The sequence below is a fragment of the Ptychodera flava genome, chromosome 6, assembly GCF_041260155.1.
Source record: "Ptychodera flava strain L36383 chromosome 6, AS_Pfla_20210202, whole genome shotgun sequence".
In the NCBI taxonomy this organism is placed as follows: Eukaryota; Metazoa; Hemichordata; class Enteropneusta; family Ptychoderidae; genus Ptychodera; species Ptychodera flava.
In genome coordinates, this window is record NC_091933.1 from 38,170,293 (window position 1) to 38,292,792 (window position 122,500).

Genomic DNA, 122,500 nt, shown 5'->3' on the forward strand with positions numbered 1-122,500 from the left:
GATTAGCCCCCTCTTCCATTCCACATTTTGAGCACCCCGTTGTAGCTTTCAATTTTTGAGTAACCCCAGGCTGTATATACTGACGGTTCCCTTACGTGCTGCCAAAGGCTATCGCGTTCACAATCCACGATCTTCATTACATAGTCTGCCAAAATATGTTGCTTCGATTTAGCAATCAGTCCATCTAATCATCTCATCACTAATGCGACAATCAGCTGAAGTTTATAAGTTCAATTTACTCAATTTTGGATGTGTATTTGCCTACATACGGGCAGTGTGTGAAACTCATGCAAATCTCTACTGGCCAAGTGGACCAGCAACTTTAAAAAATCACTGGCCCTGAAGAAAATCAACTGGTCCGATCGTCAGGTCTAATCCAAATATAATGTAGATTATTTACCCGCTCCCAGGGGGCCTAGAATATTTGATTAAAAAAAATAAAAAGACACCACTTCAACATCCTAACATCAAACTCTTTTGTGCCTTTTAATTCATTTAAAGGAAAGCAAATGATGATGACTATCAAAACCAAGTTTGGGCAACTGGTCTCAGTGCCAAAAAATATATGAAATCAGTGAAAGGTTAAACACAAACACATATACGTTTGTATTTCTTAAAACAGCCTTTCACAACAACTATGATTACATTGAGAAAACGAGCACAAGCGTGGGCTTGAAGTTTAAATATGTCCCAACACGAAAAAGCTAAGCGTCCCGAACTCCGATCAGAGATGGATAAGTTTTGGCACTTCAAATACAGGATCACACGCAAATCGAGTCACTACAACAGCTTACTCTAAGCTTTCAAAAATGATTCTGGCTTCTCCTCCTTGAGGGAAGATGACTATCATCGAATCCAAGAAAGGAAATACAACAAATTTGGGCAACTGATGAAGAGAAAAAATACTGAAGTTTCGAAACCCACGTTAAAAGACGAATCACAAAAATGTAATCTTTACAGGCGACCGAGGCAAATGGCCATCAAGGTCAAATTTCGATGAAGGCGCGATTTTGAACAATGTTTAAATATCGGACATTTACTTTCTAGTTTCGAAGTTTGGCGTCCACAATATTTCTGTCATACATAACAATCTATATATAGGGTCTAATATCGATATTAGACGACACAAGAATGACTTGCCTTCTGTTGCGGCACGCAAGGTTTGCGAAATTGCCGATATTTTACCTCAAGCTGATACATATCGGCGATTTTTCGGACTGTAATAATCGATACTAGACCATTGTATAATGACTTTGCCTTGCGTCTCGACACGCCGGATCTGTGAAATCACAGATATTTACTTCATATTTATTGGAAATTGGGACTCTAATATCGATACTGGAATGACTTGCCTTGTGTCTCGGGCACGTCTGGTCTATGTAAAATTGCCGATATCGATGTTTATCGGCGATTTCGGGACTCTAAGATCGATTCTGGTCGATTCTTGACTTTCAAATCGCGGGTAAATATCCAATATATATCAGAGATTTTACCACGTCACAGCTCTTGACAGGCCCCGACTTCCTCAATCCGACTCTTACTTCGATACTAGACGATACCATACTTGTCAGATTGTGGGTAAATATTAGATGTATATCGGAGATTTCACTCTACCTTACAGATCTGGCCCCGCTGTCTGGCCAAGCCCGATTTCTGTAGTCCGACTCTATTAACTTAAATTATACGAGCCTAGACTTGCCTTAAACTGTGCGTAAATATCCTATATTGGAGATTTTCCCAACTCACATATCTGACCAAACAATTCTAATTTCGATATTGTGTTGTCCAGTAGCTGTAAATGTTGGATGTCATAAAAAAGTGCAATGTCGCGGTGTCATGGAAATCCATTTTACCTCGACATACGCTAAACAATAACTCTTTTATGACCACAAGGAGATACATGCTTAACAAATGGGTAGCATATTGAATAGCGCCACTACTCTCGCGAGAAAAGGTGAGGTGAGGTCTTTGCCTGGATGCATTACCGATCAGTCTGTTCAGTTTTTATTTGCGAATTTCACGTTTTTCAAATCTCTTGAAGGAATAAATTTCGTATCTCTGAATAATTTTGTCTGGTATTTAGCTTAGCAAAACGTTTGGGTAAACTTCTTTCCATGTTGTGAAAGTTACTGGCCCTCGTCTTTAGGAGCTGCTGGACATCTTTCAGGATTTACTGGTCCAGCATGAAAATAGCTGGTCTCGGGCCATCGGGTTAGCGTGAATTTCGCATGCTGGGGCAAACGTTTGCCATGTCCTGTCTAGACATTGATTTTGCGTCGGTACAAGGGTTTCCTGACCCACTGCACACTGCCGACTACAATTTGTTATCCATATATGACGCACACACTTAGCCAGAATACACTGTTAGCTACTGCTAAAGTTCTGTATCCTCTGAAAAAGTAGCAGTACGTATTTGAACAAAGAAGAACAAAGTAAATTAATTTGCATGTCATTCAGCCAACGATCATAGACAATCGCATGGACGGCGAGCGCCCCTGGCCCTAGAGATGTTGCAAACTCAATCCTGTCATCAGCGTTCTCGGTCACTTGCTCAACTGAGAAGTTGTGAACAAACCCACGCGGCATCAACTCGATCGGGCAGGGTTTAGCGTTTGTATGTCACTACAACAGCACAAATTTGGATTATTTCTTCACTGAACAACATTTCACAATGAATTTCACAATGAATGTAAGAGAATAACGTTTAATTTCGAAGATAAAAAGGTTAAAAGTTAACGTTGCTGAGGCGTGGCCAAATGAACCAATTAGAATTGTTGGTATAAATGTGTCTTATGTCAAAGATGCAGTTAATTATATGAATCTTAATGGCCGGTTGTTAAACTTCGTTAATTTTTGGAAAGTCACAGATCTTATCCTGTTTGGAAGGATATAAATAATTAAAGCAATAATGGGCCTTTCCAGGGTTCAGTATATTTTGTCAATGACAGAAATTCCTAAAGTAAGACTCAAAGAACTTAAACGTATACTGTATCATTTTTGTAGAGAGGTCCAGATGAGATTGCAAGGCAGACAGCTACTTGAAAAAAGGACAAAGGGGGACTGGATATGTCTGATATTTTTGCTAAATATAAATCTGTGAGAGTTGACTGGATAAGGAGATACTGTAATGAATCTGCAAACCATCCATGGAAGTTATTTCCAAATAAATGATTAAATCTATTGGGTGTTATGAATTTGTTATTGCAATGTAATTTTGATGTCGACTTGTTAGATAAGAAAATATCCGTTTTTTCTACGGTATGTTAAAAACATGCTTTGAGTTGCAAAAAGACAATTTTTGGTAGACTCGAATATATAGGACAATTATTTGGAATAACAAAGATATTTGAACTGTGGGTAAATCAGTTTACTTAGTGAATTTGCCAAAGTAGGAATTTATGTAGATATATATACAGGCAAGATGGGCATAAAATTACTCGGGACAATATTCATAACAGAGGAGTTCACAATTCCTCAATTCTGAGATGGTTTGGGTCGATGAATGTCATTCCTGTAAGAATTGTCAATCAAACATACTTTTATATGTCAGAAGCAGCCGTATTGTATTTTTGGGAATGATCCTGTCGCCTGGAGTGAATGTATAACTAAAACAGTTACCCAGAAAATAACAGAGAATATATCCATCCAGCCTAGAACAGAAACTTATTTTTCACGTGTGTCTTTCATATGCAGATGAACTGCGAGATTTTCAATTGAAGATTCTACATAATATTTTGGTCACAAATGTTAAGCTGTATAAAATGAAAATACTAAGTTTTCAATTTTTCTTTGTGTTCGTTTTGTAAAAGGGAAGAGGATACATTGGTTCATTTATTTTGTAATCGTGAAGATGTAAATGTATTTCGGATAAAGTTGTTCACATAACAATATGGGGTAGCAAATTAGGTCTGTATTGTAGACTGGAAGCATGGCAAATGGTCCTTGGAGACACAGCTCTTTCATGTCTCGCCAACTTGCTTATTCTTCTTAATAAGAAATTTATCTATATTTTCCGATGTAAAAAAGAGAATGTAGAGATTATAGCATACAAAGTATTTGTACATTTTAAATCCAGAAAAACGAATATAATATCGCAAACAGAAAGAACAATATAAAGATAGGGGAAAGTTTCTTGAGACTTGTAACATAGACCTGATGAAAAGGTGATTTGTATTTAATATTTTTCTTGATTTAATGAGTGAATGTTAAGCTCTTCAGACTCCTATTAGTTAATTAGTTTTTGTGTGTGTAATATTTTTTGTTTAGACTTCAATAACACGTTTTAAAGCTGGACCGTACAACCAGGCATTCTAGGTGTATGTATGTGACATACAGCGGCATACTGCCATGTTTTACGTGAAGTCCGGTCATCGTTTTCTGTGAATCGTCGCTGGTATGTAATACAATAAAAAACAATGACTCCACGCAGATATTATCTATATGGAGATATTTATATCATTTACTTTTTTGCAAAACAATGCCCAAACTTATGAGGAACCGTTGAATACGGGAACAAGCTATTCTTATATGTTACTGACAATATATGTATAAATAGTTGATGACATAAGACAGATAAGGGGAATTTACGGAACTAAATGGCTGTGGGTTCATGCTCTTAGCTACAGTCGCTGTCAAACTTTGCGGAGTCGACAGCTTGGTCGTTGTTCCAGAAAAACTTTCGTCCAAAATTCAGAGCCGCATTTGATCGCTGAAGATACAAGCGAGCGTTACGGACAAACCATGACAGTAAGTTGTGACGAGTGACGCGGTACCGTTGGCAAATCGGATGGTCGAATATGCAACCGTTCATCTCAAACTTCTTGGTTTTCAACACAGACGTATTATTTTGTTTTGTATTAACGCGCCATTGCAAGGCCAGTTCAGAAGCTATGGTAGTGTTATTTCAACATTCCACCCAAAGCAAACCGTAAAGCAAGACAATGGGTGAGTAAAAAATTTAATCTTTTTTTTTGGTAAGAATATTAGTTCTGATATTTTCGATCAAATATAATCGACGTACGGTCAAGTGGTCGGCCATGATATACGTTCATGCGAGATATAAAATATGGCCTGCCACTGGGCCCTTGACATTGCATTGCCGGCAAACTAACGGTTTAGGACGTCACGAGAGCACTTTTTTGAAGTCTGTGAGCTGTTGGGTGATTCGGGTAGGCATAGATCGGTTGGGTGATTCGGGTAGGCATAGATCGGAAATCGAGTTGATTCGGCCGAAAGTAGTTAAGTAAAGTAATTTTTCGTACGTGGTTCAAATTATTAGCACCGTACGTCGCCGGTTTTGTCTACGGAGCTTGATTCAGGATCAGTGTTTACACTCGCATGTTCATCACACACATTTTCTTCTTAAGTACAGACAAAATGTGTTGATAAGCCAGAAATTAAAGTTGCCGACTCATTTAATCACTGGTTAGAAAAACATGGAAGTCTTTTCGGGTCTTAGGAAAGACGTATCTTTAATTTGCAAAAAACATACAAGCGGTTATGGTCTTCAGAGACGGATCAGTAGTTGCCAGAACACAGGTGCCAGTTTATGATCTCTTTCGCGTAAATAGAAAGAAAGGCAATTGACTGCAGACAAGTTGACCTCACACAAAAATTGAGCAAGTCACCGCATTAACTAGTAACATGGAGGTTTTACATTTTAAGCTTTAATAACTTACATTCACTGACACAGTTTTTTTAACATTGCAATCAGTAGAGTGTATCCAATGTTTGCATGTCACACTCGTTCGTTCGCTACGAAAAGACTTCCATCATTTTCCAAACAGTGATTAAATGAGTCGGCAACTTTAATACTGATCCGGCTTATCAACACATTTTGTCTGTACTTATCAGAAGAAAATGCGTGTGATGAACATGCGGGGCTTTGGTGGGAGGCCATATATAACGCCGGGAACATATAGCATCGTATGCGGGGCTACTGCTACGATAATGAGTGGGATGTTTGGAATACGTTGCGAGACATAGGTGTTTCCAGAACAAATTGAGGTCCCTTCATCATTCGCCCTGCTGTTATCAGTCCGGATCGTTTCCAAAATTGGCGACGCAATACCATAATAGTTTTTTCTTATCATTAGCCAATCAGCAGCCAGCGCGCCATCAGTGAAAATTTTACACCACAGCTCCAGAGTGTATTTCCTGGCAACATCGACATACCACACAATACAATATAATCTTTATTGTCCAAAGTTGAGCAATAAGAATTGTGACTGTCTTTCTTATAATTATATTCGCAACTTTTTAGATGAATTTATTTTTGGAAAAAATTAATTTCCTACATGTTCAGACCAGGAAGCTCAATTGTCTAACGAATAGGAAGTGTTGAGCGTTGAAAATAATGATTAGTCATCAAGTCTGAATGGTTTTGTCCAATCGTATTGTTTTTCTTCAGTGAAGTCTAACTTCTGCATATGGCAACAGATGGCATGCAGGGAGTAGCAAAAAGCTGCCAGCACGTCTGCTTGTAGCAAAGTAAATCTTGACCGGACATGGTGAAATTGTATCAGTTATCTACCGGATGGACATATGAAAATAATTTTGGAAATAAGTATAGTATGCTGAGTTCAGTATAAAGTTAGTGAGAAATGATTTTCCGGCAGGTACTATTTTGCTCGGGCATGCAACTTTATAAAGTTGTCTGACCTGATGTCTGGTCGTCTTTTAAATCTTCAAAACTGGCGTCTGTTTTAAATATTGTAATGGAACAGGACTTATCATAAAAATTATCGAGATCAGGAATCTAACTTTCAAGGTAATGTATTGGTTAAAGGTACTTTTGAGACTATCAGTTTACATTTCTTGAAAATCGAACTTCGATCAAAAATAGTGTAAACGTACTTTCCAACAGATCATATTATAACGTAACCATTTCAGAGCATTTTCATAATTGAATAATTATAAACACTGTAGTCGACTTCCTTCAACTGGCATCATCATCGCGATTGTAACAATAAATATGCTAAGTAAATTTGAAGTGAGCCCTCATTACAAAGATAGAAATCAATCGCAATAGAAGGTGACAATTATTGTCAAAGCGCAAACAGTGCAAATTTAATCACAAAGCACGTTACACATATTCACAGCCATACAGCTGTCGTCAAAGGGAACAGCAGTGTGGTAAATGAATTTCATATGAAAATGTTAATATGATTGTAATGTAATTATACCAATTCCATTTAAAGCTGCAAGTAGCGTTGCCAGGGTCCAAGCAGGCATAGGCGAATTTGTTATGTCACGGTTTAACGTCATCATTGTCACATGACATTTTGGCAAACAAGTTTACTTCCATATTTATTACCAAAAATGAGACATCTAGCTTTACTTTCTAGCCAAGAACTAGATATGTGCATAATAAATGAGGTGCAATTTGATGTGAATGTCAAAGGTCAAGAAGCTACCCCGAAATTTACATATGCAAGTTAGTCCCATATCAGGCAGTGTTGGATACTACCCCTCTCACACTCTTATACAGGTCACAATAACATATGGCCATAGCTTAGGTGCAAAGGTCAAAGGTCTGAAAAATAATACTTCAAAAATTTTCTCAAAATCAACAGGGCCTGTGACCTTGAAATTTGGCAGTTAGGAACATGACCCCATGGTCTGCAAAGTATTTGAAAAGGTATTTGCAAATGAGATGGATTTTAATGTAGAGATGGCCGCCAGGTCATGCGACCAGTTGGCATGTTAACAAATGAATGAATATGGTCTTTAATTTTTATCTATGTGCCATATTGCAAGTTAATTGGTGCAACCACAGACAAATATAGAACAGACTAGCAACGCGGCATGCCTTTTGTTCCATGGTCGTCTCGGTAGATTATGGCCTTTTCATATTAAAGTGAGCTTCAAAGGTGTTAAACCTTTTTGAGAATTTGTTTGTTGATAATTGCACGAGATTATGCGGAAACTACGACGAGATGGCATGGTGCTGCCAGTCGCGTAGCAACCAGAGTTACTTTGTGAGCTCTCAGAGCAGAAACCCTGCTTAACGCCAATCAAAACATAACACGCCAGCAGTTTCATAAACATGTCCTTCCTTGACGAACATGTAAAAGACGGTATGACTGACCGTAAACCATTGAGTAAAATCTGACAGTATCGATAAAAGACTTTCAAATTTAGTTCAAACGCGCTCATTATATATTCATAAAAAGGTGAGAGGAATTTTTAGAATGGTAAAACTCACCTCCCCGACGCTCAAAACTTTCCAGTGTTCGCCAGCACGCCAATTCTGCTCAGCACAACAAGAAAACAATAACACGAACTTTGCCGAACATACTTTTGCTTAGAAATTAGCGAAAATCCGGAAACTACCGAAATGTGCATGGTCGGCACTCTTCGGAATAGAGAGGCGAGAGCTTCCTGAGGTGAGGCAAACATGGATGGCTTACGTAATCGCTTCACACCTTGAACAATGCCCGTTGCTAGTCTGTTTTATATTTGTCTGTGGTGCAACGGTGTTCCAATGGGAGCCACGATACATTAAATTAGGTCAAAGGCCATTCAAGGTCATTGAAAATTGTCCAAAAACTCTTTTTTGTCCATACTGACTCATATGTACCACTAACAAAACCACAAGCCCTTTAGTTCTTGATATAGATGGTTTTTGCAAAATTAATTGGATACGAAAAAACATTTATTTAATCACTTAAAAATCTTCTTCTATAAATGGCAAGGTTAATGACCCTGAAATTTTGCCAATGTCATCTTAGTACTGTGTCCTGAAAGGTACTAACATATTTTTGATTAGTAGAGTTTTATGCAAATTAGGCAGAATACAAAATTTACATTCAAAATGAGACCGATGGAAATTTCAAGGATCAGCTGAACGTGTACCTAGTATAGGACCCAATTAGCCCTGCAAGTTTGAAATGGCTAAATGCAGTGGTTTTTGAGATTTAGGTCGACAAAAAGTGACGGAAGAAGAAGAAGTTGTTGCGGAGAGCTGAATTCCTTTAAAATAAATAGGGAACAAGCCCAGTTGGCTTGGCCCCCTAAAATACCTTCGCCATTACATGAGGAAGAAAATAGAAGCAATGCCATGTCTAAGCGCTGTCAAAATGCGCCCACGTACTGATCATATCATTTTACCCTTGAATCTTATCAAGGTGTTATTATTCTTCCTTCATAAACTCTGCTTACGAAATTTTAATTAGTTCATTACTTTAAAGTGTTTTCTATGTGAAACTATTTTCCCATACAAACTGCTATGTGTCCGTCTCTATTCATAATGATGAATATGAAACCTATATCTGAGGCTCCAAGGCATAGACCTTGACTACCAAGGTATAGACCTTGAATACCAAGGTATAGACCTTGACTACCACGGCATTCCTCTAAACTTGGATTGTGTCGAGGAAACTGTGTAACATTGTTCGTTTGAAGCAGTCTTCTTCATTGTACAAACACTCAAAAGAATGCTGTTCACGTGTTTACATATTGTTTAATCTCATGACAGAAGAGGAAATATAGTAATGATAAATGATATGTTCAAAGTCACTTGTCTTCATTTACATAATATAGATACTAGTTGTTGTGTGGACCAGCTGTAAGAATTCGTTTAACTGACAAAGCAACACGATAAGTCTCTGTGCCTGTTCCCTATAGGCCTCATGAATTCGAACGCAAACTGACATACTGAAAAAAGTACCAGTTCTTAGGAACAATTAGGAAAACAGTGTTAATTAAGCAATTGATGTTTTGTGGTTTTTCTACCTGAGAACGGAAGATAAGTCATTAGACTGATAAGAAAATTCCGCGATGATGTTGTGATGGTGTGTTTGTATTTTCTATGTTATGTTCTTCCTCTCTCTCTACTCCTCCGTATAAGCTATCTCCTTCTCCTCGAATTCTTTCTCCGTATATTTTGTCGAATAGAAGACAGATAAAGGTAATGAGCTTGGTTTTCTAGTTCGAAATATCAGCAAAGACGAAAAAGTTCTGACGCCAACAGCCAGCCCATTTACACTTTGAGTTTCTTGGGTGTTGCAGGGCCCATAGGGTACAGGGAACAGTCCCCTGGGGTGGGGAGGAAGGTGTTTTTTGTGCAACGGTTTACCTTATTTGATTTTATCAATTTTGACTATGATATTTCAAATAAAGAGTTCAACTCTACACCGTCTGACTGCTTTATTATTACCGACAAGTCCTTATCTTCTCTCCAACTTGTGTATACACCTCTGTAATTGCTCCGACAACATTGCCAACTTGCTTTCGACTCCAAACTGTCTGACTGTGTTTCCAATGCCTACAATTCCTTATCTCCTCTTCAACCAGTGCACATACCACTCTAATTGCTGCGCAAACATTGCCAACTTGTTAATGACTGAGCGGATTAGCTTAATAAGTCAACATCACAGCCGTCACACACGTAGTGAAATAATGCGTGTATGACGGCTGTGGTGTTGACTCAATCACTTAATCCGCTGATACGGACAGCGGATTAGCAAGTTGGCAATGTTGTCGGAGCTCGAGCAATTACAGAGGTGTATACACAAGTTGGAGAGGAGATAAGGACTTGTCGGTAATAATAAAGCAGTCAGACGGTGTAGAGTTGAACTCTTTATTTGAAATATCATAGTCAAAATTAATAAAATCAAATAAGGTAAACCGTTGCACAAAAAACACCTTCCTCCCCACCCCAGGAGACTGTCCCCTGTACCCTGTGCAGGGCCCAGGTCTATATTGACGCTTTGCAAATACAGGGGATTAACCCGAGAAAACTGTCTATATTGACGCTTTGCAAATACAGGGGATTAACCCGAGAAAACTGTGTGCGTCCACTGACACCGACCTAAGCCCTCTATGTTTATGTTAGGCATCACGACAACGACAAAAATGGCTTATGGATTTTAGTAAGTTCGTTTAAAATGGTATGAATTTTCCTTCCCCAACTGCCTCTGTTATTGTGGTCGATTATATCTTTGCCTACATGGTTTTTATTTTTTGTTGACACTGCTCGTGGGCTTCTATTTAGTCCAATGGCTGCCCCAGGGGGTGTACTATTTATATTTTCATATGGGGGTTTGTCAGGCGATTTGAAAACATCTACCATGAGAATCCCAGAAATACGTCTCATTGTTAGGAATTTTGCTTGACAATTTCTGGAAATTTTCATCTTTATTCTGTTGCATGTGAAGGTTTTCCTAAAGAACAGGACATTTCATTTACTTTGTTATCAGCCCATGGTTAGGGTTTTAAGGATGAAAAAATCATTCATGTTTAGGGATTTTTTGGTGAAAAAGTGACCCATTTGGAGAGCACTTGCCCGTACACCTTTTCTATATAGTACCCCAGGGGCTTTGCCGCAGCATTGTCCGCTACTATTCGATAAATTGCATTGTCTCTGGAAATGCCGTCCATCAATTTCTGGATGCTCTCTTTATTTTCATATGGCAAGCAAAAGCACCACTTCCTCTTCGGACTAATTATTACCACGTCCCACTGACGCTTCTGTCAATTTTAAACACACGACAACTGAACAAAGCCATAGGTTACCTCGAAAATATGCCCAAAAGTCGCCGCATGGGGGCGTTTTTGACGTCGCTAATTTTAGCTGCGTTCTCACGCACTGAGAACGAGGAATAAGGAACAAATCTTTGTTGTAAGTTGGTTTTTTTTGCAAAAACTCTGATGACGGTACGATCTGCTGACTGAACTAATACTGTCGATTTTTTGAGATCAAAATTTTAAAGCTTGATTTATTTAACTTTCCTTTTATTCAAGATGGCGCCTTATTTTCAAAGCCTCATAATGAAAATGATGAACATCTTGACGAAACCAACAAGGGCATACCATACGGCAAGGAAACAAACAAAGGTTAGTCACACAGGTTTCATACAAAAGAAACAAATCAAGTGGATATTGCTTCGTCATTGAAGGAAAGGAAAAGCTGAGAAAAACAAGGCTTTTTAAAAAGTTCTTTACAAGAATGTTTTGACAGTCACTGTTGCATAGTGTGCAATGACCAAAATAGCGATCAGATATATACTAGGAACTGGTATCTCCAAGGTATATACCCAGAACATATTAACTTGAACTCTGGTATGAATTTTTGTATGACACATTGTGCGTTGTGTCTATATATCGTTTTCTTCCTCTATGTCGACCTGTTGGCGGGAATGGAAGACGGATGGAGATAAAGTTAACATGATTTTACTGGTTCGAGAATATTCGTAGTTAGCACAGTCGCTCGAGAGCTATTCAGCTCTGGGACTATTCGCCCATAGACGAGTATACAGAAGCGAGAAATACCCCAAGTCAGGAAACAGAATGGCTATAAAAACCGCGCCATGTAACATTTTGTGTCCGATTTCACTGTGAAAATTAGCAAGTTCATCTATCATGCAACCGTCGATCGTTCCCTATCATTCTAAAATGTCATACCTGATACTTTATCTGATTCAAAAACGCTTGTTTCGTGTGATTTTCGGCCGAATTCGACGGACACCTCGCCAAAACCTGGGGGGTGAGCAACATTCCGGTCACCTCTTGGGTACCTCCACTTTACTGACGTTGGCGCCGCCTACCCATGAGGGATGACTGGAATGTTGCTCACGTTTATGTTTTGGCCAGGTGTCTCTCGAACTCGGCCGAAAATCACAGGAAATGAGCATTTTGTAAGCAGATGAAGTATCAGGTATGAATTTTCGTGTGATTTTCGGCCCAGTTCAGAAGACACGTCGCTAAAACATAAGGCATGAACAACCCTCCAGTCACCCCTCATGGGTACGCTGCGCTAACGTCAGTAAAGTGGAGGTGCCCAACGTCCACTGTAAGGTGACCGGAATGTTGCTCACGCTTATGTTTTAGCGACGTGTCCGTCGAATTCGGCCGAAAATCACACGAAACGAGCGTTTGTGAAGCAAATCAAGTACCAGGTATGAATTTTGAGAATGATAGGGAACGGTCGACGGTTACATGATAGATGAACTTGCTACTTTTCACGTTAAAATCGAACGTCGAAGATGACATGGTGGCACAATCCCTATACGAAATAGCCATTTCATTTCCTGACTTGGGGTATTTCTCGCTTCTGTATACTCGTCTATGGGGCGAATAGTCCCAGAGCTGAATAGCTCTCGAGCGACTGTGGTAGTTAGCTATGAGTCCTGACACCCACAGGCAGCTCAATCCAAAACCGCACTGGAGAAGGCGTGGAAATTGTTCTTCATTAGTCAAAGATAATTACTAAAGAGAGATGAACAATCTGCTTACTGGACTGTGTTGTCAAACACTTCTCTTTGCTGACAAAGTTCATGTAGCTTTTAATTAATTCATGATTGCGCCATTATTCCAGGGTATCAAGATTGCGAAAATGTAGAAGATCTTGAAAAAGTCAAACCGGATGAAGTCGATGATAAAGAAACTGACACAGGTATATGAAAAACATTTTAAGCAAAATGTTAAATACGAACACAATTGTAAGCGTATCCGCAAATCAAACAGCATGTATGAAAATAGAGTATGAGGTAGTGGTGGACTCCCTGTTGTGAATTTGAAGTTTTACAAGGTCTGTGTTCCTAAGGGATAGTCCGTTAATATGTTAGATGGATTAGAAGATTGAAAGAGCATTTTCTTATTTCCTTCCCCACTTAGAACTTTTTTTCACCTTGGATGGAATTTTTTTTTACTACCTCTCCCAGACGAATTCTCTTTCCCCGAGTGCATCTCATTGGCAATATTCGCTTTTCTTTTCGTCGGAACGTGTTTCTTTACATGGCATAAAATGTGTAACTGCACAAAGTTGACTCTGATTGTAGGCGTGAAAAATCTGCTTCAGCAAGTTGGAAAGACAATATAGTAGCAGTCTGTCATGCAGTAAAATTAATGAAGGCCGATACGATGATTACAAAAGAAGCTTTTGAAGATTCAGTCAGTGAAAAGGAGATCAAAGTACCACTATTCAGCAAGTAAGTTTATTCTGGTGGTAAAAGCATCGAGATAGAACCAGACAAAGCCTGGAAGAACCGCAAAATACACAGACAGGAGATAAATTATACGCACTGAAATGGCACAAATATCCCAACTGCTGGAGAGGTCAAACAAGGAGTGTCCCGGTCCCGACACTGAAAATGCTGAATATTACAATTTAAAATTGAGGCATTTGGTGGCCATTTTGGAATGTTTTGAACGTGCAGGTTTCATAAAGATTCAAAGATATAGTATAAAATGATGTCTTGGTATTACGTTGCTTAGAGACAAGAGAATATCCTAATTGGAAAAATCCTATTAGAAGCAATGGCTTAAACTGACGTGGGTTTTTTTCAGCGCCCCTTTACTAATGCCGAGAAATCCAAATGCACCTTCTATAATGCTATAAATAGTCCAACCCTAACAGTTAGCAGCAACTGGTCAATAAATACAAGGAAGGTTGTTAAACACACACTTTTTTATTGGCTGGAATTATGTTACAGATACTCTCGAAGACGAAGTGGTCCACATGTCTTTTCCAAATTTTCTGATCTACCTATAATTTATACAAAATGCCATGATTCTGGTATTTACAATGATTTTTTATCCGTCACTAAGTTTGGTGCAGAAATTTAGCCATTCCTACCTCAATCATTGTTTTCGTTTATTTTCTCTTTTTTTGGTAAGACCATTCAGGATATGTGAAATTCCTTTGGAGACCGGTCCCTGCTCACCCGGAGACCTTAATTGTTGTCCATGCACCGTTCGATCAGAAAGAGCTGACTGTTGCAAAAACATTTGCCAAGTTCTTTAAGTCTCATCTTGGAGAAAAAAGCATTGTGGAAGCTGTAGACATCTCAGACTATACTAGTGAGGAGGTCAATGTGGAGAAAATCGGTAACGCCGACAGAATAATATTGGTTGCCTCAAAAAAACTGAGAATACTATGTGGAAATGGCGGGCAAAGCAACAGAGAAGCACCGGATAATGTAATATTGGACTTGATCTATCGCGTCTTGAACGTATCGAGACAGCCTGGGCATGACCGAGTTTTTGCGACGTATTTCAAATATAGCACGGAGGAAGAGTTTCCGAGCAAACTGATCCCGAAGTTTGGTCGCGTGTACAGGCTCGATTTTACCAAACTGGAAACTGTAGAGACCTTCTTTGGTAGATTATTGCACAAGAAAGGGACAGTCTCCTTCCCGGCCATCAGAAACGGTGATGACGGCGGCGTAGGAGTCAAGCTCCGCAGAGAAATTGAAGACGCCGTGCGACGTAAGAAGACCGTTTCGCTGATGACGAGGCTTATTAGGCACGGGGAAAGTATGGGATTCTGCGAGAGTAAGTATCATTGATATTTTGAGTATCATATAGTGCAAGAATATGCGCCACTGATTGGCGAGCTGACGTTAGGAAATTCGGCATAAACTTTTGGAGTGGAACGCCAACTGCAGTTCCGAACAGAACAAACAATAAAATTAAAGATTTATTATACTTATTCTACAATCATATTGTCTCTCTATAGCTTCCATGATTAAAGTTCATTCGATTTATCTACCTCGCTTAATCTTTGTAAACATAGAAGTTGTGTTCATTATTTTACAATTGGCGCTTTTGCTTTATCATCAGGCGATTTTCAGAAAACTTGTTTGGATATCTTTCGCCAAGAGAGATTGATTACTCGTGAAGAGTGTCAGCTGGTACAACAAGAATGTACACTGACCAACAAGGTTGACACGCTGCAGAGACTTGTAAACAACAAGGCCATGCCAATCGTTCCAGAGTACCAAAAGCTTATTGACGTGTGGAAAGATAATATGCCGAATGACGGACCTAAGAAATATTTGCTTAGAAATAGAATCACATTCATCGAGGGAATTATGTGCATAGGACCTCTGCTGGATAAGTTACGGCAGGCGAAAGTGATCAGTTATAATGTTGCTAGCGGTGTTCAAAATGAGAGGACAGAGGAAGATAAAGTACGGCGCCTACTGGACGAATTGCCGAATACCCGAAAGGCTGTATCAGAGTTCCGCGAAATTTTGAGGAAGGACTACCCATGGCTGGCAGATATGATAGAATCAGATAGCAGCGAGGAGGAAGAGGGCGATGACAGCAAAACAAGCATCTAGACTATCATGTCAAGAGGTAAGGCTGCGTTCACAAAGAACGGGGGGGGGAGGCTGGAGGAATTCAGGGGGATTCGAAAATTTTGGGGGTAGTAGAGGGGGGACTTGAAAATTTTGCTCTACCTGTAGGAGGGGGACATGAAAATTTTTGGTTCCCTTTTGTGTTTTATATTTTCCATTCCAAGTTTTTGTAGGTACTTTAACGAAAAATGAATACCATTTTTATGTCATCAAAATGTTGTAATGTTAGTAATAATTTAACAAAATCTAGAACCATTTTATCACATTTCATGACTTTTATCTCGAAAAAATCTAAACGTGTGATTTGTCGTAAAAAAACAAACGAGCCTCGTGAATACAGTTTCTTGCTATCTCCCTACAGCATGCTCAAACACACAATATTTAGTATGTCGACAAAGCCTGTATATATAAATATAAATATGTATTTGGTGATAATTTAATTGGAGTCCAGACTGACAGTCAGTTGTCAGTGATACAAATGCATGATACACGTACATAGGCTGTGATAGCAAGCTGAATACTAGACATTATTACATATGTACCACAGATTACTTGCTTCGGAGCGCGCGCGTACTACCGGTATTTGCACTGCAGTGCAATACCACAGAGTAATATCATAGTCTGTCTATGATATTACTCTGTGGTCAAGTGTACAGAGCGGTGTTTGGTTTCGGACGCAGCCGATGGGACGCAACAAGATCGACACCATTATGAAACGTATGTGCACAGCCGCTGGTCTCGAGGGCAAGTTGACGAACCACAGTGCCAGGAAAACGTCGATAACCCGTTTACTACACGCAGGGGTTCCGCCAAACACAGTGGCTCAGTTGAGCGGCCACAAGAACGTAAATAGCCTGAACAGATACGCGATCGCCTCCGAAGACCAGCAGAAGCAGATGAGCGATATTTTAACCGGCGCCCGTTCGAAATATGAGCCACAGCAACAGAGTCATGACCGGGCGCTCCTACCTATTGAAACGCCGCCGCTTTCAGGTAAAGCCATTCTTAATAATCCGGTCCCGAGTAACTCGTCACAGCAAGCAAGCAGTGCTGTCGCGGGCATGTTTGCCAACGCAACCATTACTGGCGGAACTTTTAATTTCAATTTCAACGTAGCAGGGAACACGTCCACCGCAAATTGTGACCACCATTCCATCGAAAATCCCCCTACCAAGAGACGACGTCCTATGGTTTTGTATGATTCGGACGATGAGTAGCTCTCTGAGATCGGTGACTTTCAAGTGACCCTTTCATTTTTCAATAGATTTACTTGCTTTAGACATAATAGAACTCTTCATATGTTTAAAACTTCCTTACGTTATCTTTACCGTGTAATGTTTGTTCGGTACGCGGTCAGTTTTCGATTGTTTACACTGCACTGAATATCAGTGTCGATGCCGTCCGTCGCCAATATTTGCGTTAAAAAATGTTGTCATGTTGACCAAAGATTGCTGCTTTGTTGATATTTATGTAATAATTGTAATTCATGTTTATTGACCATGTTGATTAAAATTTTCAAAGGAATGTAAGTCTTTTGTTTCATTACTTTTCCCGGACCACCAGCCTTTGAACGCGGAATGAAACCCTGCCTTTTGTCACTACTGGGTGAGCTAATACTTGACCTTGTGACCTGTAAATAAGTAAACAGCTTTATCCAATCAAAAGTGGGAATGCAGGACTCCTAGCCAATGAAAAGTCAATGACATCATCGTAGTGGCGCCTCTTCACAAAACAGCGTAAACAATGAATATCATTCCGCAGAACTCTGCTGGGTTAGGTTGTGCGGTCGCATATCTTTCGTTTTACAGGCGGTTTCAGATTTATTTTTCGGTTTATTCTCAAAGTAAAATTAAAACATATGTAATAATAACAGAACCCCACGGCTAGAGAGTGCAAGCATTCCGTACTGGGGGTATTTGCACTCGTGCTGGAGGTGTATTCTTGCTGCCCTCGCACTCGCTATCGCTCGTGCGAGGACTGGCGCAAGAATACACCTCCAGCAACTCGTGCAAATACCCCCAGTACGGAATGCTTGCACTCTCTAGCCGTGGGGTTCTGTCATAATTCAACATATATGCTGTAGGGAGTAGAACAAGAACGCAGTTGTAAAACTGAACAAAAATATTGCCAAAATTATCGAAGTTAATACGGCTACTGCCTACGGGTAGTGTCACTATCATTAATGCTCTGCTACTGCAGTGTCACTGTCACTGCATACCTGAACAGTGAGAGATAGCTGTGACTCTGATTAGTAGTTGAAGAATAGTTTGGGTCAAATGACGCTCATGACAGTGAAACATAATTGTACACAAGATCAGGCCAGAGAGCAACACATGCAAGAACACATAGAATTTTTTGAATTCTTGCATATGAGAATAATCAAATATTAAAGAAAAAAGATGGGGTCACCATGCTTGATTTTCTAAATTTTCACATTCTTGTTATGAAATGATACAGAAGTAAAACTTTGAACAGTAAAGACTATAAGAAAAAAATATGTCACCAAATGGAATTATTTATTTTTTAACCAAATTTGCAATTATTACACCCAAAATTTCAGAGATTAAAACATTTATTTGATGGAATATTTTAAGCTTCCAGTAATGTCAATTTTGAGTAGCATCTAATTCATATATGTCTTGTAGTTTTGAAACAATTTTTGGTAGGTCACTGTGCAATATGGCAATTAGCCAGAATTCACAATTTGCCTACTCTCTCATGATTGTCATTTTGTGTGCTCTTCAGCAGGAGCAATTGACCTGGCCAGAGTTGGATTAACTCAAGTTGGCTTTTAGATCAATAAATCTAAAAAAGTTCACTGATGCAATATGACTATACAAAGTGCTAATACAGGTAGTGTTGAACACCTGTGAGCGGAACGGCGCAATACATGTTTATTTTTTCTGCGCTCACATCCTTTACAAACATGCGGGCCTGTGATAGTTGGGGGGACTTGAAAAATTTAGACCATATAGAGGGGGGCATTTGAAAATTTTTCAGGGTACTTAGGGTGGATCTGAAAAAAATAAGATTTCAATCGAGATTCCTCCAGCCCCCCCCCCCCTAATCGTTATTTGTGAACGCAGCCTAAGCTTAAATTTTACTTCCTATCTGAGTACATGAGCAATTAGCAACGGACTGTGAAAGAAGAAACTTTTGTGTAATTTGCTTTTATTATGCGAGGTTCAGTGACGTCATTATTACATCATTGTCTTGAGTGAGCGCTATATGATGATAAAACGTTAAATTGTGCAGTTACTACGATAATTGTTTCTACTGTAAAAAGTATTTCTAAAGAGTTTTGCTTGGCACGTCACCAACTTTGCATAGAAGCTTCTGATAATAACCCAATGTGCAATCCCTTGCACAGCTTTTCTGTACATAATCAGCACCAAGCTACATCTAGATTACATTTCGCAGAATTTGCGGTGGTTCTCGGGAGGTAGGTCTTTTGTCTGTTGTCATGCATGGGCGTACTGTTTGTGACTTACGCTACTATACTGCCGATGCAATGAGCCATTGTCGACTTTCAAACCAGATATAAACTGAAAATGCTGACGTGTTTCAGTAAATTGCAAACCTTTGCCACATGTATGCAACTTCATTGAAAGTGTTATTATCAACATTATGAACTATGTTCATCACAGATTAATTCCAAAGAACACTAAATATACAAATATGTAAATAGCTTAAAAAAATACTTAATTTTTACACTGCTGTCATTATCTCAACACTTTACATAGCAAGTAAAATTGCCTTTGGGCAGGTCCTTCAAGTATATATGCCAAACTGTGAAAGCTCATTTGATATGCAAAGTCAATTAGCTTACATGAAAATGCAAATATCTTTCACTAATACAACATAATTATCTCAGCAATATACGTAGCAAATTTCATAAACTTATTTAGAGTCCTTCCAGTTTTATATCCCCGATTGAGAAAGTTAGTTAAATATGCAAATTCGTAACTTTCTGATGTGAAAGTGCTAAACAACCTTCATCAATATTTTATCATAGTATCATCAATTATTATGTCAATTATCAAACGTCTATAAATACATAGATTTTGCTAGTTTTGTATTGAAAAAGTATCACATAGTTTCCTCATAGACTACCATGTATATTGAATCAACATTACCAATTAAATCCAAATACCAAATATTTGTACACACAATCACTTTTTACCTGCCACTGCAAGCAACATACATTTACATGAATCACCAAACAGGTGTAAATGTACAGATATAATTTGTTTTAATGGAAATATGAATAGTTTGCCAAATACACTCCCAGCTATTATGATTTGATATTTTAAGACGAAACACTATATCAGCCACATTTTGCCTCCTAATAGTTGCACAAAAAATGGTGAACCTCCGCAAAAGCCTCCAGAGGTGTTTTATGTGTATCTTTACTCACGCAATTTGGGGGGAGGGTCATGAAATTTTGTCATCTTAAAAAGGGGGTCATCAATGTTTTAGTGCAATGGAGAGGGGTTCACTTATTTTGACTGATTCACAGGAAGAATTTGCCGGCCCACCCCCGGCCATCATGACCAACTGAACACTCCCTAAACAAACAGTGATTGCACTCTATGAAGCTTAACTGGTATACGAACAAACAGTGAACGCACACTAAAAAACTTAATTTCAAACACTTACGTTACGTTGTTTATCTATATGAGACGTGACTTGGGATAGGCTAGTGTGATATTAGCTGAAATTTTAACTTTTGAGGGTCTCATTGTCAATAAATTCTAAAGTTCTGTTTTGCCAACGATAGTGATTTATAGTTTGAAAACAATGGGACTCGAAATGACCTCATGAGACCGGCCATAATACTTTGTCTGTCTTTGGACCACTGACGACTTTTACCTCAGTCTGAACTCGTCTGGCCTTTAATACCCTGAACGTTTGTTGTTTTCTTGCATTGCAGACAAACACTGTACTTTCATAGGAAACTTCATCCCAGGAAGTTGAGTGGAAAATCTCGCCTTGCTGCACTGCTGCTTATCGATTATCAGTTGAGGACATCGTGCTGAAAACAGTGGTCCGATATTTTCCCGATACGAGGAAACGGCCGAACAAGGGATTGATAACCGTTACCTTGGAGACAAATATAATTGCAAACAATAGACAAATGAAGTAACGAAGTACCGCCGGGAAAGTGCCATTCTTTTTTTATTGGAGAAACTTCCCTATTTTCACGTAAATAGTTACACACGTTGTTCATAAACAATTTTATCAGGGAACTCATCCAGAAAGTTTTGACAATATCCTCTGCTTCTCTTTCCAATCTGGTCAGCCACATGTCAGTACACTGAAGACGATACAAGACGATTAATGACACTTCTTAGACAACAACCTAAGAGATGTACAACTGTATTTACAAGTATACTAAGGAACAGCTTTGCTACTTAGCCACGCAAACACATCCACATACCTCAAATTAATAGTCATTTACTTCTTTTTTATAGAGTTTACACCTCTTTGACATGTATAAACAACTTGTCTCACCTCAATAAGATGAGAAAAAAATAGTCAATATTCTAAAGAATGGCGATCGGTCACACCAAAGGTATTTTTCACTGTTGTTATTTACGATAAATGGTAAATGGTGAACTTTCAGTGACCGTTTTTCAGTCACGGTGAAACGGTGAAAATACACACGTAAAGCAGTATTAAATACTTTAAGCACAGATACTTGTATTTAACTCAAGAATCGCACTGAAATGTGCAGCTAATACCATTGAAGATTAATAAGTCTTTATTTACATTCCTGAACTACTGTAAAAACATGCGTGGGTGTAGACAGGTAACTCAGACCCAGCGAATCATGGTGTTTCGCAATATTCTTTGAGAAAAGACATGCAAGTCACAGTGGAAAACTTTAACGTTTGCTTCCTGTAGGCAGAACAAATTCAAATCATGCCATACAAGAGCACTATCTCCAGTTGTGAATCTGTTTAATAACGGTCATATGGTTTAATATTTATATTTATCGGAAAAAAATAAACATGGCATCGGCAATACTATTTAAAGTAATTTCATTGTACATGCCTTTGTGTTCTCGTCATAGATTTGTAACAAGGTGTGTGTATTAGTGTCATTCCATATGAAATTGTGACATCGGTATGTATGCATGTATGTATGTATGTATGTATGTATGTATGTATGTATGTATGTATGTATGTATGTATGTATGTATGTATGTATGTATGTATGTATGTATGTATGTATGTATGTATGTATGTATGTATGTATGTATGTATGTATGTATGTATGTATGTATGTATGTATGTATGTATGTATGTATGTATGTATGTATGTATGTATGTATGTATGTATGTATGAATGCATGCATGCATGCATGCATGCATGCATGCATGCATGCATGCATGCATGTATGTATGTATGTATGTATGTATGTATGTATGTATGTATGTATGTATGTACATGTGTGTGTGAGCTCATTGCATATGTACAGTAACTGTTAAATTCTGATGGTCCTTGCTGTAAGTATAGCCCTATTCTTATGTAAATTGAGCTTTAAGGACTGGCAACAGCATCAATCACACGGTAACAATATGCTATCTTTGACGTAGTGGGAATTTCCTTAATCCAGTTCAACACGGAAGTTATTGCACCTATTTTGGTCCAACTATTGTCCCTCTATACGGACCGTGGTCTAACCAAATCGTTGAAGTAGGACGTTACAATGTCATCGTCTCCCTCCCCATGACAGTGTCGCTTAAAACAATGGTTTCTGCGGTTGTGTTTCACCGTTGTGGTAAAGCAAACGCGCTGTGAGCACCGCAAGAGCGGGACATTACGAATACGCCTCACAGCCACATCTCAGAATCCTGATTTCCCGCAACCGTGTTTTTTTCCAACACCGACACTTGGTCCAATCACGGTTGTGTGCGATGAACGGGTGAGTTGGGTAGCACGGGGACTACATTAAAAAACGGAACTAACCGTACTGCAATGTGCAATCCTGGAGTACTACTCTGCTCAGCGAAAAAATAATATGGGTGAGTATCAAATTCTATTCAATGTGATCTGTAGCCAGTTTTACATGTTATACTGACGTCTTCTTGTGCTCCCCTCGCAAGTTTACGCCACTTGTCTACGTCAGGTCTTAAAATAATTCAACTAGATACAAGTTTTGTCTGTGAATTTATTAATAACAATATCTAGGTGTTAGACATTTTATATAGTTATTTCGTCATAGCAGAACTTCTGTTTCAAACAGGACGACCTCGAATGAACTTCCTCTTTAAATTGCAGTAAATATGTTTGCTTGATAGTTTCACGTCATAGGTCATTTTCACTTGGCGGAAGCTCAAGTGCGAACCTCGAATAAAGAACAGAGAATTGAATAAAGTTATTCGATAGGTAGTCATAGCGCTATCATAATTCAAATTTTCATGTAAAGCGACGGGTTGAGATCCCGGCATAGCTTGATTACTTTGTAAAGGACCCGTATTTCCTTGTAACGAAAAGGCTTATTACATGTAATGCAGCTTCCGGGTATTATACAGAATGTAAGACAACACTTCGTCGACTCGAAATCTACCGAAAAAGACTTCGTGTACTCGTTTTTCAGTACTTTGGGACCGGCTATAACTAGTTTCATATACTTTGTCAGGTTTTCATGACAAGAAAGGCGCAATAGGATGGAAGCGCATAGAATAGTGATTATGTTCGGCCTTTCTCTGGTACGACACCGTGGACCTATATATTTCATGTTGGAGTTCAAATTTCTATTCACATGCACCTGTAACTTGACTGTAACCCATTTGGTGTTGTGACTTCAATATCGCTAGTGATCAAGCTCAGATTGCGGCGCGAAGAATAACGCAAACAGGATATTATGAAGTGGTTTCTAAGGCTGCTCGTGTTATGAGAGGCACAATCAAAACAGACAAACACATATAACTGAAACATTATCCTTCAAACTTGATATTTTTTCACACAGACTCACACAAAAATGCATGAAATTGTTTTATAGTCACCTTAAATAATTCGAATATTTTATTTGCATTGGTTAATTTGATAACAATAAAGTTAAGATTAATATATTTACAAGCAATTCGGTAAAACAATATAGAATTTAAATAAATGTTCCAGAAAAGCATATTCATCTTTGTCTTGTGCAAACATGACCGACCGTTGGAATGATAACCTTAATTTTTTAAAGCATTCTCCAGACGAAAAATTTCCCAAACAGAATGAACTCTGTCGATTGAGATCAGTGAGTAGAATAAAGGGCAAACAGTGATACTTTCAAAAATTTTCATGAGCGTAGATTTTCAGAACTTTCAGTAGGATCGTAAGAGTAACAAGGGTACATTGATGTGAAAAAGTGTCATTTCACCGTATCTATAATTTTGCAAAAAAAAACACTCCCGAAACAAAGCTGGCTCACAAACGTACACTGTTTTATTTAAGGTGCGTTTTGCTTGCCGTGGAAGTTTTGTTCGTCTTTTTTAAGTGCATATGGATCAAATCAAGCTAATTTGAGTATGAATACTCATAAGATATGGATAAATTTTGTGCGTAGCATCCTAATCTTTTCATAAATATTAGGGCTGCGCGGCAATTCCTTCTCATTAGCGGAAGGCGATTGGGGAGCCTTATCTCGTGCTTAGTGTGAGCAACTTGAAAAATCGCCAAATTTACATGCAAGCTAGTAGGGAATGTGATTTCATTTTTTCGAGAGTTTGTCGATAGCATAGACAGTTTCTCTTCTGTCTATAGTCGATGGGGAAGGGCAAAATATGTTACTAAAAGATGGTAGTGGGACCTTGTTCTGAGGAGAGGGGAAGCGGGGAGGTTTTCTGGTCGGAGTAGGAAAAGGGAGAAACTAGTAGGCGGGAGCACAGCATTTTCAACTCCGTAGGATGAAGGCAGTCGTGGAAAGATATTATTTTCCCTGTTCACATATATCAGTATTTTGCATTTCAAGTTACATCGAGTTACAATTGCTGAAAAGTGTCTGATTAGTTGACGCTTAAGGGGACAAAGTCGGCCATTTTTCATGAATTTTATTTGATACGAGATACTACTTATATTGTTTAACGTGTTGAAAGATACTGAATGAATGGGTGACCATGCATATATCCGAACCCGGTTTTAGACACGATACATGAAACCATCGCGAAAATGAATTAATGGTCATGATCATTAATTCATTTTCGCGATGGTTTCATTTAATTTGTCAAAAATCGGGTTCAAATATATGCATGGTCACCTATTCATTCAGTATCTTTCAACATGTCAAACAATGTAAGTAGTATCTTGCATCAAACAAAATTCATGATGCATGGCCAACTTTGTCCCTTTAAGTTCACCCCTTAGAAACTTCAAGACTACCAAATAGACAGACAAATGGATTATCTTTATGCTGCATGGTATTCAGATATATTCTAAAAACTTGGATTACAAAACGATACAGGCATGATAAATCACTTTTCAACATTCGAATTTTTCACTGTTTATTTCCGTATTCTCTCCTTTATTTCCTCATTAAAGTCTTGCTCTAAATTCGTTCGGTTGCATGGTTGACAAGTACACCAAAACACACATAATATATAATATATATATATATATATATATATATATATATATATATATATATATATATATATATATATATATATATATATATATATATATATATAAACTTGTTTGTATCTTCTAAGAGGGGTAGAGTGCTCGATGCAGGGATGCAGAGCAATATTGCAATAACTATGAGAACACATCACACATCAAGTATGTTTGGTACCTATTACTCGAGTTTCACGCATACATGTGATCGTCAGATAGGTAGATTTTATTGTATGAAATTTGCTTCAGGTGCTTACATATAAGTATCAGGTTGGGTCAATCCATTTGTTGTGGTGGATTTGATTGAAATTTGACAAGTAAAATTTGTTTTCGTGTCGGCACTTGGAGACCAACTCGGAACGCTTTTTTTAAAAGGCTAGACTTATCTTCATTGATTATGAATAGCTTCTCTGTAAGACAAAGGTTGCATTTCTTTGACACATTGGAGTAACTACTCGCTTTCGATAGGATTGACCATGATAAATTAAATGGTTTGTCCTTAGATTTCAAGTGACAGACATACTTTGATAGCTCTGTGCTGATGGCGTATGCCTTGCTTCGGAAAGATTGGACATGATTTGCATAGGGTGTTTTACCATAGACAGTAGAGGGGAAGAGTTATTGGAAGACCAAATTAGGTAATTACCCATCAACTTGGCTGAGCACTTTGCTATATGACCTTGCGTTTACCTCAACAAAAGTCTGTTTTATGGTCTGAAGACTGATAAGAAACCACCAAACTCACCAGGCAGCTCCTCCACTGAGTAAACTGATATGCCTACACTGGAACAAACCATTTTCTACTGGCATCTAGTTCATTGGAGAGTTTTGAACGGGGGAATAAAATGTTGTAAAGTGTAAAACACTATTTAACGTTGTCATTTTGTGTCCTGTCTTTGTATATATGCATAGCATTACTAGTTTTTGAATCAGAATTACATACATCGAAGAAACATTGACTGTCAGAGCACCCATCCAATCATATAATAAAAATGAATTATTCCATCAACGTCGGTGGTAGGCTGACATGGCTCATGCATGGAAGGCGGTTAATTTGACGACTTTTGTACACTCCAGATCAATAGAAGTGATGTGGCGATGTTTCAATTCCAAATAATCTACCGAGGCAAAAGCTGTCAGGTTTAGGCACTGGACACAAAATGACTCTTTATATACACTGGGTAGTAACTCTCACCGTAAGACTGAACCTGGGCAATGGTGTCACTTGTATATTTTGGCATAGATTGTGAAACTATGTAAGGATTTCCAGAGGGTTGTTCACATAAGCAGATTACAATGTGTAAAATATGATTTTATTAATCATAATCGTAATTTATTAATAATCATAATTATCACAACAATCGGGTTTCCAGACGGTATTTACACAAAGTAGACGACATTGTTTGTAAAAAAAAGTTTCATATTCTGTAACATTCATGTTATTAATTTATTAATATTCATAATCATTTTTATTATAATAATAGGAAAAATCATCACAAATAATGCCTAATCGACCCGTGCAATAGATCTTGTTTTACACCATAATATTTTATTTCCCCTTTTCACAATTTTCCCATGAACTTCCAGGTAAATGGGTTGTTCCAGAGTGGGCATATCAGTTTACTCAGTGGGAGCTGCCTGCTGAGTTTGGTGGATTCCTTACCAGTCTTCGAACAATAAAACAGACTCTTGTTTGAGTAAATGCCAGGTCATATAGTAATCTGATTAAAATCAGATGTAGGGTACGGCGACGTCTATACTTCAGCGGTATTCTCTTGTTGTCGCCTCTCACTACTAGTGGGACGACAGCAAGAGAATACCGCTGAAGTATAGACGTCGCCGTACCCTACATCTGATTTTAATAAAATTGCGTCATATAGCAAAGTGTTCAGCTACACAACGTTAATGTCTGACTTATCAACAAAGTCTGTGTGTACTCTAGAAGAAAACATTTGTGATGAACATGCAAGTGTAAACCGTCATCCTGAAATAAAAGACCTGTAAGTTGCTGGGTAACCTAATTTAGTGTTCCAATATTTAACTCGTACCATAGGGTACAGGGGACAGTCCCCTGGGGGGGAAGGTGTTTTTTGTGGAACGGTTTACCTTATTTGATTTTATTAATATTTACTGTGATATTTCAAATAAAGAGTTCAACTCACACCGTCTGACTGCTTTATTATTACCTACAAGTCCTTATCTCCTCTCCAACTTGTGTATACACCACTGTAATTGCTCCAAAAACATTGCCAACTTGCTTTCGACTCCAAACTGTCTGACTGTGTTTCCAATGCCTACAATTCCTTATCTCCTCTTCAACCAGTGCACATACCACTCTAATTGCTGCGCAAACATTGCCAACTTGTTAATGACTGAGCGTATCAGCGGATTAGCGTAATAAGTCAACATCACAGCCGTCCCACACGTAGTGAAATAATGCGTGTGGGACGGCTGTGGTGTTGACTCAATCACTTAATCCGCTGATACGGACAGCGGATTAGCAAGTTGGCAATGTTTTCGGAGCAATTACAGAGGTGTATACACAAGTTGGAGAGGAGATAAGGACTTGTCGGTAATAATAAAGCAGTCAGACGGTGAAGTGTTGAAATCTTTATTTGCAATATCATAGTCAAAATTAATAAAATCAAATAAGGTAAACCGTTGCACAAAAAACACCTTCCTCCCCACCCCAGGGGACTGTCCCCTGTACCCTGTGCTCGTACACACACTGTAAATGCGTTGTCATTGGATGTAATGTTTCACCTCATTGCATAGATTATAGATTTATACTAGCACGCTCCCTGGAGTGGGCAATTGGTCTTGATAAGGCATATACATTCGTCTGTTAGATTTTTATCATTACGCTTGGTGACCCGTTTGTTGTGTGATTTCATAATACTGTCCATGTTCTGCATGTAACTGTAGCCTAATTTGAACTTTGAACTTTGTGTAATTTACAATCGGTCGGGAAATGTTTCACAAGGAGACGGAAGAATTCCTTTCCAACGTTTGTTTTCACACTCTTACTGTAGGGTGGGTTGAACCATATAATTCTACGCTGTCTGTATGTATATATATATATATATATATATATATATATATATATATATATATATATATATATATATATATATATATATATATATATATATATACATATATAGACACACACATTAACTTGGGGCAACTCGTAAGGTTACTTTTAACTCAACGAGTGAGAGGTAAAACTATGGCTGGGGCGTTTCACAAATGACTACGTTAACATTTTGACCCCACTCGTAGCGACCTTCCGTGTGTGCATATCAACAAAACGGATACTGATTTAACATGGCCTTAAAGCTGCATTTCAGTTAAGACGACAGTTCAATATTTAGGCTCTTGAAAACTGATAGATGGAAGTCATCTCTTTCAGCTAAATTCTTCTCTAAATTTTAATTAATTCGTTACTCTGGCAAATTTCTGGTGTAATTCGTTACTTTTCACTACCTTGGCCAAAAGAATTTTAAGTTTGTCACCCCTCCTAGATCTCTTTCAACAGTTATATGGCGACGCGGTTTTCGAAAGTTTTATTAGCTCCCTTGACCAAGCAATCGACACGAAAGCAACAAACACTCATGGTTACAAGATGACAACAATAACTTCTTCAGCGAAACTCTTTTACTATGGTATGTGATCATACTTGGCATTCTGCCATTCCTAGCACACTCTCAGTTCTGCTATTTTTTCAAACAAATTAACGCGAAATAAAGCTGACCCAACTATTCTAGATCGACGTGCGTAATAATGAGAAACAACCCCTTTTTGATTATTTTTGCCCTGTGTAAGAGAAAAGGGGTTTCCCCATTGATATTTTCTCCTATACTGAGACTTGTTTTTTTCTAACACAATGCGCATGTACAATTGCTATGTAAGGTTCCCGTCTCTTGTATAGTCATGAAATGAATGGTCATCAATTAACATCTCTCCTCGTTGATGTTAGGTAAAGAAATGCAAATTTAGCTTCGTGTTTATTGTTTGTTTACATTGTAAATGCAGTTGTTATAGAACCACAATTTAGTTTCAAGTGTTATTCCTCAGTCTGTTCTCTGTCTATGGTGACTGGGCTGTTCAACCATATACATGTAAATCGTCCGCTCCACTTTCTTTCATTAAATCACAATATCTCCGCAAGCCGTGGTCGAATTAAGGAAATGGGGAAATTATTCGTAACTGTCACTGAGCAGGCTCGCTAACACTGTTGCATAACCGACACAAATCATAGAGAAACAATAACTTTTAACCCGACAAAATCATGATGTCATACCAGCCGTGGTCCTTCCACCAACACTAACCTGGACAACAGCAATGTGTCGGTTTTTATTATTAGCTTGTCAGCGGTTACTGTCAAAAGGTCGTGTGGCTCGGTACCAGGTGACGCTTTGTTTCGTCGCCAAGAAAAGTATTCCCTAGCCAGCTTGGTTTGAGTTGTTCGTAAAGCCATTGTTATTGATTTGATTCGGTTGATTTTTTTTTCTTGAAAAATTCCAAAAAGCTACTCTCATGGGACACAAAGCAAAGAATTTATTAACTTTGGCTTTACCAGAAATGCAGTTCTCTTTACATAATATGTTTGTCTTTTTAGAGAAGCGTGTTAAAAGGTATGGCGTCAATATTACCCTTGACAAATATATTCAAGTCCAAGGTACGATTCAATTGTCAGCAATTATAACATTGAAAACGCGCACACACAAACAGACACACACTCTCATTTACACTGCTGTATGCGATGCTGCTAAGTTTAATACTAGACATTTCGATGTGTTTTAGGGAGTTCTTCACTAAATGGGCTGGTTAATAATTTCGCTATAATTTCTTTAATGTCAACCACAATATATTGTTCTACTCCCTAAAACATGTTCAGATACACAGTATTCCACCTGTCAGGCCAGCTTGTTATGTACATGTGTATACACAGCATTTTTTTTGTTTACGAGTGAATCCAAGTCCGGACTAAAATTTTACTTAAACTGCAGCCTGAGTGTACTTTACCTGTAGACATGCTGTGTTGACAAGCTAAATAGTTGTTGTTTAAACATGAAAAAGAAGTTGATGTTAACATGTAAAATAAAAATAGTGATAAACTCACAGCTTCTGGCACTTAAAGAAACAATTATTTGTTTTGCCCGTATTACAAGTGACTTTTCAAAGCTGGTTGCAGTGGGACGGCATTGCCCATAATTTCCTTGAGGAAGTAATCCAAGATCAAAAAAAAAAAAACAAGAAAAAAAAAAAGAACAAAAAAAAACCAAGTAAAACGATATCGGTTCACAATGTATGGAACACAAAGGTGTCATTCATGAGAAACCTGAGTTTTTTTTTCCGGGTATAGATTCAGTCAAAGAAGCGCCGATTGCGATAAAATCAAGACAAAGGCCGGTAAATATAGGGACTTCTATGCACTGAATGGCATCTACTTCCAATCCAAGCTTATCACGCAGGATCACGTGTTCATGTTATACTTTATTACCGGACTCTCTGACAAATTGACAGACAGCGCCGTTCGCATCACATCGGTTTGTTGTTGCGAAGCCCGACATTGTTACCTCTTGTGGAATGATAATGACAAGGTTAACTTGAAAGAAATACAAAATAGTATTATACTATTACCTTGTTGTTTCTTGACAAATAATAACTATATCCCTAGATAAAATGTTCAACTCTTCATTGACTTCCATATTTCACCACTCTTCAGATACCTTAGCTATCAATTTTAACCTCGCTAAAAATCCATACGAGATGTTCACACTGATTCTTTCAGTAGCATGCAACAAAGTATAATCAAACTATATTTGATCAACCATATGTACTCAATCATTGCCATCGCCATTGTGCCATAAAGTAAGCTTCAAAATTACTATCTTTACTACAATGTTCATCAAAATTTTATAGCTTTAAGTGGGGGAAAAATATTAGAATAGGAGGGTTTTAAATATGGTAGTCGGGTTAACGAAAACACGCATGTATACAGTGAGAAACAGATTAACAAAAATGGGTTTAAATAGGGAAGTCAGGTTTACAAAAACACTCATGTTTTTTATTTGACCTAATTAAATCGCAGAGAAAAAAGCAATTTTATTATGGAGTCCCATCATCAATCCCAGGTATGCATTTTGACGATAAAGTTTTACAGCAATATTCCCTGGCAATGATCCAATTCATTTTTGGTTTCATAAACATTTACAATTCTTTTCTGATATACCACTGGTGGGGTTCATTTTAAAGCTCCAGGTGTAAAAAAACTTTTCACCACCTTTGTTTTTCAAAATTCAAAAATTTTATTTTTCTATATAAACACTTAATGAATCTTTTACCGCCTTACTAAGGTGCCCACATTCCAACTTAGTCATTTATTGGCCATATGGGGTTCCCTTTGTGTTTCTTGTGTATTTAAAAATATATAATGAGGCAAATTTTAAGTTAAATTTGACTGGTTGGTTGGTTGTGTTGTGCCTTGGTATTGTGTATGATAAAGATGGCAATTTATGGTTAAAATTTAGATTTGTATTGTCTTTTTTTTTAGTTCGAACAAATCCAATCTCTAATTGCAAAACAAAACTCTGCCCTCTGACATGGTTTAAATGGTTTCAGAATTTCAGTAATTCCCATTTTACTGCCGATGTGCGAGAAATTTGCCGATGTTGTAATTTTTTAATGAAAGTGCTTCCGTCCGATATGGTTGCATACATTATTCATAACGTCTTTCTGATGTTGAGACAAATTTGCCATCTTTGCATTTTATCACGAAAACGTAAATTTTGACCAGTTGATGACCAAATAGCAGTCAATTTTGCATAAATGTACCATCTCCGAATAAATTTGCCAAAACGACGCCCTTTTGGTGGTTTTGAGAAAAGTAGCCGTTCCGACTTGGAGGACGTGAGGTATTATAATTCCGAAGACTGCTATCACTTTAATTTCTGTCGGTACAGATTTGCAGATATTGCGTCCTGTTCATTTTCTTGCTAATGCCTTTCGACTTATTTTATGCATATCAAGACTTTCCATTTTGTCGATATCGTGTCCTCTCATCGAAGAAAATATATCTTTCGAATGGATCGTCATTACATTAGTACTCGTATTACAGATATATCAGCTTTGTAGCTTTGTGTAGAATGTTTGTACACATTTTGTCGTTGTTGTTGTTGTTTTTTACTTTTTCAGAAACGCGTACATCCTACGGTACACGGTAATTGCACGCGTACTGTACATGACCAGTTAGCAAGAGTTAGAAAATATCTTTGAGAAAAATGCAAAGATATAATCGTCATTGGATAATAATACATTTTGTGTCAGAATTTTAAAACTTCAGTAGTCGTATGAAAGCTGACACGCGACGGCAGAACTATGCGTATGTATCCCCGCCCCCGGCGCGCGTAAATTCTAGTTGAGAGTTCGATGACTCCACAGGGCGTGGCAAGAATTATTAGTGTAGAAGTTATGAATATGATCAATAAATGTCTTGTATTAAACTTCTTTTCATTATACAAGCCTTACCTGTATCTAGTGTGTGCTTATTACTTTACCCTAGCTATATGTGTATAGTATTTCAAAGAAAACAGTCTGTATCTGTTAATTGCCCTCCCTCATCCCCTTCATTAATTTTTTCTGCGGATCCCTCAGCTCATAAGCTCATAAGGTAGTAGACGGACGTCTACTACCTTATGAGCTGCTAACGAGGTATTTGGTCAGGGCGATAAGCCCCCCCCCCCCCCCGCGTCAGTGATCGGCAGAACAAATTAATGAAGGGGATGAGGGAGGGCAATTAACAGATACAGACTGTTTTCTTTGAAATACTATACACAGATAGCTAGGGTAAAGTAATATGCTCACACTAGACACAGGTAAGGCTTGTATAATGAAAAAAAAGTTTAATACAAGACATTTATTGATCATATTCATAACTTCTACACTAATAATTCTTGCCACGCCCAGTGATGACTCCTATGGTTATACCACGCCAGGGGGGCGCACACCGATACACTCGTAACATGTCGAGTTTTATACTTTTCGTCGTAAGGCGCAGGTAATTCTTCATTCAAACTGCGAAATAATGATAAACATGCAAATTTACAATATACCGTAGAGGTTAAATCAATCAAGATGTGCCAATTCTAAGCCATTTATTTGTTTCCCTTCGGCATCATTAAAACCACACAAGTGCATAGGGTAGGCGACGGGGGTCACGTGTCAATGGCGTTCGAGAATGGTGTCAGTGAGGCAGTAAATGGAAGAGCGTCACTCACGCGCTCGACCGACCGAGTAAAAATACAAAAAAGTGCAAATTCTGATGAAGATCGAAGAAATTAGCGAATGAAAATATTATAAATTTAATGACATACAAATAAGGGGTTACGACTTCAATTTTGTGTTGCAAAAATCACTTTAATTAACCATTCACCACCGGAACCTCCAACGGGGGTACCGACGATTGATTGAATATTTAAACTTTCATCTCTCTCGCGAGACTGAAACGGGAGTTTAAAGAATCGCATTTTTAGTCAAATTTCGGGATTTTTATCACATAATTTGTATACCGTCATATTTCTGAACCGGTAGAGAACCTGGAATCCCAAACTCACGCCGTTCTTCGACTATAGCGCGAGAACGGGGCAAAATAAGAAACGAGATTACAATCGTGCAACCCGAAAAGATTTTACTATCTGTGATAGGAGTAATAAAGTTAACACAGGGATGGCGGCCATTTTGAATTTTGAATATCGGTAAATCTTTAGTTATTTGTCATTCTAGTACTAAAAATTGCACAGTGACCCCCGATTTCTATTCTTGTTTTTGAAAGAGAATGGTGGAAAGGTTCCTTTATCAAGTTTGAGACGCCAAAATTAAGTCTTTCACTTTCGAGGCGCATACTACCTCAAGGCCAAATGTACAGATTGAAATAAGCTTAAATGTTTGTCGCACTTGCGTCGAAGTGGACGTCTAATCCAAATGTAAAAACATAACGACATTCTTTGATGTATACTGAACTAAAGCTGTATATGACCGATTGGGTCATAATATAATGCCCTTCCTTCGATTTTCACAGGTCTTGTTACTCTCTCACACAGTTTTGACTATGATTGATGTATTTTTCGCCAAGGTGTAGGTTTTCAAAAAATATTCTTCAACCGATTGATCTTTAAACATCTTAGGACACTATAGGTTTACCGAGTGAATATATGTTTTATTTCAATAGTTACTATCTTCATGGTTCCTACCGGTTTATATGTTATCACACCTATATATTTTCATAATCCGCCGTGATTAATCAATTTATTTTGAGCTTACTTTTGAATTGTAAATATGAAAAAAACAACTGTATTTCTTTTATTATCTGGTAAAAAAAGGCATTCGATTCAACCAGTTTATTTGCTGGAAATAAAGTCATCGCCGACGATAGATTACGCTGAAAGACTGTTCAAAGGTTGAAGTCCGCTACATTGTACAAGGCGGAAAAACCAGCCTGCTCAAATTGGAGCACGGCCAAAAGTTGTTTGTCACTTTGACGTCACTTATTTGACGGCTCCCACAAACAAGGTCTGGCATATAATGAAATGAACAAACACATTCAATTGTCACTGTTTTAAATGACGATCTGAAATCCTATTTTTTTCGTTTTGAAGGAAGTAAAAACATTCAAACTTGTTTATTTCTTTGTATCGAAAGTATAACCGAGAGCGTTTATTAGGGTGGAGCTGCATGATCCCGACACAGATTTTTTCAAAGGAATATTTCTCATCAAAGATGACAAGAAAACCCCTCATACTGTATATTTTCAACTGCTACATTAAGACTGACCTATATCTTGTTAACCTGTAGAACATGATGTGACACCTCAACATGCTGGTCCCTCCAGATGTAATGACGTCATGGTGGAAGAGAGACCTAACGAGGAATATGCCGAGAAAAATGAAAAGCATCAAGGCTTGTTTGAAATCAATGACAAAGGTAGGCAACTCCACAGTCAGTGTTCAAATTCGTGATTTTTGACAACTGTTCGATGGTACGGGGTACGTACAAGTGTACACAGTACTAGTCCTTGCAAAGTTGGTTGTTTGCGCTCTGGGGACAGTAAGTGATTCTGTGGCGTACAGAAAATCAGCATTTCCTGGTGATTGAACCATGAAGATCCTACAATTCTTTTATGGTCGCAAGTTTGTTTGTTTGTTGTGAATTACCTGTTGCGATGAACTCAGAAAATGTACTTTGAAGTTGAATAACTCGTAAATTAAAGTAAATATTCTTGTCTAATCCCGAACCATGCAGGGTGATCCATGATTATCACTATCAATCTTCAAAGACATTACTCAAAATAGTCTGAAGTTCATCGAGCGAGAACAGGCAAAAGATCAAAACCTAAATGTGATTTTCGAAGTGCGTGGCTAAAGTTTTGGTCAATATTTTCGATCATGTTGCTCCAGGAATTGTTTTGATTTCAATGAAATCTGTGTTTTCGATCTTTAAACAGTTTAGACAATTTTTATTGATATTGACTTTAATCTGCGTGGATGAAGAGAACAAACAGTTCATTTCTCCATGTCTCGAATGATGAAATCAGATACATACAGCAACTTTGACCCTGTAAATGTTGCGGCATTATGTGTTTTGTCCCGGATGTACTTGTATTGGATCTTTGAACAGTGTGGCCTGACTGTTGTGAGCAACTGGTATATATATTTAAAATGTGTTTTGTTTCACTCCAGGCTACCTACATCTTTACTTTGGAGGAGACGACAGCAAGTTAAGTATTCCACACAATGTCACGCTGTTTTACATGTCAAAGCTGAACGAAGAATTAGAAGAACAAGTTATTCAGAAGTTTTGTGAAATCTTGCGTTTTTCTTTCGGACCAAACAGTGACGTTGATACAGTTAACATTCTGAACTGCATCGACGACGATGACGATGGCGATGACGCAATCAGCAGACTGCAGTACTCTGATAGGGTCGTCTTTGTTCTGTCAAAGTCTTTCAGGACAATGTGGGATGAGCGTGAGCTGACAGCGGACGATGACGCCATGGAGCGCCTGGATAGAATCATGCACGCCTTCAACTATGCCTTGAACGAGGAAAAGAAGCCAGACTTCAACAAATATTTCGCAATCCGCTTCAGTTACACCAGAAAAACTGAAATGCCGAAAACACTGAAACTGAAATGCTACGAAATATCCGTGTGTCATCCATCCACTATTGAGAAATTCTACGCGAGACTACTCCAGCAACGAGGCAAAGTGTCAATGCCACAAGTCCTGGAGACAATAACGAACTCTGAGCTGGGACAAGAACTTGTAGAAAGCGTTAGACGTTTACAGACACGTGACGTCACGAAATTAATTGATCGTGGTAAAAGTGTCGGATTCTCACCATGTAAGTATCGGACAACGAATGGCCAATGATGTTTTTGGATTAAAGTTAGTGATGAACTACGGATTCCCCGATAGTTTTAGATTCCCTTTATCCCTTTTACCAACATGGTTTGGCCCAAACCAATTGTTACCGATGGTGATAGTGGACCTTTTTATAGGGAATCGGGGTGAACAGGTTTAATGTTTTGCATTAGTTACTTCCATCGCCATCATCATCATCATCATCATCATCATCATCATCATCATCATCATCATTGTCATCAGTATCAATTCTTTATCATATATATACCCTCTGTTCACAGGTGACCTTGACTCTCAGTGTTTCGATGTCCTCTTTCAACATGAAATGATAAATGAAAACGAACAACAAGAAATCAAAAGGAAAAGCTCCCCACAGGAAAAGCTGAATGCTACAAGCGATATCATCAGTAAGAAAGGCTGCATTTTCGTTGAATATAAGCAACTCGTGGAAGTGTGGCAAACGAACTTGACACATAAACTTCATGGGGCTCTTCAATCTAATTTTTGCGATCTGATCGGAAACATCGGACCAGATGTTCCCGCTATTTCAGATTTTCTTCAGCAGCAAGAAGTCTTCACTGCACACGCTTCACAGATCGTCAGGGAGGGAACACCCCAGGACAAGGCGCGCAAGCTGCTGGGAGAATTGCCGAAGACTGAGAGAGCCTTCAACAGTTTCTGTGACGCCCTTGACAAGTACAACTCCGGCTTGGCCAAATCCCTCAACCTGAGAGGTTTTGCATCCAGCGATGATGGCAGTGATGAGTCAAGTGGGCCGTCAAGTTTGACGGAAAGTGAAGGTAAAGTGACGGACAAACTCCTACGCCTGAACTTTCTTTTGTGAAATCTCTGGATTCCACATTATGCGTTCCCTGCAACACTCACGATCCCGAGAGCAGCGTACAGAATTCTGTGAATGAACAAGCCCCTGAAACAGCCTTATCAGTAAAAGGAAAATGGCGGGAACTTTGGCTAATATTTACATTCTGTATGTTCCATAAAATAAACATATTTTCTTATTCGGCCACTGAAGTATATGGAAATCAAAGCATTGTTTAAAGTATGCGACATATTATTGTCCATCAATAAATTCTAGTCTAGATTTAAAACTAGGCTATTAGTAATAATATTTGACATTGCATAAGTAACTGCTGTGTTGACCAGTGAAATTATAAGAGTTTTCAACTTGAACTGTAGAACTATACAGGCAGAACAACATACCAATTATCATTATTCTCAAAAATACAGCAAAAGTTACACTGAGTTTTAAAGATGTTTTAGGATTGCCAATAATCATCAAGATATCGTTTACTAATAAACCCCAGCCAGCTAAAGCAAACACTTCTCTTGACAGTAACTGCGTGATTCAGAACAATTCAAGGTGCGGTATACTTTCGACTAACGCGATGAGGCTATGACAACTTAAATTCAGGATAAGACTCATACTGACGTGGAACGACGAAAGTTTCTCTTTTCTTTTTATTTTGGCAATCGAAAGACTAATCTTTATAACATAAATCGAATCTCGCCGTCTTGGTTGTCCTAAAAAACATGCTTCATGTTCAAATTATTTGAAGTGCCATGCTCGCTGAGTCAAGAATTGCGATCTTAAAATGATGTAAAAGGGATATTAAAATGTCGGTTTCTATCACATTTTAGACGATCCCGAGAGCAGCGCACAGAATTCTGTGAATGAACAAGCCCATGAAGTCGACGAATCTGTCTTGGTTACCCCTGCACCTCCGTCGGAACTGAAAAATGAGGGTGAAGAAGGGGAAAGTGAAGAGCCTGTAAAGGCGGAAGAGATTCCGAAATATAACGAGAGCTTACCGACAGAAACCGAACACTTCCGTGAAGCGGAGGAAGGTGCGCGTGCGTGCGAGTCAAACGGCACTGGGGAATATTCTGTCTCAACAGGTCAGTAACAAAGTGCATTTGCAAATGATCTCCCTTTCTTGTTGAGGAAGTAGACGATGAGAATGATTGAATATTATGTTGACTGTCGTAAATACATGATGTCAGCTATGTTAAAACGACCTTTCTTTATATTAGAAAAAGGAAAGTCGGCTGCTATTTGCTGTTTCATTTAAATCGAGAAGCTTCTTTCTTTTGAAAAGTAAGTCATGAAATTTGCGCAAGTCCGGGAATTTCACCATTTTCTACCCGTGCTATAATGATAGAAAGCGCTAATTGTATAACAGATACTGACTAAGTACCTATTTTATCTAGGTGTACATTTCTTTGCACGTGGAATTATTAAAAGTATACTCCAGGTCAATTTGCAGTTTATACCTTCAGGAAATATTCACCTATACAAATATACTAGCGTGCGACAAAGCTGCAGGTAATGAATAAATTGAAAGCTGCGCCTTCAAGCGAAAAGAAAACCAGATAAGAACTGCATTCAACCCGGAAATAAGTACAATAGATCTCTATACCTTGCTAATTTCCAGAAGTTTCAATACAGTGTATGTTTTAAACTCATATGAGCTTTGAAAAAGACGTGGTAATTGTAATCTCTCTTATGAGATTTAAACATTTTAGTATTCCATTTTGCTACGCATCTGATTTTGGATCAGACAGAATATAATTTAAAGTCATAAATAAACTTGTTGAGATTTCGTTAAAAAGTTGCATTATGTTTTTGTTTTGTTTTTTTTCAGGTGAGGGCGCTATCGCGGAAGCAACAAAGAGTGGAGCTAAAAAAACAGCGATTCAGAAACTAAAAAAGTTCTTTAGATGGAAGAACAAAGGTTAGTTTTCAGTACTTACGTAGCATATTTCATTTGTGTGTACATATGTATGTATGTATGTATGTATGTATGTATGTATGTATGTATGTATGTATGTATGTATGTATGTATGTATGTATGTATGTATGTATGTATTTGTGTGTGTGAATGCATGTTTTCTCCACCTGTTTGTTTATCGACTTATTTATTGATACGTTTCAGACTCACAATCCCCTCGAGCCGTGAAGTATAGAGAACTTATCAGCAGAAGCAGCAGTAACGAAGAGGAGGACAAGCATGATGGTGACTAGGATTACGTCACCGATGATGATTTAGATTAAGCGATAATCAGAAACATTTGTCACAATCTAATAAGATGTGCTCTACTATGTGTGCTCCCTTTCTGTTTTTTCATGTAACACTGCTTCATATCAGAATCGCCCAAAAAAGTTGCTGGGAAATGGCATGTTGATATTTATGCTCACTTACGCGTGTTGATCAACACATGAACATAGTATCGTCTTCGTTTCCGAATATGCAAGTGTGTCGAACACATTTCGTACCTGTTCTTGGGAAGTAACAGATACATGGGACGGGCTGATATTTTATTGACCCGTCCGTCATGGAACTTATTGACCGGGTGTTCAACACTGTCACCGCGTAACAGTCCAAAGATCATGCATCTAGCAGACTGTTGGAATGTAGGGTGGTCTGAATGCTGTGTACAGAGGTTTTGTTGCAAGACCAACGGACATGTACACATATGCCTACTCTGTGGGATACATACAAAACTATCATGGCAGTTAAAGTGTTGATAGGTCGGAGCGAGCTCCAGTGCCCCAATCCAGCCAGTGAACTGTAATTTTCATTTCTGAACTTTTAAATTTTGCATAGTGATTACTGATTGGTCAAAGGCAGAAGCGGCTTACATTGACCGTGAAAGGGAGCTAGAGAGAAATGTGTAGCATCGTAACATACAACGACATCGCAAATTATATATAAATCATTTGCGTTTATAAGAAAACGCACGACGTATTTCTCGCTCAAAAAACCAAAAAACGACGACTGTGTAAGGAAAGCTGATGTCAACAACGAAAGTTTACATTTTACACCTTTGAATATACTAAGATTTTCAGTTCCTATATTACAGCTTGTTGTAACTTTGTAATGGACTTATCAAACGTTAACGTATTCAACATTCCTTTCTTGGCTGAAAAAACCGCGCGTCTATCTATGAGCAACGCGCTCTTGAATCGGCTGTGATCATATTCACCGTGATCCAGGGTCGTGTTCCGTCATGTGGTTCCGTCATATTTACTTGTTCAGCAGGGGTACCTCTTTACTATTTACAAAGCCGAAGTTTACACTATATAATGAATAAACTAGAGAACAGTTGTGAATTAGCCCGCCCTTCTGGATTCTCTACCAGTTTATTACTCACATTCACCAAATCATACTCAATCGCTCTGAAGCAACTAACATTTCACGTGACGAACATGGCGGCAAGTTATAACTTATTTCGTAAATATACTCAGTCACTCTTGGGTAGTTGTACATAAATATTACTGTACTCAGGGTATGTATTCGGATACAACTTAAAATGGTTTTTAATTTACATTAAATCTTAACTGTTCCATTAATTATAATCATTCTGCACAGTTGAACAATTTAACTTCGTCGAAGGACGAGGCAATCAAAAAGGTGTTTACAAATTATATTTACAGTCACGAGCATGACATATGTTTAGTTTCTCGGATGTGCTCGTACAAGAAACTTTATTTTGGGATTCATTTATAACATCGGAGCGATATTTCACCGTGTAACAGAACCAGTGAAGGGAGAGGTGCGACCACTAGGTGGCGCAGTCACACACTAAAAGTAAAGAGACGCGAAACGTAGTGTACCCAGACCTGTTCACTTCATTATCCAATTTAGTCTCTGCTAGGAGAAAATTCAATTCATGTCATACAGTTAATTTGTATTTGTTTATTTATAAATAAATTAACTGATCTGTGTATTTCACAGTAAGACATCACATTATGTTCCTGTCTCACAGCGTTTTACTCAAACCAGCCAAGCTGAGTCAGCAACGTGACCGAGCGATTTATCTGTGATACAACTGTGACAAAAAACTTCCCTTTATAGATAAATAACCTTTAATGTTCGTTCTGCTACATTGTGCTGTCGAATATTCCAAAATTATTGATCAAGTCTGCTGTTTAGCTAGTCACGGCTGTGAATCTACAAGTGTTACCTGGCGCGCGGGAAGACTAAAAATAATTTGACTGTCGTCGTACTGAGCCCCCTATCGACAGAAACCGTCCATGAGCTATGACAGTTGGTGTGACTTTTTGTGATCTCCACAGACGATGAACAGATCAGTGACTGTAAAACAACAGAGTCATGCGTCCTATAAATGTTTTTGACCATGCCAAAAATAAACATCGAATTGACGTGATTCCTTGTGATGTACGGCAGTCATTCCTATAACAAGGCTCCTCTACAGGTCCACTCTCTAAATCTCACTGAAAACTTCCAAAACTGTCCTGGATCAGGGATTTTTCTGGTAAACCTAGTGCTTTTTCTTGGCGGATTTTTGTTGCATTGATGTTAGATGACGACAATGGCGCGCAAAATGAACTCCGCATTTCTTTGAAAACAGTAGACCAGGTTGGCGTATTTTCTTGGTTACTTCGCTGAGTGGTCTGTCGTTCGGGAAAAGTAGACCTGGCGTAGAAGAAGCGGAAATGCGATGTATTACAATTTCGGGACTTTCGAGTGCACAGGCGTTATTCAATAAAACCCTTATTGTTAGTGACCTTACAACTCCACCGCGACAACGCAAAGCAGACTGAGGGCCACACTTGAAAATGGCGATTAGTCAGACATGTACATTTCCTTGTTTTCAACAATTACATGCATGCGTAAATTGTGTACAGAACCTAGTGAAATCGGTCATAAACCTTTGATTTGTCTCAAACCGATTTTTTAAAATAATTTTATGAAATGTCATAGCCTATGGATAATAGGTCGTGTAGAGACAGGATTAATGTCAGGGAAAATTAAACGACCAGCTTATTGTTGAAAAGAAAGAAAAAAAATGGGCGACAGATTTTATCATGGACAATCAAAGGTCAAAAACCTCGTTGACTTACTCCATCTCTCAAATATCCATTCCCTTTGCGAGACAAGTGGACGTGAAGTTACTGTAAATTGTAGCGATATACATGCAAAGGAACATTTCTCAGGAACTAAGGAAAAATCGCTCATCAGACATCGTATATTCCAAATCGCTTAATACAAATCTTCAGCGTTGTCCATGGTGTCACGACGTCATTTGCGAGCCGAGCGGTACGCATCTGGCTCCACGGAATACCCGTCTAAATACACGCCTATTTTTTACCTTAAGTCCACAAAGTACATTTAAAATCTCAAATATGAACCATGTCGTGTAAAGTAAAAATTCGACAAGCCCCAAACCTACCATTTTCAAGCATCCTTTCGTCGATTGGTACGTTTCGCTGTTTACATCGAATCAACACCTGGCGGAATTCCTTTACGTGGTCCTCTTTGTACTTGTTGGCGACGCCACTCATGTCGCCGGCGAGCGAGCTGAATGTACTGAAATTGTCAAGCTTCGACTCGCCAGTGTATATGCGCTTTGGTTCTGCAGATTTAACTGCTTTCTTCCTGTTCAGGGATTTTCCAGACTGTTGATTAAAGCGTCAAGAGACAAAAGAAGAATCTAGCTTCAGGCGGTGTTATCATTTACTGTGTACCAACTTAGTAATTTTTGCAGACATTTTTGTGTTGTAAATGAATGATCAAATACGTTTGATTAGGAAATTTTCCCTTATTTTGAACAACCCATGTTCATGTAAAGTACATGTTCAAGATCATTGGACAATACACTGCAAACCTTTCAAAGTACACTTTTGATCTTGTTGCCTTGTGTTCTTGACCGTTTGCAACACGGTCTTTGATCACGTAACGATTATAACAATTTAGATAGCATTCACCCCCACAGTTGCTCAGGGGTCACCGTGCAAAGTAAAGAACTAGAGAAAAAAATAACCTAGCATTTACCGATATTTGACATTCAAAATGACCATGACTGTGTGAGCTCCATTGGGGGAAATAAATTTTCGATTTCAAAAAAAAAACTAAGACGGTGGACATTTTCCTTACTTCAGGCGCTTTAAACCCCCCCCCCCCCCCACAAGCGGTTGACCAGAAAAGCATAATTTGCAAAACTTTGAAATTCCGAATATTTGACTCGAAGGCGCATTCTACGTCAAGCGAATGCGGATAACAATAAAAAAGAAATATGTATATTATCTACATTATCATGACTTGCATAGTTACAGCTACCAGACCTGTCGACGCGCTCTTACAAAGTTATAATGAAATTTTTAGATCTACATACAAGTCATCTTTGGATTACAAAACAAACTACATGTATCACAAACTTACTAATTTATTGAACACCTTCTCCCTTTTCCTCTTGATGATCAAATCATCCGGATTCATCTCGATTTGTTCAGAAATATCGATCGGAGGCACTTCCAGTAGATCGACAGCCTCCTCGAATTCCTCGCCTCCTATCACAGGGGTCGTCGTCGCATTCCTTGATTTGTGAGATGGTGCGGACCCTTGGCGTTGTTCGGTCGCGGAGTGGACCCTAGACGACTCCCTTGATTGTTGGATTCTCGAGGTTTCGTTGTATACCTGCGCTCTTGACGACCCACGTGAAGATTCGCCCATGCTCGGCAACAGTGCCGAAGATTCCCTCGACAGGCCTCTTGACGACCCAACTCTGAAGTTATCCGATGAACACTCGCGAGAATACCAGGCTGAGTCACTTTCTACAGGAGAATTAGCAATGTGTTAACTTCAAGTCATTTATGATTAATGTAAATGATGATAAAAGAAACAAACATAAACAACAACATAAAAAACACGCTTCAATGTTGTGCAAGTACCGTAAAACATATTCATGTTGCACATGTGAAATCTCACCATAAACGACACTGGAGTCAACCTCAGCATTATACATGTGCCAAAAATTACCTTCTACGTCCGACGTGCTTTTGAGATCGTTCTGTTCTTGTTTGTACCTTCTAAGCCCGTAGACAAATTTCCTATAGTCCAGCTCTCCATTTTCGTCGGTGTCAAGGGTCATCATGAGCTCTTCAACTTCATTATCGGACAATTGAATTCGAGCCTACGGGTGAGATTTGTACAAACTTTCATTTTTTGATCTGAGTCACTTCACTCCTTATAGCGAAGTCACTTCACCCTGTTTTCCCTAGCTTCAAACAAAATGATTGTCGGACAGCTTAATTCCAAGCCTGAGGGTGAAAGTGGCGACAATATTTTGGTAGATTTTAGTTAAAACTATAATAGAGCCTTTTCTCAATCACTGCTGTCCATTTATATTCTTACATATTGATTGTATTACCTTTATCGGAAAATCGGCTTAAGATATTACCGCGAGTTGATTCTGTTGTAAGCGGAGCCCTCCAGTCGACAAAGATTTGACTTTCGTTGGCATTGTTAGGGGAACGTGCGATTTTATGGCTTCGAGCAAGGCGTACAAATTGTTTAGTTTTTATGTTTATCGTCCCAAAAAGGGGACCTAGTTAATCTAAGGAAGCTTAGACAGAGTGGCTTAGCTTAGGGATCAAGAGAATTAGCCTCAAGGAGTAAATGAATTCTCGTTGTTTCTGATTATTTGCTGACTCACAGAAGAAAATATGTGCCTTGTATTAAGTCTTTATGCCCTGAGAAACTACCTTTTTTCCGCACAAAGAGACTGGCACGGCACTCAACTGGCCTAAAACGACGGAGAAGCCGTGTCGCTGTTAGGATGTTTTACCGTGCGTCGAGACGATTACATTGCTGTGTCCACAAAAAAAAAAAAAAAAAGAAAAGAAAAAAAAAGAAACGAAGACATCAACTGCCAAAAAACTTTTCGGAATTTTAGATTTTGACCTACTGATGTTTAATTCCTATATATGCATAAAAGGTGATTTTCTTTACCAGCAGTGTATAGAGGAGAGCATTGCACTTACCTCAGCCATGCACTGTCGAAACTGTGTCTTATTCACCTTCCAGTCTTTATTTTTGTCGGCTCTCATGAAGAGTTCAATCATTCTGATTCTCTGCCGTTGAATGTAGTCAGCTATCAGAGCCATGGCTTTTGCAGAGGGTTGGATTATCTTGGGTTTTTTGAAACTGACAGTGTTCGGCCTGCTTGGTAATTCGGGGGTCTTGGTTAGAAGGAGAAAATAACAAATATTCTTATTGTAACGTTACACTGTAATTTAGGTAATATTATATAGGGCTCAGCCCTTGGTGTCGCGCCAGGGGTTATTAAAGATTGGCAATGTTATTTGTATTGATTCATGATAAACTGTAATTGTTACTTCATAAACGTTAATATGACAACTACGGTATGCCCAGTTTCCCTCTAATGAAAGCAGTTCACGTACGTACACGACGTCAAACCCTGCAGCAGGGCAGGTATAGATTTTCTGTAGCGTGTAAAAATTTTGGACAAAAATTGGCAATTTTTACAATGATAACAGCCTATTGCGATAAACAAGGGACGTATTATGCAATCATTATCATTGCAATGGTAACCGCACTGCCCACCTTCCACTTGCAAGCTGAAAACTATAGCGTTCCGTCTAAAAACTGGCAATTTTTGAATCTAATTATTGACACAGGGGGCGCTCTTCTATAATTAAATCCCAGCATTCTTTGCGTATGCCCCCGTTCATATGCACGACAGTTTTCTACCTTTATCTATATTAACAATATTTTGTATCAGCGACAAGGTGCATAATAACATTTACTGGCTAATAAAAGAGGTATGTTTTATAAAAGGCATGTTATATAATGGTAATTTGTTTCGTTTTTGTTTATTTACGAGTACTCAAAAAAAAAAACATGGCGGCGCCCATGAAAGAAGGGTACACTTCCGGTTACTCGCATAGTATATTATGAATTAGCGCATGCGTAGTCAGTAAGCCGCTGGCGCGACTATTACTTGTCAACTGCTCTCGTGTCATGCTGACATCTTCCTGTGATGGTGACCTCAAATAAAATTGCTTTTTCTTGTTTTGGTATTCTTAGTGAAATTGTGCGTTCGTTAACTTTTGAAGCAAACTTCGAGAAAAATCGACGTGTAAATATTCGATGTTATCAGATAGGAGGCGGACTTTAATGTATCTCTCCATTACCATTTTGTTATCAACACTAATCCTTACATCGAGTACACCTGCTGCAGTGACAGCTATGTATGGTTCTCGTACTTGCAATTGTTGTCCAGTGGAATACAATAAATTCTTGAAAATCGGGAGAGTTTCATGATAGAAATTATCAAACTTACACTCCGGTCGTACAAGCTGCTATCGAAGGAAATCTCCGACAGAATGTCTTCCGGGGGAATGGGCACGTCAGTGTCATAAATATCGACGAATTTCACCTGGAAATATGGACGAAGTTCTTTCATTACGATCATGATTACTTTGAAAGATGCAAAAAATATGAAAACGTGACACATGGAAACACAGTAAAGAGTAAATGTCACTTGCTCATGTTAGAACGTTCGACATTGCATAATCTTTGCAGAATGAATACATATTTTGTGCGTGATCTACCCTTCATCCATCTCCTCCTACTTATCGCCATACTAATCCTAATCCTTATCGATATCATCCTTATTGTCGTCGTCGTAATCATCATCATCATCATCATCATCATCATCATCTAACTACAACAATAACAATAACGACAATAATGATTACAAATATTATTATTATCATTGTGTTTATCTGTGTATCTATGTATTTATTTGTCAATTCCCCCCCCCCCAGGTTAACCTGCCACAAAAACTAACCTCTGACACTTCCGCGTCATCGTCGCTTCGTTCGCTTCTCGTTGCCAACTGCTTTCTATAATACTTTCGCTCTATGGGACTTTTGCTTGGCTTCCTCGATACCCACTGAAATGAACAGTCATCTAATTGCTCGAAGCTTTTTCGGAAGCCCCTTCGATCCTTGAGCCAAGGGCTGTAAACTTCTCGTCTCTGGTCCATTTTCTGTTGTTCGAGTTCTCGTTTTTGCTTTTCTCCCATCGGCGGGTACGTCTTGCTGTACTGCGTTTTCATTTTATGTGGAGGTGTTTCGGTGTTTCTCGAAGGTGTCCTGTCAACTTGTGAAAAACGTTCTGTGGTGACGTCATACCGTCTGATTGGAGGGGTTATTTTTTCCATCGGCGGGGCGATGATTATTCGCTTTCGATTTCTAGGTTCTCCCCAAATCTTCCATTCCGTTCGGATTGCTTTAGTCTTGGCAAGATCCCGTTGCTTGTACAACTTAATCTGTTCTTCCAACGGCAGGAAATCAATGTTGTTGGGATTGAAGAGCCGCTGGAGCCCAAAATCAGCCCATGCGTCGTCTGTCATCATCTTTGCTCCTTGAAATTCAAACGAACAGAGAACTATGCATTTAAAAGGCAAACATTTTCTGATATCGAGCGCACAATTGAAGCCGCCGAGTAATGTATGATACAACAGCGACTTGATATCTTGGAGATTCGGTGTTATGTGATTGGGTGACAACATCACCGGCTGGGTGACGACAACGTGTGATATGCTAATTAGGACGCTTAAGTCCCAACCCATGGACATGCGCTCCAGATTGTCTGTGAAATCTCAGTTGATCATGCATGCCGTTTTTGAAAGTCTGAATCAAAATGAGTAATATGATCTCTTAAATATTGACTATGCCACAGGGGACTTGGCATCAATTATGGGAACTGAGGTCGGAAAATGCGTACAAGTCTCTACATAGAATTCAAAAAGTCCGCCGGACAATTTTTGTACTTTCTTCATTTCAGACATTTATTTCTACTTAGCACAGGTCTAAATCACCAATTTATTTTCGCCCTAGCATTAGAATTGAAAAGTTCAGAAGGACTCAAGCAACGCGAGCGTTCTTTTATATCGAATAACAATGTACACTTTGTATAATAATGCACCAGACCAAGAGCAAAATATACGTCGTCATATACACATTGAAAATATAGTTCATTAACAAAGAGGAGCGTGGTGCGGGCTTTAGGTTGGCACTGTCTATACAGAAATTCACATTTGTACCTTTACCACAAGGTAATTTAAAAAAGATCATGATTCATAGGCCATAAATGCGTTTTGACTGGTCATGCAAAATTCACTTCCCCGTCAAAAGTTCCTTGAAGAAGAATGATAATCTATTTGCTTCTTTACGGCACACAAGTCACTGAGTCCAGTTCCATGTGAACTATATGGCAATTATCCTTTCAACGTTTTGTCGTGTAAAGTGTTTGTTGACAATTTTTCTATGTGGCAAAATTTACGCATTTAAACTTTTTCACGGAGATTCACGTAGACTAATCGTTGTTGCATTTTAAGAAAGCTGGAACAGTACTTTATACATATGAATGTTTGTGTACCAATATAGATGTCGTACAACCGATGTGAGCAACCGGATTGAGAGGCGAACACGATAAGATGACCTTGGTTGACCCGGCACAGAAAGACAGGAAGAGGACGCCAAGTGATTGGTCAGTCCCCGACGATAAGTCTTCAGTCGAGTGCGGCACCTAGGCAACGCCTCTACACTATGCGGGTAATCAAACAAAGCACTCAAGGGTGGCCGGGCGTTCGCGGCGACGGCTGATCCCTATTAATACGATGCCCCTTGAAATTACCCATTAAAACAATTATTGATCTCATAGGACGATTTTTCAGTATCGATGCAAGGGTGTGAGGAGTTGTTGTCACCTTAACAACAACATAAAGCAATGTCTTGCCTTTTCGATATCACAAGACTTCTTCAACAGACACGCTTGTAATTGATTCGTTGGATACCATGGACAGTGAAACGACCAGATAGCGTGTTCAGTGCTGTGATTGAAAAGCAAAGGGTGCGACCCCTTTCACGACCTTCAAACAGTCCGCTATTCATTTTATCGGACGGATGGCTTTGGTTATTCCTCTGACAATGCTTTGTTCATTTCTCTGATATATGTCAACGCCAAAACGTCGCCAACAACGTAATTTAAAATGTCGGGCCTTTCTCTGTAATGTTGACGACATTTGCGCATTGCCTATTATCTGCAACTCAGAATCTGTATGTTATGACGTACTCAAAATCCATCATGGGATTTGTTCCAAATCACAACATAACGGGTTAGTAGACAACAAAGAACCTCTTCATGGTACTGAACACAGTTTCGCGATGCTTTTTCCCTTTGTTATGAACAGCTTTCTACGACGAAGGCATGCGTAGATATCAGACCGTCATAGGACCCGTGGCTTTCCAACTCTACGAAAGTAGTAGAGGATCACACATATCAATATCAATCGACCTGACAACACAATGACGATTTAGAAAGCACAAGAGAATCGGTTTGTCTTGGCAAAGGATTGTGAAAGCACTCGGCTTTGAGTCAACAGACCGAAGATACAAAACAAACAGTCAAAGCTTACCTGAGAATACCGCCAGCTTATAGCTGACTATAGCCCAGGATTATGCAGATACGAAATCGATCTTTGACAGATTGAATCAAATTTGTATTCGGCTGGCAATTTTCTCCTGTCACTGGCACGAAGTCCGAAATATTATACGACTTTAGAATAGTTCACTGACCATAATCGATGTGAAATTTGTGTTATTGTAGCGAGATACCCAGCAACAACGGTTCCCTTGATCGTCCGATGCTCCGCAACAGACGACCAGTACGGTCGTTTTCGACTCCAATACGGCCAGGTCGCGGAATCTTCAAATTCTACTGTACACTGGATAAGAGAGTCACCACAGTTGCTGTACAAAAAACGGGTTCGTCGTCTGTAATGAGAGATAAAATTCAGTAGTGGACATTCCTATGATTTCCACTCGTCACCTTCTGTCCTGGTTCAGTCACGGTGATGGTCGTCACCACAGTTTGTTATCCGTGCTACGAACGGCCGTGTAGGGACAACCAATGGTGCACTGTGGGTAAACTGCGCTCCGACACGCACGAACGCGAATTGAACAAACACATCGGACAGTCAACAAGATCATAGGTAGCCGTTACATAAGGGTGTCGGAAGGTAGGCGAAAACGAAAATTGGGCCAATTCTTTCCACAGTGATTTATCTTTTGAATAGCGTTTTAAGTCAATATACATATTGAATAATAAGTTTAATAACACACGTCGTTGTGCGCAAAATTGACATACCTTAGGTTGGGAATCTCACGTATTATATGACAATTCCCAACTATATTATAAAGTGATGCAAAGATTGCCACACGCTTTGACTCTTTTCATGACAAGTTGCGTCATTTGAATATTATTATTATTGTCATCAAAGTAAAGTGAACATCCATTGTATCATTGTTTTTGACAATCATAATTACGCCATCATAGCCAACACGAGTACTATACCGTAGCAGTGCCCACATGGGCAACGCAGACTGGCCATCAAATCTGTAACGCCAACATACCAATGAAAGTACAGAATAGCACAGCTAATATTTAAACACTACAGTTTACAGGGTATTGTTACCTTTTGCCACTCACATGGGCCCTCTTATTTCTAAGTTTAGTGCCTTCGTTGTGTGACAGTATTGTTTCATCGTCTCATCAATCACTTCTAATTCTCCTGGTGTCTCTCCTTTTTCTGAGCTTTGGCGAAAAAGTAAACACAGAGCAATAGATACACACGGCCTTTTCAGCAAGAGAAGAGCTCCTGAGATTGGTAAATGATCTTGGAATTTGTTACGTAGTTTTCCTTTGAAGCTTTTGTTGCAGTTTGTGATTTGGATAAGAAGGGATGACTCGAAATTGTTGGTCTGCTATGTCACCTTCATGATACAGGAACTATTTTTAAATTATTGCATGATCTCTTTATTGTATGTATGTATGTATGTATGTATGTATGTATGTATGTATGTATGTATGTATGTATGTATGTATGTATGTATGTATGTATGTATGTATGTATGTATGTATGTATGTATGTATGTATGTATGTATGTATGTATGTATGTATGTATGTATGTATGTATATGTGTGTGTGTGTGTGTGTGTGTGTGTGTGTGTGTGTGTGTAGGTAGGTAGGTAGGTAGGTAGGTATGTATGTATGTATGTATGTATGTATGTATGTATGTATGTATGTATGTATGTATGTATGTATGTATGTATGTATGTATGTATGTATGTATGTGTATCTATGTGTGTATCTATTAATCTGTTTTTCTAGCCGAATGTTGCTCTTTACGGTAAAATATTATTATAATCATCATTACATTTTTATTTCAGATTATAAAAATCCAATAAATAAATCGCATTGTAGAAGAACACTCTACTTTGGAAAATAATGTGTAAAGGGGAAACTACCTCTCTACCACATTAGTTCTGAGTATATGTCACATGTGCCACATCTCTGACTTCGTTTTATTTTTTCATTGTATTCATTTGATCTTACGCATAATGACCACCCGGACATTACAAGTCAACCGACCACTTCACTTTGACCCACTAGAATTTGGGTATTTGAATGAGATTGGCATGAAAACTAAACCACAGACTTGTCGTGCTTTACAATGAAGCAGCCTTTGCATCTTCAACTCTGGCGATCTTCACTGTCCGAGTTGAAAATTAAGTAAACGTCGGGAGCGGCCCTTTATTTCTCGTTGCTTGACGATACAGTAATTCTTTGAAGGTAATTAATCATTTCCAGTGACAGAGGAAACTGCTGGTGAACATTGAAATGTGCAGGAAATATTAAATGGCAATGGTTGGCACTCAAATGTTGCCATATCTACATCATTGAGACAGATTAAATCAGAGTAGAAAATCACGGCCTGATGAACACCTACGCTATTTAAACACTTTTTTCTCTGGCATAGCTGAAGTATTATGGTTTTCGTATCATACGCCTTCTGAATAATCTTTACTTCGCTTCAAGAAGAACAAATATACAGCCAAACGGAAAAATCACGCAGGTGCAACGGACTATACCGGCAACTCAGCATGCGCAGAATATCAGAAAGGCCCTGTTATGCTCTGGGGATATTTTTCGTTATTTTTATGCATTAGGGTCACATGATTTGCTTTTCCCCTTTATTAAAATAGCTCGTTATTCCTAAGTTGTCATTCTCCGGCTTCTCAAAATTCAGATTAATCGATTTGAAAGGTTAATTGTAACGGCTTGTAGAATCGACAGCGTCATAAAAGTACATTTACGATAATCATGACTCATGCTCTGATGAGAGAAGTCTAAATCAAAAATAAACACGATGCTTTGCATGTCGACAGTCTTTGATGACATGAAAAAGCAATAACAGACAGTTGACCCTTGACCTCAATGTGAGGTTCATGAAGGATATCTGCCCCGATTCCCTTTGCCTCATTACATATTAAACGAATATGTTATGAGACATGCGCACTAGGACTGTCATGTATCGGATGAGGCATTCGGAAGTTGTGTTATCAAGGGTCGAAAACTACATTGTTTTCTCAGTGAAAAATAAAGAGTGTATGAATATTTATACTTTTTATCCGGGAGATAAGATAGAAGCTGAATTATCTCAATCTAACATTTTTGTCTACGTCTGAAAATAGTTATGTCGATGTGTCCGTGGATTCTGGCGCATAACTTTAAATATCAAATAAATAGTCACCACTCAGCAGTAATTTCCAATCGACAGGTGATGCCGCCCACGAGATGAAATATTTCATCAGTGAGTGGGCTGAAAAGAGTAATAGGAGTGAAAAAGGTCGCGTGGCGAGCACAACGCAACTCGGCTGTTGATGTCATTTCTCACAGCGATTCGGTTTTTAAAGATCAACGTGTATTCAGGGCCAAGAATGCTGCATTTCATTGCCAAGAACATTAAACGAACTACAACTCAGGCAGTATGTAGAATTCTTCAATAAATTATTCAAGTATCTCAAGAATTTCTAGCACGACAGCTGTAAGAGGTGACTCAACGTACATCTTCAGGTAATTATGCATCAGACAGCGATGACATCATGCCTTATTTCGTGTTGTGTTAGGCTTGCGGCTGTGTGCATTTTGAGTGAAATCCATCATATTGTATCGTTTTATATTTCTATTGACTTTGCAAAGTGACTCATTCAACCAAATTTTCCTTTCGTTTTATCTTTGCTTTCAACTCAAGGAAGCTCACTGTCGGTGATTGAAACCAGGATGGCATGGATGTGGAGATAGAGATTTATCCTTTTCTTTTCATGACATTGACTTTTTGCACGTAAGATGGGCCCATATCATCCAGGCACCTCATGACACTAAAATGGGAAAACCCCGATTCCCTCCCTGCGTGCATGGCCTGGCCAGTGTGTTGAGAAGATAAATGTACGTGTTGCTAACTCTATACTTTACGCTCTTCAAAGTCTTTCATTCCTTCATGAACAAAAGGGAGATCTGAAAAATTGAGAATTTACCCAACAAGAAAGCTAACCCTTTCATATTTACTTTAGCCAAAATACGAACTTGTATTTTAACGTAGAAAGCACCCAGGAACAGATATTCGGACGCACATATAGTTTAATTCCTTTCGGGTCTACCACTTCAGGGGGTCTCGTTTAAAAGCTCTCGGACTAAGTCTTAGGTTTTTTGAAAATCGAAAAATTTATTTTTGTCCGTAGAGTTGAAGTATGGATGGTGGCCATGTTGAATTCCGAACATCGGTAACTCTTATACTAGGAAATTTATTTCTCTTGTACCAGAATTCAATACACGGAGACCCCTGATTTTGAAAGAGAATGGTATAGAAGGTAGTAAAAATGCTTGATCTTACATTTTCGTGGCGCTTACTAACTTAGGCCTAACACAAGTCATTTCCCGTCTTATTGGAGCATTAGGAGGCGTATTGGAGTTGTCGCTCTCTCATTTCATTCATTAAGTAAATAGATTTGCAATGATCAATTTGGAACTGTAAAAAACTTTGCATCTGTTCCTTCGAAATTGTTTACATTTCGTCACCGCATCTCACAAAGTCGGCTCGTTGCTGACGCCCGAGACACAAGTGCTTCGCCTTTTTCCTGTTTCTAACCTCGACATTAAAGCGCGGGATACATCCGAGTCCTGTCCGATAACGTTCAAGTTTCCACACCAACTCTACTTGCAGAAAACCTAGTTGGCTAGTTGTGTTGGAAAACTCATATTTACTCATCTACTTTATTAGCAAACGAATATGCGGTGGACGATGAAAGCAACTGTCATCTTCTTGCAATGGGAGAGTCTGCCTGGAGGGGAGCTGGGGTTGGGAACGATGACGCAGACAAGGCAGAGTCGAGCGTTTTCCCCTGACATGTAGACTCAATTCACAACAGCTAGTTACAAATCCGCCACACCGAACTATGTATTTCGGATCGAATTTCAAGATTGGCTTTGTTTCTGTCATTAATGATACAAAATGTACATTGCGCAATGTCTCGGAAAAGAATCGACTAACTAGCATTCGTATCACGGCGGCCCGCGGCTTGGAACTGATCATTTCCTCATAGGCCAGGGGACACTTTACAGGTGTTGAATCTGCCCTCGAAAATAATGCAGTTTCATTCATTCATTCATTCATTCATTCATTCATTCATTCATTCATTCATTCATTCATTCATTCATTCATTCATTCATTCATTCATTCATTCATTCATTCATTCATTCATTCATTCATTCTTTTAACGATTTTTCTTAATTATTTCACAACAAAAATCTTCAGGAATTTAACAAAGATCAATATTCGCATTACTTGACCGTTTGTCGAATTCTGCAAAGCTTGACGACGGGTTATTGCGCCTTCACAAACATGTGAATTAAAATTGCACATACTTAGACGTTTGTGTATTTTGTAATATTTTTGTTTCTGTTTGTAAAACAAAAATCCTGGTAATTAATACTGTTGAAAACACCCAGCATGCAGCTTGTCGACGTAGGCTGTGTAGGTATAAGGTCCAATATTAAATATAATGTATTAGGTGAATTGTAACTCCAACTGCAACTCACTTCAAAAAATTGCATATTGCACACAAGAAGTTGTGTTGGCAAATCCGATGGTTTGTATTTAGAACTTTATAAGGGAAGTAAAAAAAAGAAATTATACTTTTTTGTGTATCAACATTATTAACAATATTATCAAAAATAAAAACTATTGGTTCTTACAGAATGATACAGAACAAAATATGCAATTTCCACTGCTGTTTACATCTTAGTAAAGATCAAAACATATTCAAATTAATCTGATATGGTTCGCTTTTCAACGGATTTTTTTTTTCAATTTCCCACTACAGGGTTGATGACACAACATGGGGAACCTGACACCCGGAACTGTCAAGATATCCCGGTTGATCCATTTACAAATGTTCCATAATCGTCATTTAAGTCTCAAACTTTTGGCGACATTACTATTGTTTATCTGGAAATTACTTGTCATAGCAACAGGAACTTGCCACGGCCCGAATGGTGTTGCCAAATGAGAAGCGCCCTCTTCGGCCTTCCTTCCATGTATACGAACGAAGTGCCTCTCACATTTCATTTTGTAATCGGAAACAGGATCACACTACATCACAGGGCCTCAAGGAGCGTTGTGTTGTATTTATGTCTTCCTCGAGTCAGCCGAGGGTAGATTCCGTGGAGAAAAACGTCTCCTCCTGTGCTTAGAACGACATCCCCTCACCATGGAAACGGCTGGTATTCTCTTTTGTGTCTTCTTCGGGATTTTCTGCCTCGAGTTCAGTTTGGTTGAAGTGATAGCCCGTGGAGACTTTACAGTAAGTGCATACTCTTCAGTACGCTCGTAAACCCCTTCACAACCGCCGCAGGGAATGAATCGTTGTACACGCTGCTAGTGACTCATACATCTTTTGAATTTTTCTCTAAAGATAGCATGTTTTCTTATTCTTTGAGATACAAGGTCAACTAGATCGTCGAAGGAGCACGTAGCAGCATACGCTATGTTATTGAGCGTTAAATTTCCATGACTTTTATTTCCTTTCTAGTTTCCCCTTTCCAGTTTCAGGGCCCCGCGAACTCTTTCCTGGAAGTGGGACCCAACTTCGAGTTATAAGGTCATCGTTTAATGGAAATACGCCTCCGCTACATCGAAAGCTATAGCTAGCATCGTGTTCGACCAGAGGGCGAAATTATACAATATCAATGATACTATACACCAGCAATGTTCGCACGTTATACTGTGCTTGCGCTCCAGAACAAACAAAGTTGAGGGTTTTTTTCGAATGTTGAGGGCCTTGGAACTATTCAAATGAAAACACAAAGCGAATGCAACAAATTTATATTTTTATTATAAAGAAAATCCGACCATCAGACTATTGGATCGATGTCTGCACAGCTTTCAGCGACCCGGAAAAGGCACTAACGTTGCGGTCAGAGATATTATTCATGCCAGTACGTACATACAAGGCGTACTTGCACCGGCCAGATTTCTCAGTTTCAGGTCTCTATTCTTTTTATCAAGTACTTTAAAATGATACGTTAATCTTATTCTAATCATGGCGGTTTTCATTTTTTAGTGTCAACTCGACCCGCACTCAAAGAATCATTACACGCGTCTTTATTGCTATTCATAAGTACAAGATTGTTCCTTACTCGGTCCTTCTGAGAGTAACGAGATACACGTTTTTAGCTACTATAGACTATAGTCTATAGAAGCTATTGGGATGGGTATCCGTCCGGCGTCCGTCGTCAGTCTGTATGTATGTATGTATGTATGTATGTATGTATGTATGTCCGTTTGTGAGGCGTCCGTCCACTCAAATATCTTGAGAACCGCAGTACTTACTGATTTGATATTTGTTGTGTAGATGAAAAATATGATTTTGAGAAACTATTTTTTAAATTTTTTGATATAGTGGAAAATAGGCAAATTAATGCCAAAAAAGGTGTTTTTGGTAAAAAATCTTCTCCTTCATAACCGCTGGTCAGACAGCTTTGTTATTTGGTATACAGGTCCCTAGGGGTAACCCAACTTAGATTTGTTCAAATTGTGATGAAATATGCAAATGTGTATTTTTAAGGAATATTTTTGTCATTTTTGGTCAAAATTTGACTTACATTGTTGGAATTCTAGTACTGTATAAACCCTATCAATTCACCCAGAAAAAAATAACTAATATGATTTTAAATAATTGAATTTATTAGGAAATCATCAAAGCCAAAATAATTTTAGTGTAGAATTATCAGAAAGTTCAACTTTTTTTGACAGTTCATAGTGAAATGCTTACCATCTTGGAGGATTAAAACATGTAAAGGCAACTTTCCTGAATCCCAACTTTGACATATTCTGAACCGTCATTTATTGTGCCCTGTATGTTATCTAAAAGAAATTGCTCAAAATAGTCAATAGAGATAAAGATAGAGATAGAGAAAGTTCTAATTTCCATTTATGGTTGACTTGGTAAGGATAAAATAAAATTACTTTTTGAGGAAAAAAATAGAGTGGTCAAGTAAAAGAGTGGTCAAAGTGATAGGGTTTTTACGGTAAAGCTGGGCTGAAGATTCTTCATGTGCTATTTATAGCAATTATGCAATCTGTGTAAACAGTGCAATGAAAGTTACATGATTCCTTATAATGCTTTTGATGACCTTGAACTTCTTAAGTTTCAAACATTTGTCTCTTCAGTGTGCTTTCTCTGAGTATGCACAGTCTCAACTTATTCAACAGAACTCACTTACAATGTTAATCAAAGATATCCACCTTTTTCATCAATACATCATTACATGTGTCACAAAAGGTTATTCTCTACAAAACACAGCAGAGCTCTGTCAACTGTTGAGTTGCTTGTTTTTTCAAAACCGCTGGTCAGACAGCTTTAAAATTTGGTTTACAAGTCCCGAGGATGACCTTAGTGAGATAATTTCATACAGACAGGAAATACTTAATTTTGTATCCATGTCTATAGTAGCTTCAGGGACTTTGGCCCTATGTTTTGGGATTATTTTTAATTTGGTTATAATTTGATATAAACTTGCAATCTGTAGTTTCTCAGAACCGGCGCGAGCGAGTAAGCGATTCAACCTTTCAGTTAAGAAAAGATGAATATTGTACAGTAAGTTTTACAATACGGTTTACTGTGAAACAATAGAGTATCGTATGCTTTGTAAGCTATACTACCCAAGTTGCAGGTAGGGATATCGTTCATGTCAGTGAAAAAATATAACTATTTATCGAGTGCTTAGGCTGGGGATGAAATTATGCGTTTAGTTGAATCGTGCGCCTAATTATAACTTGACCCGGGTAATTTGTATCAGCAATTGGTGCCTCATTTACAGAAGTTTGGTTGTAAAGGACGTTCGTACATTGCAGTTTCCCTTGCTAGCCATCATGACACTAATTAGACTGGACAATCATGGCATTACAGAAAAAAGGCACCCGACGATCCCAAAAGCTGTTTCTTCTATGGATTTTGAGTTATTATGGGTGATGTTGCAGTAGCATCGTTTAGTTTATATGTCGCATGCATCACTGCATCTATGTAATATTATCTTCAGCGTTGTTTACGGAAACGTACTCCACGGTGCCACAACAGGTGCCACAACGCCTTCAGTGCCAAAACACGCTTATTTCACATGTAGCCTAATCACTGCTACCACACACTGCTGTACGGTAACCTTGTGAACTTGCTTTCCCTTGAATTGTGTACTTTTCAAATTTGTAAACGAGCTAAGTTGGTTGGTAGGTTTCGGGGTGGAAGTTGTGCTGTAAATTTGAAAACAGGACCATGTCAACAGGGAACTGACGCGCCCTGTGCACAAGTAGGAAAGTTATTCGGTTATAGGCGCTCTTTCAGCTTGATCATTAAGTCAACGAATGTATCTTTAAATGCGTGGTGCTTTATCAGAGACAGCAATACGTCAATGACAATAATCGAACTTCGCAAGTTCTGGAAGAGGTCACTCATTTGAGTGATAAAAGATCGCTCTCGAAACCGAGCCAAATTTGACCAAAACATTTACTTTGTACATTTGCAAATATTTGATATTCATCGTTGTTGATCCCCATTTTGAACGGTGCGTCTTGTCACTAGCACAGTTGATTACAAAAGTAAGGCAGATTTTCAAACATCAAAAATTTCCTTTTTCTGTCATCGTCCGCCCGCACGGCTCGTTAGCCAGACGGAAGTCTTCCACTAATCTGATTTCGGGAAACATCCAGCTGCTCGAACAGCAGGCCTTGGCAAGCGAAGATGTTTTTCTGTGTGATTTATTTTCAATATACCTCAGTCACGAGTACCAACAATAGTCGAGGCAAAGGTGGTTAAAGGAAGAAATTACATGGCGCATAGCAGATACTTACTGTCCATCGCGTTTTAATTGGTCGAGCTGAACCATGTGATGACCACAAATACACAGTAATGGTTTATTTGTAACGTGCCAGTGAATATGAATAATATCATAAACATCATAACTTTACAGCTACAACGTAAATTGTGATTCGTATAGAGATCGTAACCAATCACAAAATAAAATGGAGTACTTATGGGCCAAGTTAAAACACTTTTTTCAAAAAGTCTCTGGATTTGCAAAATTTTTACACCGTGCGTGACAGTGGGTCGAGTATTGCACTACACGCTGTATAGTGAATACAACATTTGTGTGATACAAGTTCTGGGGCCCTGTTGTCTTTCATGTGGGAAATTTTCGTAAAATTTGACGGGTTTCTTGGATTTGTTGATAAAATGTAATAGAAATAACAGATTCAGCCCTGATCTGACTCCGCTTGCTAAGCCTTGCCCGTTAATTTTTGGCTTTCCTCTCGCCCTTGCCCATAAATAATGTAAACCTTAATGATCAGGGCGTCCCACGTTATTTCTATAGTCTCATCCGGATCTGTCTATCGCGTATTGTCTATGCATCTTGTTATCGATTCCAACTTATCATTCTGATTCCAACACCTTTACAGCATATCACAATACCCGTCCATGATTAACAAAACAAGCGAAGGTTGGTTTTGACTTTTTTATTCATTCATTCATTCATTCATTTTATAAGTAGGTTAGAATTTGTATAGGTCATATTCAATCTTGTTTTTGAGGAGGATTGGAAAACTTTTATTACAGCCAGGGCCATTATTGTTTCTCGCGTGTGGCGGGCGGGGGGGGGGGGGCAGTCAAACAAGTAGCCAAATGTTGTTTTCCAGAGATCCCCTTTCAGAAAGCTAGTAGCAAAGACGTCCGCGCATAATACCGCCACACCAGGACAAGATTCGCTGATACATAAACGTCACTGGTCTTTTTTCAGCTCCGAGCCAATATCTCTGGCGATTTGGAAAATTTCGCACACCCTATGAACGATGAAGTCATGGGATACAATCGACAGCAATGTGTCGGTAGGTGTTATTCTCTCTCTCTCTCTTCTCTCTCTCTATCTCTCTCTCTCTCTCTCTCTCTCTCTCTCTCTCTCTCTCTCTCTCTCTCTCTCTCTCTCTCGGTCAACATTTACAAAAAATGTGTTTAATAGTTCAAAATTTCAGCGACGAGGAGCATATCAGTAGGCAGATTGTCAGTCGTCGACCGTCTGTCCGTCGTCCATCAACAGTTGGCTTCTTGTCTTAATGTACTGGTCTGATTGCTATGAAATTTGGCATGGGCTTTCCTTTTGGGGACCTTACTAAGGTTTGTCAAAATCGTTGTGAAGTTTGCATATTTGTATTTTTGAGACAATTTTCCCCGTTTTTGGTAAAAATTATTCTTCTCTGAAACCACTCGTCATATTGCTCTGGGGATGACTTCACTCAGGTTTGTTCAAATGTAGTGAAATTTGTGAATTTGTATTACTCGGGCAGCTTTCTTTGTTTTTGGGGAAATATCATCTTCCCTGAAACCACTCGTCGTATTGCTTTGAAATTTTGTATGCAGCTTTCTATGGTTATCCTTCGCCAGTTTTATTCAAATTACGGTAAAATTCGCATGTTTGTATTTTTGAGGTATTTTTTATGCTTTTGGTCAAAAAATCTTCTTCATTGAAAGTGGTAGGTGCCATTGACATTTAGGGTCCTATAGTAAGCTTTACTTCAGTCAAGTTTATTCATATTGTGGTTAATTTGCATATTTGTATTTTTATGGCAATTTTGTGTCATTTTTGGTTAACCTTTTTCTCCAGAACCGTTTGTCTGATACTTTTGATATTTGGTTTGAAGGTTAACAGGAGTGATCAAAATGTTATATATTGAAACTATTATGAAATCAACAATGCTGTATTTTTGTAGCAATTTTTGCCACTTTCGGTCATTTTTTCCTTCTCAAATACCACTTGTCTGATAGCCTTAATATTTGGTATACAGGTTCCTAAGGAAGACCTCAATGTAATATATTGAAATTATGATGAAATCTACAATTTTGTATTTTGGGGCAGTTTTGGGGACAATTTTTGCCATGTTGCAAACTTGTTTTTAGTTTTGGTATTTGGTAGACATGTTCTCAGGGACGATCTCAATATGATATGTTCAAATTATGATGACATCTTCAATAATACACCTTTGCGGTTATTTTTGCCATCAGACCGTCCTGAAGTGAGCTATCATAGATTACCATTTTTTTCATCAACTCATTTGTCACAAATAGTTATTCTCTTCATACAGCGATACTCTATAGGTCGCTAGGTCTCTTGTTTAAGGCAGTATGCGCCTCGAAAGCGAAAGACTTAAACATTTGACCAAATTTCTTCAATGAAACCTTCAACCATCCTCTTACCAAATCAACAATAAAAATCGGGGTTCACCGTGCAAAGTCTTGAAATAGCGAAATGAATTGCCCAACATTTTGCGATATTTGAAATTCATTGGGGAAAATTAAATTTCAGTTTTTCGAAAAACTAAGCTAGGGAAAGTTTCTTCTTCTCCACAAGCGTTAAAATGAGCCTCCACAGGGGGCAGACCAGAAGAGATTATACAAATTTGAGAGTCCGACTATCTGTCCCCGAGGCGCGTTCTACCTCAATGTATTAGGTTGGTCTCTGTAGAACGAAATAATTGTCGTGAGTTAATGCGATTCTTTGTGACTTTCTTCCGACTGAACAGGATCGCTTCCAAACTGTCCATCGAGCTTTCCAATGATCAGTGGTTTTGGATACGTATCCCCAAGCCAGCGACTGTGCAAACGGACAATAGCGCCGCCACCGTATCGTTTACAATAAGTTCGTCCGGTAAGTGTCATGCCGATAAGTTTCACTCGTCCTTCATAAAATGATGAGGTGTCATTTTGTGTTAAAGGTATGTCACTATATAGGAGAGTAAAAGAGGCACTTTAATTCAACCTGAATGTCTTATTCTTCATGATATGCAATTTGAATTGATTTAACAAATTTGAGAATTGCCATATGTCCAGGCTTAGACTTCCTTCTGTTTTCATTTTAGCTCCTACGTAAAACAGTACTGAGGAAGCTATTAGCCTCAGTCTGAGCCCACTTCCGTCTGTTAGTCTGCAGTGGCTTTCCTTCGTCAATCTACTTCCGTCCACAGTCGAAAACTCATATTGCGTAGCATGGCGTCATACTTGTTTGCACTGCTTATTGCTGTAAGCTGATTATCGGGAAAAAAGTTACTGGCTCAAATAAGTGTGCAAGCATCAGCTACATCTTACCAACTACGGGATGAAGCTTTCGATATTCATTTTGGGTGGGGCTACCTCGGGGGAATAGTTCTAAAAGCAAATTATGTTACTTGCAAGTGTTACTGTGAAGTGACATGATTTTGTCAATTTTTTAGTTGAAACAAATATTTCAAACAAAGAATCAAAGAACAAGGAGCTTTGCCACTTTTAATACGGCTTTTACAAACGCAACTGAACACATAATAACGCATACAGGCACAGAGTAACCCTCTTTGTCATTTACAGTGTTTTTTAAAACTTTGTATGGGTTTTTCATGCGACCCTATTCAGACATGAGATGGGTCAAGGGCATACAGATTGCTGTAATGAATGAAGATGGCAGGGGAGGAAGCCACTACCCGCAGGGACTGATCAAATGCCTCACGTTCAACGTAACAGGCTTTGAGGCACACTATGCTGGACAGGTAATCAGACCGTATCGATATATTCTATATCTTCGTGATATTTACATCCAAGCTGGTTGTTATCGAAAAGTTTCAAACTGACACAAAGAGAGTCTAGTATCGGTCGCTTGGTGACAAAAGAGAGAAAAGTATTGAATTTGCGCGAAGTGTTGCACAACGTGGTTCTTACCTATCGACAATTGATGTACAATGGAATATTACCAAGGCCAAATTTAATTTGTCACGACACTTATACCAATTGTTCATTGCACGTGAACGTAGAGTAGACCAGATTTTGTTTTGTTTTGTTTGTTTTTTTTGCTTGTCCGTCGTCGGTGTTTGTCATGTCAATCAGTACATTCCGGACTTGCTTTCGCTCAGTCTTTAAATTCCCCGTGGAAAAAGTCCGGAGGGACTGCTAGATTTGGTCGTGTCCGTGCTTCGGTCAGTGCGCCCGTACGTCCGTTCATGCGTATTTCTCAGAGATGCCTGGGGTGATTTCTTTCAACTTTATACAAGGATTACCGCTTTCATATGTCATACATATGCACGTCGATTTATTTTGTGATACGATCCAATATGACTGCATGACGGTCATTTAGGCTCCAGTATTTGATGTCCACAGCCAATGCTTAGACAGGTTTTGACCGCAATGACTTTAAAACTTGGAACAAGGACAACACACTGTAACTTATATTCGGACGTAAATTGTATTAGCAATATGATTCAATATGGTTGCCAGACGACCATGCTTGTTAGTCCCCACGGACACCGTCCGGGGGGACTTATAGGTTTGGTCATGTCCGTGCGTGCGTGCGTGCGTGCGTGCGTGTGTGCGTGCGTGCGTGCGTGCGTGCGTGCGTCCGTCCGTCCGTCCGTTCACGCAGATATCTCAGAGATGCCTGGAGCGATTTCATTCAAACTTGGTACAAGGATTACTTCATATGTCATACAGATGCTCATCAATTTGTTTTGTGATACGATCCAATATGGCCGCCAGGCGGCCATTTTATTACGATTTTTTCATGTACAGAGCCATAACTCAGGCATGTTCCAACCGATTTTATTCAAAGTTGGCACAAGGACATTGACCAATGTCATAGATATGCACGTCAATTTGTTTTGTGATACGATCCAATATGGCTGCCAGACGGCCATTTTATTACGATTTTTTCATGTACAGAGCCATTACTCAGGCATGTTCAAACCGATTTTATTCAAAGTTGGTACAAGGACATTGACTAATGTCATAGATATGCACGTCAATTTGTTTTGTGATACGATCCAATATGGCTGCCAGCCGGCCATTTTATTACGATTTTTTCATGTACAGAGCCATAACTCAGGCATGTTCCAACCAATTTTATTCAAAGTTGGTACAAGGACATTGACCAATGTCATAGATATGCACGTCAATTTGTTTTGTGATACGATCCAATATGGCCGCCAGGCGGCCATTTTATTACGATTTTTTCATGTACAGAGCCATTACTCAGGCACGTTTCAACCGATTTTATTCAAAGTTGGTACAAGGTTATTGACAAATGTCATAGCTGTGCACGTCAATTTGTGTTGTGATACGATCCAAAATGGCTGCTGTGCGGCCATTTTATTACGATTTTTTCATGTACAGAGCCATAACTCAGGCATATCTCAACCGATTTTATTCAAAAATGGTACAAGGACATTGACCAATGTCATACATATGCACGTCAATCTGTTTTGTGATACGATCCAATATGGCCGCCAGGCGGCCATTTTATTACAATTTTTTCATGTACAGAGCCATTTCTCAGGCATATCCGCATGTTTCAACCGATTTTATTCAAAGTTGGTACAAGGACATCGACCAATGTCATAGCTATGCACATCAATTTGTTTTGTGATGCGATCCAATATGGCCACTGTGCGACCATTTTGTTACGATTTTTTCATGTCCTGAACCATAACTCAGACATGTATCAAGCGAATTCATTCAAAAGTATTTTTATCACAGACCTAATGAAGAGGACTCTATCCTCTCTGAGGACCTGAAATCAAAATACCAATTAACAAGTGGGGACTGTGTCATCAACGATGACTTGTTTTTGTTAATTCTGTTTTGTGAATAAAAAATGAGCCACAATATGTCAGGTCTACCAGGCAAATGTGTTTAGTGAGCGCATTTTTTTTTAATTTGTTGTTATTGTTGTATAAAATAAGCATTGAACACAGGAATGAATGTCAGCTCTGGAAGTTTGCAATGAAATAACTCTGAATCCGATCCTGAAATTTAATTGCTTTCACCAAGGCAGTTAAAAAGTAAAAACATATTGTATTCAGTTTTGTGAAATGCAGTTTTGTTTTCTTTTATGACTAAGTTATTGAATAAAAGTGAAATACAGGGATATCGGCCGCCTTTCATGCAGAGAAAATTCTTGTTATACGACCATGAAATTAGCTGAATCTCAGTACGAATCCGAATCCATTTCCGATGACGCCGTGCAGTCCTTCATTTTCCAGTGTGCAGTCCTTCATTTTCCAGTGTACTTTCAAGTCAAGTTTGACTCTGGCGCTTAAAAACTGAGCTTCGTACATTCATCAACAATTTGGAAAATATTACATTACCTTCAGACTCCCATGTGAATGACTTCAACAACTGTCCACCCACATCGATACTCATCATACACCAACACTCAGACTTCAAATAACCACATTACAACCATTGATCACACACCCAACTATTTCTCAAATTAAGGGAGCCTTCAGTAATTACAGGGGGGTGGGCCGGCTGAATCGGGGGGAGGGTCACTTTTTAGAAAACAGTTCAATGGGGAAGGTCACTTTTTATAAACCTATCTTGGGGCGGGGAGGGTCACTTTTGACAGAAGCTGATATTATGGCCAAAACTTTGATTGTCCGTGTGATATTGTCTGAATAGGAAATCACCAACAAAATACGCACACATTATAGACTGCCATGCATAGTGAATTGATATTTAGGTGAAATTCCAAAATCAAATTTCTTGCACAACCATGGACTTGTAACCACTCTAGTCTAATCAAAAACAATAATGTGAATAATCAAGTATACATAATTAAATGCACAGATTTATCTAATTTTGTACTGAAAAAAAAAATAATCATAGTTTCACCATAGACCGCAATGCATAGTGAATTGACATTTCAGTGAAATTCCAAAATCAATTTTTTTACACAACCACAGACTTGTAACCACTCTTGTCTAATCAAAAAAATTAATATCAATAATCAAGAGTACAAAATTGCAAAGATTTACCTATTTTTGTATTGGAAAAAACTATTCATAATTTCATCATAGACACCATGGATAGTGAACCAACTTTTTAGATGAAATTCAGTAATCAATTTCTTGTACACAAATGCACATTATCAAATATATATAAAATACAGATATAGCATGTTTTGTGGGGGTAAATTGTCAATAATTTGCTTGATAGACTCCATGTATTATGATTTGATATTTTTGGATGAAGCACTAAATCAGCTACATCTTGCCTTCTTATAGTTGCACAAAATATGGGTGACCCTCCCTAAAATGTATGAAATACCGTATCTCTTCAAAAATTCTTGCGTGATAAATTGCGACTGTCCCCCCAAAAACACTAGCCCTCCCCTCTGTAATTTGTCCCTAACATAACAATTGAACCAATTGTTATGTAAATTAGCTGATACTGTTTCAGTTATTCCCGGGGAGAATACCGCAGTGGTTGGGGGGAGGGTCAAGTTTTAGAACGTCGGACGAGGGGGAGGGTCACATTTTAGACAGGAGGATAGGGGGAGGGTCACATACAGGTGTGCGCGAAATTCCCCCGGCCCACCCCCTGTAATTACTGAAAGCTCCCTAAACAGACTAATGCTATTCATACATCAAACATCAACTGTACATACTCATCAATACAATGTTTTCTCCGCTATTTACGGGATGTCGGTTGGCCAAAATCATTTCACTATCATTTTCGTGAATTGTTTCCAAATTCATTGACCAAGTTGGGACTATGTCATTGACAGTGACTTGTTATATGTATCTCCCGTCTTTAGCAGATCACATGGCACTTTGGGCACTTTGAAAATCTTATCACAGGTCGGTACACTTTTCTAGTCCGAGCCTTACCATCGGGCGAGAACAAGCGCATAAGCCAACAAGTCTATACAGGTGTGTTCTTATTTGATACATAACTTGTAGTAATAAACAAGACATCACAAAGTCATAAACATTTGTGTGCTTTAGATTTTACTCTGCGATTTCGAAGTCAGAAGGAGGCTTTAACCGTTGGGAATACCAACGCCCTCTGTCTGCCGTTAATGGTGTTACAAACAGCCACCTGTACACGATTACAAGAATGTGAGTTAGTTAACTAAGGCTATCTGTAATACTGTGGACAGAAAACACCGGCTAACGTTGTATTTGTGAAAGTTTCATTGTGTTTATTAAGGCGTACATCTTTGTTTTAACGAAAGCTTCATCACGCATAGGCCTAATAGGCATTTGAAGGAATTTTCAGGTCCGTAGGCATAACGGTAAATAAATCTTCAGGTTAAATTTTTTATTTGCTTGTTTGCTCCACATCATGTATTCTGAAGACAGCAGGCAAAATGTCAGACCAATAATTAAGCAAATCCCTAACCATATTACTCCATCGAAGTAATTTATTCTCCCGAGATGGATTTGCTATGGTGATGACTTAAAAGGTTATTTTTTCGATTTTTCTTTTTCAACGTTTTTAGGAACGCGAACGCCAGGTGAGTACACCTGCACATCATACACACATTGTTACACTAACCAGCAGTGTGTGTAAGGAGGCTAAACTCATCAGCCAACCTTGCTGCTAAGTGTGTATGTTTCTTTGTATATATATATATATATATATATATATATATATATATATATATATATATATATATATATATATATAATAAATAATTACACTAATTACTTTAAGTACAAAGTAATGATATCTGTTACATAAGTTTCATGCATCATGCAATCCTCCAGATATCATTACTTTGTACTTGAAGTGTGTATATACATGTATGTATGTATGTATGTATGTATGTATGTATGCATGCATGCATGCATGCATGCATGCATGCATGTATGTATGTATGTATGTATGTAGGTATGTAGGTATGTAGGTATGTATGTATGTATGTATGTATGTATGTATGTTTGTATGTATGTATGTATGTATGTATGTATGTATGTATGTATGTATGTATGTATGTCTGAGAAACTATTATTCACTGTGTGTTTAATTACACAAATTGCCATGTGATACGAAAGTCTTGTGCATGATACGATGAATGCACTTTCGGGCAGTGGTTACCGGGGTACCAGACTCGGCAGGTCCAGAGTAACGGGCTTGCTGTCAGGGGATGGTGAGTTCGATACTCTAGCACGGTGTTGTACCCCTGAGCAAGGCACTTTAATCCTCATTGCTCCATTGGGTAATATAGGTGATGGGTACCTCATTCTGTCATTGGATTCGCTCACTGGATGAGTAATAAAAGATAAAAAAAAGATGAATTGATCGAGATAGGTCACTGGAAAGTTTGTGGAAATTGTCGACAAACAAGCGTAACATTTAACTTGTTCTTGAAAAAACCCACAGGTAATCAACCGCCACCACAAGCTTCGTGGCAGACGCTCATCAATATCACGACAGATTACCAGACCGTAACAGGTTACTTCTTAAAGGCACCGGATGAATTTCAATTCACTGAATACTTCATCAGTGTTAGTATAGGTCACAGTAGTAAATTTCCAGGACTGATAAAAGAGGTGAGTTATTTGTTCAAGGGTGCATGACCTGCAAATTGTTCTTGTGTTTTCATGATTTTAACTTTCAAACAAATAAATCCATGTAATTGTATACAAGTACCATGGTCAAGGACTAGTAATGGAGGTGAACAAGTTCTTAAAATTCAAATTATTACATTAATGAGTTCGTGGATCAGATGTGGCTGCCTCTGTGCACGTATGCAAAGTTCATGGTTGTGTTTAATCAGGGGCATTGCCTGTCTCATTTCATCTTGTCTCATTCCTGGGTCCTTCTAGGGGATAAGGATGTAGGATGCGCAGGCGTCCTCTTGAGCCGTTGACGGTGTAATAACCGTGAGATTCACGAACCAAATATATACACCTCGGTCACTGGAAAGTAGCCGTGTCCAAACAAGCAAAAAGAAAACAGTGTAACTCTGGATCACCACGCATGATTTCTTCATCATATTCCCTGAAAATTTTCAACACTTCGTCAGCACTTTGACCCGACTGACCTCGCGCTTTTTCTGCAAAATCATGATGATGGCAGAACCATCACATCGCCATCACCATCACCATCATCATCATCATCATCATCATCACTTTAATGTCACATCCTTGCAGGAATTTTTAACCCGCTACGAAGGCAGGGAAGTGGCTTACAGCGGGATGACCCTAACTTATCACAGATCTGCTGGATGCAACCAAGTTGTTCAATTCACATTTGAGAACATTCCAGTCAACATTAAAAAATACGAAATTCGGGTAAGTGACAGCTATCGATCAACTCATCCCATGTGTGCCACATGGAGAAATGTGTAATGTAAATATTTAACAGAATGGGACACCAGACTCGATTTGCATAAAGCTATTTTTCTGGATCCATATTTGCCTTTTGCCTATTTTAGTTTTGTAATAATGAACTTGTCAAAGATTTTGAAAAAGGTAATAAAATGAATGAATGAATACAAGATATTACGTGTCGAATTGCACCCGAAGAAATAATACCTCTCCTCATTCCTATTTGCCAGTTGATCAATTCTCTTGTAAAACAATAACTGATATAAAAGTCTTTGCACTTTTCGATAACCTCCAGGAAGCTTTAATCAACTTCGTTATCAACTTCGTATAAGTAGGTTTAACACATACATGTATATATATGAACTAGATCGCTATCAACGCTGTTGACATGATGAAACGTTAAAGAATACCATGAGATCATTGATAGCACCACGAATGACCGTGGCAGAGTGATTCGTTTTTGCATATGCATTTTATGGATCCGTACACCGGCAGTAGTGTACAAGTAATATGTACTCTCTGCTTCATGCATCTGGACACCAAACTAATTCACAAAAAGTGAAGCCTTTGAGCATATGGCATGTTACGTTACGTTTTTTGTAGTGTCATTCACTCCGACTATTATAATTATTACGTCTCTATTGAACCGGAGAGGAAAGATGCACAAGTTGAAGCCTTCGCCGTCTTCCTTGACAAAAACGTGACAATGACAATGGGTGTATGGTAAAAGTACTGTACAGCTCGACAGGTCTGCCTTGAATCCACCACGGCAAATATGCCGTGACGTAGTACATTACGTCACGATGCCTCTACAATGCAGTTTCACTTATGGTATTTTTTACGAGTGGCGCTCCTGCAGTTCTCAAATTTAGCGAAAACGCATGTACGATGTTACAAGGCGATTTACATACTCGTACATTTACACAGATTCAACCGAAACCGGATGCAATGTGCGGTGACAACACTTGTTTGTTTAGTCGGTCAAGAAAGTTTACCGTAAGAGGTGCGTACGTTTGTCAGATTTGACTCTAATTAGCATCTCTACTTCTTGCTATTTGGAAGAAAATATTGTCATAAAGATAACTTCAAAACATTCTAATTTTAAGACAGATGGCATCTCGCCCTTGTGCTATCCTTCGTGAACGAGAGAGAGAGAGAGAGAGAGAGAGAGAGAGAGAGAGAGAGAGAGAGAGAGAGAGAGAGAGATGTAAAGTTTTGATAAATCATGAAACAATTATATGATCAAAAGAAAGTAAACCATTGGAATATGTTTATGCATGTCGCATGAGTATTTTGAGTATCATACAAAATACGATTTATTCATTTCAAAACCAGAGAATCCCTGTTCCACGGACAAGTGTGGGGAACACGGCCGATGTGACACTGTTGATCAACATGGTGGTTACCGATGCCTTTGTGATGTCGGATTTCATGAAATCAACAAAACCTGTACAGGTACGAAGTTTTCATTTTCATTACCATCATCACAGGCCGTCGCTGGCAAAACCGGAGAGTACACAGCGTGGTATGCGCAGTTTCAGGACAAATTGTGCAAGCGTTAACTTCGAACATGTGATCATATTTTCACATCCAGTATAATGTGCTCCTACAGAGCCGAATGTTATATATGTCTCTTTGAAGGCCTATCGACTGCGACCTTTTACTTTATTTACTATGGTTTTACTTTGCAACTGAAGAATATATACACAAGTTTGAATTGCTCATGCAAGTTTAAGTAAGATATTAAACAGGTGCCAAACTCAAGTATGACCGCATCCACTCAACAAATATACTGATATTGTACATATACGCATTTTAAACAAAAATATCGTAACCCATAGGAATGGCAAGGATTGTCCCCACTTTGATTTCGCGTTTTCTCTTTTCTATGCAACTCATAATTAAGTGTAATCTTTTCAAAACGCTTACCAATTCTGTCACAAATGCATATTCTCGTAATTGCGGGGAAAAAAACTCTGATCAGCAGAATTTTAGCAATAGCTGAGAAAATTGCAAGATAATTTGATGAATGCAAATGAAACAGAAATGCAACACGTTGGCCATAAACGCCCTCACTATAGGTGAACCTGATCGTTACAGCAAATGCGAGATATACATTTTTTCACGATGCACGATGGCAATGGAGACGTCGTCGGCACATTGCCGTGAACTTCTCCGATTGACATCATTGCCGATGATATCATTTGGTTTTCCTAGTCATTCGTTCCTTCGATAGGTAATACCATTAAGGTAACGTGCACCTCAAAAGTGAAAGACTTTAACTTTTGGAACTTTTGCCCAAATTTTCCTCAACGAAACTTTCAACAATTCTCTCATTAAATTAAGAATAAGAACCAACGTTCACCTAAATTCGGCTGTATCAGAAATTCAAAATAGCCGTCACTCCTTTGCTTACCTAAGGGGAAAATAATTTTTTTTATTTTCGAATATTGAGACGGTAAAATTTTCTTTCTCCAAGCACTTTAAAATGAATCCCAACAAGTGGTAGAACCGAAAAGAATTGTAAAAAATTGTGAGTCCGGTCATATATCTCCTGGGCGAAGTTTACCTCAAGAAATCTTCATGATATTTCGAAGTCTATGTGCAGCTATGAATGCGAGCCATTCCGTTGGACGCCAAGATTTCCTGCCGGTGATACGGGAAGGGATGCGGCAGGGGGAGGGCATTATAGGATGCCACATGCTCTCCAAGTAGCCTGTGGCCACGCTCGACAAAATTGACAAACACCTGTCTTGTTGGTTTCAGAAAACCCCTGCTTCACCGGAAAGTGTGCTGAGCATGGACAATGTGAGATTGTCGAGCTCACTGATGGAGTTGATCATGGTACGGGATTCCGCTGCAAATGTGATGTCGGCTACCGTGAAATCAACAACACATGTGTAGGTAGGTATTTATAGTCACCAGAATACTCTTTAATAGGTTACCAGGAGTGAATTCTTCGTCCTATCATGTTTAGAGTGATAGACCACGGTGGACATGTTTCTCCTTGGCCCTGGGGAGTGCTCGTTTCGCTTGCTTGGAGGTACCCACATTCTCCACCATGTGTTACAGTTGACTGTTTCCCGTCGGGGAATGGCCAGAAAGGTTGTCGGGATACAAAAATAGAGTATTGGCCAGACGTCTTCAAAGATAAACACCGTTTATTTCTCATGACTGGATGTTGCGTTTTGCCAGGTGTTGTCCTTCGTCCCCGGTATTCGTAAACATACCTCTTATATTCATGGTTATTTGTATACATTAAAATGTAAACTCGTCATATCATCCTCTGTTCATGTGGATATCATGCGGATCACAGACCCTCTCGAACTGCTGGGTCAATATCATTATCATTTTATGGTGTTAACGTTGTTAAGCACACATGAGTACTTTCTGTGGAATTTCCCCGCCACTACTTCTTCTAATAGATGTGCTCGTGACCTGTTGATCTTTTAAAATAGAGAATTCATCTGACATTCGTACAGTTGCAAAGTTCCCTAGTTAACGGTTTCTAATCAACCCTACTGCGTTTTCATGCCAGCTCATACCACCGATACCAAGCACGGCTCTGAAGCTCCCTCACAAAAGACGGCTGTCAACTCAGTGACAGTCGCTGTCCACGAGATACCTCAGGGTGGCAAGGAGATATGGAAGTTAACGATATACATCGCCATCGGTACGGTTATCGCTCTGATTCTGGGCTTGCTCGTGCTACACCTCTACAGACGACGACGGCGTTCCTCGAGTATGCTGTCGCTGAGCAACGAAAAGCCCGCTGAAAATGGAGACGTGTCAGTCACATGTACACCGTTGAGTCCCGGTAAGACCAATGAATTAGTCTTTACTCTTTCATTATCGTCATCTCTCCTGCAGTATATTCAGAACAGATCATAGATATTTCGCCAATAATTATACAATGATTGAAATGAATCGCTTCTACGATACAACTCTCTTGATTGGCACGAAGCACTCAATTTTTTTCTGGCCTAAACTGAGTGCCAACTGTAGGCCAATTTTCTTCCATTACGCGCCGGCGCCGTAATGACTTTTTTGAAATCAATGCCTTAAGCCCCCTGATCTTACAAAGAAATGTCTTCAACTGTGTTAGTTAGCGTCATCGGTGAAGATCCATGGTGGCAGATCTAAATGTGCCCTCATGTGGCGAGTGTTACACATTTTAAGCCGTTTGTTTTTAAGAAGTTTCTGTCGCTTTGATCTATCCAGTTGTAAATGCTGACTGTCTGGGTGTTCACACTTGTACATCAGGCTCTCAACATGAGCTTCACTTGGCAGAAAGTGCAGTATGTTTAACTTGGTATAACACTGCTGGACAAAACCTAATCGACATGAAAGTCTTCCAACAGCAACGACTTTTTTCATCTAAAGTATGCTACCAATAGCTTTTTAATGTCGATACTTTCCTACGTCACGACGACTCATTACTTTAAATTAATGAAATGCGCTTGTAGATACTGATTAAGGATTCAAAATTCCGTACAGGCGTAATCCTACACTATTCTCACCTTTCTTATCCTCAGGTCGCAACCCTAACATATTCATACTCTACAAAGATGACTGCCGTCAGCACACCCTGGTCGTTGATTCGTTTGCTCGGTTCCTGGCGGCAAAATGTGGCTGCAACGTCAACCTCGGATTATGGGAAGAGAACGATATTGCAATTGAGGGCATAACAACCTGGCTTTTCCGGCAGTTTACTGAAACCGACAAAATCGTTGTGGTGGCCTCGAAGGGGACCAGGTTATGTTGGGAGCAAGGGCTGGCCAAGAACAAAACCGAAGGCAGTTTTGGGTTCGTCGACAGAGGCTGCTTTATCCCGGCGCTCAATATCATATCGCAGGACTTCGCCGGCAGCGACTCCGAAAGGCGAGGGAAGTATGTAACCGTTGTGTTCGACTACTCCAGTGAGTCGGACGTACCAGAACCTCTGAGATCAATGGGAAGTCGTTTCAAGTTGCTCGCTCAGTTCGAACGATTCTATTTGAGTCTACGCAACGTTCCCGAGATGTCAGCCACGTCTACATATGTAGTGCCAGACATCTCTACTATGTTGGAGCACAGTAAAGAAGGGGTTGCGCTGCGGAAAGCCGTACACAACATGAAAAATCTCATCGCGGACGATCCAGATTGGTTCCTGAGAAAAAGAGAAAATGGCGTTGAGGCGAATGGCCCATCACTTCCCATACCACCAAAGGTCGACAACCGGTTCGCAAACTGCCCGATCTCTGACCCCGAAGATGTCTGCTCGTCGACCCCGCAATTTGTTTACATCCCACCAGAAGGACAAGCCGAAGACAGGACAAGCCTCGCTTCCGACGATTCTTTCGGTAACCTCGCCCTGATGCAAAACATGCAGAGCAGGCCCAGAATGAATTGTGCCAACTCAACAGCAAATCATGTTTGAACATAACCTTACCTCACCGATACGTTATCATTCCAATTCGAGTATATTTTACCCCAGCATGTTTACTTTCTGGGAAGAAATAATTAAATACTATAATAGTATCCGATTAGCATAGACCTTTCAGAGAGAGATTGCCATTTTTACCCATGCAGACAATGAGTGACAAATGCAATGATGTGAACTTCGATCTGAGCTTTATTAAGATTCGTTTTTTTTTTTTGAATAGTAAAACTACGTCAAGTTTAACCAGTAAGTAAAACCATGGGGTATGTGTTGACGTTTTTCTACACACTTTAAAAAACAAAGTTGTAAACTGTTGTTTTCCTAGATTTGTCATTTTGGTGGTTATATTTCAAGTATACAGTGATAAAACAGCTGTTAACACGATTGGAACTAATTTGGGAGAATTGGATTTTCTTATTTTTCAAATATCTCAAAAGTGTAAGGTGCAATATAGCTGAATGTTGAATTATTGCAAATTATCAATAAAAAGAAGTGTGTACTATAAAAAGAAAAGCAGATGAGGTAACATTTGTAAATTAAAATCGACATTACTTCTCCATCCAATTATCCCAAATTAGTTCCAACCGTGTTTGTTTGAGTTTTATTATAACGGCTTTCAATTTCAAAATCAATGTATCACGGGGGCTCAACGCCCTTCTTACTGTTCACTAAGCCATTAGACAAGCATTGGGAAGTAAAGAACGACAAACCTCGGTCTGAAAATTTCTTTACAGCGTCAAATATCCTACTCATGTGAATGTAGACACCGTTTGTTTCAAACATATTGTCGCATACAACGAATAATACATGCCTGCACTAGAATATAATCCCTACTGTGTAATCTGACGTAATGAATTCCACGGTAAGTTTAGGTGTTGACAGTAGAGTAAAAATGTATGTGAGTGCGCGTATGTATGTATGTATGTATTGTATTTTTTAGCTCACGTATTCACACACGTGAGCTAATGTCGCAGCGATGTCTGTCTGTCCGTCAATCTGTGGGCGTGATATCACAAAAAAACGGCTCATCAGATCAAAATCAAATCTGGTACATAGAGCCAGTTTGCAAATGGCAAGAACTGGTTAGTTTTTAGCTCACATACTTACACGTGGGCTAATGTCGTAGCAATGTCTGTCTGTCCATCTGTCTGCGCTCGATATCTCAAACACGGCTCATCAGATCAGTATTAAATCGGGTACATAGATTCAGTTTGCAAATAGCATGAACTGATTAGTTTTTGGTGGGTGTGGCTTGCTCACTTTTTGCTCATTTGCATAATTAATGACTTTAGAAAAAATGGATATACACTGAGAACGACTGCACATAATCGCATGAGATTTGCTACAAATGTTGATCATATAATGATATATCAGCCGTGAAAAATACTAAGGGTTGACATGAAAGATAATTGCTAATTTGCATATTAATTAATTTTCCTAATTAGGGATATATATCTGAATTGACTCGATCAAAATTGACGAAACTTGGTATGTATATTAAATATACTATGATTATTGAAAGTCATTAAGCATTTCTACTTCCGCCATTTCCTAATTTGCATATTGGATGAAATTTTTTAATTAGGGATATATATATATATATATATATATATATATATTATATGCATTGACTAGACCAAAGTTGATGAAACTTGCTACATATATTGAAGATACTATGATACAACATTCTTGAAAGTCAGAAGTATTACCTCAGCCAATTCCTTATTTTCATATTTAATGAACATTCCTAATCTCGGATATATATCTGAATTGACGGACAAAGTTGATGAAACTTGCTATGTACATTGAAGATGCTATGATATAATATTATTGAAATTCATTAAGCAGTTTTACTTCAGTCAATTCGTAATTTGCATATTTAATAAACTTTCCTAATTAGGGATATTTATCTGAATTGACAAGACCAAAGTTGATGAAACCTGCTATGTATATTGAAGATGCTATGATGTGACAATATTGAAAGTCGTTAAGCATTTTCACTTTAGTCCATTCCTATTTTCCATATTTAATGAACTTTCCTAATTAGGGATTTATACTTAGACTGATCAAAGTTGGCAAAACATGCTATGTACATTGATGATTATACCAGGTAAAACAATATTGAAAGGTCATTTCGCATTTTCATGTCAGTTAATTTATAATTTGCATACATGTATCTAATGAGCTTCCATAGTTTGGCATATATATACTAGTAGCTTGAAGGACTTGACCAAAGGCAATTACACTTCCTATATAAAGTGATACTATGACAGCAGTCAAAGAAATTTAGTATTTTCATTTCAGTTGATTACATAATTGTATACTTAATGACCGTAAAAAATAAACTGTGGTGAATATTGTTCATAATGTTGATCATGACACTTTCAATGAAGTTGCAGACATGTGGCAAAGGTTCAAATTTACACATAACTAAAATATATAATGAATAACATGAGCATTTTCGGTTCATGGTATATGAATGGTGTTATAGTGCATATAATGTACACCTATGTAAGTAAATGTATTCACATATATACATTATATACACTATGTATGTATGTACATTTGTATGTATGTATGTATGTATGTATGTATGTATGTATGTATGTATGTATGTATGTGTGTATGTATAAGAGTTGTATTTATTTGTTTAATATTTATTTACTCATGAACAAAAAGGTCACCCGAATGACGAAGTCGTTTCAGAAAGAATGATGGATCTATGTGGAAAAGGGTTACATGTCGTTATACTGTAAACAATATCGCAGAGCAACTATTACCGATCACATGAAATCGCTGATATATATTAAAAGAATAAATAACAGTGGCTGCAAGATACACGAGGTACACTACATGTGACCTTTCCAAATTATGAGTTTTCGAAATTTCAAATCGGCTATTTTTTGTAGTATTTTGTGTGTGTGTATGACGACAACTAGAGATGTGTGTATGCGTAAGTGTAGGTTAAGGGTATGTCCGTCTATATTTAGCGTCAATCTGATTAAAATCATTTTCAGAGATGGCGCTGTTTCCACTTTTGCCTGTTCTCGTTAGATGATAATCGCTTCACGACTACCAGCCAACGACAACAGCAAGAACTAGAAAAGGTTTGCTCAGTATTTAAGTACATAAGTTCATAAATTGTGCGCATTGTCATCGAATGCATAGTCAGAAACGCGACACTGTGTATCAGTTGCAATTGGCAATAGCCGTGAGACTGACGAAAGCGTTATCGTTCACGTCCCATAGGGGATTGCTTACCTGTCTGTCCCCCGGGATGGGGACAGAGGTGTCTTGGTATCAGCACAGGTTTCTCCTTGCTATTGCTTATTTTATTTTAATACGTTTGACTATGATATGTATTGCCGATACAGATTCATACTGCCAACTTTTGGTGTCTTGGTCTTACGTTAGTACTGGCTTTAAAGGTTTCTTTTTTTCCTTCCCTGTGTCACGTTTTTGTGTCCTTTGACAATTCTCCCCAAAGTTTTGTCACTTTGTTGCATCTATTATCTCATGCATTTGATTACCTAATGTGCCAAAGCAAGCAAGGGTAAATTACAAATCTGTGGACGCTGTCACCTGATTATCACCGGATAAACTTTGCAAAGTCATCAAAGAACGCACCAGCAAGGTATAACTTGCTCTAGCGTCAAAGTTAATCTGGTGATAAATAAAAATAAATCGATAAATAAAAGATAAATATAAAATAAAATAATAGTAATAATATTAAAAATAAATAAATGAAATAAACTATGGCAATAGCAATAGCAAGGAGAAACCTGTGCTGATACCAATACACCTCTATCCCCCACCCCAAACCCCGGGGGACGGACATGTAAGCAATCCCCTATGCACGCCCTCACTCTTTCAAGTGCAGATTACGTGCCCCAATCATGCACTATATGTTGTACACCTTCAGAAATTTAGTTTTCATAGTATGGAGAGGATTGCAAGATCGAAGACGACGACTTGTCTTGAGTCAGTTGAAAATACGCTTAACTAATCCCGATAAAAATGGGTCGTTCAAATCCTCTGAATTACCCCTGGGGACAGTATCGCGTTATCACACAGCAGGAAGCGATCGATGCTTGAGACAGAGAAGTTTGTGCTGAAGGTTCCTGCCGTGGACGTTCAATACCACAGACAAGGTTTCTCCTTGTCTGTGTCAATATCATGATCGCCTGCACAGGCAAACCGCTGACAAGCATCAGTCTATCATGAACGTTTGCTGTTCACAATATTCACACCACGAACTCACGGTTATTGGTGGAGCACAACAGTCCACTGATCTCACCGGGTGTTTCGTCCGACATCGACGAGCTACTACGATCTGCAACAGAGCCCCTGTTCGACAAAGAGGAGCCCGACGCCCGGCCATTTCCATGTTCGTCCTGATACCAGTTTGGATTTGTATCGACATAACTGATCATCTCATCAATGCTACTCCTCAGTTTAACACCCTCGTAGCCATCATTGAACAACTTGATGACATGGGGAACCTTCCTTATACGGTTGACTTCACTTTCCTGGGAACCACTGAAGTACAGGTGCAGAAACTCCATGTCCTTGGGAAAGTCATACTGCCTTCCCATTGTAATCACCTGATCTCGCGGAGAATAAGGCAGGAGTACTTCTACATATTTGCCGTGGCGAGGACTACTCTTGCCCTGCTCCGCATCTTTGCACATCAAATCTATAGCGATGTTCAACACGATATTATTTACATGAGCAGCGGTAAACTGACCGACAGAATTGACGCCGGATACCGGGTTTTTTCTTCCCGCCTCCAGGTTTTCCCACAGCCTCTTGACACCTTCGGAGACAACTAGAACTATTTTGTTCACCTCCTTGGACACTCCAGTGTACCAAGGCAACGGTTGCGTTGTCGCAATTTCCGCGTCGTACCACGCTGGAATGGTTACCTTAATGCCACACGCCGTCCAGAACCTACCCAGTGCCTCGACTGTATTCTTGTGTCGTTCAGTATCGTCAGAGCTCAGTAACACCACGCTGGCAGGACAGTCCCCCGCTAGTGAAGAAATAGAGATCAAACTTTGAAAAGTGAAACAAAAAAATGCAGCAACTTTTCGGTGACAAAATGCAAAGTCTAAAATGTATAAAGTGCTCCACTGTAAGTCCCACCCATAATTTTATATTCGGTTGGACCAAGCGTTTGCTATTACATATTGGATTAGTTGTTTAGTTGATATATAGGGAACGCACATGTTATCGGACATGCAGATGAAAGAAGTGAATTATTCGTTCTCAAAATTTTGGAAATTACCGTATCGACCTGTAAATCTATCACAGATTCCCGTCAGTATATACATTCAAAAAATGTATTTTAAGGTAGAATGCGTCTCGGGAACATATTCAAATTCTCAAACTTTCACAATTCTTGTTTTTAATCTGCCTCTTGTTGGGTTCATTTTAAATCTCTCAGAGAACGAAAACTTTTCGCAGTTTTGGTTTTTCGGGAAAATCGGAAATTTTGTTTTTCTTCACAGAGTTAACAATAGATGGCGGCCATTTTTAATTCAAACATTAGTAAATTTTAGGTTATTTGTTTCTATAGTAAAACAACTTTGGACGCCGACCACTGACTTTTGTCCTTAATTCGGTTAGAGAAAGGTTGAAAGTGTCATTGAGGAAAGTTTGAAAGTGTAAGTCTTTCACTTTCGTGGCGCATACTACCTTAAACTATTTTCTGATGAGGCTATAGTTCCCAATATGATTTCCAAAGAAGGCAACTTCATCCCGCTGGCAAATTAAAATCTGGACCTTGTGTCGAAAATACAAATTTTACCTAGGTTTATCAAAGGGTTTATGACAGCAGTGCACGTACCATATACATGCCTTGCGAATGAACAATTAAGAAATATACTGTACATCGACTATCAACTTATATAATTACCCAATCTGGAGCGGTGATTAAAACCGGTGAGTGTGACGTTTCCACCGTGACTATTCATGTGAGGCCTTGATTTTTTAAGAGGATATCTTTCGTTACCGTTTGCCTTCAAATCCCCTCCACAATTTTTGTCAGTGCACGGTTGAGTATGGTCCGTTGAGTATATGTCCGTCCAACCATTTTGTCTTGGCGGTTCAGTTGATGGTTCAACTGGTTGATCACCGTCTGCCTTGTACCGACGGTAGCACTTTATCCCAACAACAAGCAGAATCACGGCGAATACACTTCCGGCAACAGCCACTACTATCTTAAGTGTCGTGCTTTTCGTTGGTTCTATAAAGATTAAAAAAGACGATAACCAGGCAGCACTTGTTGTAACCTAGGTCTCTGCTCTCTTTTGTTATTGGTAATCAAGTGCATGTACAAATACAGCTACAGTCTAAATGTGCTACTTCTATGTCAAAAGCTAAACGTGTCTACATATCTGTCTTCCTGTATCTAAGTATGCATACAAGTATGTATGTATGTATGTATGTATGTATGTATGTATGTATGTATGTATGTATGTATGTATGTATGTATGTATGTATGTATATATGTATATTTGTATGTGTCTATGAGTCGATAGATGGGTGGATAGATGTGTGCGTACATACATAACTTCCTGTTAAAGAACATGCCTGCATGCATGCTTTCATTGACATAAATGAATAGCTTCATAAATCATTGAAAATCATTTTGCCGGCGTTTTAGACAGTAACTTTCTCCCTCGCGCTGTCTCTTTCTGTCAATATGTACACCATGCAAATTTTACTGATAATTTCCGATAGAAAACTTTCAACTATAATTCTCTTCGAAACCGAGAATAAAATAAACGGTCAGCGTGCAAAATTTTGTTCTTCAGGAACAAATTACCAAATTTTTACCGACACTTAAGTTTGAAAATGGCCGCGTTAATTATATGTAAAAAATAAATTATCAACTTTCACAAAGATAACCCTGCAAATGCTTTAAGTTTCTCCATGAGCTTCAAAACTAGCCATCCTAATCCCCCCGCCTCAAGTTTAAAAAAGGATTGTAAAAGTTTGTGAGGCCAACTATTGAATTGTATTGTATGTTGAGTTATACTGTACTGCACTCAAGTGTATGTTTTAATGTGTTGTACCATGCAGGACTACGCTGCACTGCTCGCTACTGTACCGATCCGCCTAATGCCATCCTGTGCAGTACCTTGCAGTGTTGCGTTTGGGGTTTACTCCACTGCCACTTGTCGTGTTGTGCGTATTGTGCATGCATTAATGAGGGGTTGACGAGAAAGTTAGCCATGGCATGGCTAATAACATGAGGTGAAATAATAACGCTTGTTGATACAAAGTACGATAATGACAATCTACCGTTCCCTTTAATCAGCTGCATTTTACATATTGATAACGTGAAATCATCATAAGTACAAAGAAGAGATCGAAATTTCGAATGCCTAACCAATGCACTTTCCGTCCACTTCTTCGAACCCCTCGACACAAGTGCATCTGTGATTATTTCCATCCGATGTACACGATTCATTGTTTCCACAGGGTTGCTGGTGACATGGATCGGCTGAAATCAGGCAGAGACCCAGGAATCCATTGTTGTACTTTAAGTGATCAGATTGTTGTGATAGATAAAATTAACGTGCTGCATCATTTTGCGTTATTTTTACTATTTCATTACATTTTCACGATCAAATCAGTTCATCCTGGCAGAGTGAAGGTAAACTTGAACATCTCTTATGTGAAAATGCAAAAAAAAAAAACCACCAAAAAACGATGGACAAGGTGCGTCAATACGCATTTGAATCATCTCGATAACACGTGCTTCCAACTATGGAACACATGGCGCTGAACGCCCAACGCTCTTCATGTATGGTATTCCCTATGTTCTTCGTAAAGTGACAATTTTAGATAATTGCTTAGAAATTGAAACTGAGGCTGAGCCTGTCAAATTAGCTTGACCCGTCTGCCGTATATAAATGTCGCTGTAATGCGGTGAAAAGGTACTGTATAGAATTCAAAGAATACGTGAGAGCCTGACAGTTGCTTGGTGGATTGATATCAACGAAATAGCATATATGCAACTCGGTGTATTTCCCTGTAGCGCACCAACACGGAGAGAAAACTGTGTTCAGAAAATAGACAGTTCAGCAGATTCGAAACACTGAGTACACATTTTGTATACTTGGTGCTGGTTCGTTCGTCCCCAGTTTCTCTGGCCGTATTTAGCTGCGAACAGTTGTAAAAGTAGACCGAACCGCGAATTAACGAACACCAGATTGGTTTAAAGAATGATTCAAAATGTTGTTTCTCAGGCTCAAAGAAGTGTAACTTGTTTTAAAAGGCGAAGGAGACATTTGGAATAAGAACCAAAAAGAAGTGTCTTAATACTCACGATTGGGCCTGCACTTTCCCTCCACAACTACAAAACCGTCGTCACAGCTACATTTATGGTTACTTCCACTTGGGATACATGTGCCATTGTTTCCACACGGCATGTCATCACATGGACTTGCTGTGTAGAGAAAGCGACATCTCAGGGTCATAAAATGCGAGTGCGCAGCTTTGATATGTTTTTGTATGATGCTTATGGCATTGAATATATAGTATTCACTGCTAATCTATAATACAATCCTAAGCCAGCTAAGCCGTTATCATGAAAGAAGTTGATCACAGAGGTGACTGAATACACATACACCCTGATTCAGTCTAGCGTCACTTTTACAAGATGAAACAATGAGAGTCACTAGAAATCAATGAATGAGAAAATATGTTGCTCAGTGCCAGGTATATATATATATATATATATATATATATATATATATATATATATATATATATATATATATATATATATATATATATATATATATATATATATATATATATATATATAATTATCTCTCTGTGCACAAGTTCAGAGATTGCCATAAAGACATTATGGTGATAAACGGAGGGCACATTGTATACATTTTGTATATATATATATATATATATATATATATATATATATATATATATATATATATATATATATATATATATATATATATATATATATATATATATATATATATATATATATATATATAATATATATATATATATATATGCATATATGCTTTTACTTAAAGTTCAGTATATATATAGTGATATTAGTGATATATGCACACATATACATACATACATATATACATACTTACATACATACACACACATGCATAAAAAAACAAACACAAATAAATAATCTTAGTTATCAGGAAATTAAGCAATCATTAAAAGAAAAAAAACCCAGCTAGTCACAACACTCACGTATTCGATGACAGAATATATAGTATTCACTGCTAATTCCAGAGCAACGAAAAAAATTACTTACCTATAACCTGAAAGTGTTCAGAATTAGTTACTACGCAAAGGTCTTGAGTTCCACCAGCTTTCTTGCAAACAGAGGTATTGGATGGTCTCGGCCTAACCTAATAGTCATTAAATGTAAACGTAAAAGCATGAGATACTGTATTGGTAATGCCATACGAAGTGCTATGGCAATAAATTTAACAGGAAAAATTGAATGAAATCACATGATCAAAGAGAAGAAAAGATTGCAACTTGAAACATGGGTAATTTTTTGAAAAAATAGCATAGGTTTCAGTTTTTTCATAATTGTCCACTATAGGAAGGGTATTGGGCATCAATCTTGTAGCCACGTACCATTGTAAAAACAAACAGGAATGAAAGTTATTACACCCATCTAGAGAACATTGGATGATGAGGATGGTTATGATGATGGTTATGATGGTGATGATGGTGATGATGGTGGCATTGTTGGTGAAAATTATCAATTTATCATCATCGTCGTCGTTGCCGTAGTAATAATCGTTTGCGTTTGATAAATTTTGTGGAAACTATAGAGACTGATATTTACGATGATCTGCTTCCCGCTCTGTGTATTTCTAAACATACCTTGGTGGCGTAAGTCCCGGGCTGAACTTCGTAGAATGTCCATGACGCCACATTTATTGTTGTATTTCCGATTGTAATCATTCTGTTAACCTGCAAAAAGGCAAAAGTCAAATTAAAATAAAGGCCTGGCGAAAGCCAAATTCGTTGGATCAATTTTTCTGCCCGTTACGAGGACGATAATATAATGTATATGCATGATATTCCGAAAGACCTTTGACCAATGAAAATTTTAATGTCTTGTTCATCGATGACTCCCACTTTGATCAAGACAAATGATTTATATTTGTATCGAGCATTCAGTCTCATACCAGTCAGTATTCTCTACTAGTAGCAGCCAAGCGTTTAAGGTAGTATGCGCCTCGAAAGTGAAAGACATACTTTTGCTTAAAATTCCTCAAGGAATCTTTCAACCATTCTCTTTCAAAACCAAGAATAAAAATCGGAGGTCATGGGGCAAATTTTGGTATTAGAGAAACAAATTACCTAAGATTCACCAATATTTGAAATTCAAAATAGCTGCCATAACTGTATTAACCCTATGGAAAAAAATAAAATTTTCGATTTTCGAAAAACTAAGACGGTGACATTTTTTCTTACACCGAGAGCTTTAAAATCAACCCCCCTCCATAAGTGGTAGATCAGAAAAAATTGTAAAGGTTTGAGAGTCCGAATATCTGTCCCCGAGGCGCATTCTACCCTATATCGAATGATAACACGCTCATGCTATGTTAACGGTATTGTATAATCATGAACGAACCATAGGTCCCTAGGTCCCTAGGTTTCATATATAATTTATATATGAAGCCTAGGGACCGCTTCAAATTTTACGTAGTACATCATATATTCTTAGGAATCGAGAATATTTTTCGGTCGGTTTATATCAGGTACCTGGTAGGTGCCGACAAAATTGAAAAGCAGTCACGTGAGAAAGTTTTTAGAATAATTAATATTGTAGGCGAAAAATCAGAAATTTCAGTGGAACACAAAATTAAAGACATTAATATATTAAATGAAGGTTAGTCTACTTGAGGTAACCGCAAATCTCATCTGTTTCGGTGAGTTATCATATTTTGTATCTCTCACTTCACAGCTCATTTATATAATATAATCGGGACAGGAGTTTTCTATGGCAAAACATGAGAAATCCTAAAATATAACAAGGGTTAGATTCTCGTGATCAGATTGTAAATGGCGGCAAAACCTGCAAATTTAAATTTTATTTTAACCAACATTTGTGGAGCAGCCGGTAACTGACATGTATTCTTTCACTCTATGAAAAGACTTACCAATTGTGTTTGATCCCTTGTGTCGCCAACACATTCCCTTGTAGATATGCTCCCGTTGATGACTTTACATAGAAGAATCCTAAAGGCGTCCATATTGTACTTCTCGGGCGGCAAGTCGAAGACAACTTCCACCGTCGAGTAATTGGCATCATTCAGGATAAATATTGGACCCCAATTTAGACGTCTGTCCTCTGTTGGGACATTCTAATCAGTATTTGTTGACAAGACGTCTTTACACAGATAGCAAAAATCTAACAAACGTATTTACCAATGAATTTTATGCCCTGTGTATATTTTTCTTTACATTTTTGAGTGCGTGAAATCTGATGATTTTTATATTTCGATAGAACAATGAGAGGTAACCTGGACAGAAAGCCTGTTCCAGTTGCTTTCAAATTAAAATGTTCGATGCTTGGGATAATGAAGAATTCTGCACATGTCAATTTTCTTTCTAAGTGAGTTTGAGTCACAGCGTTTAAATGCCGGAAAGTTGGTTGGATGCTTGTAACTACAAAACGTTACAAAAACTTAACAAGGTTCGTGGTCCAGCAGTAAAAGAGAAATACACGCACATAGACCAGTTTGTCTTGTAAACACAAAAGTGCTGAAATCATATTTTCTATGGTCACTACTGGTGCTCGGATCATTTACTGAAATAAGAAGGCACCATAATTGTTTTACTAGCTTTGCGAACAAAGTTAAGATAACGGGATATAAACATACCTTCCGAGTAATGTTTACAGTCGAAGATGTTCGGGTAACTCTCACAGGCTGCCGAACAAAATGTTCGATATATTAGGGTTAGTTCAGTTCATCCGTTATTAGAGTATTTTCTTTTACTGTAATTATAACATTACTTTTGACTGCATTGATTCATCGAAATTAAAATCATAATACACTCAGTCGCTATCGAATAAATACCGATAAGATTTGGAAGACGAAACACTGTCACACATAATAGATACTTGAATAAATAGATAGATAGATTAAGAAATGCACAAATTAATTACTAAAATGATAGATAAATTGAATGATGATGATAATTATTATGGCAAAATAAGAGTTTTTTTTCTGTCTATAAGCTTATATGCCCGTGAAAATAGCTCTTTGAGTGTCGATTAATATGATTAGCATTATCAAGCGGGGTTGAATACGTATATCGGTTTCGCATCGGAAAGTTTGTTTTTGATATCGTTTATTGATTTGTACATACGAAATATGTATTGACAATTCAATGGCTTACTTACTTGGCGTGATGAAGTGTGTGATGTTATTGCTCTTCAATCCTGACTTCGACATCGGATGAACGATTATTTCTAGCTCATATCGACAAGATGGAGAGAGCGCCAACATACAAGCATAGGTGTACGATAACTTGTCCACTCCGGTTTCCTGGGAGATCAACAAAAAAGGAACAGAGAAATTAGACAGTAAAAGGGAGGTGCAGACAAGACCGAGAAATGATGAATTTTGGATAATCCTGACATCATCGTATATTTAAAGACGATAAACTTCGTTTATAACTTAAAGATTAATAAATTGTCGTGCAATAAATGCAAGCAGTGTCAACTTGAGTTCCAAAGTAACAGGTCCATGGAATTGTTACGCTATGTGTTTATGTATGTGTGTGTGTATCTACGCACCTGTTACTTTGTGACTCGAGTTGACACTATATATATATATATATATACACTATAAATATACACTATATTAGATACACTATATTAGAATCGCTATCAATGATACACTTTATATATATATATATATATATATAATATATATATTATATATATATATATATATATATATATATATATATATATATATATATATATATATATATATATATATATATATATATATATCCGAAGTATGCGGTTCGACTTGTCTGATACAAAGTGCTCAATACAAAAGTAGAGCGAGCGAGATATATAAGGGTTTCTGGAGAATTGATTTAACAATTTCATCGAAATAAACCAGTCCTCTCCGTAAACATGAATATTCATAGTAACAGCAATATATTGTTATGCAACAACTGTCAATCTCAACCAAAATTTCACCACCTGCGTAACCAGCGATGTTTAGCCCATGTAGATTCACTCTAGTGTAGTCTCCTGATGAGTGAGTCTCGCGACTCACGAAACAACGTTGTAGAGATGAAATTGTAAAATCTATTCTCCAGAAACCCTTATATATATATATATATATATATATATATATATATATATATATATATATATATATATATATATATACATTTTTTTTGCAATTTATTAATGTAAACTGTACAGTGATTTGTTTAATTATTTAGATTGTCTTTAGATTATTTAGATTGTCTTTACTTACGTGATCGTATTTAAGGTCCGCATCTGTAAGATTGAAAAAATGGCAGGCTTCCTGTCCAAAATATGTAAACTGATAATCTAATTCGTGCTTTGTCAATCCCCTCAGAATGAACTGTATTCCTTGTATGTACTCAGACGCTAGAAGGAACAGGAAATGGAAGATAACGACGATGAGAATTCGTAGGGATCAGACGTCGGGGGAAAATATCGATAAAATGAACACACATAAGCTAAGGATGAAATTTAGGGCATTACTGTTTGGTACAATACAGTACTGGAGTGTGGATTAAATTTTCCTGCTTCCATTTTTTCCTCCTCTGGAAGAGTCTTCGAGTTCTCGACTTTGCACAATACTTCTTATGCTATCTCACTTTGAAGTGTTCACCTTTTCGGGGTTTTTTGTAAAACTCGAAAATTTGACTTGACATAAGGTATAACGGCCGTTTTGAATTTTAAACATCGGTAATAGTTTGTTTCTCTGATCCCAAACGTTTACACATTGACATGTAATTTGTGTTCTTGATTATAAAAGAGTGTGCTTTAGAGTTTCTGTGAAAAGTTTCAGCAAAGTTTCCCCTCGATCCGAAACACGCATTCATTTAATCGGTCACGTGACATTTTTACCGCACTGTAGTGACTTGAAGGGGAAATCACAATGCATGATTGATCGCCAGTTGTCATTTATTTCATCTTTGTTTTCCTTTTTTAAGAAATTATTACGATCTTTTTCTCCCAACAAGTAGATTTCCCGGCCGCAGCAGAAGTTTTACTGTGGATATGAATGCATAGCGTGAATTCAACCCTAACTTACCTCTCTGCAGTGACAGAATTATGATTCATAATACTTCATTTTCTCTAACACATCTATAAACAATCCCTACAAAAATCAGGAACTATGAATATTTTGTTTTCTTCACCTATCCCCCTGGCTGTTTTGTAAACGCATACTATGAAACGATTTTATAAAACGAGTTCGCTGTGTAAACAACTTAATTCAGACTTTCGCAATGTGAACATGATATGTGCACTAATGTCAACCAAATAGCTAATACAAACTGATACAAACGTTTCGGTTACACTGGTTAGAGATGGTATGACCCAGTTACCGTGTGTAAGATCCAGGTCCATATCTACGATAACGCCAGGAAAGTCCGTATCCCCGAAAGTACTGATTTCCTCCCTTAGTTTGACATTGGTTGGTCGCAGAGGTAGCCTGGAATCCTCGACCGGATTGAAGAAAGGGATAACGGAACACTCGTTGTCAGACACTTGAAACAGAAAGAGTAACAACTTTTGTGCAACATATTACAAGTTACCTTATCAGACTCCAAGAAGCATCTAGTAGTTTTCATATTACATCAGATTCGAAGGTGATTGTATTTGATCGACCAGATTTGATGCTGGGCATCAGTCTCTCATAATTGTAAACTCTGCAGATAAGAACAAATCTGCTCTAAAAGCGAACGGTGGCGTACACAGTATTAACAATATTGGATTGCTATACACTGATTCAGGGCATTTGTAAATATCTTCACTGCGGCCATCATAAATGCAGTGAAACATGGTTTGTTTGTTGGTTAGTACAAATAATTATATCAGGTTTGTCAAATTTATTGTTATATTTGCATATTTGATTTATTTTATTCTTCCCCTATTTTTGCTCTCGTTTGTCATCCCTTTAGCTTTAATATTTTGTTTGACCTGTTTAAGTGCCCGACGTTTCAGGGAAGGCTCGGGTAAGATTTATTCAAATGACTGATCATTTTTGCAAATTTAAATGTTAAATTTAGGATCAATTTCATACATTTGGTAAAATCTTTTTCTCCATAACAAGACAACATGTCTTTCAAATTGAATATGGTATGTAGTAACCGTACAATTGATGACAAAATATACATACGGAAATTTTTAGCCGGAAAATTTAAAACCACTTCCGTATCTTCCAATTTCTCGCGTTTGGTTAAAACACAAATTAGTCGGAAACGATGTATCTTAAACTTTTAATATTTACTTTGTAAAAATCAAGGAACAATCTAATTCAGGTATTTTAAACTATTGACTATCATGTATGTGTTAATTTCAGGGCACAATTTTCTCACGTTTTGTCAAAGAGTCATCTTCTCCGAAAGCAATTACATGATACATGGGAGCAAATTCTCTTCGTATGTAAAAGTGCATCGGATAAAATTATTTCAAATACGCACGTTTTTGTCAACAGCTAAAGTTTCATGCTTAAAATGTTGTGTCTGTCTGTCTGCCTGTCTGTTTGTATGTCTGTATGTCTGTCTATCTGTCTGTATGTATGTATGTATGTATATATGTATGTATGTATGTATGTATGTATGTATGTATGTATGTATGTATGTATGTATGTATGTATGTATGTATGTATGTATGTATGTATGTATGTATGTATGTATGTATGTATGTATGTATGTATGTATGTATGTATGTATGTATGTATGTATGTATGTATGTGTGTGTGTGTATCTATGTATGCATGCATGCATGCATGCATGCATGCATGCATGCATGCATGCATGTATGTATGTATGTATGTATGTATGTATGTATGTATGCGTAGGTAGGTAGGTAGGTAAGTAGGTAGGGAAGTAGGCAGGCAGGCAGGCAGAGATAGGTAGGTTGGTAGGTGTTTATGTGTTTAAATATGTATCTATGTATTTATGTATTTATGAATATATTTTACGTTGTGTATGGGAACATGGTGTGAGTGGGTGTATGATAGTGAATATTACAGCGTCTTCGAAAGTTTACATACTTACATGGGCCATGTACTGTACAAGGGTACACTTTAGAATTAACCTGTGGAGAGAAAACAACAACAGTGTGAGTATGTATATATATATATATATATATATATATATATATATATATATATATATATATATATATATATATATATATATATATATATATATATATATATATATATATATGTGTATATATATATGTGTATATATATAATGTATATATATATATATACACATTTATATATATATATACACATTTATATATATGTATATATATAAATATACATACATATATGTGTGTGTATGTGTGTGTGTGTGTGTGTTGTATTTATTTTGGGGATAAATTAACAGATATGTTAATATCTATATGTTTACATAGACATAGATGTACAATAGAAATCTTCATTGCAGAAATCAACGACGCGTGAAGTAGAGTAATTATGGTGTTCAGCTTTACGCCAGTACATTACAATGCAGTTAATTCTGTAACAATAGTTGTTTGTGATCGACATTGGCCATGTATTCATCAACATGTTATCTTACATAGATGTATATATGTCGTATTTTGTTCATACTCACGAAAGAAAAGCTTCATAAAGTTACTTTTTACATTCATCACTTTATATACGTTGTATTTTTAGAACACGTATGTCCCCAATGTTAAGTATTGCTCATAAAACAATCAATCTCGCAGAGTCAGCAGTAACCAGTAAAAACTACGAAAGAACGTCACCTCCAATGTCAGGTGTAGATATTACTCTATAATGCAGGCAGGCCAGGTAGGCGCCTCGTTATCGTACCGTTGCTATGTACCTATGTACATACTAACTGCAGAGACACCCCTTAGACATTATTTATGTTTACTCAGCCATAAAACATCGTCTTCCCTCGGAGTCACGTGAACTGTTCCTGATTCATAGACAGAGACCGTATGCTCAGTGTACCATATCCACTGCTCTGAGTAGTGCCACAAGAGAATAGACTGACGTGAACATATTTCAGTTTCGGAGGAAGAGATTTTTTGACACTAAAATGAAACAAGTGGATCAAAAACTCCACCCGCGCAAATAAAGTCAACAAAAACCAACTATTTAACTTTCAAATCTACCAGACGAATGCTGTCTTTAAAAAATGACGTTTTTGACTAAAGCTAGGAAACGGATTCAAAAAATGTATTTATGCAAATTGGTCATAAGTTGTATATATTTCACCATTCCTACAAACTAACATTTCTGATGGCTTTCAGACGAGTTGTTACAGAGGAAATGATGTTTTGGCAAAACCCTGAACTTGAATATTCACATTTTGTTATCATTTTATCATGTCAGCATGAAATCTCGCTAAGAAAATCAAAGCCCAAACTTTAGCGCTATCTGACAAATTGTTGTGGGTAAATTGTTGTTTTGACCAAAACTGAGAAAGCTGACCCAGTTATTAACATATGCAAACTTTGTTGTCAGCTTGCACATCTGATTGAAGACATCCCTAAAAACCAACTGCCAATATATCAGCGCTATCAGACAAGCGTTTGTAGAGATATGATATGAGACAAAAATGCTAAAATTCGCCTAAAATTAACATATGCAAATTTCACTATCAAATCAACAAATCTGATGTAATTGATTCATAGGTACCTATAAAAAGTATCCAAAGTTACCAGACCAGTCACGGTAGTTTCTAAGATATTTAACCAACAAGAAGGAGAATCCTTCAAACAATAAATTACACGATTTCATGATCGTTTGAGTTGACTGAATGAGGTCATTATAAGTGAGCTACAAGTCATATTTATTCATCAACTAATGCTTGACAGCCGTTATTCAAACCCAGTAATTACAAACATTAACACCAACGCAAACCTAACCGTTCGAACTCTTTACAGCTCCTCATGCTCCATAACTACACTGTACACTAAATTCCAATTGAATCTGGTCAGCAAGTTTTAAGAAACAGCATGATGATAGAGACAGACATGCGAACGGCCAAACAGTTGTAGGACATCATCTCTTGCATGTCAACACGACAGTTATAAACGATGTTGTCCCTCTCACCCACACAAATAAGGTAACGCATTGCCGTCTCTTTACAGACAAAACCCGTGCAAAGCGCAAGTAAGGCTTGGTACGGCTAGGTGTGGTTTCTCCGAATTCTATATAATGCCGCTATCAGTGGCCTTGAAACACTCAGACCTTTGTCACTTCCGTCCCAGTCAGGGATAGAGACATGACCATGGTGGCAAAGAAGGTACCGTACAGACACTTACCTGTTGTGTGCATTCCATGCATTGGTTTGTTTCCACAAATGGAATAATCGATAGAAAAGTGAAGATTGCAAGCGTCGGAAACACAAACATGGTTGTATCGTGAATCGACTATTGTGTCACTGACCCAGAGATCGCCGTGTGAGCCAGTGATGTATTCAACAAGTGGCCGAGAAGAATACAAGCGTTTTTATTTGCAGAGTGGCCGCATTGCATTGCGGGTAAAGCCTCTCTGTTGAAAGGTTATAGTGCATGCCCAAAAGGAACGTTGGGATTTACCGGAATACTTTCGTTGTTGGGAAGTCACTAGCTGCATGTGGGGCAAAGCAGCGTCACTCTGGAGTGTTTCCAGTGATCACACACAAATCCTTGGTCCGAGTACGAATATATTCTTCGTGCACTTCGTTGAACTGACATGACTTATTATCGTTTGCTGGCAATGCAACTCGGATGATGCACTTGGGACTCAGAGATGCGCAGAGGAAGAGCTTTCACATGACCTACACTACACTCGATAAAAACCCGACAACAGACGAAAATGCTCGGAATCACAATGAAATCGACACGGCCCATTTCAAAGCCAATAAACTCTCGTTATTCAATTTAAAGCGTCTTAAATTCCGCCACCGATCCCACCCCAACCCCGTTGTAAATTCTAGCAACAGAGTCATTTGGTCTGTCAAGTTATTATGTATGTAATGTTTTTGTAGGTACATGTATCGTTTAAAATGTACTTTTTCTGATGTCTACTTGTCTCAAGTAACAAACGAGAAAATCCTACAATGAAGATCAGATGTAGCAAATTAAGACAACAGTAAATGACTAGTCGAATAAAATTACATAAAGAATTTCATTTGGATTTGAAAAAAGACATTCACATCATTTTCTCGTGCTGTTTTTCTGCTTAATTGTTGCTGATGTCATCTACGTCCTCTAAAGTGCTGCAGGAAACAGAAGATTTCGGTGCGATTTCGAAAACCAGCGTTAAACCTACCTCAAAAAACCCTACCATAAAATTATGAGTAAATTTTGAATTCCGTGGTGGAGGGACTGTGATTCAATCAAGAAAATTAATGATTTCCACTCCTGTGTGTCATTGTGTGGACGCAATTGCGTTACGTGCGCAGAGACCGGTGTAAGTGCGTGGATAAAGATGCTTGACAATTCGTTGCGATCGTGCCGGGGAGGGGGGGGGGGCAACAGGGAGCTAAGAATGTCCAAGATTTAAAAAAACAGGAACACCATGAGGATTCGTCTGTCAATGCAGAATTTCATGGCTTTGATTTATTGGGTTGATAAACCATGACCTATAACTGGCGGTTTAGCACAAGAAGCAGAAGTTAAGTCATTGCTGATATAAAATTCAACTGAAGACAATTTTCTACACACTACATGTACATGATTTAATAGTGGTCCAAAACGCACACGTACACCGAGCTGAAGATACATGTAAAGAGGCGATGTCTTGTTATCGTCAAATCAAAACGTAAAATTAGTAGATCTCTTTGACCAGCATGAGTGGGATCGCCAAAAATAAACTTCGCGAGTTTTCACGTGTGCACTATATATTGCAACGGAGGAATGTTTGTTTGTCGCGCCGGACCCTCGTAATTCACCATTAAGTAGTAGAACGATTAAGAGAGAACTTTTTTCTTGTTGTAATGGCCCTCGACTCTGTTTCTTCCACTTCTATGTTTGATGTCCTTTCTGTTGGTGTTCTGTTTCGCCGTCTGTTTATAAAGTTCAAATATTAATGGGTGGGTACCGATGATGGCGCTCAGTACGAACGACCCAACCATACTTGTCACCTATTGTGGGTCAAGACTGGTTATGGGTACGCCCATCGTAAAATAATCAAGATCAGGTTGGATTTCTCCTGCTGCACGCAATGTATGTCACATTGGCACTGATATCGTTACTGTTTTGACAGAAACTGGCCGCAGCGAATGCAATCAGTGATAAGAAGCGTCTGTCCTTAAAAACTGTAAAATGCACTTAGTCTGTCTCTCGGCGATGAGATCACCATACATCAAGGAAAGGCGATCTATGTTTCTGTGCACTTCAGGGCCGGCTGTTTGTGTGACTTATATTTGATCACATCCTAACTTTTCCTGATAGTAATATACTGTATAAATAAAGAAGGGGGTAACATTTCAAACAGCGTGTGCATGTACGTGCAAAAAGTTCTACTTTTCGTCGAATTTATTTTACTTCCGTGTCGTGGTGTTATCAGGTTATAAAAAAGCCTGACGTCTGATCTATTTGCAATCCTTTCCAAATATGAGTTTCGCATGACTTGCTCTGGTGACAGTATCGTTTCCGTCACGAAGAGGGGCCGACTGTTTATAACACATCATTGGGACGGGGTACGGTCAAAGGTTGCCAACCTTTAAGCAATAGAAGATAGATAGGCTTGTCGAACGAAAATACATTTCAAACACTGGACAGTCACAGCACAAACCAAGGTGTGAACCATTCATTCGGCATCCACTACCGAAGAATGTCAACAGGTGAAGCTGGTTCAAACCCCAGAGTAAAACTTGTGGCGCCTTTCTAAAGTTCAATACGGATGCTATGAAGGCACATTAATATACCTGTTATAGAGGTCAGAGTTCATCAATGCATTTTTGACAGCATGAGTCGGATGATAGTCGCTTACCATTGTTCCTGTCTTTACTCAAAACGTGCTCGGAAAAATGCCTCAAATTAACTGTATTGTACTTAGCGTCTATCGAGTTTGGGTTGATATAGTTCTGATTTGCATTTGTTCTGGACGACGTAGAGCTTACTCAGGTTCATTCGACATTTTAAATTTTCTATAAACAACTAGCCATGGTGTAATCGTTTTGATATTTTGCGTATATTCAGAATCTGCCTAAAGTCAGACTTTTTTCTAAGTGATCGCGGTGATGATTTTGAAGATTTCCCTCGTTTTTTGACCTCAAATTATTCACTTTGAAACCTTTAGCTTCTTGTTCAGCGTCTAGCTTCCTTGAAATGGCATCATCCAGTTTTCGTTTTGCAAAAATGAATTGACAAGCATCTTTACACATTATTTTTCAGATTTGAGTTTTCACCACCGGCATCATGCCATTCGATTGTCAGTGTACTCACAAAGAGATGTGCGTCGGCTTTCTTTCATTTCTACATGCAATGTCCTCCTCAGTTTGGCTTGATAGAAATAATATCTTACGATGCACCCCAAAATATGGCTGCCTGTTTGAAGCTTTGTTTGAAGCTTTGGACACTCTTCAGTGCAAATAGTACTCTTAATGAACTTACCGTTTGCTATCCAATAACCAGTACCGCACGATAGTTTTATTGTCGTAAGACAGTATTTGTAATACAAACTCGTAAGTTCCGTTTTTCAAGTGACAATTTGAATTTGTTTGATGTTTTCTGCAGCGATAAATCAGAACGTGGTGAACATATCGTCACAGACACATCTTTAGAGTGGTGTTAGTTAGAGCAGTTGCCTTGAATTCAGCATGTCTGAAAACCTAAAAACTAAAAATTCTATGTCTCTATGTGGAAGAATAATCAAGATATGAGAGTTGATAGTGAGGCAGAGTACAGTAGACACGCACATTCAACAGCTCCGATAAATTTGTCATTTTGGAGTCTACAAGAAGACCTTCTTGCTATAATTCTTCGGCAACGCGTAGTACAGACAAGTGTACAAGTATGGGTATAGGAATTTTGGCATGGAGAGCCTCCATTGGGACATTTACCATCCCAAAAAGTTGGAGAGGAATAACGGTTCCGACGTACACGCCATTTTCACAATGGTCTACAACCAACGAGTTGGCATACCGGATAGCTTGTTGCATAATCGTAGGTTCTTACATAATACTTGGTACCAATTGTATTCTTCACTGCAACAATCTGTTCCATGATTGGCTCATCGAATCTGGTAGAATAGGAATGTCTTTGCCACGTCAACCAGAACGGTTTGAACTCGTGAGCGCAACAGAGGCCAACTTGAACACGCCATGGGCGACATCCCACAAAGAAACTTTTTTGGACACGTATTTCCCTCAAAGTTTACTGACCACTATGCCAACACCAGTGAAGATAATTTGCGTCCGTAAATTGCTGCTCTTATCAGGAGATGTAGAACAGAATCCCGGTCCAGAGACGAGACAGGCAACTTTGACCCGTACGGGAGAATTGCGTTCAGCGACTGCAGCAGCAAGTACTGAAGAATCTGTGATGGATATGCTCAAAGACATACAAAACAACGTCAAAGAGCTCAAGAAAGACACCAAATCATTAAACAAGAAAATGGAGAAAGTGGAAGCATGGTTAAGTAAAATGGAAGATGCAATTGAAGACGTGAGGAAAACCGCTGAAGGTAATAAAGAGAGACTTAAAAAGATAGTCTAGAGGGAGATATCATTGGTAAAGTTGAGACAGAGATGAGAAATCTACGTACAGCTAAGTCAGAAATGGAAGATCGCTCTAAGCGAAATAACCTAGTTTTTCGGGGAGTAGAAGAAGACGAGCACGAGACGTGGGAAGTAACTGAACAGAAGGTGAAAACATTATTATCAGAGAAAATGAATATCAAAGAAAACATTGAGTTCGAAAGAGTTCACAGAATTACGTCGGGAACTGGAAACAACAGGCCAATAGTCGCTATGTGTAGTAGATATAAAGACAAGGACAGGATACTGGCGGAAGGGAAATCATTACGTGGAACTTCTATTTTTGTAGACGAACACTTTTCGGCTGAGACGAACTTTATTCGAAAGAAACTTTTCAATAAGCGGAAAGAATTAATAAGCAAAGGCTTTCGAGCCTTTGTTAATTACAAAAAGTTAGTTGCTTATAAGGATGGTGTTAAACGAGTGTACACATACAATGAAAATACAAATTGTGTTGTGTGTCAAGGCTCTCCGAGATAGGGAGATGGCCAAGGTCCCAAAAATGTAACTAGCCTTGAGAACATAAGCTTTGTATCTTGGAATATTCATGGTCTGTATGCAAAATTTTCTGTAAAGTCAATCCGTGATTATTTGTTAAATTTTGATATTATTTGTATCATTGAAACTTGGCTCCATAAGGACATTCTACCACATGTTACACTAGAAGGGTATAATGTATATCACTCATGTAGAGTTAAACAATCCCGAAAGGGTAGATGCGGGGGAGGAGTTTCTGTTTTTGTAAAAAAATTGGTGTGATAAGTGGGTTACTCGACTTGAATCAAATTTGTCTGATTCAGTTTTCCTTATGCTTGATGGTAATAAGTTCGGGTTGTCAAAAAGTGTAATTTTGGGTTGTGTATACATTCCCCCTGAGGGATCGAAGTGTTATGACATAGAAAAAAATGGTATTGAGCTATTAGATCAGCAGTTTTCAAATCTGAAAGTTAAATATCCAAATTGTAATTGGCTGTTGATGGGAGATTTCAATGCGAGAACAGCTAAAGCTTATGATTACATAATGAATGATTCAGTTAATTATATTCCGCTTGAAATGGATAATTATGAAATTGACGATTTTGACATGGAGCGCAATTCAAAGGACCTTGTTTTGAACTCTTTTGGTAAACGGCTGCTGGAAATGTGCCAGGACCACTCCATACACTTTTTAAATGGGCGATGGGGAGAGGATAAAACGGGGGAGTTTACATGTATTGCTAACAGGGGGAACAGTGTCGTTGACTACATAATCGCCTCAACTGAGCTTTTTCAAAGTATATCTGAGTTTAAAGTTGAAGAAAGGACTGATTCAGACCATTTCCCCTTATCATGCAACGTTAAAATTTCTATAAATAGAAATGCCCCTCGTAAGGTTGAACCTTCAAATTCAATTCTCCATGATTTCTCATTTTTCAAATGGGATGAAGAAAACTCAAATAGTTTTAATACTAATTTAAGGTCAAGAGAGGGGGTAACTCGATCGTGTCAATAGTATTTTAGAAACAGAGTGGGAGTGTGTTGATGACCTAGTAGCACAAATTTATATTTTGTTCAATTGGGCTGCAGGAGATTACAAAAAGATTAATATGAAAGATAAAATTCTCAAAGAGAAGACACAGCCTCATTGGTTTAATCATGAATGTGAGACAGCAAAGAGGCTTATGTATCAGACACTTCGTAAATTTAGAAAATATAATGACAAGGAAAGCTTGAAAAATTATAAAGATTCAAAGTTAAATTTCAGATCTATCTGCAGAGCCAATAAAAACAATTACAGTAAGACAATTTACAACAACTATGGAAATCTGGGAGAGAGTAATAATAATATTTGGAAATTCCTTAAACGTTTCAAGGGAAGTAAACCATATGCTTCAAATCTCACTGCTACAGATTGGGTGAATCACTTTGAATCATTGCACAATCCTACTTTACAGAAGACAAATTTCGATATTTCTGTGGAAGAATTTCTAGAAAATGCAAATATTTCCCTGGATGTTCAGAGTGGGGATGCAGGGGAAATACTTAATGGTAAAATTACAGAAAATGAAATTATTTTTGCTTTGAACAAACTTAAGGCTGGCAAATCACCAGGTCCCGATGGCATTTCCAATGATTTTTACAGGAGTGCTTCAGTCAGTCTTCTTCCTGTGTTAAGTTTTCTGTTTAATGCGATTTTTGATGCTGGCATTTTCCCTAAGGAATGGAGTAAGGGACTTATAGTCCCGATATATAAAAAAGGGAGTTGTCATGATCCAAATAATTTTAGGGGAATTACTTTACTCAGTTCAGTTGGGAAATTTTTACCTCCATTTTGAACCAGCGATTAGTTAAATGGGCTGACCTGGTTGGCTCTATTACAGAATGTCAAGCTGGATTCAGAAAAGGTTTCAGCACAATAGATAACATTTTCATATTGCACGTGATGGTACAAAAATACCTGTGTAAACCGAAGGGTCGTTTCTACTGTGCCTTCATTGATTTTAGTAAGGCATTTGACTCTGTTAACCATAACCTTTTAATTTCTAGGCTATGTTTGGAGGGTATCGGAGGAAAAATCTTGAATATTTTAAAAGCTATGTATGCAGATTTAAAATCCTGTGTCAAAGCTCAGCATGGTATCACAGATTTCTTTCAGTGTTCAGTTGGCGTCCGACAGGGATGCATGCTGAGTCCCTTTTTGTTTTCACTTTTTATTAATGAGTTGGAAAGTATGTTAACAAGCTCAGGTAATTGTGGGATTCAAATAACCAGGAGCTTTATGACTTATTTCTATTGCTTTATGCCGATGACGTAACAATTTTTAGTGACACTCAAATTGGTTTGCAACGTTTACTTAGAATATTAGAAACATTTTGTGAAAAGTGGAAGCTTTCAGTAAATATGAAAAAATCCCAAATAGTGGTTTTTAGGAGGGGCGGAATTTTGAAAAGAAATGAGAAGTGGTTATTTAAAGGGGAAAGGATGCAAACTGTTAGTTATTATAAATATTTGGGTTTGTTAATGTCGAGTAGGAACGTGTGGGGCAAAGCCGTTGCTATGCTTGCAGATCAAGCTAGAAAGGCCATGGGAGTGGTATTTCGTATGATGAAACCACAGGTTGTTTACCTTACAAGGAATATTTTCGATTATTTGATGCCATGATCCTGCCAATTTTGACGTACGGATCAGAAGTGTGGGGGTATAGCATACACCATGTCGCTGAACGTGTTCAACTTAAATATTGTAAATATTTCCTTGGGGTAAAATCTTCTACAGCTGATGCATGTGTAATTGGTGATTGCGGCAGACTTCCAATTTTTGTACATACATATAAAAAAGTTATTTTGTATTGGTATAAGCTTTTAAAAATGCCACAGAACAGAGTAGCAAAACACGCCTATCAACTAGCCGTGTCTCTTGACACTAATAATAAAGTGACGTGGGCGACATATATTAGAAATCTATTGCAAGAGCACGGGTTTGGTGAGGTTTGGATGTGGCAGGGTCCCGGGGATTTGATGCTTTTCTCTGCCAGTTTATGACTAGAGTAACTGATGTTTTTAAGCAAATTGGTTCTCAGAAATGTGTACCAAAGAAACACTACGCCAATATCGTAATTTCAAAATATTATTTATCACTGAAGGTTATTTGACCGTCAATATGGATACTAGATTTAAAAGAGCTCTAGCATGTTTAAGAAGCTCTAGCCACCGTCTAGCAGTCGAAGAGGGTCGGTCACTTGGATTAGAACTTGAAGAACGAATCTGTAAAATATGTGAGTCTGGGGAGATTGAAGATGAATATCACTTCACTTTAATATGTCCGCTATATCATAATTTGAGAAAGAAATATTTACCTAAGTGGTCTTTTGAACATCCAACTCAGCAAAAATTTTATTCACTAATGTCAAGCTCCAGAGACACTGTTATTATCAGTTTGTCAATTTTTGTTTATAAAGCATTTAAACTAAGGGAACAATGTGTTTGACCAATTTTCTGTACTTCTCCTCTGTTTATAAGTTGTTGTTTTATTGTGTTTGATTTGCAATTTGGGCCGGAGGCCTGTAAAAGCAATAAAGTATAAAGCAATAATCAAGATATTTATTTTTTGCATATTTAATTAGGTGGACTTAATTTTTCTGTGAACGCACTATTTTTACGGTCGGTGAAATTAGATAATATTCAAATTTTGACCGCATATAATTTGTAGTTGAATAGGTTTTTTCAGAGTGAATGGCCACAATTGGTTTCAAAAGGAATATTGCGACAGGTTTTTAGCTTTCATCAAAGTTATTTATGTATTATTTCTGATATATTGACATCAAAACTTCATTAAAATTAAAAACGCTAAAAACTTTTAATGAACGGCAGAAAAAATATGAAAATTTATTACTTTAAAAATCTGTATCTCCTGAACTACTCATCCAATCTTGATCATTCAAGGCTTGTTTAGTTCCCTTTACTGAGATCTTTAGATTGAAGTATATTCCAATTCTCTATTCCTAACATTTAAAAATGGTCTGACATGGATAATTTCAGCAATTTTGCAAAATCATCATAAAACATGGTTTGAAGGCTGATATATAGAACTTCCTTCTTTTCCCTTGACCTAAAATTTGGAGGGGAATGTAGAGCTGTTCGCAACTGCCCTCCCACTGGCATATACGGAAAATATGCCCTCCTACTGAATTTTGATGTCCACTGCCCCAAATATCCATGGTCTGCCAGCTTCCCACTCCCCACAACAATTCAAGCTCCCCGTTGCCCTTTCTCTACTCCTGAAATTTCCCATTGCCTACCAAATGCCCGCTAGGCAACCCAGATCAACGCAAAACCATGCGAGCAGTATACCTTAGAACATTGATACCACTGTCAAAATTTTTCTTCCTGCCCATTGAAAAAATGAAATTTCTTCCCTGTCCACAATAAATATCGATTTTTGCAAAAATAAATTGACCAGCATCTTTTAAAATTTGCCCGCCCGCTGAAAAAAACTGCGCACGCACCCTTTTGCACGAACAGTTTAGTCGGTGGCACCTGTTAGAGGCAGTGAGAGAGAATTAGAGTGGTATCTTGTGACCGGAACCACTCATTTGGCAGTGTTTATTCAAAGTAAAACACTAAATGTGTCAATGAATGTGTCAACAAAAATATGGATTCGAAGATGAATGAGTACTGGTTGCATGCGCGTATGCCGCAATCGCAAAGTCACCATATACTTTGATACATTTTCCACCCGCACTGGTATATGCATTCTTAGTTGTGCTATCAGGGAATGTAATCTAACAAGATAACATACACGCTTCTATATGTGAATACATTTCTGAGTCTTCAGTCCCCTAAGGCGCCTCGTGTCTCCCTTTGCGATTGGTCAATAGAGGATTCAAGATCACCTTTCTGACCTCTCAATCTACCTATGGAGCTAGCTCAATGATCTACCCTTTATTTTAATATGCTGATATCAAGATTTTCTTGAGGCAAGCGTCTAATTCTCAGGTACTCAATGTTGGGTGGCCGTTAGTAGTTCAGAGACTACATAAAACACTGGAATCAGATCTTCCGACGGAGGAGGATATCTCGACTGGGTCATATTAATCATGTGTTACACAAACAACCAATGACCCGGATGACACAGCACGAATGATATTGACAAGGAAAACATTCCGCACTGGTAACGTAATCATGTACAATAGCCACTGATGAGTGCGTGAAAACACGCTGATGTATACAGATACACAAAGTAAGATTCAAAAAGCCTGTGTGGTCGAAGTTTTAATTCAATTAAATATTCGTTAAATATGTAATAAGAATGACAATCTTCTACAATTTAAAAAAATATTAAGTCCCGTTTAATTTAGTCAAACGTTTTCCACACATGCCTTGCGTAGTCGGTGCTTGCGACAATCGAATTCTGAAAATAATGTTAATAAGAGAATGTTTTGAAATAGCGCCTTTCTCTGAGATTTGTTTTGCGGCATAACACAGGTTAGGAGAGTTGAAGATGTCTTCATAACGAGTTTTACAGAATCAGACCGGGTGTTGGAGATATGACTCTTGACTGGAATCTCATGCTGCATCTCAAAGAACAGGTACACTGACGATTGTTACTTGTTGCCGATGAAGCTACAACGGATATAAATGTTCGTAATATTTCAAGTCAATAAAAAGATCGACTTCTTCCTCTCCCAACAGCATGTTTATATACAAATTATTTATATTGAAAACACATAACATATCTACATGAGCAATATGATCACCGACAGTGTACAACATACAGAGTGTTTACAAATTGAACACCAATCGGGATGTTTAGAGCAGGAAAATTTCAAACAGAACAAAGATACTTGGAACACGATTGGAACTAATTTGGGATAATTGGATGATGAAGTAATGTCGATTCAATCTTCAAATGTAACCGCATCTACTTTTCTTTATCAGTTACAAACTCTTTTTTGAGTATTTTGTAATATCGCAACATTCAGCTATACGGCACCTAAGACTTTTGAGAAATTTGAAAGATATGAAAACCAAATTATCTCAAATTAGTTCCAATCGTGTTTTAGGAAAATAAATCCATAAATACTACTGCTTATGGAGCTTTAACAGCAACAAGCCAACACCGAAATCGTCGTTAATTTACATGACATCATCAAAGGAAATATGTCTAAAAAGATGACAGTGATGCCAGCTTCAAAGACAGAGCACAATGGAGAAAATCTACAATAGTCCTCTTTGTCTATCCATTCGCTTGTATGCTTTTAAGTCTTTGGCAATAACAACACCCGTGGTCTCAGGGGACTCATAGTTGTCCTCTGGCAGATACTGGCTTTCGATTTTAAAACTTACATAATAAAGAACTGAAAGGAAGTGAAAACCTTCCCACAATGACTCCCAATGGTGCGATACGCAATACATAGTTTTTCTTAGCCATTTGAATGGAATCTATTTTCGTTGCTAGGCGACGTATTCTACTCTAATTGGTCATTCGAAAACCGAACGCGTTTAACATTGTATAACAAAATTGTTGATTGTACTCTAGAAATGATATTCACCGGTGAACCTGTCAAACTATTTTGCCAATGTCAGATAAATTAAGTTTATTTTGAGTGAAAAAAAGAGAAATGTTTAAAAATTGCAAGACAAACTTTTGAATGTACTCTAGCACTGATATTGTTTTGTGATATTGCTCGAATTTACCAATATCATAATCGCTATGTTTATTTTGAAAGAAAAGGTTATGAACACGACTGGAACTATTTTCGGATAATTGGATGGTGAAGTAATGTGGATTTAATCTACAAATGTGACCTCATCTGCTTTTCTTTTTATATTACACACATGTTTTTATAAGTAATTTGTATTATTGCAACATTCAGAAATTTAAAGATTATGAAAATCCAATTATCCGAAATTCAGTAGTTCCAATCGTGTTCAAGTTTATTCTCTTGTCTTCAGCTTGGTTTAATTTTCCGTTTTCTTTCTATTATCCTTCCTCTGGCCTTTATTTTTCTTAACCCTACGGTTTCGTTCTTTCGGTGGTTTCTTGCCAGAGCCGCGTTTTTTACCTGCGAGAGGACAGGAAGACAGATGAAGGTTAACATCTCACAACCAGCTAGTGTTTTGACTCGCTCCAGAAATACTCGTCTTGAGCTCGAAGGAAAGCCATGTTTCTATTCTTGTATAAATAAAGTTCACAAAACATTCCGATACAATCTCTGCAAAGATCTGAAAACAAAGTCCATTATGGCAAATCTATCGTGCTAAAACGCAATGGCAACACGAAGCATTGAGCAACTACTCGAAGTTGACGTCATGTTTTTCAATACAAAACTTGTTATGTAATTAGAATATAAATAGATTTCAACTGTTGACTTTTAACCTTCTCTTCGGCATCATTCGCTGGACACCTTAGTCTTAACAATGGAACATGCCCTCCCTTTTAGACTACTGTGACACTGTCTTTTCCAACATATTATTCTCAAAAACAACCTACAACGCATAATTAATTTTGCAGTTCGTATACAGTGTGGACTCAAAAAGTCAGACCATGTTACATCTTACTGAAATTCACTCAACTGGCCAACTATCCAGGAAAGACACGACCAACACTTAAAAAATCTATTTCACAAATGTATCAACAACAAAGTTCCTGTCTACTTGTCTGACCTTCTCACAAAAAATTCAACAATACACCAGACTATAACACCAGAAGTAAATATCATGTTTCTAAAGCCCACAGTCGCTCATTCAAATATCGTTCATCCACCATTGCCAATACTATAATTTAAACTACTTTACTGTGTCTGCTCATTCTTTTCTGAGCCATTCTTGACCGTTCCGCATGTCAACTTCCTATTTGTTTTAATTCAATTTACAGTGCTCACCAACTTTTTATGCTTATCCTTTTGATGTGTAGTTTTATAACTTTTTATTGGGTTAGTCGTTTATTTTTATTCTGTATATTTGCGTGTATTTTATTCAATGTATGAAAATCCATTTATGGATGCATTGACTGGTTACAAATTACAAATTACATACCGTCCCTGTTTCATTGTGTGTTATGGATGTAACAACGAACTGATAACTGAACGTGTGAACCATACTAGAGGGTCATAATTAAAGACATGTCAAATGAAAAGTTACGAGAATCAACCAAGTTCTATTTCGGTACAGTGAAAATTGAACCTCCTTCGGTGAATGTCGGTGTATGAGTCCGCTTTACAGTTGCGCACCCTAGTCCTTTGGATGTTCGAGCCAGGTCAAATTAAACATCAGGAATGGGTCATTCGGAAAGTACGCCCTTTCACATCGAGGCTGTGTGCTTGCGCGACACACGTACACTCATGATGATAACAAACAGACAACAGTCATAAGCATTTGCATGCATACTGGATACATACCGTCTATGTAAATACTTACCTTTCACGAAAAATGAATCCGAAACTGTCACTTTGCAGTCAGTAGTACCGTCAGAGAGAGACTCGCAGACTCCTTCCTTGGTAGGTATTGGTTGAATCTGAAATGATTGACAATAGTGCATAAATGATTACTCAAAGCCAAAGTTCTTTCAGTTATTCCCAACCAGTCCATTGTCATCAAGTAGACATAATCTAAAATTCCCGTCTCCCTATTCCTGCATATTTATATGACATGGCCAGGGTTTCATTTTTCTTTTGTTTTGTACTTTCTGACGAGTACAAATCTGATCTGTCATTGCCTACTTTCGACTATTCTTGTGTTGATGTATTTCATGTAGATGTCGTAACTATTTGAAATACTTCTATCCGATGGGATTTCCATTGAAGAAAGAAATTACCAGCGAAGCTGCCACTGCTGCCATCGCTATCACTACTAAAGGATGGTGATGATGATGATGATGATGATGATGATGATGATGATGATGATGACGACGACGACGACGACGACGACGACGACGATGATGATGATGGTGATGATGATGATGATGATGACGACGACGACGACGACGACGACGATGATGATGATGATGGTGGTGGAGGTGGTAGTGGTGGTGACTGTGATGGTGGGGGAATAATGAAATGAAGAGGCATAGGTATTCCTAGATTCACCCACAAGAATGAGGTCACAAACTAACCTTCATAATGTACCGTCCTTGTCCCACATCTTTAAAGGGAGTAAATTGTACAACACTGTACATTTCTCCGTTCGATTTCTCTATAGTGTGAATATCATTCTTTCCCTGAGAAGTGATAAAAGGGGATAAAGCAAAAAGATAAAATGTAAATGTTTGATAACTTTATCTTTTTTAGATGCTGGTGGGATATGTATCCTCGCCGACTCCCAAACTCAATGACATTAAAAAATGAATTTTAAGACTTGGAAAGACTCGTCTTGACTAGTGGACTGTGTGCTCTTCCTGACGTCATGTCGCTCTTGTTGTCCAACGGGGTGTTCGTTTTCGACCGCATAAATTTCTTGTACATTCTCCTGCTGTGTCTCGACGCTCATCATCAGCAGTTTTGTTAGTCGCACTATCTCCGGCCCTTACATACAATCGATTTATTTACAGATCGCCGTGGTTTACATCTATAAGTCATACTGTACTTACCGGTTCGATGTCCTTGTGTGTGATGTGTTCCCCGTTTTCAGTGTACAACAGAATACGGAATCGATCCAGTTCGTAGGACACGTCGGGAAGGTTAAACTTCACCGAAACTTTTTTTTTGGTTGGAATTGCCTCGAATATAGTCGGGCCCCAATGAACGGCTTTGTCTGTAGAAAACGGTATTTTTGTTAATGGTCGTGTATGGTTATTTCGTATACTGCAACCATCGACTTGTCATCGTGAAAGAGTTCACTCCAATGTTTATTAAAGGTATCCAGCATTCAAAACACATTAAGTCACTCTCTGTTTTGCGTGGTAATAAGACAAACGGTTAAAAAATCTCGATAAAATTGAAGGAGACAGTAAATTATAATTCACTACATTTTCCGTCAAATTATCGAATACAATCATAATTTAGAACAGTTTCCATAATCAGGCCATGCGGTTTTACCAAACAAAAGAAGATTTCGCGAGATAGTGTCAGTCTTTGACATTCAATATGTTTTTCTGGTAGATTTTTTTACCAATATCAGATTCATGAATAATAAAGCTAGTAATTTCCTGATCAACTTACATTTAGCCATCCTTACGAAGCACTCATGCAAACCAGGTCCCTTGTCGGAATCACATGCTGAAAAATAAAATCAGTATAGATAAGACTGTGATTGATTTACATAAAAGAACGTCTTAGATGATCCAATTATTCTCACCATCCGTTGATTTCCATGGCATCTCATGCGAGGTGATGAATGCTATAGTCTTGGCTTGTCGTCTTGTAAATCTGTTTACCCGTAAGCGACTTTTTTATGTTTTTACTAAAAGGATAATATAACTGTGAACGTTTTCTAAACATAGACTGTTTTTAAAAAGATTAACGACAAAATTATTTAAGTTCTGAAGAAAATGCTGAAGTTAAGCTTTCCCAAACTAACATATATACATCACTGATTGACAGGCCACCAGACTTGATTATGTTTATCCGAGTCACAATGTGCCGTGCAACTGTGTCTTGTTAAGTTTTCTTACGTCGAAACGTCGAATATTTTGGAACACTGTGCATGCACCACTAAGTTTTATGTCCTGGATAAAAAAAGAGTCACCCACCTGGTGTTTTGACGTCTTTGATAACTTTGCTGTGAGGTCTCCGTTCTGGTAGTGGTAGTAGGTTGACCTCTACCTCGTACTCGCTCTCCGGTGACAAGGGTCTCAGGCAGTTATACGAAAATGTAACAGTTTTTGGATCCTGGAAAGGAACGCGAAAAAAACTCCTGGTTAAAATATCGTGTTTTGTACGTGCATTATTATATTGTGTCAGTAGTATTAAATGTGATTAAATGTGGGGGCAAGTCTACCTTACGTGGTACAAGAAATTACCCAAAAAGTGTCGACTGTATTTTCTGCACAACAAAAATGAGGTTACGGGGGCTTACCCCAGGTCTCCCTGCCATCTCGTCGCCATCTAAAGTCAAAATTCGACAGATTTCCTGACCATGGTAAGTGTAGTGGTAACTGTCATCGTTGGTTTTGCCACGGAGAATGATCTGAATTCCCTCCACACGTTGATTTCCTGAGGAAAAAAAGGTGACAAAAGGAATTTTTTTATAAAATTTTGTGAAAGCTGATGCCCAAGCAGGAAGATTTACTGGTTTTACGGACAACATATTTATTTCCTCAATATTTATATAATGTATCGTTAACTTCTGAGCCCTAGATTTCAATCTGCTTTTCTTCCTTCTCGTCATACAGTATTGAAAATCACTGTGGTCCATTCAGTTTAAAATTTCAAAAAGTCTAACCTGCCAACACTCATAAACTCAAAACTCGAATAACGCCTGTTAGCCTATTATTCTAACCATCATCAACGGCGACCATGGACATCTTGAAAGCTGCGCATGAGCATGTTGATTACTGCATTTCCTTATCCGCAACTTACCTTCTGTTAAAGGAACCGAGACTTGTACGTCTATGCCGGGAAACTGCCCTAACTTCTCGTAATTGTCATTTGTGATGGCGATCTTCACATCGTCCTTGCTCAGTGACGGTACAACATAATGACCAGGCAGCCGATGTGAAGTCATGTCGGGGCATTTTCCATCTGCATCTGTCGTAGTTAAAGATGAAAAACGGAGAGGGTTACTAAAATGATTCTTGTGTATGGAAAGCAATGGTTGATCCACCGCTAGACAGGAAGCCTTACAGTCGAAATTCACTCCGGCTACTTTCTTTGGGGTTTTTTTCCGACAAACCGCCAACCTAGCTCTGGGGCAACATGTGCTATCAGGCAACGCTGTTGTGATTATTAAATGAATCAGATTCATCTTGAGTACCGAGTTTCATCTGATATATAAAAATTGAATCACACAAATGGTCGTACCTTTGTCAAAGGTTAATTGCGCTTAAGGCTTTCCAATGTCAATAGGACTCAGTAGCCATTCCGTGACTGTGATCAAATTCCGTTTAAGAGAAATACAAAAACAATTACTCAACTGATTTGGAAGTAAATCAGTCCTCGATTTTCTGTATAAATTCAGTCTCCTGACAGTTATAAAAATACTTCAGTGTAAGAAGCCGATGACATAATTCTGGTTTTACCACAAACTACGTCATCGGCTGGGCTGTTATCTGGTTTTGTTTAGCCAGCGAAATTTATCAAATTATCACAGAAGTCATCAAGTATATATATCTTGAGTTAATGCATAAAAATGTGAGTTCATGGTAGCATACCATAGGCAACTTGAATTTATCGTAGGACTTCAGCTTTTGATCAGCTTTTTTTATTCAAAGTGCTGATACTATTATCAGCGTATTGTACCAGGAAGTCAACAGGGCTGGTTTCTATTTTTGGTCAGAAGTCACTTCTCGAACGAAACAGCATCTAAACTTGTGGTGGGGGAAATATCACGATTTGGTTTTTCAAAAGTTTTGAGTATACCTACGACATTGGTATTGAATCCCAAATGCTTGATTTTGAAACAAGCAAACTTGGATCAGTGATTAAACGCGCAGAAACTTCCCGCTAACAAATTCCAGTGCTCAATAAACAGTATATGTCTTTTCCGTAGAAACTGCCGGAGAAACTGTAACACGTTTCTGTTGTTGCCGGCATCTAGACTCCATTCATGTGTCGGTCCTAATTTTCCAACGCCAGATGCATGTTGATACCATAGAAAAATTTGTCAGAAACACTCTCACGAACATTAGCTCACCCGCAGTGAGGGTTCTTAACCATCACGTGACGATCTACACTAACTTTGTGGAGAAGGAAGCGTTTTATAATGAGTAGTACAGTGAATTGTATCCTATAAGTATCAAATCACACTGCTATGGCAATTGCATGAAATACTTACTTTGTGGAGTCTGTTTAGTCACACGGCAGGGAAGATCTAGAATTCTTGACCCAACCTGTAGAGACGTTGAAATGTTGGAGGATAGTTAACATACACACAGAAACTGCCTTCAAACGTGTAATGTTGCGCATGTAAATATTTTGTCGGTCTTTTATGAGTCTTTCACCTGGTTGCACCTCCACATACAGACAATGGGGAAAAATTGAAACGCGCATCCTTTAATGTACCTCTAAATGTTGTCCAAGTCTATGAACATTACTGTTTCCCCGACCCTCCCTTCACTCAATCTATCACTTAGTTTCCTTTAAGAAAGTCGAGGTGTCTTCGAAAAATGATATTAAGGATTTACATTACACATGTAAATGGCAAGCCTAGATCCCGAACTCTGACTCCGAGTTAGAGCTATCATGGTGTCACCGATACAAGGACGCCCCGAAATGTCTCAGTAGATGCCCTTATACGAAAGTTTTAACCCATCAAGTTTCTCCGAGTGACCTAATTTCATACATCGGTGAAGAATTCATGATTTCCTGCTTCTGTTCAAGGCCGAACCAAGTCAACCGCTGTGTGTGTATTGTTTTTCTTCCCGGTGTATTTTGTTTCAATGCTATGTTGTTTGCTGAGAACAGGTAAAAGGTCACAATGGCATGGCTTTTTTCCTTTTAAGTTGTTTCCTGGTTTATTTTGAATAGACATGTTTGTTTTTTAAGTGTCCTCTTTTTGGCACAAACGAGGGCCGCTCGTCCTTGCAGAGAGGGCAAGAGGTCTACAACAGCACTTGCTATCTAGTTAATGCAGTCATCTGTTTTGCTGGATTGGATCCGACTCAAATATTTTGCCACCTTACATCAAAGTCATCATCCGGATGCGCCATGCAACATCAATTTCCTTCACTATTTGTTGCCTCCTATACCCATGATTATATTACACATAAACCATACATATGACAAATTGTGTGTTTGTATTTTCGGATGTTATCCATTCAGGGACGCCCTCTGTAACATGTATTCGGGATGGGCATGTCCTCGGCCACTGTTCCAAGTGTTGATATTGACCGTTTACCTGGTGTCACTCTTCTTTGTTTTTCCCCTTTATATTTTTTTATCTTAGGCACTAAAATGTTCAAGACGAGAGCAGTAATGAACTTTGAAATACTTACTCTTTGACTGCAGTCATTCTTACACGGCGTGTGCCACGCAGCATTGCTACATTGTAGCCAAAACGTTAGTAAGCAGTGTAGTGCGAGAAGTTTTGCCGTTCCCATGTTTATCCGATGATCGAGTGGTAGTGTGGATGGTGATATGTTTTAATATAACACCGTGGTTTTTTATACCGCGACACTTGAATGCATGTCAATACATGCAATAGAGCGCAGTCAGTTAGAGGCTTATCGTTGATTGACCAACCCGATAGCCGTAACACGCCCACCTATGACGACAAATAAGGCCACCATGCAGCATTTCAGTTCGCTGGGTTTTCCCATGGTCCACGACTAGAACAAAGCCGAGCGCTCTGTTCTGTGGTCAGGTGGTCTATGTATTATGCGTGTCGCTAAGGGGAGAACCATTTGATTTCTGGGGGGGGGTATGGAGGATTTTGAGAAAAAAAAATTTGTCGCCAGGTGAGATAGAAGAAAAAAAAATTGATCCTGCCATGGCCTGAGAAAAAAAAAATTGTCATAACAGACAGAAGTGAAAAAAAAATTGTCACAATGCACCAGAAATTAGCAAAATTTGGAAACCCTATTCTCATGTATTCTTTGCCGGCGCGCCGCCATAGGCGGCGCAAATGTTTTTACCACAAGCAATTCTTATGTTTTTTTCCCAGCACTTATGATATAAGCATGCACTACATAGGTCTACTTACACCTCAGTGCACTCAATGTTTTCCTTCCCTTTCCTGACCCAAGAAATCATATTTCAGGATTTCTGTTGCAATATCTCCAATGGCATAGGCACTATCTAAAGGGGACTTTTTGACTTCTGTAAATTGTGAAAATTTTAAAACACAAGACAGGAGTCAATAAACTAGTGTTAAAATCAATATAGTATTCTCTCAATATAAATATATTAGGAAGATGTACAAGTTGACAATGAAAAATTGAGGAACAACAAATGTAATGAAATACAAGGGAGAGGGTCACTAAAAAAAATTGAAAACTTCAGGGGGCGTTACTCAAAATGTGGAGAGGAAGAAGGGGGACGGGTTACTCAATTTATTTTGGCGAAATAAATTGAAACACATCTCAGATTGCACCATTGCACACATCCATTTCTCAAAATTTTCAATGCGAGAGGGGGGCACCCCCTCTCGTGCTCTCCCCCCTTGGCTTTTCTAACAGTGTTACTGGTAAAAGACAAATTTAAAATACCTATCGGATTGCACTAAACTGCACCGTGGCGCACATCAATTTCTCAAAATTTTCCCAGGATCTAGGACAAAACTGAACTGTTGTGAATTCATCCTTTATTATCACAGAGACATGTTTCCATTTACCTCACTTCAATGACCATTTTGACAGTTAAACATACCATATTCAAGCTTTTCATTAGAAGCTGGCAGCTGGAGAAATGACACAAGAAGGTCACAAATTTTCCGTTCCTGTATATTTATTTATCTTCAGTCTCTGGCAAACAGAACTGTTTTTCACAAATTGTATTGTCATTGTTTGCATGTTTGGTTGTTGAATATTGTGACACAAACACTGATCATGCATAAATGTAAAAATATTGCAGTGTTCAATGTCATTTTCAAACAGTTTTACCAAATGCAAAATAACCTGAAACTCCTCTCAGATTGCACCATTAAACACATCAATTTCCCAAAATTTCCAATATGAGAGGGGAAACCCCCTCTCGTGCTCTCCCCCTTGGGTGTTCTAACAGTTTCACTTAGTAAAAAAAAAAAATTAAAAAACACCTCTCAGATAGCACCAGACTGCACCATTGCACACATCAATATCTTAAACTTTCCATGCAAGATACGGGAAAGCCCCTGTGACACTTTCCCCCTAAGCCTCTCGCGTGTTCTCCCCCTGTACTTTAAAATTCTGCCCGGTCAGATATCCTAGTGAAAACCTTGTCATAATACCCATCCAAATTAAACAATATACTATATGGTTAGATACTGCGTGAGCTTTTATATCTTTATTTTATTGTGACTTTGACTTGCAATTTCATTTTGATGGGTTCACCTTTTTTGAACCATCATGAGATAACTGATGATAGTCTAGCAGAGTACATCAGGATTTCAAAGGTCTTTACTGTTAAATTGCTGTATTTTGTAAATTTTACAAATACATGTATTTGTATTTAACTTTTCTAAGTGGGGGGATCAGTCAAAATTTCAGAGTTAGAGAGGGGAGTTACTCAAATTCATCATGGTTGACGGGGGGGGGGTGGTCACTTGAAATTTCTGAGTTCAGGCCGTAAATAATGACGGCTCCCTTATATACAACGCATCACAAACTTGATGACAAAGAAAAAAAAAATTTGCATTGCTACTCCATTTGAAAAAAAAAAATTGATGCAGCTCTGACAGTAGAAAAAAAAAATTGCTGTCACTGTGACAGGAAAAAAAAATTTGCTCCCATACCCATTTCCTCCATACCCCCCCCCAAAAGTCAAATGGTTCTCCCCTAAACGTTGAGGGGAAATTCCGGGTTATGGCCGATAAACATGAATGTGTATGGATAACTGATTACATGTAAACCTTCAACATGTGGAGTATGATTAATCTTTAAAATGCCCCCTTTCTGCCCAAATTTATTTTTGAATTTCAGTCACGAGTTCACCTGTACAGCACCTGACTTGATTTTTATACACCAATTGTGCAATTCTGAGTCTTGTGACCCTGTTTTCCGAAGAGTATCCTTTCAAAATTTGCCTGGAAAACTTGTGCTTCTGTCGTTCACTATTTCATGAAACTTTGACACATCCTAAATAACAATTTGCCAAGTTTAGCAGCGCAGCGGATGGTGTCGTAATAAGCTTGGGTGACGTCATTCATTTAATGAAGGAGTCAGCTGATGATATTCAGATATTGTTTGGCCTGAAACCTCAGATGTCTTGCGCCGCCAGTTGAACGGTCCATGGTACATCCATGAACGGTCCCAACAAAATTTATCCCCGATATTCCGGTAGTGGCCATTTAGGACATTGGCGTCGCTTTAATAGATCGTTATTAAAATTAAACCAAGGGACCAAGAAACATAAAACGGGGTGGATGTGCCGTAGTGCATTTGGTAGGTGCGTATCGGATATTAAAATATGGGATTTACAATTAGGCTAGTGTATTGCCAATCCTCATATCACAAGTCTACTAAACTCATGGTTTGCCAGTTTCGAAACAATATTCTCGTGCAAATGTATAGCATCTGTAGAAATACAACTGATCATCTCTTTAAAGTTAATAAACTCTGCCATTTGACAATATTTTCATAAATTTTGCCCTCTAAAACAAGTGCATGTTTCTATCTGCCTTCCATGATTGCGTTGAAACGCAAAGCTCAACTTTTTTACAATTTCCGATGACATTCTTGATAAAAGAATTGTAGTACTGGCATCATGCAGGCTGCTTTGACGACGACAGAGCAAGGAACAGTATACCACAAACAAAATGTAAATACTAAACAAAGCATGGAGAAACAAGAAATTCAGGGTCAGCCAACCAGATGCTTTGGACAACATCTTGAATCATGATGTTGTCTCTCAAGTTCAGAGAAGTGTAAACTGTTTTTTAAAAGGCGAACGAGGCTTTTGAAATAAGAATCAAAAGAAGAGAATTAATACTCACGATAGGGCCTGCCCTCTACCTTCACTTCTGCAAAACCGTCGTCACAACTACATTTATGGTTACTTCCATTGGGGACACATGTGCCATTGTTTCCACACGGCATGTCATCACATTGACTTGCTGTATAGAGAAAGCGACATCTTCAGGTCATAAAATGCGCGTGCGTAGCTTTACTATATTTTAGTGTAATGCTTATGGCACTGCTAATATATAATACAATCCTAAGCCAAGCCGATTCCGTAAAGGAAGCTGATCACATACGTGACTGAATACACGTACAGCCTGACTTAATTTAGCGTCACTTTTACAAGATGAAGCAATGTGAGTCCAGTGTACTAGAAATTTATATTTTAACTAATTTTAATGAGAAAATTTGTCATATATATGTATATATATATATATATATATATATATATATATATATATATATATATATATATATATATATATATATATATATATATATATATACATGTGTGTGTGTGTGTGTGTGTGTGTGTGTGTGTGTGTATGTATATATGTGTGTGTGTATGTATAATATCATTATACTTTATTAGCTTACAGGCCACCGGCCCATTGCTTGGAACATATGACAAACAAATATTACATATCATGATTACACCAAATAAATGTATTACAATGTAAGGAAAAGAGGAAAAGAAAAGTATTGATCTTACACTTCCATAGCTTCTTTCCTTAGTTCAAATGCTTTATAAATAAACTTCCTAAATTACAAAGAATTTTGCTATCTTTAGTAGTAAAAAGCCGTATGAGAGTTTGTTGTCTTCGATTTTCATTCGCCCAACATGGCAAAAAACTTCTCTCTCAAACTTTGAAAGAGTGGACATTCGAAAAGAAAATGAAATTCGTCCTCAACAAGACCTTCATGACAAATTTCGCAGAGTCGCTCTGTGCGATCGAGACCCCTACTACGACCTGATTCAATAGCAAGCTGGTGACTGGAACATCGTATCTGTGACAATGCTTTACGGTATTTATTTACTGTGACAGCTGATATATAACTTTCAAAATTCGGACGAAACTTAATCTAACAAAGTAAATTCAATCGGCTCATGCTGGACATTTCCCCCACCATTCTTGTTGCCAGCTATCTTTCATTCTTTGTGTAAAAGTAAAAATAAAATTACGCTCGTTTCCAACACCTTGGTTGATCCATGCATGACCAAAACCATATCTGTTCAGCATTTCTCTAATATGCGTTACCCAGTTGATTTTACCTCTCTCATCTTCTCTTAGTAACATCAAGTATGAATGTTTTGCAATGCGACTATCTGGCATGGTCAGAAGTTTTAGCCACCATTTTATACAACGAGTAAATGTAGAAATAAAGACTGGCATTCTCCCAAGCTCAGCAATCACAGCAACATTGGGAGTACTCCTTTTTACGCTCAAAAAACATTTGCAATAATTATAGTGAATTCTCTCTATACATACATGGATATACATTTGATATCCACAAAGTTCTGAGCCATATAACAAAATTGGAAGGATCATAACATCAAAGATTTTAAAATAAACGTTACAGGGGAGCTCTCCAAAATTTCCTAGTGAAACGGTTTACAGTAAAAATAGCCTTCTTTGCTTGGTCTGCAAGAGTTTGTGTAGCCTTATACCAAACATTACGACTCGAGAATACAATTCCTAAATATTTATAAAAAGATACAACTTCAACTTTCACTCCCTTGTAAAACCACTGTTCTATTTTCTTAAGTTTACCGCCATTTCTGAAAACGATGATTTTTGTTTTGGAGAGATTCACAGTCATTTTACATTTATCCGCAAAAGACTAAGGACATTCAAAGTCTCTGCAAGCCTAGTACAGTATCTGCAAATAGTGTAATGTCATCTGCATACAATAAAAGAAAAACATCTTTCAATTCTTGTGTTATCTGAATTCCCATATACCCTGCGTTTTCAACCATAGTCTGCAGTTCATTTATAAATATAGCAAATAAAAACGGACTTAGAATGCAGCCCTGTCTTACTCCCATTTTACAATCAAAGTTGTCTGTATGATGACGGCCTACTCGAACACAAGACTTTACATCCTTATACATGCTTTTAAGAATAGTTAACATCTTTCCCTGTACACCACTCTGCAAAAGTGACATGAATAGAAGCGTATGGTTGATAGTATCAAACGCTTTCGCAAAATCGACAAAAACACAATAGAATCTTCCCCTACGCCTGCTTAAGTATTTCTGTATAATAGAGTACAAGGCAAAAATGTTGTGGATAGTAGAGAAATTTTTCTTAAAACCAGTTTGACATTCAGAAAGTTTTCCTTCAATCTCACCCCATTTAGTGAGCCTTTCATTCAGAACAATGGCAAAAAGTTTACTAAAATTACTTAACAGCGTAATGCCTCTATAGTTATTCACATTATTTGTATCCCCTGCTTTGTGAAAAGGAACTATTACCCCCAACGACCAACCTTCTGGAAAGCAGCCAGAATCAAAAATTAAATTGAAAAGTTGAACGAGATATGGAAGAAGAATGTCATCAGAGACTTTGAAAAATTCAGCCAACAGACCATCTGCACCTGGGGCTTTACCAGATTTAAGTTTCTGTATAGCGTTACGAATTTCTTGTTCAGTGATAGCATTATTTAGGGTTGGGTAGTTTTCACTATCTGTATCATCAATGGTCGTGTTTTGGTTCTCGGTGTCAGTTGGGATAGAGTGGAAAAGATTTTGAAAATACTCAAACCATTTGTCAGTTGGAATGTCAAGGCCCATACATTTGCTCTTCAGTTGTCTAAATCTCGCCCACATCGAATCATTAGTTTTGACACCACTAAAGAATTTTTGTTTCAATTCATCTTGGTATGCCTTTTTCTTCTCTTTACATACAGATTTAAATTTGTTTCTGCTTACTTTATAATCCTGAAAATCACTTTCTCTATTCAATATACGGAACCTACGCAAATCCTTATTTTTGGCAGACTTCAATTGTTGGCATTCCATATCAAACCAAGGTACATGAGTGTAATGCTTTATACATTGTTTAGAACTAATTTTCATGTCTTTACCAGCATGATGAAAAATTTCACAAATATACTTAACAGTATCATTAATATCTGCTCTATCAATTGCAGACCTAACAAGGTCCCATATCTCAGAGGTTCTGACCCGATTAATAAAGGCATCCTTCAGTTCTGGCTTCCACTTGAATTTGACTATCCCCTGTTTACTATTCCTATCATTTTGGGGAAAGTTCGGGAAATCAAATACATCTGATTGCAGTTCAATCTTAGAAACAATAGGTAAATGATCAGAAAAATCTTTTTAAAGTACTATAAAAGATATCACAGATGTAACAAAATCTGTTGAAATTATAGTGTAATCCACAACGCTATAACCATTATTTGTAATACATGTAAACTCGCCCGGAATATCCGGTTCTTTACGTCCATTTAAAATATGAACATCAAATGTTTTACACAGAGATAAGAGGGATTTACCATAGTTTGATACAACCTTATCTTTTGATTTACGAGGTAGCGTCAGTGTATCAGAATTGTATAAATCTAGTGGCAGGTAATCAACAGAGTCATCTAGTATAAAATCGTTTTCTGATGACGTCCTCGCATTAAAGTCTCCGGTTAAAATTATATTTACGTCTGGATAATCTTTCAAAATGTCCGCTATACAGTCTTCTAAGAGTACAATGCCGTTTTGCTCAGGTAGCACCTTGTATGTTGTGGAGTACTCAGGTGGGATATAAACACAGAAATAAATTACATCTTTAGCGGGTTTGAAGTGAAAGAAATCATTATGAAAAAGTAAAACAATAACATCTTGGCATTGACAATGCAATTGAGTAACACCCTGTGCAATTTCATTACGAACGTAAACAGCAACTCCGCCTGAGTTACGTCCACGTTTACAACGTTTCGGTCTGGGCATATTGAAACCTGTATAACCAGCTATATTTGGAAACTCTTCGATTCCGAGCCAAGTTTCAAGAAATCCAAGAATGTCATAACTTGAAATAAAAGATTGAAAATCATTGGCATGTAATTTGTTTTTGAGACCTCTGACATTTAGTGAAAGTATGTTTAAAACACCTAGAGAGTTATTATTATGCATATGTGTCATACCTTGCGCCAATTTTGGGCCTTGGCCTGACCTCTATCTAGGCCTCCCAACAGGTTTGATATCGTCATTCAATGCGTCGTAGGTATATGTTTTGCCTTCAATAACAATCTTATCATAGGATAATCTACATCGTTTATTTTGCTCGCGTGCTTGTCTTAAAAACTTGGATAGATTCTTTCTGATGTGGCGGACTCTTGTTGTAAAGTCTTCGGCGATACGATACTGAGTGTAAGTGTCTTTCCATTTTGCCGCTGCAGATAGCACCTGTTCCTTGTCTTTGAAGCTCACACACTTCGCTATTATTGGCCGTGGTCTGGAGCGGGTGTTAAGGCGATGTGCTCGTTCGAATTCCACAGTGTCAATTTCAAGTTCGTCCTTCAACAGGGTTTTCACTTTCTCTTCACTTTCTGCCCAGGTTTCATGACCATTTTCGGCTTCCTCAATTCCGTGAACTACAATGTTGTTACGTTTTAGTTGTGATGAGACGTAGTCAGACTCAGTCTCTACTTTTGTGATACGTTCACGCAATTGGGCGTTTTCTTTGCAGCAATTTCACCTTTTCACGTTCTTGCTGTAATTCTAGTCTCACGTCTGTCATTTCCGTTTCAATCCTGCCTATCTTGCTATGAATTTCATCTGAGAGACATTTAATTTCGGTGGTAATTGATGATTTTACAGCACCTAGTTCTTCCATTATGTCTTTCATTGTATAGTTTTTATCGCCAGCTTTACCTGCCTCAGAAGTCACATTTTCTATGGAGACCGAACGGTTACGTAGTTCTTTAAACCCAACACTTACACTCTCCGTTATTTTTGGTTGTTTGGTTGCATGAACTTGGGTTGGTTTGGTCCCGGGTTTAATTCTACATCACCACTCAGAATTAATAAATCAGCACGATGACATATCGTGCCTGTGGCTTTCAAAGGGTGTGCATCGTGCGGACCGAGCTCCTGAACTCGACAGAGAATATCATTTTCCTTCTGTGAGTTTCAACGTCTTCTAACAAATTTGTTACCAACTGAGTGCAGTGAGTAGGATGGGAGTCACTCTTAGTGCCTGGCGTTGTCGTATTGGTGGTTTTCTACAACCAATTTCTTGGAAAATGGTAGATTTACCGTCTGAATACAACCCACACAGCAAATGGTCACGAGCAATGGTATTCAGCTATCGATTAGCATGCACGCTAATAATAGCCACGACCGTTCTGCTCTTCGGCACAGTTCTCACTGACGGTATGGTACCATGTACTGGCTATAACGGACGGAATGA

General features: G+C 38.2%; 6 protein-coding genes across 9 annotated transcripts; 3 read left to right on the forward strand and 3 right to left on the reverse strand.

The window, feature by feature from the left end:
- The first annotated feature begins 4,621 nt into the window (after nucleotides 1-4,621).
- On the forward strand, nucleotides 4,622-22,125 carry LOC139135696 (uncharacterized). The gene is made up of 6 exons (XM_070703325.1): nucleotides 4,622-4,944; nucleotides 11,746-11,838; nucleotides 13,319-13,396; nucleotides 14,620-15,276; nucleotides 15,565-16,083; nucleotides 21,019-22,125. Exons 1-5 carry the CDS (start codon nucleotides 4,941-4,943, stop codon nucleotides 16,065-16,067), a joined length of 1,335 nt encoding a protein of 444 aa, XP_070559426.1. The 5' UTR covers nucleotides 4,622-4,940; the 3' UTR covers nucleotides 16,068-16,083; nucleotides 21,019-22,125.
- A 556-nt stretch (nucleotides 22,126-22,681) lies between these two features.
- On the forward strand, nucleotides 22,682-41,883 carry LOC139135699 (uncharacterized). The gene is made up of 7 exons (XM_070703328.1): nucleotides 22,682-23,116; nucleotides 35,550-35,678; nucleotides 36,434-37,096; nucleotides 37,398-37,916; nucleotides 38,776-39,033; nucleotides 39,780-39,869; nucleotides 40,071-41,883. The coding sequence occupies exons 1-7, from the start codon at nucleotides 23,113-23,115 to the stop codon at nucleotides 40,157-40,159; spliced, it is 1,752 nt and encodes a 583-aa protein (XP_070559429.1). The 5' UTR covers nucleotides 22,682-23,112; the 3' UTR covers nucleotides 40,160-41,883.
- On the reverse strand, nucleotides 41,395-50,901 carry LOC139135698 (EF-hand calcium-binding domain-containing protein 12-like). The gene is made up of 8 exons (XM_070703327.1): nucleotides 50,389-50,901; nucleotides 47,755-48,332; nucleotides 47,245-47,340; nucleotides 45,923-46,120; nucleotides 44,919-45,072; nucleotides 44,322-44,713; nucleotides 43,333-43,558; nucleotides 41,395-42,575 (listed from the first exon to the last, which is right to left on the reverse strand). The coding sequence occupies exons 2-8, from the start codon at nucleotides 48,322-48,324 to the stop codon at nucleotides 42,421-42,423; spliced, it is 1,791 nt and encodes a 596-aa protein (XP_070559428.1). The 5' UTR covers nucleotides 48,325-48,332; nucleotides 50,389-50,901; the 3' UTR covers nucleotides 41,395-42,420.
- A 5,527-nt stretch (nucleotides 50,902-56,428) lies between these two features.
- On the forward strand, nucleotides 56,429-75,984 carry LOC139135701 (uncharacterized). Of its 4 annotated transcripts, none has more exons than XM_070703331.1 (13): nucleotides 56,429-56,675; nucleotides 60,824-61,249; nucleotides 62,939-63,063; nucleotides 63,801-63,934; nucleotides 67,972-68,086; nucleotides 68,659-68,673; nucleotides 69,543-69,712; nucleotides 70,316-70,456; nucleotides 71,420-71,495; nucleotides 71,828-71,947; nucleotides 73,259-73,396; nucleotides 74,031-74,309; nucleotides 75,028-75,984. In XM_070703331.1, the coding sequence occupies exons 2-13, from the start codon at nucleotides 61,242-61,244 to the stop codon at nucleotides 75,909-75,911; spliced, it is 2,205 nt and encodes a 734-aa protein (XP_070559432.1). In that variant the 5' UTR covers nucleotides 56,429-56,675; nucleotides 60,824-61,241; the 3' UTR covers nucleotides 75,912-75,984. The 4 variants fall into 4 exon arrangements, with proteins under 4 accessions (XP_070559432.1, XP_070559431.1, XP_070559434.1 ...); XM_070703330.1 differs by having other exon boundaries at nucleotides 61,162-61,249; XM_070703333.1 differs by having other exon boundaries at nucleotides 61,162-61,249; nucleotides 74,094-74,309.
- A 104-nt stretch (nucleotides 75,985-76,088) lies between these two features.
- LOC139135700 (uncharacterized) lies at nucleotides 76,089-94,676 on the reverse strand. The gene is made up of 12 exons (XM_070703329.1): nucleotides 94,483-94,676; nucleotides 92,232-92,271; nucleotides 90,555-90,716; nucleotides 89,450-89,586; nucleotides 88,351-88,495; nucleotides 87,827-87,874; nucleotides 87,104-87,294; nucleotides 85,818-85,907; nucleotides 85,234-85,330; nucleotides 84,253-84,372; nucleotides 81,832-82,161; nucleotides 76,089-80,946 (listed from the first exon to the last, which is right to left on the reverse strand). Exons 1-12 carry the CDS (start codon nucleotides 94,570-94,572, stop codon nucleotides 80,159-80,161), a joined length of 2,238 nt encoding a protein of 745 aa, XP_070559430.1. The 5' UTR covers nucleotides 94,573-94,676; the 3' UTR covers nucleotides 76,089-80,158.
- Nucleotides 94,677-104,625: 9,949 nt separating this feature from the next.
- On the reverse strand, nucleotides 104,626-113,625 carry LOC139135704 (uncharacterized). Its single transcript, XM_070703336.1, has 10 exons — nucleotides 113,475-113,625; nucleotides 112,316-112,370; nucleotides 110,902-111,069; nucleotides 110,399-110,535; nucleotides 110,073-110,211; nucleotides 109,543-109,599; nucleotides 108,972-109,135; nucleotides 108,498-108,602; nucleotides 107,804-107,900; nucleotides 104,626-106,449 (listed from the first exon to the last, which is right to left on the reverse strand). Exons 1-10 carry the CDS (start codon nucleotides 113,577-113,579, stop codon nucleotides 106,346-106,348), a joined length of 1,131 nt encoding a protein of 376 aa, XP_070559437.1. The 5' UTR covers nucleotides 113,580-113,625; the 3' UTR covers nucleotides 104,626-106,345.
- Between the last annotated feature and the right edge of the window lie 8,875 nt (nucleotides 113,626-122,500).

Coding starts and splice junctions, on each gene's coding strand:
- LOC139135696 (XM_070703325.1), top strand. Junction 11,839..13,318: donor CGGCAAGGAAACAAACAAAG/GTTAGTCACACA, acceptor CCATTATTCCAG/GGTATCAAGATTGCGAAAAT. Junction 15,277..15,564: donor AAGTATGGGATTCTGCGAGA/GTAAGTATCATT, acceptor CTTTATCATCAG/GCGATTTTCAGAAAACTTGT.
- LOC139135699 (XM_070703328.1), top strand. Junction 37,917..38,775: donor AAGTTTGACGGAAAGTGAAG/GTAAAGTGACGG, acceptor ATCACATTTTAG/ACGATCCCGAGAGCAGCGCA. Junction 39,870..40,070: donor CTTTAGATGGAAGAACAAAG/GTTAGTTTTCAG, acceptor GATACGTTTCAG/ACTCACAATCCCCTCGAGCC.
- LOC139135698 (XM_070703327.1), bottom strand. CDS start 48,324: ATGATGACAGACGACGCATGGGCTGATTTTGGGCTCCAGCGGCTCTTC. Junction 45,073..45,922: donor TTCGACAGTGCATGGCTGAG/GTAAGTGCAATG, acceptor TCTCACCCGTAG/GCTCGAATTCAATTGTCCGA. Junction 44,714..44,918: donor AAGCACGTCGGACGTAGAAG/GTAATTTTTGGC, acceptor ATTCTCCTGTAG/AAAGTGACTCAGCCTGGTAT.
- LOC139135701 (XM_070703331.1), top strand. Junction 63,064..63,800: donor GTTTACAATAAGTTCGTCCG/GTAAGTGTCATG, acceptor GACCCTATTCAG/ACATGAGATGGGTCAAGGGC. Junction 71,496..71,827: donor AAGAAAGTTTACCGTAAGAG/GTGCGTACGTTT, acceptor TTTCAAAACCAG/AGAATCCCTGTTCCACGGAC.
- LOC139135700 (XM_070703329.1), bottom strand. CDS start 94,572: ATGTTTGTGTTTCCGACGCTTGCAATCTTCACTTTTCTATCGATTATT. Junction 90,717..92,231: donor TTGTACAGTACATGGCCCAT/GTAAGTATGTAA, acceptor TTCTGTTTCAAG/TGTCTGACAACGAGTGTTCC. Junction 89,587..90,554: donor GGACCTGGATCTTACACACG/GTAACTGGGTCA, acceptor TGTTCCTTCTAG/CGTCTGAGTACATACAAGGA.
- LOC139135704 (XM_070703336.1), bottom strand. CDS start 113,579: ATGGGAACGGCAAAACTTCTCGCACTACACTGCTTACTAACGTTTTGG. Junction 108,603..108,971: donor CACACAAGGACATCGAACCG/GTAAGTACAGTA, acceptor ATCACTTCTCAG/GGAAAGAATGATATTCACAC. Junction 107,901..108,497: donor AAGGACGGTACATTATGAAG/GTTAGTTTGTGA, acceptor CAATCATTTCAG/ATTCAACCAATACCTACCAA.